This window comes from Oncorhynchus mykiss, chromosome 2, assembly GCF_057628025.1.
Source record: "Oncorhynchus mykiss isolate SJ-2025 chromosome 2, ASM5762802v1, whole genome shotgun sequence".
NCBI lineage: Eukaryota > Metazoa > Chordata > Actinopteri > Salmoniformes > Salmonidae > Oncorhynchus > Oncorhynchus mykiss.
In genome coordinates, this window is record NC_143023.1 from 13284783 (window position 1) to 13428961 (window position 144179).

The 144179-nt window shown below is 43.2% G+C and overlaps 8 protein-coding genes across 14 annotated transcripts in view; 6 read left to right on the forward strand and 2 right to left on the reverse strand.

The window, feature by feature from the left end:
• The first annotated feature begins 376 nt into the window (after positions 1–376).
• Positions 377–29891, forward strand: LOC110535491 (uncharacterized). The gene is given in 23 exon segments (XM_090185993.1): positions 377–386; positions 2056–2185; positions 5009–5215; positions 5996–6016; positions 6171–6215; positions 8415–8468; positions 8626–8670; positions 8988–9006; positions 9178–9204; positions 9349–9393; positions 10439–10492; positions 11964–12026; positions 12119–12181; positions 12336–12389; positions 12526–12561; positions 13476–13601; positions 13779–13841; positions 13946–14008; positions 14644–14684; positions 18852–19526; positions 27738–27924; positions 28231–28597; positions 28765–29891. Coding segments are annotated over 23 exon segments (3000 nt in total). The 3' UTR covers positions 29370–29891.
• Positions 29892–33430: 3539 nt separating this feature from the next.
• LOC149984854 (uncharacterized) lies at positions 33431–35967 on the forward strand. Its single transcript, XM_090189152.1, has 3 exons — positions 33431–33798; positions 34800–35005; positions 35172–35967. The coding sequence occupies exons 1-3, from the start codon at positions 33781–33783 to the stop codon at positions 35311–35313; spliced, it is 366 nt and encodes a 121-aa protein (XP_090045278.1). The 5' UTR covers positions 33431–33780; the 3' UTR covers positions 35314–35967.
• Positions 35968–39807: 3840 nt separating this feature from the next.
• Positions 39808–108408, forward strand: LOC110535510 (sodium bicarbonate cotransporter 3). Of its 4 annotated transcripts, none has more exons than XM_090189165.1 (25): positions 39808–40009; positions 64757–64838; positions 71250–71396; positions 71587–71725; positions 71811–71971; positions 72092–72280; positions 77368–77477; positions 81627–81784; positions 81948–82035; positions 82167–82313; positions 82486–82586; positions 84304–84478; positions 84608–84741; positions 90144–90389; positions 94955–95060; positions 95254–95415; positions 95575–95688; positions 99909–100070; positions 101349–101600; positions 101868–101936; positions 102290–102463; positions 102659–102790; positions 102872–102954; positions 103751–103858; positions 104720–108408. In XM_090189165.1, the coding sequence occupies exons 1-25, from the start codon at positions 39863–39865 to the stop codon at positions 104799–104801; spliced, it is 3468 nt and encodes a 1155-aa protein (XP_090045291.1). In that variant the 5' UTR covers positions 39808–39862; the 3' UTR covers positions 104802–108408. The 4 variants fall into 4 exon arrangements, with proteins under 4 accessions (XP_090045291.1, XP_090045295.1, XP_090045284.1 ...); XM_090189158.1 differs by lacking the exon at positions 39808–40009 and adding an exon at positions 44156–45135; XM_090189167.1 differs by lacking the exon at positions 39808–40009 and adding an exon at positions 44156–45056.
• LOC149984855 (complement C1q-like protein 4) lies at positions 89211–89761 on the reverse strand (the record flags this gene model as incomplete). Its single annotated transcript, XM_090189171.1, has 2 exons — positions 89211–89628; positions 89701–89761. Coding segments are annotated over 2 exons (363 nt in total), but the record flags the coding sequence as incomplete, so codon positions are not given.
• A 12080-nt stretch (positions 108409–120488) lies between the features above and the next one.
• LOC149984856 (peptidylaminoacyl-L/D-isomerase-like) lies at positions 120489–126634 on the forward strand. Its single transcript, XM_090189176.1, has 3 exons — positions 120489–120586; positions 124698–125912; positions 126170–126634. The coding sequence occupies exons 1-3, from the start codon at positions 120520–120522 to the stop codon at positions 126568–126570; spliced, it is 1683 nt and encodes a 560-aa protein (XP_090045302.1). The 5' UTR covers positions 120489–120519; the 3' UTR covers positions 126571–126634.
• Positions 126635–127565: 931 nt separating this feature from the next.
• On the reverse strand, positions 127566–129265 carry LOC110533643 (sialic acid-binding Ig-like lectin 15). The gene is made up of 3 exons (XM_021618058.3): positions 129082–129265; positions 128272–128667; positions 127566–128080 (listed from the first exon to the last, which is right to left on the reverse strand). The coding sequence occupies exons 1-3, from the start codon at positions 129134–129136 to the stop codon at positions 127659–127661; spliced, it is 873 nt and encodes a 290-aa protein (XP_021473733.3). The 5' UTR covers positions 129137–129265; the 3' UTR covers positions 127566–127658.
• A 4538-nt stretch (positions 129266–133803) lies between these two features.
• LOC110490457 (sialic acid-binding Ig-like lectin 15) lies at positions 133804–137473 on the forward strand. 3 transcript variants are annotated; one of them, XM_036962071.2, is made up of 8 exons: positions 133804–133961; positions 134527–134922; positions 135026–135379; positions 135473–135541; positions 136101–136145; positions 136235–136333; positions 136441–136479; positions 136643–137473. In XM_036962071.2, exons 1-8 carry the CDS (start codon positions 133919–133921, stop codon positions 136672–136674), a joined length of 1077 nt encoding a protein of 358 aa, XP_036817966.2. In that variant the 5' UTR covers positions 133804–133918; the 3' UTR covers positions 136675–137473. The 3 variants fall into 3 exon arrangements, with proteins under 3 accessions (XP_036817966.2, XP_090045314.1, XP_090045320.1); XM_090189194.1 differs by having other exon boundaries at positions 133832–133961; positions 134527–134702; positions 136643–136986; XM_090189188.1 differs by lacking the exon at positions 136101–136145 and having other exon boundaries at positions 133807–133961; positions 136643–136983.
• A 77-nt stretch (positions 137474–137550) lies between these two features.
• Positions 137551–144179, forward strand: part of LOC118936243 (CKLF-like MARVEL transmembrane domain-containing protein 7) — a 10895-nt gene continuing 4266 nt past the window's right edge. The window contains exons 1-3 of one of the 2 annotated variants that reach the window (XM_090189203.1): positions 137818–139642; positions 139679–139978; positions 143870–144046. In XM_090189203.1, coding sequence (XP_090045329.1) covers positions 139865–139978; positions 143870–144046 — 291 coding nt within the window. In that variant the 5' untranslated portion in view covers positions 137818–139642; positions 139679–139864. Of the gene's footprint in view, positions 139979–143869; positions 144047–144179 lie in introns of both variants that reach the window. The other variant, XM_021617848.3, reaches the window with a different exon arrangement.

Sequence of the window (144179 nt, forward strand, 5' to 3'; positions counted from 1 at the left end):
AGGCTGGGTGTGAAGAGGGGTTTCAGGCTTTGACCACTCAAGCTGGATGTGTTTAAACATTCTCTTTTTAGTGGATATTTTTCTTTGGCCTCTAGGTTCTCCTGAAGTCCCTTCTCCCCTGCGTCTCCAGAAGGCCTCTCCCATGATGAAGCTGACCGGTGCTATTCTACTTCTCTCGTTGGTGTCGCTAGTCCACGGTGCCTGCTCTCTCAATGGGAGGAACAGAGGAGACCTCTATGGTAGGCTATCAAGCCAAGCTGTAGCTGAGTAGCCTTGCTCTCCTGCCCACTCTTTTTTTACTTAGCAAGATGTTATGCCAATGCTTAATATCTGTTGAACATTTGCCAAAGCAAAGCATTAAACACAAGAATCCTTAATGTTGCCAAGTGAAAGGGTAGTACATATTAATTTAGATGCACTTTAAAGGGCAACTCCATCACATATCAACCTCATTTTCATCATCTCCAGCACCGTACCATAGTCAACACATAGTCAACACGTTTTTGTATAATTAAAAAAAAAAATTGAAAACATCCTACCCGATGACATCATCAAAAGTATAAACATTTTAAAAACAGTGATTTTAGAACACTATGAGATTGTCGGTGACGTGGGGATCAAGAAAAATATCCTCCATCTGGCTAGAAACTCGTTGAAGGTTTTGATAATCACCGTAAAAAAATAAATGTATCCTTCCTGTGATGTCAGAGAAGCACTTCTTTGGATTTCTTTCCTCTTATCTTGTTAACCACAGATCATATAAATGCGCAATTTTCACATACAGTGCATTCGGAAAGTATTCAGACCCCTTTATTTTTTCTCAATTTTGTTACGTTACAGCCTTATACTAAAATCTATTAAATTATTTTTTAACTCACCAATCTACACACAATAGCCCATAATGACAAAGCAAAAACAGGTTTTTAGAAATGTTTGCAAATAAAAAATACTGAAATATCACACTTACATGAGTATTCAGACCCTTTACTCAGTTCTTTGTTGAAGCACCTTTTGCGGCAATTACAGCCTCAAGTCTTCTTGGGTATGACTCTACAAACTTGGCGCACCTGTATTTGGGGAGTTTCTCTCATTGTTCTCTGCAGATCTTCTCAAGCTCTGTCAGGTTGGATGGGGAGTGTCGCTGCACAGCTATTTTCAGGACTCTCCAGTGATGTTCGATCAGGCTCAAGTCCGGGCTCTGGCTGGGCCACTCAATCACATACAGAGACTTGTCCCGAAGCCACTCTTGCATTGTCTTGGCTGTGTGCTTAGGGTCACTGTCATGTTGGAAGGTGAACCTTCGCCCCAGTCTGTGGCCCTGAGCGCTCTGGAGCAGGTTTTCACCAAGGAGTTCTCTGTACTTTGCTCCGTTCATCTTGTCCTTGATCCTGACGAGTCTCACAGTCCCTGAAACTGAAAAATATCCCCACAGTATGATGCTACCACCACCATGCTTCACCGTAGGGATGGTGCCAGGTTTCCTCCAGACGTGACGCTTGGTATTCAGGCCAAAGAGTTCAATCTTGGATTCATTAGACCAGAGAATCTTATTTCTCCTGGTCTGAGAGTCTTTAGGTTCCTTTTGGCAAACTCCAAGTGGGCTGTCTGGCCACTCTACCATAAAGGCCTAATTGGTGGAGTGCTACAGAGTTGGTTGTCCTTCTGGAAGGTTCTCCCATCTCCACTGAGGAAATCTGGAGCTCTTTCAGATTGACCATCGGGTTCATTGTCACCTCCCTGACCAAGGCCCTTCTCCCCATTTTTGCAAGTCTCATAGTAAAGGGTCTGAATACGTATGTAAATAAGGTATTTCGTTTAAAAAATATATTTTATACATTTGCAAAATTGTTTAAAAGTTTTTTTCACTTTGTGTAGATTGTTGAGGGAAAAAAATAATTTAATACATTTTAGAATAAGGCTGTAACGTAACAAATTCAAGGGGTCTGAGTACTGTCTGAATGACAGTTGTTTCGTGCTGGAGATGATACAGTATATGATTTTGGAAAATGGCCAAATTGATTAACCAAACCCAAATGTGCTGAGTTGGCTATAAAGAAGCAGAAGCGGATGTGTACATTGTTCTGGACACCTCAGAGAGTGTGGCACTGAGGGCCAAGCCCTACGGCTCCTTTGTTGATCAGATCAAGCAGTTTGCCCTGGACTTTGTGGACCAGCTCAATACTAGGTGTGTATCACCTCCATACTGACAGTTTCAGCTACATGACTGGTATTCATTAAGAAATGATGTGGTTAACAATGGGTGCTTTCAGGTCCCTTACTTCAATTCATGACATTTGGCAACTAAACGGTAATTAATGCTACGTAGTAATGATTATGGCGAGCTTGCCAAGAGAAATCAAGTGTCATGTTAGCGACAAGGCTTCTGGGAAACTCGCGCCTGCCCGCTTATTCACCCCACAGACTAGCGCAGACCAAACAATATCAATCCTCCTACAGAGGCCTCCATCGCCATACCTCCTGTTTCATTTCTTAAACTCCCCTCTGTGATCATTATTAAAAAATACAGTCATATTGTACCAGTATTATTCACCACACACTCAGACCCACGCTGATAAGCGACATGCAGAATGACCATTGATAGCTGCTCTGGGCAGTAGTGTTCTCCTGACAATGTGTTGTTGATGATCATCTCAGGAGGTCTGCCTCACTACATGCAGTCTTATAAACACGGTTGTGTGTTGACCTCTGTGTGAACTGTGGTTCTACAGTGATGAATTGGGGCTGAGAGGTAGTGTATGAGAACAGCTTCTCTCCTTACATGGTGCTCAGGGTTGCGTTAATATGATGCTCTTGGAAAAGCACAAGCATACTGCTGTGGGCTAAAACAGAGTCACACAGAGTGTTTCTTGTTAGTCTTAAACAAATCTACCTTGAAACAAAAGTATACACCTCACACACATGGTTATGGGCTTAAAAAAATAATACACCTGTACCATGTCAGATATTATCAGGTATGAAGGTAAGACCCAGGTGCAGACACGTCAAATTAACAATGGTTTAATTATCCAACAGGGCAGGCAATAGACAGGTCAAGGTAGGCAGGGGTCAGTAAACCAGAAATGGGGCAACGGTACCGGACGACAGGCAGGCTCAGGGTCAGGGTAGGCAGGGGTCAATAAACCAGAGGTACTGGTCGGCAGGCAGGCTCAGGGTCAGGGTAGGCAGGGGTCAGTAATCCAGAGGTACTGGTCTGCAGGCAGGCTCAGGGTCAGGGTAGGCAGGGGTCAGTAATCTAGAGGTACTGGTCGGCAGGCAGGCTCAGGGTCAGGGTAGGCAGAGGTCAATAATCCAGAGGTACTGGTCGGCAGGCAGGCTCAGGCAGAGTGGTCAGGCTGCCGGGTTCAAAGTCAGGACAGCCAAGGGTCAAAACCAGGAGGGGGAGAAAAATAGAGACTGGGAAAAGCCGGAGCTGAGAACAAAAACACTGGTTGACTTGACAAACTGGCAACAGACAAACAGAGAACACAGGTATAAATACACAGGGGATAATGGGGGAGATGGGCGACACCTGGAGGGGGGTGGAGACCATCACAAAGACAGGTGAAACAGATCCGGGTGTGACAGATATAGAGTTCAAATGTATTACATTTTAAGTTTGCATCCCACTATTACACTCTATATACATCACAGAAAAATATAACAAAATCGTTTGACATTAAAACACCGGAGTTTCGGGAGTAAAAAAAGGAAACGTTTATTCATTATGAAATGATGACAAATATGAATAACATTCCATCCATGAGGCCACTAGAGGGGCGATTTGGTCATTTGACTGAAGGAAAGCGGTCTACGGAGGCCAAGACAGCTCATCTTGTTGAACTACAAAACGCATTGGGCTTTTTGCTAAGACCAGCGGCATTTATACAGATGCTGCAACTTATCTATTATAATCGTAATAGATTTGCTTTTCCCATCCCACTGTTCGGAAACAGTAAAACTATTACAGTTAAAATATTTGAGCTGTGTTTTCTGTGGCCCATACCAATACGTTTCATCACTGTGTGTGGGTGTTACTCACTAACAAGCTCAGACAGGCAGCCAGTGTAATGAGTGACTGTGCGTGTTTGTTCAGTGCAGCCATTCCAAATCATTCGCCCAGAAAAGGTTTGGGGTTTACCTTTGGGGCACTGAGCTGCATTCCTGACTGAGAGGAAGGTTGATATGTTATCTCTATCTAACGAAGACTCACCTTACAGCTAAGGAGTTGTCCTCCTGAAGTTCAGAGGACCTGATGAATGACGTCTTCACGTGATCAGAAATACACATATAAGAGAACAACACTTTCAGTCATGCAGGCACACAGTGAGCTTTGTCATTATCTGACATTTATTGAATTGGGGCCCATGATCTGGAGAAGCCCTGTGATTCAAGACATTGTTGTACAATAAAATATGATCAGCTCAATGTTTATAAAGGAAGGATAAAAGTCCAAGTATGCCATTTGCCAAAGATCATGGTGTATCCTCTAATGTGTCTGACTCAGCACAACTTCTTTGCAAAACAGCCAAAATAGTATATATATTTTTTTGTGATTTGATGTGATCCTGCTGAAGTATGCAAAATGCTACTGACCTAAAGTTCAAAGAGCTAAAGAACACCTAGTTATTGACAGCTCCTGGTTCTTGACACGGTTGGTTGAATATTTATGTATCGTTCATTGACTTCATCAGAATAGCAACTGCCTGATGGTTTGATTGGGTACTGGAGAAAATAGCAGGGGGACGATGGGTGTAAATGTGCTTGGGGCTTGACAAGATGGCAAACTTGTAATAGATTTGTTCTATCAGGTTTTAGTACCACTTTCTCCCCTCTGGGAATCAATACATCATTCCCATGAGTGAACTCCCTGCCTTCTAATCTGTAGACAGTAAATTAAATACTGCTGATTTAGGGGAATTGTCCCTGTAGTGCATGTAGATCAGAGGTAACTTGCTTGGTGTCACTCTTTGTGTGCCATTGTGACATAGCTCTGCCTGTACTCATCTAGATACTACAGCTGTGAGCGTAACCTGACGTGGAGTGTGGGAGTGCTGCACTACAGTGATGAGGTAAAGGTGATGAGGGAGCTGACCAGCACCAAGGAGGCCCAAGGAAGAGCTCAGCTGAAGAGAGCTATACAGAACATTCACTACATCGGCAAGGGAACCCACACCGACTGTGCCATCTCCGTAGCAACAGGGCAGCTGATGACAGGGTGAGTCCATTGATTGTATAAGGGCTCAGGGCCCAGATGCAGATGGTTTGAGTATTTTATATTTATTAGTTAAAAGGGTAGAGAGAGAATGGTCGTGGACAGGCAAAAGGTCAAAACCAGATCAGAGTCCAGGAGGTACAGAGTGGCAGGCAGGCTCGAGGTCAGGGCAGGCAGACTGGACAGGCAGGCGGGTACGGAGTCCAGAAAACAGGCATGGGGTCAAAACCGGGAGGACTAGCAAAAGCACGGGGAGAAACACGCTGGTTGACTTGGAAACATACAAGATGAACTGGCTCAGAGAGACAGGAAACACTGGGATAAATACACTGTGGAAAATAAGCGACACCTGGAAGGGGTGGAGACAATCACAATGACAGTTGAAACAGATCAGGGCATGACAGATTGGTTGATTGAGTAGTTAGTACACCATCGTCACATAGTTACCATCATACAAGCGGACATTTTTAAACCAAGGCCCTGTACCTAAATGTAATTTACTGTAGGCCATTTTTGTTGTTGCCCAAACAGACTATTCTAACCAAATGTCTGTCTCTTCTTTTATGGATCTGTAGTACAAGGATTCTGAATCTGTGGTGAGTTTTTTCTTCAGTCTTTTTGATACAAGCATTTCGCTACAACATCTGCTAAATATGTGTATGTTACCAATACAATTTGATTTGATAGTTCCCGACCAATACAGTGAGATGATTGTTGTTTGTGATCTTATTTATGAACAGTGATTATGACTGGGGTTGATTTATGTTTATTGTTCTTTTTCAGTGCTGTTCGTTCGAGTGCAAGGTAAGCCTGATCACATTGTCGTCCCTTTTCAACATGATCTCGCAGAAAACTTCATTACAGATTGTTTGTCTTGATTAATCTGATCTCAGTATAGTCTTAATATGGGGTCCAGTGGAGTCAGAAGTCTTTCTCATCCGTGTTCTTTGTTTCACAGGCTCCCCTGGGATCTCAAGGCCCTGCTGGTGCAGGAGGGGGCGCGGTAGGGTGCTCTCTGTTTTCCTTTTAGTTAAAACACCACATTTAGATTTACCAGACGCTCGTCAATTAGGGTTATTAGAGTGCCTTGCTCAAGGGCACATCGCCAGATTCAAACCAGCAACCTTTCCGTTACTGGCCCAACACTCTTAACGGCTGGGCTATCTGTCGCCCACCTTAGCTATTGGTGAAAATGTTGAAAATGCTGATCGCTGCGTTCTATATACTTACCTTACACTTACTTCATATTACTGATGGTTTGCTTAGCTCCAACTCTTGACTAAGTAAGGGATTAGTAAGCATTGGGGGGGGGGGGGGGGGGGGTGGAGAAGGGGGCCTGAGGAACGTTACTCAAACCCTGGTGATTTGGCTCACGTACTGCAGTTCATATACAGTAAGGATTCACAATGTAAACACGTGCGTGAGTGTGTGTGAGTGTGTGTGCGTCGGCATGTGTGCGTTTGTGCACATTACTATAAATATGCCAGACATTTATAATCACACAGTATTACAAGGTCAATATCAGGACAGTGAAAGAATGAGTGATACAGAAAGTACTGATACTGGTTTGTAATCAGATTGATTGAAAACAAGAAAAGATGGAATAGACTGGCTTATCTATAAACATGAGATTCAGCTAGTGGAGGTCAAGGGTTTCAAGCCAGTCGTCTACAGTATCATGGGATGTTTTCCGTTACAGAATAAGATTGCATGGCATGTGCTTTTACTGTCGGGGCAAAGAGACGTGTTTCACTCGCTAATGTACATGTGAGAAAGAGAAAAGAGTGTGTGTGTGCGTGTGTGTGATGGAGGCGTGCATGACTGTGTATAAGAGTGATGAGAGCGAGAGGAAGACAAATTGAAAGACTGAGGCTTGATTCAGTAGTAACTTGTCTACAGAGGATCCAGAGCTGCCCCTGCTGTGGTCTGGATTCAAACCAAAGGTTTTAAGGACGGGAGTGGCTTTGCGCCAGTATCCAATGGAATGCTAATGAGATGACAATCTTTGCTTTACCAGGACTGTATTCCATGGGGTGCAGCGTTATGGAACATTGAGATAGAAATATATTACATAGAAAAGCCATGCTTCTAAGTCATGTGGAATAGGGAATCATGTCCAATCTATAACAGACATTTCTATGTGTGATCTGAGCGTGCCCCCAGGCCCCTGTTTACCTGATGGGGACTAATGACTCTGGCCTTCTCTGTGTCTGATCTAATCATGGCGTCCAGATGGCCTGCCTAGCCCACTGCTAGTCAACACAGCTCTTGTGTGTTCCAGCCAAGAAATGCATTAAGGAGACGAGGAGGTAGTGGAACTGAAAAAGCTTAGTTTGATTGATTCTATTGTACAGTACCGTGTTCTGTGCACAACTTCTGGCAGTCTGGCAAGTCCAAGACTTTCTTCTCTGTCTCAATGGGAATTTTGGGCCAAAGGGTGTAATATCACATGCACAAGTACAGTGAAATGCCTTTCTTGCAAACTCAAAACCTAACAATAAGTAAGTAAGTAAGCATACTATATACAGGGTCAGTTCCAATACCATATTTACAATGTGCAGGAACATTGGAGGGTAGAAATATATATATATATATATATATATATATATAAGGGTAAGGTGACTAGGCAACAGGATATAAGATAAACAGAGTAGCAGCAGCTTGTATGTGAGTGAATGTGCTTGTGTGTAGAGTCAATATGAATGTGCATATTATGTCTGAGTGAGCAGATGATGGAGTGACAGTGTGTGTGTGTAGGGCCCTGTGCGTGTGAACAGAGACAGTGTGTGTGTGTGTGTGTGTGTGTGTGTGTGTAGGGCCCTGTGCGTGTGAACAGAGACTGTGTGTGTGTGTGTGTGTGTGTGTGTGTGTGTGTGTCTGTGTGGGGCCCTGTGCGTGTGAACAGAGACAGTGTGTGTGTGTGTGTGTGTGTGTGTGTGTGTGTGTGTGTGTGGCCCTGTGCGTGTGAACAGAGACAGTACACAAATAAAAATAAAAGCTCAGTAAAGATACAAGGTTAACTCAGATTGTCCATGTAGCTATTTTGTCATCTATTTATCAGTCGTATTGCTTGGGGATAGAAGCTTCCTGTAGCTTAACACAGTTTATACAAACGGCTTCACTCAGACTCTGCTTCAGAATGACTAACACTGGAAGAGGTTGACTGATGACAATGAGAAATAGATATGATTCTTTTTTTCAGGGAACTCCAGGACGTCAGGGGGTTGCCGGGAGACCGGGAAGTTTGGGAGCAAAGGTAGTATATGACACATTACAGAACATGAGCTTGTCTATCTGCTGACTGTAGACTGTGGAGACATTATGCTTTGTAGCCTGTTTGATGCTACAGATTATGGCTACAGGCAATGTGGATCATATGTGGATCACATGTGGATCATATCTTTGTCACCTAGGGGACTGCAGGTGACCAGGGGCCCCAAGGACACAGAGGAGAGAAGGTCAGAGTGATTATTTATCTAAAATAAAAAATATGTACCACTTTGAATGTTTTAGATTATTCATAACACATGCTGGTTAGCTATAATGTAACATTGCCTGGTAGAATTTAGAGCTATGGCGTAAATGCAATATTTAGAGACATACTTGTCTGGCTGTATGAGGTTAGCTAATGCAATGTTCCATGAGCATTCACTTAACTGTATTGAAATATGCCATATGTTTCCAGTGTTTCCAACACCAGGAATTTTAACTGTGCCGATCCGTATTAAGTGCTTAGAAGCTACACTCTGATATTCGTCACTCTCTTTCTCTACAGGGTGACCGTGGTCCTACTGGTGACAGAGTAAGCTCTCATCGATTTTGTGGAGAGTAATAGTGATTATAATAGTGTTTATAAACCTTGTAGTACATACGTATATAATGTAAACAAAGAATACATCACATCAAATCATCCAACAGCCATAGGTTCAGCTGTCAAAATGTTCAAACGTTATTTTGCCCTACAGGGTCCAAGAGGACCGTCTGGACAAAAGGTATGTTGTTGATCTTATGCATCATTCATTCATTCATTCATTCATGTGTCCATCCATCCATTCAGTCATGCACATTGTCACATACTCACCAATTCAACCAGTTGCAGTGGTGGGAATGAAGTCATGTGACCCATGTGTTTCTAGGGTGAGAAAGGAGCGGATGGAGTGGACGGGAAGGATGGCCTTGTGGTTTGTTTGTTTTCTACCTCTTACTCAACACACAGCCCCCACATTATTAAATGTTTAACAAGAGTATCACTCTGTAAACTTACAAACAGAAAAACAAGGCTATCAAGGCCTCGTAAAGTGTGAGTGACCAATTAAACAGGGATGCAGGCTTCGCCCTCACAGGTCTCCCTTTATATACACCCATATTCCAGAATTATTAGAGGGGTTGAGACAAAAACAAGATGAGAATGAAATACAGACGAAGGATGGCTCAGCCCATGCTGAAGGCTGTTAGTATTATGTAACACCTGTACCTTCTTCCATAGGCTCTGGACCTATTATACAGTACAGAGCAATACTTTTGTCCATCCCCGTGAGGCACTATATGGAGCATAACAGGGTGCTTAAAACCGATCCAGGTGCTGCATGGTGGATATGAGCCAGATGAATCATATAGGTGTTTTATAGATTAAATGTTCAGCACTAAAGCCTCATGGTCACATCCCTTTCTCCCCCCTGGGAGATTTGACAGGAAGTTCCTTAACTATGAAAAGGATAAAGAAAAACTATTTTACTTCATTAATTGAATTGTGCTAATGGAAAAACGTCATATTCATCTATGTAAATTCACTAATAAAACTATGTTATCACTAATAAGCATATGTTATCATTGTCTGTTTCTATACTTTTTGTCTGTACACTGGTATTTCTGAGAAAAAAAAAATACATATTTAATATATATATATATATATATATATATATAAATAAATAAAAGTCAAATAATAAAAAAATATTTACCAAATAATTATTAAAGTTTAAGATTTAGCATAAAGGCAGTCCCCACCCCCACCTCCACCTCCACCCCGGGTCCTGAATCCCTTGACATGTTTCTCAGACCAGAGCAGATGTTTTTCAGAGCAGATAACTGTGTAGTAGGCCCAGATTACAAAGTACATTAGAGAGTTCTGTTTCTCTGGAAACCTTCAGTGAGGTCACTCATGTTCATATTATTCCTTGAAATGTGCAGTAAACTCCCACGTCGCCCTCTCTCTTTCTCTCTCTGTAGGGGGACATTGGGGTTATGGGCCTGTCTGGTTGTAGAGGAGACGAGGGGGCAGAGGTAAGTCTATAGGAGTCATGCAAGGTCATGTAGCCAGAGTCAAAGTCATGACACTCTGCTTGTCTTGTTTCCTACTGCTTTTCCTTTTCTTCACAGTCTTTCCAGACTGATCAGCACCGGCCCTCCTTAGTCCCACTTCCACACTCCCCCTTTAAAAAATACCATCTACTCCGTCCCATGTGCACGTACCCACACCCACACCCACACCACACTCACCACACGAACCCACACACGCACCACACGAACCCACACACGCACCACACTCACCCACACACACACACACCACACTCACCACACTCACCCACACACACACACACCACACTCACCACACAAACCCACATACACACCACACGCACCACACTCACCCACACACACACCACACTCACCATCTCACCCACACACTCACCACACGAACCCACACACACACTACACGCACCACACACATCCACACACACACCACGGCTTACTGTATTCATGACCTCCTAGACTAGTTACAGTGAAACTCTGGGAGTGTTACACCAAGCGTTCATAATTTCCCAGAATTTTCCCCCCACAGCCAAGAACCACTTGGCAGCCAATAGCGCTCTAGGAGCCAGAGCTAGTCAGTAGACTGACATGTACTGCAAACAGGGAGTTACGATACTACACATTATTCCCATAACTCTGTCCTCAGCAGACTTCATAGTCATTCCCTTTTTGCTGTTAAAGCAGGTGTGCTTCATTCTGCGGTTGAAAGCAATTCAGTTCAAACAAAATCAGAAGATGAGACAGGGTTATTTTGAGTGTGTTTTTTCTGCCATGGTTGGGGTAATTAGCCAGGCGGATAAGAACAATCCTTTTATTTGTTTATATCTGATTGGGGTATGAGTGGGAGTTTATTTGTTTGGGAGTCTTTACCAGTCACCCACTTGGATAGAATAATACTAGATAAATAGTAGATTCATGCTGTTAGTTATATCTGAAGTATTCATATTTAAGTTCAGACTGGTTGATGTTGGTAATGACTGTTTCCTCTGATCTGAAGTATTCATATTTAAGTTCAGACTGGTTGATGTTGGTAATGACTGTTTCCTCTGATCTGAAGTATTCATATTTAAGTTCAGACTGGTTGATGTTGGTAATGACTGTTTCCTCTGATCTAAAGTATTCATAATTAAGTTCAGACTGGTTGATGTTGGTAATGACTGTTTCCTCTGATCTGAAGTATTCATATTTAAGTTTCCTCTGATCTAAAGTATTCATAATTAAGTTCAGACTGGTTGATGTTGGTAATGACTGTTTCCTCTGATCTGAAGTATTCATGTTTAAGTTCAGACTGGTTGATGTTGGTAATGACTGTTTCCTCTGATCTGAAGTATTCATATTTAAGTTCAGACTGGTTGATGTTGGTAATGACTGTTTCCTCTGATCTGAAGTATTCATGTTTAAGTTCAGACTGGTTGATGTTGGTAATGACTGTTTCCTCTGATAGGGGGAGCCAGGTCCTCTGGGGCAGAAAGGAGATGAAGGATCTTATGGATTACCTGGACAAAAGGTAACTCTGTCATACCCAGCACCTTAATTGTCTGTTCTGCATTATTTAATGTGTGAGTGACTTAAGTTTCTATTTGACCTTCCTGTCCACAGGGAGAGATGGGAACACCTGGGGAGCCAGGGGTTCCTGGAGTGTCTGGAGCCAACGGAGCCAAGGTAATCAATCTATTTATTGATTTATCAACTAATCAAATCAATCAATTAATCAATCAATCATTTCAATCATCAATTTCGATCATTCAATCATCCATCCATCTATCACACAGGATAGCTTTTCTGTGTGGCTGTATTGTTTCATCTGTGTCTGTAGGGGGAGCCTGGACCAATCGGAGGACCTGGAAATAAGGGTGACCAAGGAGACGAAGTAAAGTTGTGCCAGTTGTGATAAACGGCCAAATGTATCGGTGTATTTTTTTATAGTTGAATGGAAAAATGATGCCATAACCAATAACATTTGGACAATGACCTCAGGCACCTGTCCACCTTTCTGTGTTTTACAGGGGGACTTTGGACCGTCTGGAGCGCCAGGCACAGAGGTTTGGAACTCAGCTAGTTCTAGAATCAATACAACACCCGGACCAGGACGAACACTGTCCACATAATCTGACACAGGAAGACACATATCTTACTAGATCACTGAACATCAGGGTACCCCAACTGATGGCGCATGGGCCGAATTTGGCCCGGGGGTGGTTTTATTTGACCCCCCAAGTTTTCTAAAAAGAAGTGACATCTGATTATGTTTTATTGTTGGACAACAGGAAATCAGCTCCAAGGGAATTTAAGAAATCTGTTCCCAAGTATTCACACGCATCATAGAGAGACACGTGATTGAATACAAATGGAAGCAGGGCTTCTTGAGGTCAATTTGCTTTCTATTTGTAACTATGCTCCGGTCCACCCGACAATCTGCTCAAGAAATCTAGTTGATGATCCCTGCTCTACATTGACTAAATGGCTGAATTAAATAGTTGTATCACTGTAAAAGAAAACAAAAACGTTGGTTTAGCTTTTGTAAACACTTTGATGTTTACATTATGGTAAAATGGCCTTGTTGACCGATGGGAAGTTGCTGTTTAGCTGAACAATGCTGTTCACATCCAAGCTGGTGACCTCTCTCTCTCTGTAACGACGTGTGCTGAGAGTCAGGAAGCAAGTTCAGGGGGTTTGTTGTTTAATAAATAAATACAACTAAATACAAAACAAGAAACACAAACAGCACACAGATATGAAATAAAAACAATGAAGCCCGGGGAAGGAACCAAAGGGAGTGACATATATAGGGCAGGTAATAAAGGAAGTGATGGAGTCCAGATGAGTCTGACGATGCGCAGGTGCGCGTAATGGTGACAGGTGTGCGCCTTAACGAGCAGCCTGGTGACCTAGAGGCCGGAGAGGGAGCACACATGACACTCTCTCTCCCTCTCTCTTCCTATTTGTCTCTCTTAAGGGTGTAGGGGGAGAGAGGGGACTAAGAGGTGCTCCAGGAATAAGAGGTGGTCAAGGGGAGACGGGTGACACAGGCTCTGCTGGAGCACAGGGTCATGAAGGTCAGGCTGGAGACGTGGGTTCACAGGTGAGTGTCCCTCGGTCCTCTATTACTCTGTGTGATCACTTGTTCTTTCTTATATGGTTCCACCAACACCTTCTTGGGGAACAGGCTAGCTCTCTCATGGGCTATTGCTAAATATAGGTTGATGTTTTACCTCCAGTCATTGTCGCACCCCCTCTCTTCATTTATTCCCCCTGAAAGGGTCTGAGTGGAGTGTCTGGGCTCAAAGGGTAGAGAGGAGAGCCGGGACCTTACAGGCCTGTGGTACGATGGCCAGTCATTTAATGATTTTGATGATGACACAGCTGTACCATGTGGTAACACATGCAAACTACAATGCATATTTTGACCAGGGTCTCTCCCCCCAGGATGTTAAGGGCTCCAGGGGGCCTCCAGGAGCACCGGGAGATGCAGGGCCCATTGGGAAAAGGGTGAGTGTATTGATTTATCATGAGGCTAATAATACACAATATTATCTTGATTCTCTCTTCAGGGTGATGATGGAACTAGTAAAGGAATTAAATGACTCTATGTTTTAATATCCAATTAAAATTAAACACTCTGTCCATTCATAAGGACTTGTAAGACCCTTATTCTATAATAATAGACAGAGCCCAGTCTTAAAGTCATACAGCAGAGTTTATTCACGAGAGTACTGAACACGATACAGGTTACCACAGGTTATAAACTGAAAATGACGTCATTAGTTCCAGCACCAACCCGTGCCATCTCCGTTCCAGTACAAAGGCTGTATCTCAAGCCTTCCCACATCCGTCTCCCTACCAATTTAATATAATTTACGAGTCAAGGTTTTCTCGTGTAGATAAGCATTCTAGCCAGTCTGATTCATTTGTACCAAGGAACAGACAGTCATTGTTCTAACTCTTGACCACATTCACACACATTATATTCAGTACTGGGATCAAGAAAGAAAACTCATACATTTACAGCAACATAATAATATTCGGATTAGTACATATACAGTAACATAATAGTATTCTGATTAGTCAGTCCTGATTGTAATGTATACATAATTAGTCATCATTGATAAAAATTCCCTTAACAGGAACACAAGGAGAAGGCCAACCTGGATATCCAGGGTTCCAGGTCTGTATTTCTTCAGCAGTGAATTTCTGAGCAATAAGTAGGCATTCATGTTTTGATTCTTAGTTACAAGTATGATTTATCAACGTTGTCTGGACAAATGTCCATGGACCTCATTTGCCTATTTCAGATTTTTCTTTCATCTTCTTACAGGGATACCCTGGTCTGAGAGGACCTGCAGGTTTAAAGGTCTGTCTGTCTGTCTGTCTGTCTGTCTGTCTGTCTGTCTGGATACCCTGGTCTGAGAGGACCTGCAGGTTTAAAGGTCTGTCTGTCTGGATACCCTGGTCTGAGAGGACCTGCAGGTTTAAAGGTCTGTCTGTCTGTCTGTCTGTCTCTGTCTGTCTGGATATCATGGTCTGAGAGGACCTGCAGGTTTAAAGGTCTGTCTGTCTGTCTGTCTGGATACCCTGGTCTGAGAGGACCTGCAGGTTTAAAGCTCTGTCTGTCTGTCTGTCTGTCTGTCTGTCTGTCTGTCTGTCTGTCTGTCTCTGTCTCTGTCTCTGTCTCTGTCTCTGTGTGTGTCTGTCCATTCCACTGTTACGTCCAGAAAAATAAAGATATGAACCGGTTTAGCTCAGTAGATTACTTTGTCAATAAGTGCGGATAGAGCAGGCAAACTAGTTGTTTACATACGTGATGGACAGACAAGTGTAGCCTATGGTGACTGAAATTTTGCAGGGGCGAGAGAAGGTTGAGGAGGAGGCTTGAAGCGCTGGGCATCTTGTTATGACATGCGTTATCTGAATTAGGTCCACAGAATTATATCTAGGAAGAGGAGCTTCTATGGAGGAACTTTGAATGTCCTTTGAGCTAACAAGCTTGTGTGTGCAGAGCGGCAGCTGAATTAAAAACACGTTTCCTTTTTGTAGTTAACATATCCAATGTGAAATGTGATAACTCGGCCTATAGAATCCTTAACTAGTATTGTAAAAGTGAATTATTCTCCAGCTAATTAAATCTCTCTCCCTATCTTCTGAATCATGCTTGTAATGTCAGTACTGCTTTAGAGGGGGCGGGGCTACAGTAATCTATGCTTTGGAGGGGGGAGGGGCTACAGTAGCCTATACTTTGTAGTGGGGAGGGCTACAGTAGCCTATACTTTGGAGGGGGAGGGCTACAGTAGCCTATGCTTTGGAGGGGGGAGGGCTACAGTAGCCTATACTTTGGAGGGGGGAGGGCTACAGTAGCCTATACTTTGGAGGGGGAGGGCTACTGTAGCCTATGCTTTGGAGGGGGAGGGCTACAGTAGCCTATGCTTTGGAGGGGGAGGGCTACAGTAGCCTATGCTTTGGAGGGGGAGGGCTACAGTAGCCTATGCTTTGGAGGGGGGAGGGGCTACAATAGCCTAAACACACACACACTAGTAAAGATTTTCAGCTTGTTGGTAGACACTGGAAGAGGTTTTTGAGTGACAGAGGGAGGACTTTGCATTTGTAGGTCTAGAAAAAAATGCCTGGAAAGTAAAATAACGTTATAAACCGGTTCCCATGCTTTTAAAATAACCATTCTGTTCTGGAACAGTATTGATCCCTTTCACTCCGGGTTCCGTTTCTGTTCATTGAAAATGTTTTCAGTTCTTTTCCATGAACTGGTTCCAACTCCTTGTCAGGACCAATAAACTTGGATTGCACCACTAGCCATTGACATCCAAACACCTTGGCTTTTATCAACAGCCAGACCAGTATAAGTGTCTTTGAGGAAGCAGGGACTGGCATATGTATAAAGTGAAAAATCTCTCCAATTACTCAAGCTGTGTTGAAAACTTTTCAGTCAAAGTTTCAGAGAGCAGGCATGGCGCTTGTAGTGGAAATTTCAGTACTGAGAGAGACTTGGACAATTATTCAAACAATCATCTTTATTCAACATCGATTAATTATTGCAATAAGGAAACCGTCGACTGCACACCCTAAGTTGTGTTGCCGAGAGCTTAACGTTTACAGAAATGCAGAGTTGTGTGTATATACAGTAGACCTAAAAATGCTGTCATGGCTGGCTCCACCCTTCCCATTCAGACTAAGGGCCATCATAAGCCACTCTGGGTTCATCTCCTGGTCATCTGCCTCTGGTGTTGTCTTAACTCCACCCTGTCTTAGTTTCCCGGATACTTAGGAATACTGAGGCCTTGGTTCTGCTCCTCCAGGCTCTCTCTATCCCGGCTACACATACACCATATCTTGTCTATGGAATGCAGGCTTATCAGACCGGAGACATATGTCTCATATGCACCACTAATCATAGAATGGAATGTGGCATGGTTTTTAAAACACAGCATTAGCAGGACAGAAATATCTTACTGTTTGTTAAGTAAATAATTGTTAAATATCCAACCAATGAGGTAAATATGTTGTTTTTCTCAGGCTCATTTGTTCATGCCTATTTCATTATGAAGCAAAGGGAACTTCAGCCTTCACAGCAGCCCATTAAACTCCAGAAACTGTCTAATACGCGATGGTCCTGCCAGTACTACTCGCTGTGGGCAGTGCAAAAACCCCTCCCAGCCATCACTGCAAACTTAACGAACATTAGGTCGCTGCCCAATTCACGCAGATCGACTGACGAGCGGTCACTACTCACACTCGTTGATTCTGAATTCATTTTCCACCTTATCCTGTTTGAGGATCTGTTCCGCACAGCAAACTTTTTGTCTGACACTCTACAGTCCCCTGATCTTTTGCTCGAGATTGCCACTGACCTCGCACAGTCCGTCATCACGAGCATAAAAGAAAAGCACACGGAGGACTCTTGGAGAGCCATATGGAGCAAGGCAGAGGCCCTGTGCACAAAGGTCGATCTTGCCGTACAACCGCCGCCCCACAAGAGAAGAGACAATCCCAACATCCTCGCCATCTACAGGACTTTATAGTTGAAGCTCCAATTCAAACCGAACATCCATCCATGTCCTCTCCTCTCATGTCATTGACCGACTGGTGAACGAAATGACCCAACACTTTTACACAGAAGCAGGTACAGTTCTCATGGGGAAGTCAGCCCTCAACCCCAAGCATGCCAGATTCCTTCAAAAGGAGAGCCTTGTGCCCATGGCACAGCACTATGGAATCAGAGAGGACAGTCAGCTGGCAGAGGTGCACCAAGTGCGCCGGCTCTTGGAAAGAAAAAAAGAACCGGGCGAAACAGTTAGCAGCCCACTGGAGTTCCTGTCCATGCTTTAACCCTTCAAGACTCCTTCGTGGACATCTATAAACTTGTACACATATCTGTCACACTGCCAGTAACCTCCACGTCATGTGAGCGCAGTTTTTCCTGCACGCTGCGTGTAAAAATCTACATGAGAAACAAAATGGCAAACCCTCGATTCATCAACCTTGCCTGCCTGTCCATACATGCAGAAACAACCAGGCCCTGTATGTCCAGAAGATTATAGACTAACTTGCACTAAACCACAACAACAGACACGTTGTCCTTCTATAAAACAACACTTGGTGAGTAACTGAAAGGTCTTTTAATTGACAGAGCGCCTGTCCAGTGGTGGAAACATGATTCAATCATGCTGATCTGGATCTGGATGGAACAAGAATACACAGGCATATTGTCAGCCAGTCGGTCTACAAGTATTTTTTGCAATTTAAATATAATCGCTAAGATTGTGATGATAGCCAGCTCGTTTTACACCATGTGTGCACAGTTGACACGCATAGGGTAAATGCACTTCTTGATAGCCATTTAATCCGAAACATTATTACCAACACACAGTTGTCTGATTATGCATATGGAATAAATGTACTTCCTGTTGTTGTCGCATTTTGGATGTATTGTGTTGTTATTGCTGAAAGACTTCAGCACCGGACAGCGCCCATGCAGTGCTTGGTGCTGAAGTCTTGCACCTTTGCACGTGAAAGACGTTTTTGTCATTGCCCTGTGGTCACTTGTATTAATTAGGCTTGTATCTATTTTGTTTAATATTCTTTGGCCAAATTCAATTAAACTACATTTATATAGAATGTGCTGTGTGCCATATCTGCTTTTATTGAAGAAACGAGAACTTCCTTATAACTCTGAAGTCATGAAAATCGATTATTTTCTGAGCATCCCCCACGTATTGGTAAAGCTCCCCCTTAGCAATGGGAGAGAAAATTCTGGCGCCATGCCTGTCAAAGAGAGATTCAAGTGATCTTGAATCATGTCCTACTGGTACTTAATGAACCACAGGATCATGTCCTACTGGTACATAATGAACCACAGGATCATGTCCTACTGGTACTTAATGAACCACAGGATCATGTCCTACTGGTACTTAATGAACCACAGGATCATGTCCTACTGGTACTTAATGAACCACAGGATCATGTCCTACTGGTACTTAATGAACCACAGGATCATGTCCTACTGGTACATAATGAACCACAGGATCATGTCCTACTGGTACTTAATGAACCACAGGATCATGTCCTACTGGTACTTAATGAACCACAGGATCCTGTCCTACTGGTACTTAATGAACCACAGGATCATGTCCTACTGGTACTTAATGAACCACAGGATCATGTCCTACTGGTACTTAATGAACCACAGGATCATGTCCTACTGGTACTTAATGAACCACAGGATCATGTCCTACTGGTACTTAATGAACCACAGGATCATGTCCTACTGGTACTTAATGAACCACAGGATCATGTCCTACTGGTACTTAATGAACCACAGGATCATGTCCTACTGGTACTTAATGAACCACAGGATCATGTCCTACTGGTACTTATTGAACCACAGGATCATGTCCTACTGGTACATAATGAACCACAGGATCATGTCCTACTGGTACTTAATGAACCACAGGATCATGTCCTACTGGTACTTAATGAACCACAGGATCATGTCCTACTGGTACTTAATGAACCACAGGATCGTGATGGCGCCGACAGAGATGGTCGCCTCACTTCGCGTTCTTAGGAAACTATGCAGTATTTTGTTTTTTTATGTATTTTTTCTTACACTGTTACTCCAGGAAATCTTAAGTCTTATGACATACAGCCGGGAATAACTATTGGATATGAGAGCAATGCCAACTTACCAACATTACGACTAGGAATAATACGACTTTCCCAAAGTGGATCCTCTGTTTGGACCACCTCCCAGGACAATGGATCGGATCCCTGTAGGCGACCCAAAACAACGCCGCCGCAGAAGGGGCAGACGGAGCGGTCTTCTGGTCAGGCTCCATAGATGGGCACATTGCTCACCGCTCCCGAGTATACTACTTGCCAATGTCCAGTCTCTTGACAACAAGGCAGACGAAATTCAAGCAAGGGTTGCCTTCCAGAGAGACATCAGAGATTGTAACATTCTCTGTTTCACGGAAACATGGCTCACTCGGGATACGTTATCAGAGTCAGTACAGCCACCCGGTTTCTTCACGCATCGCGCCGACATAAACAAACATCTCTCCAGTAAGAAGAAGGGCGGGGGTTTATGCCTTATGATTAACGAGACGTGGTGTGATCATAACAACATACAGGAACTCAAGTCCTTTTGTTCAACTGACCTAGAATTCCTTACAATCAAATGCCTACCGCATTATCTACCAAGAGAATTCTCTTCTATTATAATCACAGCCGTGTATATCCCCCCCAAGGAGACACCTCAATGGCCTTGAAAGAACTTCATTGGACTCATTCATTGGACTATGTCAACTGGAAACCACATATCCTGAGGCTGCATTTATTGTAGCTGGGTATTTTAACAAGGCTAATCTGAAAACAAGGCTCCTTAAATTTTATCAGCATATCGAATGCGCGACCTGGGCTGGCAAAATTCTGGATCATCGCTACTCTAACTTCCGCGATGCATACAAAGCTCTCCCTCGCCCTCCTTTCGGCAAGTCTGACCACGACTCAATTTTGTTGCTCCCAGCCCATAAACTAAAACAGGAAACGCCCGTGCACAGGTCTGTTCAACGCTGGTCCGACGAAATCTGATTCCACGCTTCAAGATTGCTTTTATTATGTGGACTGGGATATGTTCCGGATAGCCTCAGACAACAACATTGATGTATACGCTGATTCGGTGAGCGAGTTTATCAAACAAGCTAAGCGCCAGTATAGAGACAAAGTGGAGTCGCAATTCAATGGCTCAGACATGAGACATATGTGGCAGGGTCTACAGTCAATCATAGATGACAAAAAGAAAACCAGCCCCGTCGCGGACACCGACGTCTTGCTCCCAGATAAACTAAACAACTTCTTTGCTCGCTTTGAGGACAATACAGTGCCACTGACACGGCCCGCTACCAAAACCTGCATGCTCTCCTTCACCGCAGCCAATGTGAGTAAAACATTTAAACGTGTTAAGCCCTGCAAGGCTGCTGGCCCAGATGGCATCCCTAGCCGTGTCCTCAGAGCATGCGCAGACCAGCTGGCTGGTGTGTTTACGGACATATTCAATTAATCCTTATCCCAGTCTGCTGTTCCCACATTCTTCAAGAGGGCCACCATTATTCCTGTTCCCAAGAAAGCGAAGGTGACTGAGCTAAATTAAATTACTATCACTCACTTCTGTCATCATGAAGTGTTTTGAGAGACTAGTCAAGAATCATATCACCTCCACCCTACCTGACACCCTAGACCTACTTCAATTTGCTTACCACCCCAATAGATCCACAGACAACGCAATCACACTGCACACTGCCCTAACTCATCTGGACAAGAGGAATACCTATGTAAGAATGCTGTTCACCCTGGGTCTTGACCCCGCCCTGTGCAACTGGGTCCTGAACTTTCTGACGAGCCTCCCCCAGGTGGTTAGGGTAGGAAACAACATCTCTACGCTGCCGATTTTGCAGGTTTTCCTACTTACAAAGCATGTAGAGGTCTGTAATTTGTATCATAGGTACACTACAACTGTGAGAGACGGAATCTAAAACAAAAATCCAGAAAATCACATTGTATGATTTTTAAGTAATTAATTTGCATTATATTGCATGACATAAGTATTTGATCACCTACCAACCAGTAAGGCTCTCACAGACCTGTTAGTTTTTCTTTAAGAAGCCCTCCTGTTCTCCACTCATTACCTGTATTAACTGCACCTGTTTGAACTCGTTACCTGTAAAAAAGACACCTGTCCACACACTCAATCAAACAGACTCCAACCTCTCCACAATGGCCAAGACCAGAGAGCTGTGTAAGGACATCAGGGATAAAATTGTAGACCTGCACAAGGCTGGGATGGGCAACAGGATAATAGGCAAGCAGCTTGGTGAGAAGGCAACAACTGTTGGCGCAATTATTAGAAAATGGAAGAAGTTCAAGATGACAGTCAATCACCCTCGGTCTGGGGCTCCATGCAAGATCTCACCTCGTGGGGCATCAATGATCATGAGGAAGGTGAGGGATCAGCCCAGAACTACACAGCAGGACCTGGTCAATGACCTGAAGAGAGCTGGGACCACAGTCTCAAAGAAAACCATTGGTAACACACTACGCCGTCATGGATTAAAATCCTGCAGGGCACGCAAGGTCCCCCTGCTCAAGCCAGCGCATGTCCAGGCCCATCTGAAGTTTGCCAATGACCATCTGGATGATCCAGAGGAGGAATGGTAGAAGGTCATGTGGTCTGATGAGACAAAAATAGAGCTTTTTGGTCTAAACTCCACTCACCGTGTTTGGAGGAAGAAGAAGGATGAGTACAACCCCAAGAACACCATCCCAACCGTGAAGCATGGAGGTGGAAACATCATTCTTTGGGGATGCTTTTCTGCGAAGCGGATAGGACAACTGCACCGTATTGAGGGGAGGATGGATGGGGCCATGTATCGCGAGATCTTGGCCAACAACCTCCTTCCCTCAGTAAGAGCATTGAAGACGGGTCTTCCAGCATGACAACGACCAGAAACACACAGCCAGGGCAACTAAGGAGTGGCTCCGTAAGAAGCATCTCAAGGTCCTGGAGTGGCCTAGCCAGTCTTCAGACCTGAACCGAATAGAAAATCTTTGGAGGGAGCTGAAAGTCTGTATTGCCCAGCGACAGCCCCGAAACCTGAAGAATCTGGAGAAGGTCTGTATGGAGGAGTGGGCCAAAATCCCTGCTACAGTGTGTGCAAACCTGGTCAATAACTACAGGAAACGTATGATCTCTGTAATTGCAAACAAAGGTTTCTGTACCAAATATTAAGTTCTGCTTTTCTGATGTATCAAATACTTATGTCATGCAATAAAATGCAAATGAATTACTTAAAAGTCATACAATGTGATTTTCTGGATTTTTGTTTTAGATTCCGTCTCTCACAGTTGAAGTGTACCTATGATAAAAAAAAATACAGACATGGTCTACATGGTCTACATCTCTCTACATGGTCTAAACGTAGTAGGAAAACCTGCAAAATCGTCAGGTTATCAAATACTTGTTCTCCCCACTGTATGTGGAAATGGACAGTCACAAGATTCTCCTAAATCTCCCTGTAATGCATTTATCTTCCTGTCTCAGGAATGTGAGATCCTGGAGGTCATTCAGAAACTCTGCTGTAAGTATATTGAGTGCTCAAAATTCAGTCATACTGGTTATTTTCCAGATGAACATTGTGCTGTGCCGAACATGTTCCTTTAGTGAAACATAAGTTTACTCAACATAGATTTAGAAGACGTATCAGTGAGCCTGAACACAGTCCCAACCTCTACTGTTAGAAATGTACCCTGCACTAGTTATCTAAACATGTCTCCTTTAAAGATGACTAATACACAGTTTATCTTCCTAGCTAAACAGTTCATTTGAAGCATCATTTATACTGGGTTGAGTTTGGGACAAACTTTGTGAAAGAGATGCAAACGGACACACACGCAATCACTTAAACACACACACGCAGGCAGGAAGGCACACACACACGCAGGAAGGCACACACACATTCTCGAACACACTCACCTACACACACACAGGCAATCACTTAAACACACACACGCAGGCAGGAAGGCACACACACACTCTCGAACACACTTACTTGCACACACATATGCAGGCACACAGACTCAGGGACACACAAATTGTGGCGGCAGCTGTGGATGTAATGTAGCTATAAGAACTCTGTAGTTCAGTGTTGGTTGTGTATGTTTGGAATGCAAGTGTTTTTAAAGTTTTTTACAATTGCTAACAAGCGTTTACTTATACTTAAGATGATTAACTCTTAAGACAGCAACACCCCTACATCACACAATTAGCCAAATAGTACATTTTCTGCTCAAACCAAAATACAAATACAAACATTAAATACCAACTCTACATTTCAAAATGCAAAAAAACCTTTCTCTACTGTACATACACTAACTCTATCAAAGCACGGCATACCCAACTCAATACAGTATCTAATCATTCTGTCAAAACACATGTTTTCTATCCAAGAGGAACGTATAGTCAATCAGAACACAATGACTTTCAAAATACTAACAGTTAATGGCATTACAAAAACTGTATTACTTTTCATGTTTCAGTTCTACCTGCAGACATTAGACAATATGATATCCATTGTTTTTATCATTCAGTTTCCTCTTATTGTAAACCACTCTACATTTTTTGGTTGAGTGTCGAATGATGAATGATTTATCTTTACTTCATAGAATGTAAAGTAGAAAAAAATAGTAAGTGACAGAATTGCTGCAGTAAAAGCTTTATTAGCAACATGAAATTACTACCAGTGATCAACAACACATCCAACATACATGGCCTTTGGTTCAACAACACATCCAACACACATGGCCTTTGGTTCAACAACACATCCAACATACATGGCCTTTGGTTCAACAACACATCCAACATACATGGCCTTTGGTTCAACAACACATCCAACATACATGGCCTTTGGTTCAACAACACATCCAACATACATGGCCTTTGGTTCAACAACACCTCCAACATACATGGCCTTTGGTTCAACAACACCTCCAACACACATGGCCTTTGGTTCAACAACACATCCAACATACATGACCTTTGGTTCAACAACACCTCCAACATACATGACCTTTGGTTCAACAACACCTCCAACACACATAGCCTTTGGTTCAACAACACATCCAACACACATGGCCTTTGGTTCAACAACACCTCCAACATACATGGCCTTTGGTTCAACAACACCTCCAACATACATGGCCTTTGGTTCAACAACACATCCAACATACATGGCCTTTGGTTCAACAACACCTCCAACATACATGGCCTTTGGTTCAACAACACATCCAACATACATGGCCTTTGGTTCAACAACATCTCCAACATACATGGCCTTTGGTTCAACAACACCTCCAACATACATGGCCTTTGGTTCAACAACACCTCCAACATACATGGCATTTGGTTCAACAACACATCCAACATACATGGCTTTGGTTCAACAACACATCCAACATACATGGCCTTTGGTTCAACAACACATCCAACATACATGGCCTTTGGTTCAACAACATCTCCAACATACATGGCCTTTGGTTCAACAACACCTTCAACATACATGGCCTTTGGTTCCAAATGTGTTAAAATAAAACACAATTACAGTAAAAAAGACACAGAAGGTAAAACCAGTAAAATGCCCCGTCCTGTTCTAATCTATACCATCTTCAGCATTTGGCCACATGTTCTCGTCCACATCACATCTTATGTCATCTCTCGCTATGCACCTTAGATAGTAACGCTTGTCCTGCCTCATCCACCCCTGGCAGTCTTCAGCTGAGATGTCTCTGCAGCCAGCATCCATTGCATCCAGGAGGGACATTTGGTCACTTCAATTTGTAATTTTTTTATTTAACCTTTATTTTAACTAGGCAAGTCAATTAAGAACAAATTCTTATTTACAATGACGGCCAACCAAAAGGCAAAAGGCCTCCTGCGGGGACGGGGGCTGGGATTAAAAAAAGAAAAAGAAATATAGGAAAAAACACGTCACGACAAGAGAGACAACACAACACTACATAAAGAGAACCCTAAGACAACAACATAGCAAGGCAGCAACACATGACAACACAGCATGCTAACAACAAAACATGACAACACAACATGGTAGCAGCACAAAACATGATACAAATGTTATTGGGCACAAACAACAGCACAAAGAGCAAGGAGGTAGAGACAACAATACATCACGCGAAGCAGCCACAACTGTCAGTAAGAGTGTCCATGATTGAGTCTTTGAATGAAGAGATTGAGATAAAACTGTCCCGTTTGAGTGTTTGTTGCAGCTCGTTCCAGTCGATAGCTGAAGCGAACTGAAAATATGAGAGACACAGGGATGTGTGTGCTTTGGGAACCTTTAACAGAATGTGACTGTCAGAACGGGGGTTGTATGTGGAGGATGAGGGGTGCAGTAGGCCTAAGAGGGTTTTATAAATAAGCATCAACCAGTGGGTCTTGCGACGGGTATACAGAGATGACCAGTTTACAGAGGAGTATAGAGTGCAGTGATGTGTCCTATAAGGAGCATTGGTGGCAAATCTGATGGCCGAATGGTAAAGCACATCTAGCCACTCGAGAGCACCCTTACCTGCCGATCTATAAATGATGTCTCCGTAATCTAGCATGGGTAGGATGGTCATCTGAGTCAGGGTTAGTTTGGGTGAAAGATGAGTGATTACGATAGAGGAAACCAAGTCTAGATTGAACTTTAGTCTGCAGCTTTGATATGTGCTGAGAGAAGGACAATGTACCGTCTAGCCATACTCCCAAGTACTTGTATGAGGTAACTACCTCAAGCTCTAAACCCTCAGAGGTAGTAATCACACCTGTGGGGAGACGGGCATTCTTCTTACCAAACCACATAATCTTTGTTTGGAGGTGTTCAGAACCAGGTTAATGTTGGAGAAATCTTGTTGGACACTAAGAAAGCTTTGTTGTAGAGCATTTAACACAAAATCTGGGGAGGGGCCAGCTGACTATAAGACTGTATCATCTGCATATAAATGGATGAGAGAGCTTCCTACTGCCTGAGCTATGTTGTTGATGTAAATTGAGAAGAGCGTGGGGCCTAGGATTGAGCCTTGGGGTACTTCCTTGGTGACAGACAGTGGCTGAGACAGCAGATTTTCTGACTTTATACACTGCACTCTTTGAGAGAGATAGTTAGCATACCAGGCCAAAGACCCCTCAGAGACACCAATACTCCCAAGAATGGAATGGTCTACCATATCAAAGCTTTGGCCAAGTCAATAAAAATAGCAGTACAACATTGCTTAGAATCAAGGGCAATGGTGGCATCATTGAGGACCTTTAATGTTGCAGTGATACATCCATAACCTGAGCGGAAACCAGATTGCATACCAGAGAGAATACTGTAGACATCAAGAAAGTCAGTCAGTTGATTATTGACAAGTTTTTCCAACACTTTTGATAAACAGGGCAAAATAGAAATAGGCCTATAACAGTTAGGATCAGCTTGATCTCCCCCTTTAAATAAAGAACAAACCGTGGCTGCCTTCCAAGCAAGGGGATCCTCCACAGAAAGGTTAAAAAGGTTGGAGATAGGCTTGGTGATGATAGGGGTAGCAACCTTAAATAAGAAAGGGTCTAAACCATCTGACCTAGGTGTTTTTTTTAGGTCAAGTTTCAGGAGCTTCTTTAGCACCTCGGACTCAGTGACTGCCTGCAGGGAGAAACTTTGTTGCAGGGCAGAGGAAAAAGAGGGAGAAGCATCGGGGATAGCCACATTAGAAGGGGTGGGAGATGAGGAAATGTTGGACGCGCAAGGAGGCGTGGCTGAGTCAAATAGGAATCCCGACCTAACGAAGTGGTGATTAAAGAGCTCAGCCATGTGCTTACTGTCAGTAACAACCATATCATCAACTTTAAGGGACATGGGCAGCTGTGAGGAGGAGGGTTTATTCTCCAGGTCTTTAACCGTTCTCCAGAACTTCTTGGGGCTAGACCCACAGAGAGAGAACTGCTCCTTAAAGTAACTAACGTTGGCCTTCCGGATAGCCTGAGTGCACTTATTTCTCATTTGCTTGAATGAGTATGTGTGTTCCGAGCCGTTCACCAAATGCAATTCTTGAGGTGGAGTAACTCTGCAAGATCACGGCCACTGACTGACTAACTGTTGTGTTTGATGTCCCATACTTGCAGCTCGGTGAGAAACATGCACTGGATTGCCGGTGGTACGTACACGGGAGAGGCGCTGGATTTTGCCCGGCAGGCATTCGGCAGCTCCCAGCTGGACCGAAAGGTGGCCATAGTCTTGACAGACGGACGGTCGGACACCCGCCGGGACGCCAAACCGCTGTCCTCCCTCTGCTCTGTGCCCAATATAAGGGTGAGGGATGTCAATGGGACTCGGCAATGGGATGGGGGAGAGTGGGCTGAAGGACATGTATAGGTTGGGGGTGAAGATATGATGTCAGGACCAAGGGTTCATTTCATTAGACATAAAGAGAACCATCTCTCTCTCCTCCAAGTCTGCCATTTTGTGGCAAAGCCTCAGTATGTCCTCCATCTTGGCTCCTCAGGTGGTGGGCAATTGGCATAGGTGACATCTTCAGATGGGCGTCCTACGCCACCATGCTGGAGGAGATCACCTGTCTGGGCACAGCCTCACCTGGACTCTACCTGAAGATTACAGACGACGTGCAACTGCTGGAGGACTCCTTCTTCAACAACGTTACTGGCTATATCTGCCAAGGTAGACTGTGTACAGGCTAGCTCTAATTTACAATATCTGGAGCTAGCTACATCTGCTAAGGTAGTCTATGTACAGGCTAGCCCTAATTTACAATATCAGGAGCTAGCTACATCTGCTAAAGTAGTCTATGTACAGGCTAGCCCTAATTTACAATATCTGGAGCTAGCTACATCTGCCAAGGTAGTCTATGTACAGGCTAGCCCTAATTTACAATATCAGGAGCTAGCTACATGCTATGTTCCTATGCTCTCAACTAAGGTCTGGGTTGTGTTTACAGATAAGAAATGTCATGATTACACCTGTCCAGGTAAGACTGCTCCTCTCCCTTGTTTTTATGGTCACAGTTTCCTATGCATTACAATACGTTGTTTTTTTAGCATTCAGCCTAGTACTGCAATTTAAAGATTTAGTGGAATGTATGTAAATGTATCTGAACCCCAACTGCTGTTCTAAAATAGTCTACTCTTCCTCCAGCCAACTTCCAGGAAGCTACAGACATAGTCTTCATGTTGGACGGCTCCTCCAGTGTGGGCCAGGCCAACTTCTACAGAGCCAGAGAGTTTGTTGAGAACATGGCCGCCAGGCTGCTGTCACAGGACCGGGGAGGGCTGCTCCGCCTGTCCGTCATGCAGTACAGCGATGGGCAGCAGCAGAGAGTGGAGGTGCCCTTCACTGCTAGGGTTGAGGATGTGCTAACGGGGCTAGCAGCTACGCTCTACATGGACGGGGCCACCGACTTACCGGCTGCCCTGACCTTCCTGACCTCCACCCTCCAGAGGGAGGGCCGCTCTGCTGTCCCCAGGAAAGTAGTGGTGTTCACGGACGGCAGGTCTGTGGCCTCTGCCCGGGCTGCTATCCCCAGAGCCGCCGCCGCTCTGGCAGAGAACACACAGCTGCTGGCCGTCACTGTGGGCGAGGGCTTTGACGAGGCGGGCGTGTGCCAGCTGGTGATGGGACAGGCGAACGGATTTGATTACCACGTCGTGGATAATCGTGTCCACCGAGTGGCGCTGTACAGTGACCTGGCCAGACGGGTGGTCATGCAGAGCCTGGCTAGAAAGCTCTCTAAAGCTTTCTGAAGCTCTCCAAAGCTCTCCGAAGTTCTCTAAAGCTCTCTGAAGCTCTGTAAAGCTATCTCAAGCTCTCTGAAGTTCTCTAAAGCTCTCTAAAGCTCTCCGAAGCACTCTAAAGCTCTCTGAAGCTCTGTAAAGCTATCTCAAGCTCTCTGAAGTTCTCTAAAGTTCTCTAAAGCTATGTAAAGCTCTCTAAAGCTTTCTGAAGCTCTGTAAAGCTTTCTGAAGCTCTGTAAAGCTCTCTGAAGCCCCGTAAAGCTCTCTGAAGCTCTCCAAAGCTCTGTAAAGCTCTCTGGAGCCCTCTAACGCTCTTAAAGACCTCCCTACTACTGAACTGTCTATGAATTGTCCTGTTGTGCCATGTATTAGGCCATTAAGAAATTAGATAGATATGGTGCACATTTTATACTTTTGTGTTTTCCTTATGCCTTTGAGGGCCTCCTGCTTTTCATGTGAAATAAAATGAATATGTTTGTCATAAGAAGCACTTGGGTAGATGAATAAACGTTACGCTGTAAGTTTGGTGATAAGATGAACAGTTTTCTTTTGCTCAAATTTTCTGGAGGTCTTGACAAATAAAATATTGGACAAACTAACTAGCTCATTCTGAATACAATACAATCTATTATTTTCAAATATATGCAGGGCCATTTAGTTAAAGAATTACCCAGACATGCCAATAAAATGCACTAGAGAGCAGTGTTGGAGTGTTGAGAAAAGAGGACTGAGTAGAGGAGCTCTAACACACACTTGGAAAATACTGCTATTCTGTTCTACATAGTGATTAGTGATAGTTTGCAACGTTCGTTATAAGGATCGGACCAAGGCGCAGCGTGAATAGAGTTCCACATATTTGTAATCACCTGAAACTCACCGAAACAAAACAACAAATAACCAAACGAACCGCTACTAGTGAACACAGGCACCTAATTGTAGACAAGATCCCACAAACACCAAAGGGAAATGGCTACCTAAATATGATCCTCAATCAGAGACAATGATAAACAGCTGCCGCTGACTGGGAACCATATCAGGCCACCATAGACATACAAATCACCTAGACCTACAAAAACCCTAGACATACAAAAACTAGCGTACCCACCCTAGTCACACCCTGACCTAACCAAAATATAAACAAAACAGAGATATCTCAGGTCAGGGCACGACATAGTTGTTGTAGAAGGAACTTTTACAGATCGGTCCAAAAAGACACTAGGCTTTCCCTTGTACTCCGTACTTATCTGAGGGTGTTGGGCTACTGGCCTCTGGATGTGCCCAACTTCAGCACCATGGACAGAGTTAGAAATTCAGCTGTTTGAAATCCCAGATGCCAATCAGTGTACTCATTAATTCCCTTATGAAATAGCATGTATTTAGTATATCTGGCTCCAACTGTACTCTGAGAATAATAAGAAGCAGGGATCATGAAAACGTGTTATTTTATATAGCTATGTTTTATTACTGTGAAAATGAATCTGTAATGAAAAAAGGGATAATGATCTCAGTGACTGTAATGATCAGTGGGTTCCTCTATCTCAGAAAGCCACTTCTGAATCTCACTGCTCTTCTTCTCTGTCTCCTCACTGCTCTTGTTCCTCAGCTCCTCACTGCTCTTCTTCTCTGTCTCCTCACTGCTCTTGTTCCTTAGCTCCTCACTGCTCTTCTTCTCTGTCTCCTCACTGCTCTTGTTCCTCAGCTCCTCTGCCACCCTATTTCCTGCTGAGAAGCGATTGACTCTCTTGGCTGTGGTCTCCAGAGAGATCACCTGTATCCTCTTCATGTCGTTCCTGCAGCGCAGCTCCTTCAGCTTCCTGTAGTAGACCCTGCAGCTGAAGCCCTCCATAAAGCCCAGGGTGATGTGTGTCTGCAGAGAGGACAGGCTGGGGTAGTACCACAAGCAGCTGGCACACTTATACAGCAGTTCCCCATTGAACTTCTCCAGGGCAGAGGAGGCTCTGAGGAAGCAGAAGTCCAGGCGGTCTGTGTACGACGGCTCCTTGGGCTCCACTGACCTACTGCCTCCCTTCCTCGCCGTGTGTCTGTAGGAGGTGTCTGCTGGCTTCAGGGGAGGGCAGAGAGTGTGAGGTGTTTTGGAGCCAAGTATACTAGGGGGTTCTGCTGCTCTTAATGCCTGAGCATGAAAAGGACTCCACTGGGTACCTGGTGTTAGAGAAAGAATAGGGTCCTGCTGTCACGCTATGGCAATCCTGATTCATATTTACTGTAAATCAAATGGGATGTAAATAAATATGTCATGATAGTGCTACGTTTGCCAAAAATACTTCAGAGCGCTTACCCGTTCTCTTCCTTAGCCTTTCAGTGACAAAAGGTTCTCTTAAGAAAACTTGTGAGGACTTCATTTTTTACAATAAATGGATCATGGAGCCATGGTATAGAACCTAGCTAAGCAAATAGGTCAAGTGGTTTTACATATGTTCTAGAATGGATTGGAATTCCAAATTCCAAAAGCAATGATGTCATAATGATCTCTTTGTGTATGAAGATGAAGTTCAATTCATTCATGGTTCTGGAGATTAGTAATAATAATATAAAATGTTTTTAACTGTTATAGTGCTAATCATTACATAAATACATCTCAAAGCGATGCAAAGCAACAACAACAAAAAACAAGCCATTTAAAAACAATCAACATCATTAATCATCATGAGTAGATTGACATCAAGAGACTGAAGAATTATTAAAATAGTTTAGTTTAATTTATTAGGATCCTGCTACTGCACATGTAGCAGCTATTTTTCCTGGTGTCCACATAAAACGTACAAATACATTACAAAGTACACAACAGAAATAGACAAGAACAACATAATAAATTCCTTTACATTCAAAATATTTGTTTACAAATAAAATAAGAGTTTTATATAGGAAAGACACCAAGAGACAACAAAAATACTATCTACACACTATTTATATATCCATATCCATATTCATTCTTATACAGTATAGTTAAATTACAATATCTCTTTAGAAATAGGAGAGGCACTTTGATGCAAGATGTTCTCTGTATCTGTTTTTTAAAGCTGAACTTGCTTTTTGCCTGAGTAACCTCTGGTGGCAGAGCATTCCACCATGACATGGCTCTATACAAGCCTTTTGCTACACCCGCAATAACATCTGCTAAGTATGTGTATGTGACCATACAGTTTGATTTGATACATAACTGAGCGATGCATTAAATCTGTTTTTCGTTTGGATACTGTGAAGATACACCATAAAGGCATGTAGTATGGTGGGGTTTGTAAGTCTGTTTGAAGTATATGAAAAAATATTATAGTGGTATTCTATCATGATACCCATCTGCATAGTGGTATTCTATCATGATACCCATCTGCATAGTGGTATTCTATCATGACACCCATCTGCATAGTGGTATTCTATCATGATACCCATCTGCATAGTGGTATTCTATCATGACACCCATCTGCATAGTGGTATTCTATCATGATACCCATCTGCATAGTGGTATTCTATCATGATACCCATCTGCATAGTGATATTCTATCATGATACCCATCTGCATAGTGGTATTCTATCATGATACCCATCTGCATAGTGGTATTCTATCATGATACCCATCTGCATAGTGATATTCTATCATGATACCCATCTGCATAGTGATATTCTATCATGATACCCATCTGCATAGTGGTATTCTATCATGATACCCATCTGCATAGTGGTATTCTATCATGATACCCATCTGCATAGTGGTATTCTATCATGATACCCATCTGCATAGTGGTATTCTATCATGATACCCATCTGCATAGTGGTATTCTATCATGATTCCCATCTGCATAGTGGTATTCTATCATGATACCCATCTGCAGAGTGGTATTCTATCATGATACCCATCTGCATAGTGATATTCTATCATGATACCCATCTGCATAGTGGTATTATTGGATCACAAACCTATAAATAGGCAGCCAAGACACATCAGAAACACATTTGGCAAGATGACATTTTAGGAAAGAAAATCAACCCTGTAATATCCTTTTCTGACATGAAATTGTAGTGTTGTGTAATCACACAAAATGATATATTCCGTTATCTAACCCAGAAACACAGAACAGAACATCAAATCAATTGTTGTTGATGTAACACTGACAGCTTGATTTACTTTCCAAGATTATTCAGGTGAAAATAGGACAGCCTGTTCACAACCCTATTGGTTTGGTGTGGGGGTTGTTTCAGACCCTAATCCACAGTCTAGAGTATAGATTATGGCTGTAGGCAGGAATCATGTACTGGTGACATCCTTAAGAAGCAGTGGGCTGAGATGTCATTTATTTAATCGCCCCCTGGCTCCACCCATATGTAGGATGACAGAGCGTTTTGTGTTAGAGGGACTGTCACACATTGTGACTCTTGTGAAGAAGAACAGAAACAGCCCAGCATGGCAGCCTTTGTCTCGGTGAGTTCCTCTCTTCCAGGCATTTACACAACTTTGTTGACTCTCAATGCTTTGATACAACATTGTTTGTGAGTTGATCATTTGGGAGTGTGGTAGCAGATTGTTGAATTGTGCTAGGTAAAGAATGTATACTTTGTTTTATCGTTTCCATGGTAAATTTAAGGAATGTCTGATAGAAGAGGGGAATCATTTAGGGCTAGTCTTATAATTTAGCAATGTTTTTCTCTTTCCAGAGACAACATATTACTGTAGGCTACTGTAACAGTTTCTGAATGTATCATGCTTATCCTTGCTTAATTTATGTGTGACACAAATACTATGCATAGAACCAAAACATATAGTTATTATAAAAACATAAGTTATTGTCGCTACTATTTTTATAAACTAAGCAGAGAAAGAGTGAAACACTGTTCTCCATAGAAATGTCATAAGAAAATTTGTGGACAACATAATGTGATGATAGCCTTTAATCAAGTGTGCGACATACAATAGATTCAATTTACTTACTATGTTGTCCCACCTAGCTATCTTAAGATGAATGTACTATCTGTAAGTCACTCTGGATGACAGAGTCTGCTAAATTATTAACTTGTAAAATAAATAAGCGTGTTCTGGTTTAGAAGTGGGGCTATGATGCGCCTGATGCTCTCCAGACTCTAGAGAGCTGTCCTGATATCCTATTGGTGGAGGGAAGTAATTGACAGTGGGCTAGGGCCAACATGTGTGTTATCACATCTGAATTTAGCCTTGTGTTCTTTATGGAGAGAGGCCTCTAGGGTCTTGGTTTACTTTTAACCAGGTCTACATGACTTTCATTATTACAGGGAGTAGCGTGGCCTGGTTTTAATGATTTGTTTATCATCCTTACTCACTTACTTTCCTCAACTTCCTTCTTTGAATCTCTTTGGGAATTGTCTCAGCGTGTCTGTAACGTTGAATAGCTAACCCCTATGGCAGTGTCTTTTACATTGACCTCTGCCCTTATTTTACCTCTCTCTCAGTTGGCCACGTGTCACCACTGCAGCATATCTTCCAGACATGGCCTTGTCTACAGGGAGTCCATGGCAGCGCTATCCAGGAACGTCATGGCTCCCAGTTACACCAGGAGGCATAGTTCACAGGCTAGAACCCTGCCACTGCGAGCTAGGGGAAGACTCATCACCCAAAGGCCTGTCGGAGAGGCCAAGAATCGGCCTAGAGCTCCAAGGTAAACATCTTACTCTATTACCTAGTAATATACAGATGTTTGGAGTTAATGGCACATATTTTGAATTGTTGAATGTAATAGAACTCATTTACAGTGTATCTTTAATATCACCATTTTTTTGGCCGCCATTAAAATGGCATCAAACCTTTAAACTCTCTCTTCACAGGCCCAATCCTCCAGAGTTCATTGCCATATCTTCCTCCAAGCTGGCCGGTGTGAAACATTTTGTATTTGTCCACCTAAGGAAGCTCTTTTCATTGGGTGACACCCAGAGGCGCAGAAAGAGTGGCCTGAAACTTTTCTCCTGAAGTATTGCAAATATAATTTGATGGTAAACATCAATGGGCTTGATGATCCACAAGGTGGCGCTCCAGTAATTCAGTAGGAAGAATCAGTGATAGAGGAGTCAGCAGGAAGATGCTCACTTGTCAAGGCTAAGACATGCAGGTACTCAGACCTCCCTCACCTGAGAGAGATTGAAGAATGGTGACTGCAGGCCTATACCTTTGGCAGGAGTCTCTATGGCGACCAGTAGCCATGTGGGTGAGATGGTTCTGGGTGGAATGCAAGGCAATATTTTTGCAACACTTTTGAGCTTTCTACATATTTATTGTTCTGAGGTATGATGTGTAAAATCAGACATACTATTTCATTTAGTCACATGGTACAACACTTGTATCAGTATCAACTTTTAATGTGATTAGGTTTTTGAAATATAATTGAAAGTCTGTAGAGTCATATGATATTGTTGCCTCCAGCTCAGGCCAAGAAGGAGCCATTGCATATCCTGTTTAACAGTAAGTTGTATTGGATCAAGTGTGAGCTTAATGACTGTATTATTATTGTTGTCAAATGTTTAATGCAATGTTATAAACATGTACAGCAGTATAATATACTCGCTTGTTTAGAAATAATACACAGAAACTAATCTAATAAAGGCTTAAATGCTATTTGGGTAAAAATACGTTTTTAAATGTTTCACGTTTTGTTTCAAATTATTACTGAATCTATTCAGACAGGAGGGGGAGCCATAGGATAGACGCTAAAACATTGATTTGGCTCAACCAAAATCATAAAATCAAATCAAATCAAATTATATTTGTCACACACACTGAATACAACAGTGAAATGCTTACTTATAAGCCCTTAACCAAAAATGCAGTTCTAACAAAAATAAGTCTTAAGTAAGTATTTACTAAATAGTAAAACAAAATTAAATAGAAAGATATCAAATAATTAAAGAGCAACAATAAAAAAACAGTAACGATGCTATATACAGGGGGTACTGGTACAGAGTCAATGTGGAGGCTATATACAGGGGGTACTGGTACAGAGTCAATGTGGAGGCTATATACAGGGGGTACTGGTACAGAGTCAATGTGGAGGCTATATACAGGGGGTACTGGTACAGAGTCAATGTGGAGGCTATATACAGGGGGTACTGGTACAGAGTCAATGTGGATGCTATATACAGGGGGTACTGGTACAGAGTCAATGTGGAGGCTATATACAGGGGGTACTGGTACAGAGTCAATGTGGAGGCTATATACAGGGGGTACTGGTACAGAGTCAATGTGGAGGCTATATACAGGGGGTACCGGTACAGAGACAATGTGGAGGCTATTTACAGGGGGTACTGGTACAGAGTCAATGTGGAGGCTATATACAGGGGGTACTGGTACAGAGTCAATGTGGAGGCTATATACAGGGGGTACTGGTACAGAGTCAATGTGGAGGCTATATACAGGGGGTACTGGTACAGAGTCAATGTGGAGGATATATACAGGGGGTACTGGTACAGAGTCAATGTGGAGGATATATACAGGGGGTACCGGTACAGAGTCAATGTGGAGGCTATATACAGGGGGTACTGGTACAGAGTCAATGTGGAGGCTATATACAGGGGGTACTGGTACAGAGTCAATGTGGAGGCTATATAAAGGGGGTACTGGTACAGAGTCAATGTGGAGGCTATATACAGGGGGTACTGGTACAGAGTCAATGTGGAGGCTATATACAGGGGGTACTGGTACAGAGTCAATGTGCGGGGCCACAGGTTAGTCGAGGTAATTAAGGTAATATGTACATGTAGGTAGAGGTAAAGTGATAATAAATAGAGGGTAGCAGCAGTATAAAAATAGGCGGGTCAATGCAAATAGTCCAGGTAGCCATTTGATTAGCTGTTCAGGAGTCTTATGGCTTGGGGGTAGAAGCTGTTAAGAAGCATTTTGTACCTAGGCTTGGTGCTCTGGTACCGCTTGCCGTGCGGTAGCAGAGAGAACAGTCTATGACTAGGGTGGCTGGACTTTTTGGCAATTCTTAGGGCCCTTCCTCTGACACCACCTGGTATAGAGGTCCTGGAAAGAAGGAAGCTTGGCCTCAGTGATGTACTGGCCGTACGCATTACCCTCTGTAGTGCCTTGCAGTCGGAGGCCGAGCAGTTGCCATACAACCAGTGCTCTCGATGGTGCAGATGTAGAACTTTTTGAGGATCTGAAGACCCATGGAAAATCTTTTCAGTCTCTTAAGGGAATAGGAGTTGTTGTGCCCTCTTCACCACTGTCTTGGTGTGTTTAGACCATTATAGTTTGTTGGTGATGTAGACACCAAGGAACTTGAAGCTCCCAACCAGCTCCACTACAGCCCTGTTGATGAGAATGGGGCGTGCTCGGCCCTCCTTTTCTTGTAGTCCACGATCATCTTCTTTGTCTTGATCACGTTGAGGGAGAGGTTGTTATCCTGGCACCACTCTGCCCAGTCTCTGACCTCCTATAGGCTGTCTCATATAGGCTGTTAACATACATGTTAAACCAGGGATGGTCCTCTGACCCATGGATGGCAGTTTCTCTTCTTTTACTTGTCCAATATCTTTTTTTTTACATGTTCAGAAATTACATTTAAAATGATGGATTTTTCCTAAAATGTTAAATAATTGTTTTAACTAGGGTCAACAGGTGGCTGAAATATACATTTTGATCCAACTAAGGTCACCTTTGATGTTCTGAGAGCTAGCAGGTATTAAGTCACCTCCAACCCCTAGTGAGCGTTTCTAATGCCACAGCATCACTTCCAGTAACAGGCTATAGAAATAACCTGAGACCAAATAAAGGGGATTACAATGTTTAGACTCTGCACATTTGGTCCCTAGAGGGTTGCCCTCCAGCAGTCTTATTAATCACACACACACACACTTGTATTGCCCTCCTGATTGATCATTGGGAATGCATGCGGCAGCGGACATCTACGTCTGAAGTTCCGTATCAGTGGTTAATGTAATGACATTATTTTTCCTTATCTGGTGCAATGGCATGGAACCCTATATCACAATATCTAAACTACTCTGTTAACAATGTCCACGAGAGGAAGATGATGATGAGGACTACGGCGATGATGAGGATGATGACGACAATGATGATGACGATGATGATGGGGATGACGACAATGATGATGACGATGATGACGATGATGGGGATGACGACAATGATGATGACGATGATGGGGATGACGGTGATGATGGTGATGAGGACTACGACAATGATGATGATGACGACAATGATGATGGCGATGATGATGGTGATGAGGATGGTGATGATGATGATGAGGACTACGACAATGATGAGGATGATGACGACAATGATGATGGTGATGAGGATGGTGATGATGAGGACTACGACAATGAGGATGGCGATGATGATGATGATGATGGTGATGAGGATGGTGATGATGATGATCAAAAGTAAACATGCATGTCTTTTCATGGGACTAAAAATGCTCAGATGACTTTTATGTGTAGGCCTATTTTATGCACTTACCTTTTAACTTTCTTAGAACAGCTGTGTTTACTCTGAGGTGACACAGCAATTGATTGTTTATTTGTAAGCCACTATGAGCAGATATTTCATAACAGAGTTTAAAAAATAAATAAATTCAAACTTAAACCTTGGGAACAATAATGATCTTGAAATATTGAGGTAATCTGTCAGAATTATGCTGCCAACACAAACATCAGGGGGCAAACTCCACATGAATATGAATCAGTTAATCTCTAATAAGCTCCTTACAGGCACCACATACATGTAGTTACTGATGACAGATTCCCACCATACGCACCTTGTTAGAGTGGCTTTAGGATGCATACTTACAATAAATTCAACGTCAATCTTGGAAAACCAAATCAAATTAAAGTTTATTTGTCACGTGCGCCGAATACAACAGGTGAAATGCTTACTTACAGGCTCTAACCAACAGTGCAAAAAAGGTATTAGGTGAACAATAGGTAGGTAAAGATATAAAACAACAGTAAAAAAATACAGGCTATATACAGTAGCGAGGCTACATACAGACACCGGTTAGTCAGGCTGATTGAGGTAGTATGTACATGTAGATATGGTTAAAGTGACATTACTTGTAATGTATATAAGAAAACCAATATGAGTTCACTATTTTGCTTACCTTCAGATAAACTCATGGGCCAAAAGGCTTGACAATAAAACCAGAGATAGGCTATATAGCTAAATCAATAGCCTTGGCATGGCTTTGGTAAAATAATGCTTTTGACCAAACAAGAAGACCATTTGTGGTTATTTGCTGGCAGAATTCCATTAATCTGTTGAAAATTCACAGATACAGCATCATACCTTTAGCGCAAAGTAATGGCCAGACAATCAACACAGTATCCTTGCTCTTTCACCAGCCCCTCCGGAATAGGCGTGTCGTACACGCCCATTTGTATTTTCTACTCTTATCATTGGTCAAAGGAAACCGGCTGCTTGGATATGAAAGGAGAACATAAACTGTCAATCAAAATAGGGCGGGTTATGCTCTGTATGTAAAAATCGCTACGTTAGGTTAGTGAAAATGCCAGTCAGTCGAGTTAGTGTCTGTGACACGTCAAAAAAGGTTATTTCGGTATTCGATATTCAAATTCTCCCAGAGGATAGGGGACAGAAATTTGGACAAATGGAAGAAGAGGCCAGTGAACAGATGCGACCCCTCTTGACATCCGTAAGTAACAAGTCGTGGTCACGTTCTTTGTTTTGTTCACCTTTTTTAAAGTTTCTGGAAATTACTTGTTAGCTTGGTGGCTAGCGGTTCATTTGAGGGCGCATTTCTCTAGAGAAAGGAATGGGTACGAAATGGGGGTGGGGGTTCATTTATGCTTTGCTACCAAGGCATATCGAGATGGAAGTGACAATAAACATGTAGTTAGCTAACTTACAATAGGAAACAACTTCATTGCTGTTACTTAATACGTGGTATAAACGTGAGACATAGGCTCATATGTTTTCCTTTGTAATTGTTGTTGGGTACCATGTGTGTGCCAGGAAGTAGCCTGCCTATATGTCGTCGGTCTCTCTAGCGATGATTCAGAGGGTGTTGAAACTGAGAGGAAAACCTTTTATTGTTAAGAGGACATGTGCGCCCGCCCGGTGTGGTCAGAGGGTATCACCTCGTGGACTTCCAATGTCTCATGTCTCCCCCTCTCTACCGTAGCTACAGGACGTTTACTGTAGCTAAAACTTCTAATGGTACATTTCAATGATTAAATCCACAGTTTCATCACTATTGGATCCCTGACCTCAAATTATTTTATTGAAGATACTGAGTTCTCTTGAAAGGCAGTTTACCATTGTGTCACACGGGGTATTTCCCTGTTCTCCTCCTGACATTCGAGTTCAGCAGTGTCATATTCATTAATCGTTTTCTGTTGCAAAAACGTTTTGCTAGTGTGCCCTAACGAATAAGACCCTGACGATTGTGCAGTTGGGAGAGATGGTAGTCCATATCCGGGCCAGAACTTTGTTGAGCTGACTGGATCACATATGCGAGCCTCAAATGGATCATTGTCTGTGCCCTTCTTTTCTGTCCTCTCAATATTAAGGCTCAATATTTCCCAAACTCTGTCATGAGTCTGTCTGTGTGTGGTCATGAAGTTAACCTACCAAATACTATCTAGATTTACAGTTTTCTAACGGGGAACTAGCCTATTCCTTTAAGTCCTCTCCCTCTCGCTCAGCCTGTGTATGTTTATTGCTTGGCTGTATCACAAACTGATGTTGACATTCATAAAGCCTCTCATAGAACAACACATATAACATCTCCTTAACCTGTGTTTGCAACAGACCCTTTGGTGTTTATCCACAAACCCTCCAAAAAATGCCATTAAATTCCCTTATAGGCTTTGTTGAACAAACCAATGGCAGAGTTAGTGCCCACAGAAAGATGCAATTACCATTTTTCTAAGTACAGCCACACATGGGCTTAAGCCCAAAAAAAGAGCCCACCTGGTAACATAACCCCACTTGTACTAAGTAAGCCTAGGCCTAGATTATAGGGTCTGATGCAGAACAGGACCAGACTTGTTATAGACCTACAAATAGTCAAAACTTGAGTAAAAAATACATAAAACAATATGTTTTATTTTCACATACAAGGTGCAATTGCAGTGAATTGTGTTATCAGGGTCAGCCATAGTAGTATGGCACCCCTGGAGCAAATGTAGGTTAAGTGCCTTGCTCAAGGGCACATCCGACAGATTTTTCATCTTGTTGGCTCTGGTATTCGAACTAGCGAGCTTTTCGGTTGTGGGACCAACGCTCCAAATGCTAGGCTAGCTGAGTGGGTGTGGTGGGAAATTATAATTCCATTTCCAACACTTTGCCATGTGAATGACACAGCACCTTTCTTAGAGCATATATTCACCTGGTTTGAATATAGGATGCTATTGGTACAGTAGGCTGTTGTATGGGTGGCAGGTAGCCTAGTGGTTAGAGCGTTGGGCTAGTAACTGAAAGGTTGCTAGATTGAATTCCCAATAAAAATCTGTCGTTCTGCCCCTGAACAAGGCAGTTAACCCACTGTTCCTAGGCCGTCATTGTAAATAAGAATTTGTTCAACCTTTTACGGCTGCTGTCCCTGTACAGGGATCAACATCAGCGGACATCAGCGGAAATTTCAGAGTGACAACTAATAGTACTCGATACAACTCAAACTTTCATTAAAACACACATGCAATTAAAGTTACACTCGTTGTGAATCTAGCCAACATGTCAGATTTTTAAAATGCTTTTCGGCGAAAGCATGAGAAGCTATTATCTGATAGCATGCAACCTCCGAAATACCCAAAGGGGACGTAAACAAAATAATTAGCATAGCCAGCGCTGACTTTCCTAGTTAAATTAAACAAATTGCAGACATAGATAGTAAAACAATGCTGTAGAGTACAGGTAGTTGGTGAATACGTATAGAAATCCACTGTGTTCTGCCTTCATGGTGATGCTTTCTGATAATGTTTGTGGGATGCTTCCTTGCTGTGTAGACTCTGGAGCGTCAAATCTTTCTTATTGCGTGTGGACCCTGACCTCTAAACAAAACACAATAACATGACAGCGTGTAGGGCATGTTATGTAGTATCACTGTGATGGTCTTTAAAGTTTGAAGTGCTCAATGCTGTCACGTGTAAGACAAGGTTCCATTACAGACACTGTCTGGACTAGACATTGAATTATCAGACTAACTCTGTGAGATTTGAAGTAATCTCCATCTCTTGACATTGTTCATATGCTGACTAGTTACTAGCTAATTACCAGGCACAAGGCTGCTTTATTGTAGTGGGCATAATCTGTGAATGCTAATCCTATACTACAAAATTGACCCTTTACACCTCTGTTTTGGGTCAAATGTGTTGACGTAAATGGTTGGGTAAGTGGGCACATGTCTAGCCCTTTCTAAAGGGAGCTTTGACACCAGGAAGCATCATTGTGTCTGTCTGGAGACTCAGCAGCTCTGGTGCTGGCAGGGCTGAGCAGACAAAGGCATGGGTAAAGCCGGCTGACTGTCACAGGCACACACTGGGAACGTCAGAACTCACTCCCACACACTGGGGACTGGTGGACACAGTCATGAGCTCAGCAGGTTGAGGCCTACTGCAGTCTGGTACCCTGGGACTGGGACCTCCCCTTGCAGCTTGTGGCTGCTAACAGGACAATAGCAAGGACCTCCCCCCTCCTGGTTCAGCTACACTCCTGACTGCACTGGAGCTGCTCTATTCGTCACCATGAGAGAGAGAGAACAGCGAGCCAGAAGCCTACCATTTGTGCATAAACTGTCATAACATAGGCTACACGCTCAGTCACAGACAAGTCATATTAGGGGTCAAGTCCTCTGTACTGAAAATGTATGCCATGAACCATTTGATAAGCATTTGTGTTCTTAGTCCACACGTCCATGTCAAGGAGCTAGCGAAATGTGAATGAGTTCTTAGTCCTGTCTGGAAATGGAATGATCATGACATCACCTGTTTACCATTTGAACACTGTTTTCCAAGCCTTCCAAGTTCCAACCCCTTCTGTGAGGACAGCCAGGGGTTCTTGAACTTTGATTTCTTGTCCAGTCTTTTTTTTCTGCCTGAGAGCTTTCAGGAAGGACACTAGAGCAGGGCTCTCCAACCTTGTTCCTGGAGAGCTACCCTCCTGTAGGTTTTTGCTCCAACCTTGTTCCTGGAGGGCTACCCTCCTGTAGGTTTTTACTCCAACCTTGTTCCTTGAGAGCTACTCTCCTGTAGGTTTTTGCTCCAACCCTGGAGGGCTACCCTCCTGTAGGTTTTTGCTCCAACCCCAGTTGTAACTAACCTGATTCCTCTTATCAACCAGCTAATTATTAGAATCTCAGGTGCGCTAGATTAGGGTTGGAGAGCCCTGCTTTAGAGAACCTAACTGGGACAAATCAAAACCAAACGTTAGTCTACTAAAAGGTAATTTGTGTAAAAAAATAAATAAATAAAAAGCTTTTTCAGAAAAGTGAATGCACAGAATGATTTCTACAATTACATCTATCTTATCAGATGTAAATTGGCTCTAATGGAATTTCTCTGACTCACAGACATGCCTCATTCAGGATGTCGCTATGATCGGAGGCCCCTTGACCTGTTATTACACTGTAGTAGAGGGCTGAAGGGGACATGTTTGTCTTTTCAAGGTCTATTGAGTTACGCCTGGCGTATTAAGGTTAGGCTATGTTTCCCACGGTGGAGGCTGATCTCCATCTGTCTCATTTGGTTTTTCATCTGACTGTTTTCACTTCCCTGTTGAGTACAGTGAGTCATGCAAATGAGTCTTACTGACTTCCCTCTCTCGCAGACGGCATACAAACACTTAGAACAGAGTGGGAGATAGGTAGCAATTGTATGGTTTTCTGTACGACTCATCAGTAAGTTACCGAACCTGCTAGAAGATGATCAACAGTATTTCTATTTTAATCCCTTTTTTTGATGCGTTGGCAGTGTTTAGACAGGCAGCTAATTCTGACCTTTTTTCCCACTAATTGGTCTTTTGGCTAATCAGATCAGCTCTGAAAAGGTCTGTGATCGGTCAAAAGACCAATTCGTTAATAAAATATCAGAATTGGGCTGCCTGTGTGAACGCAGCCATATTCACCCATGGTGATATTTTTTGCTCCTTTCAAAACACCAAAAAGAGCTGTTTCTGACTTTTTTTCTGCATCGTGTTGAACATCTCCCTCACGTACTGTGTGTCTGCCAGTCGGTATGACCGTCCCTGCTATCAGGAACTGAATAATTAAGCTATTGAGACTGGACCCTGAGGAACTCCATCCCCCTCCCCTCACTCTCGCGCTTTCTCTCCCTTTGACTTCCAAAGCCCCCCTCTTTTCATCTACCTCTTTTTTTTAATGGCCAACCCCCACCTTTATCTCTGCCTCTTTCTGGTGTGCCAGACCGACAGCGATTGGTTGACGGGGGACATTAGTAAATCATAGAGCCTGCCTGGATTGGTTGCTGAGCGAGCAGCCGGTTAATAGTGTGCATCGGTCTGTCCCCTTTTTTCCGTGCACCTCACTCTTTCTCCACTTCTTCTTCTTCGCACTTGTGGGATGGTCTTTGGGAGATACATGCCTATCTGGAGATGCATAGATTCTGAAACGCACTGTGGAAGCTTAACCTAGGATACCCCTCCAGTAAGAACAGAAGTTACCCTGCCTGCGGTGATTCTTCCCAGTTATGGAGAAGTGGGAAGGAGAGCATGTGCTGCAGACGGTAAGTCTGTTTACATCTGTGAGGAGAGATGAAGAGCAATCGGGGGAGACAGGAAGTAAGAGGAGAAGATAAACAAGAGGTGGGTGGCAGTAGTGTGAAATGGAAAATAGTTTCTATTCAGCGTTTTGGTAGGTTATGCTACAGTCTGTTTCACAGCTGTTAAAATGTTTCACTACCTTTTTAAAATGTCACATTTTATACTCTGTGTGTGTGCCCTCACAAGGATAGTAAAACCAGGACATTTTGTCAGTCCCTATGAGGGAAAATGCTAATTTAGGGTTAGGCATAGTGTTAAAGGTTAGTTAGGCATAGATTTAGGACAAAAATGATTTTAGATGGGAATCAATTCTTTGGTCCCCACAAGGATAGCAATACCAAACTGTGTGTGGCATCAATGTATTACTTTATAGGTCTAGATTGCAATCTACAAGTAGCCAGGAGTTTAGTGGGTTCATGTTGTGTTTGTATCCATTTCTTTTCAGCTGGTTATCCTAAAATGGAACAGGGGATTGAGTGAGAACAAGAGAAGCAGTTTGAGGAACTTGGTTGGTTTACTGACTAGCGTGATACACCACTTGTTTCACTGTGAATGGTTCAATGTGAGAGTTTGAGGAAATTACAGTAGAGATGACAGGTTGTGTGTTTGTGCTCGCCATTTGTTCATATTCTGATATCTCAGATGGCTTGGTGGTGATGGTGTTTTTCTTTGTATGCCTGTATATCATTATCCTGATCAAAACTAGGTTAAGTGGCGGGTTCACAGAACGTTCAGAAAACGTTCAGATTAGGCATCAGGAGACTGTCATCAGAAAATGGAAGGGATAAGGACACCTAGTCAGTTGCACAACTGAATGCATTCAACCGAAATGTGTCTTCAGCATTTATCAGAGAGGTGAGGGGGGGCTGCCTTAATCAACGCCCATGTCATCAGCGCCCGGGGAGCAGTTGTTGGTTAATTGCCTTGCTCACGGGCAAAACAGCAGATTTTTTTCCCAGTTTGCTGGCTCGGGGATTCAAACCAGCAACCTTTCGGTTACTGGCCCAACGCTCTTAACCATCAGCGTAGCAGTAGAGTAGAACGACTTTCCTGTTTTCTTCTGCTGTTATTTTCATCAGAGGGGTTTAGACCTACAGTTTTGTGTATAGGCCTCTTCAGTGTAATTGCGAAATGGGTGTGTGTAGGCCAATGAGTCGTGTATCACCCAGGCCTACCCAGAGCGGATTAAGTGTCAGCAATAGCAGCACTGGTGGGTTGTAGCCTGGAGACAGAGCTAAAGAAAGCCCCATGGGTTGTCCTCCTGACTACTTGACTGAAACAGAATAGAGGGATGTTACAGGGGCCAGTATCTCATTCATAGGATGTTACATACACTCATAATCTCTCATTCGTAGGGCGCTACATACACTCATAATCTCTCATTCGTAGGGCGTTACATACAGCACGAGGGACTTTACATAACATACGGGAACCAATGGGCACTAAAGTGACATTCATAGCAGCACATCAAATTTGGTGTCAAGTGGAAGCTGAGTAATTTATTAAGGTATATATTAATTGTTTGACCATTTTCCGTCCTGAAAATGTGGAATAGGCAAAGGATCTGATTTCTGGTGAAACAGATGGAAAATGGGTCTTAGAAAACATCTACCAGGAAGTCTTAAAAATATATTAAAATACTGTGTTTGTGTTGCATTCAAAAACTATTCAGACCCCTTGACTTTTTCCACATTTTGTTACGTTACAGCCTTATTCTAAAATGGATTAAATATATATATATTTGTATCATCAATTTACACACAATACTCCATAATGACAAAGCAAAAACAGGTTTTTTGAAGTTCTTGCAAATGTATTCAGACCCTTTGCTATGAGACTCGAAATTGAGCTCATGTGCATCCTGTTTCCATTGATTATTTTGTTATTTAACCTTTATTTAACTAGGCATCATCCTTGATGTTTCTACAACTTGATTGGAGTCCACCTGTGGTAAATTCAATTGATTGGACATGATTTGGAAAGGCGCGCACACACCTGGTATGTTTGCATACACACACACACACAGACAGAAGTATGTGGACACAACCCTTCAAATAAGTTGATTTGGCTATTTCAGCCACACCTATTGCTGACGGGTGTATAAAATTGAGCACACAGCCATTAATTTCTCCATAGACAAACATTGGCAGTAGAATGGCCTTATTGAAGACCTCACTGACTTTCAACATGGAACCGTCATAAGATGCCACCTTTCCAACAAGTCAGTTTGTTAAATTTTTGCCTTGCTAGAGCTGCCCTGGTCAACTGTAAGTGCTGTTATTGTGAAGTGGAAACGCCAAAGGAGCAACAATGTTTCAGCCGTGAAGTGGTAGGCCACACAAGCTCACAGAACGGGACCGCCGAGTGCTTAAGCACGTAGCGCATAAAAATAATCTGTCCTCTGTTGCAACACTCACTACCGAGTTCCAAACTGCCTCTGGAAGCAACGTCAGCACAAGAATGGTTCCTCAGGAGCTTCATGAAATTGGTTTCCATGGCCAAGCGCGAGCTAGCATGATCCCATTGTAGCATGTATTTGCATATTTCCGTTAGGGAGCGCCTCCTCTGAAGCGCGTGCACAGACTCAATTCGACCATGCACTCCAATACGATGCCATTTTTTATTACTTTGGCAAAGCGACAAGTCTATACAACTTAGTGCATTTTGTAACAGATTTGGGTTTTGGCAACAAAAGATGGTATTGTGATCGGATGTTTCATCAATGAGAATCTGCATACTGGCAGCCCAGTTTCACCTAGTTCCATCCTCTCCCACTACCTGCAACTGGACTTCCTCTCACTATCATTTGATGAGAAATGTTCTTAACGGATGCTTCAGCCTTATAGCCCCTGTGACATGTCTGTGTTTCCCCTTCTGTCTGTGCTGATGGTGTGTGTGGTTGCAGTCATGTCTTTACACGCAGGGGAGAGCGCATACATTTGCACATCCATATAATGTGAGTGAATTTGCTCGTCCCATATAATGTGGTAACGATGAGTCTCCTGGGCTAGACTTTTCAGTGTATTTTTACATTCCAGTTAAACATTTACCTGCTCTGCTGCAGTCTACCATTGAAGACTAGATGCGTAAATGTCATGTTATTTGTATTTGAACAATATGATTGGCTGTTCATTTCAAGCTCCAGCGAGTCACAACTTCTCGAGCAGTCGGCGTCTTGACTAGTACATGAGTACATTTCTCTACACTCACAATAACATCTGCAAGCCATGTGTATGAACCAATAACATTTGAGTTGATGCCTTCACACAGCACATGCGTGCTCTCCAGAGCAAAAGAAGTGCCCATCAATCTACTTGCTGAGTTTATTTATTTTAAGGAAAGTGATTTACAAAAGTAAACCTTCAATAGTGAACATACTAGCGATACACTTGCCACTGTTGAGTCTGCAAAAAGGAAGTTACAAAAAGACACCTAGCATTCGTCTTGGCTAGCCTACTGTCGACCTGTGGCGACATCTTCTGGAACATCTGTATTAAAGGGGTAGTGTCCTATTTTCAAATCTTCTCAATTACACTTCAGAAACAAATGCATGCAATTACTTCAATGCAATTATAAAGAATAGAGTAATGACTAAATTATACTACACAGCTTTTTAATACAAGTCTTAATAATCCCCGAAAGCCCAGTAATAGCTGAAATATAGAGAGAACATGCCAACCTATAGGCCCTGCATGACCTCAATGTATTGGACTACACCATGTCCAGGACAGTATATATTCTGTTCGGGACAGTAGATTTTTGACCAACAGGGAAAAAGTAAATGGCTGTTTACGGTGCTTTGATTGACGAACAGCAAGCTTGACTAGTTTATAAAAGGTGACGAATTAACTGATTAAAGTTGATCTTGTGTATATCCCTGCCATTTATAAATCCTATAACATAGTTCTATATCTATGGTATTGCATCGGGACAAGTCAACTAAACATCTTGTTTTTATTATCGATATGAAGTCCATTAGGACTTGCCAGGCAGTGACGTTTAAAGTGAGTGACTTGTCAGTATCCTAACAAATTGCATTGTTAAGAGCTCTGCTCATTTGTCTCCCTAATTTGCATACTGGTATGCTTTTTTGAGATGTATGTTCAGATAAATGATGAAACATTAGATGGTGTATCCTCCTCACTGCAGGAACAATAGATAGGCTAGTGGAGAAATGGCCTCACTCTAGTCCAAATTATAATAAAATAAAATAGATTCAATTGTTTTAAAAGTGAATGATACCTAAATGGTATTTTCTAAGATATTCATTATAGGTCTATTAATTTGTGTCAACAATGGAGTTGTCGACTGCTGCTTTCCGCTGCCCATGTTTAACACCTGTTTCATTCTCCAATCATACCTGTATTGGAGATAGCTGGGAATTTTCTAAAAACCTGTTTTCGCTGTGTGTGTGTGTATGTATGTATGTATGTATGTATGTATATATACATACATACATACATCAATCAATCTTTGGAAAGTCGAGGGGTTTGAATACTTTCCGAATGCACAGTATATCCACCAATCCCCCCCACATGTCAATTGCTCATGCTGACTAACCTTCACACAAAACACCCACCCCCAACAGACACCCATTAGTCACCCACACCAACCCCTCCTTACTAATAACTCTGCTTTTCTCCAATTTAGACTTAACAATCAACTAATCCTCCATAATACAGAGAACTACAGTAGAAGATGTAGCCTACTTCTAACACACCAACTATGACAACAAAACACAGACCATGTTTATGCCTAGCTCCAGTATATTTATTTTCCCATCATGGAGTCATGGAAAGATTTAGCAAAGGTGACTTACACTAGTTCCTTGTGCTGAGCTTGATGTTGATTCTGTTGTTGATGGGATTGGACTATGTAAATAGAACACACAGTGCATTTGGAAAATATTCAGACCCCTTCACTTTAGCCAGATTTTGTTACATTACAGCCCATCTAAGATGGTTTAAATCTTTAAAAAGATTCCTCAATCTATACACAATGCCCAATAACCAAGTGAAAACAGGTTTTTAGAAATGTTTTCAAATGTATTAAAAATATGAAGGATACCTTATTTACATAAGTATTTAGACCCTTTGCTATGTGACTCAAAATTGAGCTCGGGTGCATCCTGTTTCCATTGATCATCCTTGAGATGTTTCTACAACTTCATTGGAGTCCACCTGTGGTAAATTCAATTGGATGGACATGATTTGGAACGGCGCACACACACGTCTATATAAGGTCCCACAGATGACAGCGCATGTCAGAGCATAAACTAAGCAATGGGGTTGACGGAATTGTCCGTAGACCTCAGAGTCAGGATTGTATCGAGGCATAGATCTGAGGAAGGGTACCAAAACATTTCTGCAGCATTGAAGGTCCCCAAGAACACAGTGGCCTCCATCATTCTTAAATGGAAGAAGTTTGGAACCACCAAGACTCTTCCTAGAGCTGGCCGTTCAGCCAAACTGAGCAATCTGGGGAGAAGGGCCTTGGTCGGGGAGGTGACCACGAACCCGATGGTCACTCTGAAGGAGCTCTAGAGTTCCTCTGTGGGGATCAGAGAACCTTCCAGAAGGACAACCATCTCTGCAGCACTCCACCAATCAGGACTTTATGGTAGAGTGGCCAGACGGAAGCCACTCTTCAGTAAAAGGCACATAAAAGCCTGCCTAGAATTTGCCAAAAGTCACTTAAAGGACTCTGACCATGCGAAACAAGATGCTCTGGTCTGATGAAATCAAGATGTGACGCTTGGCATTCAGGCCAAAGAGTTCAATCTGGAGGAAACCAGGCACCCTTCATCACCTGCAGTGAAGCGTAGTGGCAGCATCATGCTGTGGGGCAGTTTTTCAAATCAAACAGACACCTACTAGTCAGGCTTATTGAGGTAGTATGTACATGTAGGTATTGTTAAAGTTACTATGCATATATGATGGACAGAGTAGCAAAAGCGTAAAAAGAGGGGTTGGTGGGTGGTGGGACACAATGCAGATAGCCCGGTTAGCCAATGTGCGGGAGCACTGGTTGGTTGGGCCAATTAGGTAGTATGTACATGAATGTATAGTTAGTGACTGCATATAAGATAAACAGAGAGTAGCAGCAGCGTAAAAGAGGGGCTGGGGGGGTGGCACACAATGCAAATAGTCCGGGTAACGGCAGGGACTTCAGCGGCAGGGACTGGGAAACTAGTTAGGATCTGGGAAACTAGTTAGGATCGAGGGAAACTTACCTTGCAAAAGATTACCTTGGAAAAGTTCCATTGTTGGATAGCCAGCTAGCTAACATAGCTCCCGTCTTTGTTTGTTTGAGCCGGCTGTTTGAGTAGGCTAAACTAGCTAGCTGCATTCGCTAGCTAACAAAATGAAAATACAACAAAATACAGCTAGCTTACACTCTCTTGCTTCTCCTTCATTTTTGAAGACATTCATTTGTTCAAATGTCAAACTACTGTCTTAATCTCTACTTGAGTCAACTGCTCACCTCCATTTTATGCACTGCTATGCTTGCTAGCTGTAGGCTATGCTTTCAGTTCTAAATTCTTTCTCTGATCCTTAGATTGGGTGAACAACATGTCAGTTCATGCTGCTAGCGCTCTGATGGGTTGGAGGACGTCTTCCGGAAGTTGTCATAATTACTGTGCAAGAACCATGAGCCTCCTAGGTGTTGTATTGAAATCAATGTACCTAGAGGAGGATGGAAGCTAGCTGTCCTCTGGCTACACCATGGTACTACCCCAGAGTGCTGTTGAGGCTACTGTAGCCCTTCATTCACCTCATTTTGTGACGTGAATACATTTAGTATAGTTTTATCTAAAAAGGATAACTTAATGTTTCACTTTTTATTCGATCTTGACCCAAAACGTATAGCAGGTGAATAGCACGCTATTGTCATGCTTAAGTTCAAGGTCAGAATACTCATAGAAAAAAGTGCATTAAATAGGGAATTGCATTCCATTTAATGCGCACTTCAGGTCGGAATCTGGCCCTAACGGAATGACTGCAATTTAATAGGCTACAATGGAAATTCATAGTAGTCACAAACCAACTGTCCTCCCTTCCACTGGCATACTGTTATGTTAAGCTCATAACTGTTTTTTTTCTGTCACTTGGTGGTCAAAGCACAAGTGTGAAAAATAGTCTGGACAACCTAACTTCCTCTCGTTAATGCCACCTCTCCCAGCTCTTATTGACACCTACCTATAAGCCTCCCCCTTTTCATTCAATGTAACCAGCCGTCTCACCCACTGCGGACCGATGTCAATGGACGTTGAAAAGTCCAAAAGTAAAAAAGTAAATTTGGTCAGTCTGAATCAATCATATCTGTTTTACATGTTTATACAGTAGTGTACAATTTACTGTACTGAACTACACGGTGTACAAAACATTATGAACACCTGCTCTTTCCATGAGACTGACCAGGTGAATCCAGGTGAAAGCTATGATCCCTTATTGATGTCACTTATTAAATCTACGTCAATCAGTGTAGAAGAAGGGGAGGAGACGGGTTTAAATCATTTTGTTAAGCCTTGAGACAATTGAGACGTGGCTTGTGTATGTGTGCCATTGAGAGGGTGGATGGCCAAGACAAAATATTTAAGTGCCTTTGAATGGGGTATGGTAGTAGGTGACAGGCGCACCGGTTTGTGTCAAGAACTGCAAGGTTGCTGGGTATTTCACGCTCAACAGTTTCATGTTTGTATTAACAATGGTCCACCACCCAAAGGACATCCAGCCAATTTGACACAACTGTGGGAAGCTTTGGAGTCAACATCCCTGTGGAACGCTTTGGACACCTCGTAGTGTCCATTCCCCAACAAACTGTTCTGAGGGCAAAAAGGGTGTGCAACTCAATATTATGAAGGTGTTCTTAATGTTTTGTACACTAAGGTGTGTGTATACTGTACTGAACTGTGCTATAGTGTGATGGCCAAACTTAGCCGTCTATGATTTGGGCCGGACCAACCAAATTTGGTCTTGTTTGGGGGCAGAGTTTATTAGAATAATAGCCAGTGTGTACAGTAATACCTAAACATGCTAAGGAGGATACTACATGTTTCTACCTTTTGGGTACCTATTAAGGATACATCACCATGAAGAGAATGGCAATTTATAATTATACATTTCTGTATAGTATAAATCAGGGACTTGTTGCCGGGTGTTATTCCACTTCACTTACTGTAGTTAAAACTCAATGTATCATCATGTCTGCAGAAAGAATGGGCTGTCAGCTATCTTTGAATATTAATTCTGAGGGGATATTTAACGTGAGTTTCTGGAAAACGTGGTAAAAATAAAGATTTTACTGTCATTCTGTTACCGAACATTTGCACTTTTTTTTTCTCTCAATGTTTTTTTGTCAAATTGTCAGTGGAGATTAGGGGTGTAATGGTACAGGTATTCTTATCAAACTGTTCGGTCCGTGCTGTGAACCCGAATTAATACATTATTGTTTTGTTTATTAATAAGTACATTGAGTAAATCTGAGCTCAAATCGTTTCAGGCTCTTCCATTAAAACAACTAGAGCCTATATGCATGTTGTCATCAAAATTCTAATCTTAATTGGCGCATTTCAAACTGTCCTTTTGTGAAGCGCAGCTGGGGACTAGTTCTGTATGATGAGTGGTGGGGTCAATTTAAACCTGAATCCTCCAGTTTGGGAACATTTTTGTCTGTAAATGTTAAAGGTAAAATAATAAAGTCAACAGTATCTCACCACGCTCAACAAGAATAGCCTAGCTGCCAACACTTCATATGTTGACAAATGTATGCCTACATCACCCCAGTACACTAGAGCAAGACGGAAAAGGAAATAAACCACAACACAACATTGCTTCCCTTCTGAATTCAAGCAGCCCTTGGCAGCTGACTGACCAGGCTAAATAAATTAGAAGAGCACTTTTAGGCTATGTTTATGTTGTCCTCGGTTTATAGCTGTGGATATGCACCCATTCTTGGTGTTTGAGAATGGGGGGGGTTCCAGCACCTTGTCTTCGAACGTTGTTGACCAACTTCCTTTTTTTCCCCGCCTTTCTGCAAACTGCTAGGCCTAGTACCCTCTCTGTATAAGCAAGCCAAAGTTTTCAATGAATTGGCTAATGCATCGTGTCTTGCGCTTACTTAACAGTGACAGCCCATCACATTACCCCGGAAAGGGTGCTTATCTGGCACTAATGGAGGCAGTGACATGGTGCATTTTGTCACCAAGATGGAAGTGAGAATTTGCCACATAAGACTGGGGAAAAAATACTTAAATGGCACCGGACAAGAAGGCAGACGTTTTACATGCCCCCAACGTGGTTTTTTTTAAAGTACATTTTTATTTGCATTTAACTTATTTTTGAAAACGTATTTTGTACATAATGTTGCTGCTACCGTCTCCTATGACCGAAAATACCTTCTGGCCATCAGGACTGCGATTACTCACCACTGACTAGCAGAATCCTTTTTTTCCTTTAACGAGTCTGACGATGTACTGCTTTCTTGGGAACAGACCCAGATCCCCGTGATTTGTATGAAGAAGAGGCAGAGAAAAAGGGGCCAGAGGGCGGGCTGCCTTCTGAGAATTCATAGGCGATCGAATAAACCCCCACTTCCTTCCATTCTGCTAGCAAATGTGAAATCTTTGGACAATAAAATGGATGACCTAAGCAGAAGATTAAACTACCAACGGGACATTCAAAACTGTAATATCTTATGCTTCACAGAGTCGTGGCTGAACGACTACACTATCAACATACAGCTGGCTGGTTACAAGCTGCAGGATAGAACAGCGGCGTCTGGTAAGACCAGGGGCGACAGACTATTTTTGTAAATAACAGCTGTTGCACGATATCTAAGGAAGTCTCAAGCTATTACTCTACCACAGGCGAGCATCTCATAATAAGCTATAGACCATACGATCTACCTAGAGACTTTTAATCTGTATTTTTCGTAGCTGACATACCTCCACAGTCAGAGGCTTTGAATGAGCTGTATTCCGCCATAAGCAAACGAGAACCCTCACCCAGACATGGCGCTCCTAGTAGTCGGGGACTTTAATGCAGGGAAATTTAAATACGTTTTACCAAATTTCTATTAGCATATTAAATGTGCAACCAGAGGGAAAACAACTCGGGACCACCTTTACTACAGACACAGAGACACAGACACAGACAAAGCTCGCACTCCATTTGGCAAATCTGACCATTATTCTATCATCCTGATTGCTGCTTACAAGCAAAAATTAAAGCCGGAAGCACCAGTGACTAGATCAATAAAAAAGTGGTCAGATGAAGCAGATGCTAAGCTACAGGACTGTTTTGCTAGCACAGACTGGAATATGTTCTTGGATTCCTCCGATGGCATTGAGCACCACATCAGTCATTGGCTTCATCAATAAGTGCATCGACGACGTTGTCCCCACAGTGACCGTACGTACATACCAGAAGCCATGGGTTACAGGGAACATCCACACTGAGCTAAAGGCTAGAGCTGCCGCTTTCAAGGAGCGGCAGTGTCAATACAGGACTAAGATCGACTCGTACTTCACCGGCTCTGACGCTCGCCGGATGTGGCAGAGCTTGCAAACCATTAGACTACAAAGGGAGGCACAGCCGAGCACTGCCCGGTGATATGAGCCTACCAGACGATAAATGTGAGGAAGACCTTTCAACAGGTCAACGTTCACAAGGCCGCAGGGCCAGACGGATAACCAGGATGTGTACTGCACGCATGCGCTGATCAACTGGCAAGTGTCTTCACTGTCATTTTCAACCTCTCCCTGTCCGAGTCTGTAATACCAACATGTTTTAAGCAGACCACCATAGTGCCTGTGCCCAATAACGCTAAGGTAACCTGCCTAAATGACTACCGACCCATAGCACTCACATCTGTAGCCATGAAGTGCTTTGAAAGGCTGGTCATGGCTCACGTCAACACCATCTACCCAGAAACCCTAAGCCCCCTCCAATTTGCATACCGCCCCTACAGAACCACAATCTAAATCTCTATTGCACTCCACACTGCCCTTTCCCACCTGGACAAAAGGAACACCTATGTGAGAATGCTATTCATTGACTGCAGCTCAGCGTTCAACACCATAGTGCCCTCAAAGCTCATCACTAAGCTAAGGACTCTGGGACTAAACACCACCCTCTGCAACTCGATCCTGGACTTCCTGACGGGCCGCCCCCAGGTGGTAAGGGTAGGAAACAACACATCCGCCATGCTGATCCTTAACACAGGGGCCCCTCACTGGTGCGTGCTCAGTCCCCTCCTGTACTCCCTGTTCACTCATGACTGCACGACTCCAACACCATCATTAAGTTTGCCGATGACACAACAGTGGTAGGCCTGATCAACGATGAGACGGCCTATAGGGAGGAGGTCAGAGACCTGGCCGTGCCAGGACAACAACCTCTCCCTCAACATGATCAAGACAAAGGATATGATTGTGGACAACAGGAAAAGGAGGACCGAGCACGCCCCCATTCTCAACGACGGTGCTGCAGTAGAGCAGGTTGAGAGATAAAAGTTCCTTGGTGTCCACGTCACCAACAAACTAACATGGTCCAAGCACACCAAGACAGTCGTGAAGAGGGCACGACAAAACCTATTCCCCCTCAGGAGACTGAAAAGATTTTGCATGGGTCCTCAGATCCTCAAAAGGTTCTACAGCTGCACCATCAAGCGCATGGTTGCAATCACTGCCTGGTATGGCAACTGCTCGGCCTCCGACCACAACGCACTACAGAGGGTAGTGCAAACGGCCCAGTACATCACTGAGGCCAAGCTTCCTGCCATCCAGGACCTATATACCAGGCAGTGTCAGAGAAAGGTCCTAAAAATTGTCAATGACTCCAGCCACCCTAGTCATAGAACAGTCTATCTGCTAAAGCATGGAAAGTGGTCCCGGAGCAACAAGTCTAGGTCCAAGAGGCTTCTTTACAGCTTCTACCCCCAAGCCATAAGACTCCTCCACACCTAATCAAATGGCTATTTGATTTGAAAGTCTATTTGCGTTGCCCCCTCGCCCCCTCTCCCCCCCTCTTTTACACCGCTGCTACACTCTGTTGTTATCATCTATGCATAGTCATTTTAATAACTCTACTTTCATGTACATATTACCTCAACTAACCGTTGTCCCCGCACATTGACTCTGTACCGGTACCCCCCTGTATATAGTCTCGCTATTGTTATTTTACTGCTGCTCTTTAATTACTTGTTACTTTTATTTCTAATTATTTTTTTAAACTGCATTGTTGGTTAGGGACTCGTAAGTACGCATTTGTTCGGTGCATGTGACTAATAAAATTAGATTTGAATGGCCCTCCAACTGGTAATTACTAGTGTGAAACTCGTCTTTAATCCGGAGCACCCACTTACATACATTTTTGTCATTTAGCAGAAGCTCTTATCCAGAGCAACTTACACTAGTTGACTCCATACATTTTTCTCCCAGATGGTGACCTCTGACGTCACCCAGTAAGGAAATGGCCTCTAACAGCATTTTTGACAGTTAAGTAGATTGCTTTTTATTTTTTTGGAGTTTGGTTACAATCATAATAGCTGTACTTTTAGTTCATGGTTGGCGCAGCTTGTTGGCCATTAGCCAACCAGCTTTCTCAACCAGTTCAAATGACATGAATGCATTCAGCTGGTATTTACATCACAACTGATAAATTCCCTACCTCCCACATGGTTACAAACGCAGCATCACAGTGGAAACTTGAGAGGCCCAACATAACAATCCTGTCACAAGAGACAATGCCCAGAACATTGTGAATGGCGTTTCATTTTCCTGCTGTGCTGAAACCGATCCAAACCGTGACCCCCAAAACCACAATACGTACCGAACCATGGGTTTGGTGAACCGTTACAGGCCTTATTGGAAATTGTTAAAAGTAGTCCTTGTGCATAGAGTTGTATGGTTTGTTTAACTTTACAATCAATTTCATTTTTTTGGCATACTTTTAAAGTAACATCCGAGTCTGTGTCACTATTACCGTGGCATTACCCAGACCCAGACTTGTCAACCCTCCAGACATTATTCCCAGAAGAATGCTCTGCTTCCTGGGCCCTCGCCCTCCCATGGATTGTCTGACTGTTTGTTTTGTGCCACCATGGAGCCTAAAAATGTTTTTTTTTTGTGTGAGAGAAATTTAAAACCGATGAATAGAGTCGCCTGTCTTGATTATCAAAGCCATCTGTTTCCTTCTACATTGTGTTTATATAAAATAAAAATTGGGTTTTTTAATTTAACCTTCATTTAGCTAGGCAAGTCAGTTAAGAACAAATTCTTATTTACAATGACTGCCTACCTCGGCCAAACCTGGACGACGTTGGGCCAATTGTGTGCCACGCTATGGAACTCCCAATCACAGCCGGATGGTGTTCAGCCTGGATTTGAACCAGGGACTACAGTGACTCCTGGACGGCTCTGTGTTTGGAGGATGACAGATGTCAGCGTCGGGTCACAGGGCACTTGAGGACACTTTGGATTCTGACGGTAGCTCACTGTAGCTTATTGCTTTCACTTTCCTCCTAGGGTTGGGTGGTATCCAGATGTCCATACCTTCATGCCATGCCTGTGCCATCCCGGGATATATGGTATTACTGGTAGTGTTTTACAAGGGGCGCAATTTAAAAAATGTACGTAGAAAAAGACCCAAAAGGTCACTTACCAGAATGCTATGAGTACTAAGGAATTCTCATAGAGGATGCTATGAGTTCTAAGGAATTCTCATAGAGGATGCTATGAGTACTAAGGAATTCTCATAGAGGATGCTAGGTAAGTGCTAACGAGCACATTCAAACATTTACTACTAGGACAGACAACCCAGCTCATAGTTATGCAAGTATCTCAACACACAGTTTTCAGCATGCACAAAACAAATGTTAGGGAGCAGGGATCTTAATCCCGGAGGATTAATGCTGCTCTTACCAAGAAGCTTGATCTTGCAAGCTAACATGTTAGCCACTTAGCTAACATTAGCAAGTTAGCAACGCCCAGCTGGAGAGAATTTATTTGGCACATATTAGTTAACTTAATAGTTATATATTGCACCAGTCAGTTTGGTCACACCTACTCATTCCAGGGTTTTTCTTTATTTATACTATTTTCTACATTGTAGAATAATAGTGAAGGCAAGCTATGAAAAACATGTGGAATCATGTAGTAACCAAAAAACGTGTTAAACTAAATATATTTGAGATTCTTCAAAGTAGCAACCCGTTGCCATGATGACAGCTCTCCATATGTGTTATTTCATACTTGTAATGTCTTCTATTATTCTACAATGTAGAATAGTAAAAATAATAACATCCTTGAATGAGTAGTTGTCCAAACTTGACTGGCGGGATGTGTTTAGGCTGATTGACAGACCCACTTTTTTATTTGACTGGCTCGCTGGTGTTTCTTAGTTTACAGTGCCTTCAGAAAGTATTCAGACCCCTTTTTCAACATTATGTTACAGCCTAATTCTAAAATTGATTAAATAGTTTTTTCCCTCATCAATCTACACACAATACCCCATAATGACAAAGCAAAAACAGGTATTTAGATGTTTTAGTTTATTTTTTATCATTTATCAACCACATTTACATAAGTATTCATACCCTTTACTCTGTACTTTGGAACATCTTTGGCAGTGATTACAGCCTCGTCTTCTTGGGTATGACACTACAAGTTGGCACACCTGTATTTTGGGAGTTTCTCCCATTCTTCTGGATGGGGAGCGTTCCTGCACAGCTATTTTCAGGTCTCTCCAGAGATGTTCAAGTTCAGGCTCTGGCTGGGCCACTCAAGGACATTCAGAGACCTGTTCCGAAGCCACTCCTGCGTTGTCTTGGCTGTGTGCTTAGGGTCATTGTCCTGTCCGAGGTCCTGAGCGCTGTGGAGCAGATTTTCATCAAGGATCTCTCTGTACTTTGCTCCGTTCATCTTTCTCAAATCATCAAATTTAATTGGTCACCTACATATGGTTAGCAGATGTTAATGCGAGTGTAGCGAAATGCTTGTGCTTCTCGTTCAGACAATGCAGTAATCTCTAACAAGTAATCTAACGATTTCCCAACTACCTAATACACTCATCTGAAGGGGTGAATGAGAATATGTACATATAAGTGTATGGATGAGCGATGGCCGAGCGGCATGGGCAAGGTGCAGTAGATGGTATATACATGTGATATGAGTAATGTAAACATTTATTTAAAGTGGCATTGTTTAAAGTGACTAGTGATCCATTTATTAAAGTGTCCAGTGATTGGGTCTCAATGTAGGCAGCAGCCTCTGAGTTCGGGATTGCTGTTTAGCAGTCTGATGACTTTGATATAGAATCTCGATCCTGACTAGTTTCTGTCTCTGCTGCTGAAAAACATCCCCACAGCATGATGCTGCCACCATCTTTCACCGTAGGGATGGTACCAGGTTTCCTCCAGACGTGACACTTGGCATTCAGGCCACAGAGTTCAATCTTGGTTTCATCAGACCAGAGAATCTTGTTTCTCATGGTGAGTCCTTTAGGTGCCTTTTGGCAAACTCAAAGCGGGCCGTCGTGCCTTTTACTGAGGAGTGGCTTCCGTCTGGCCACTCTACCATAAAGTCCTGATTGGTGGAGTGCTGCAGAGATGGTTGTCCTTCTGGAATCCCATCTCGACAGAGGAATTCTAGAGCTCTGCCAGAGTGACCATCGGGTTCTTGGTCACATCCCTGACCAAGGCCCTTCTCCCCTGATTGCTCAGTTTGGCTGGGCGGCCAGCTCTAGGAAGAGTCTTGGTGGTTCCAAACGTCTTCAATTTAAGAATGGAGGCCACTGTTTTCTTGGATCTTCAATGCTGCAGAAATATTTTGTTACCCTTCCCGAGATCTGTGCCTTGACACAATCCTGTCTCGAAGCTCTTCCGACAATTCCTTCGACCTCATGGCTTGGTTTTTGCTTTGACATGCACTGCCAACTGTGGGATCTTTATATAGACAGACGTGTGCTTTCCAAATCATGTCCAATCCACTGAAGTTGTAGAAATATCTCAAGGATGATTAATGAAAACCGGATGCACCTGAGCTCAATTTCGAGTCTCATCGCAAAGGGCCTAATACTTATGTAAAATAAGATATTTCCTTTATTACTAAAAACCTGTTTTCGCTTTGTCATAATGGGGTATTGTGTGTAAATTGCTGAGAAAAAAACGGAATTTAATCCATCTTAGAGTAATGCTCTAACGTAACAAAATGTGGGTTAAGTCAAGGTGTCTGAATACTTTCCGAATGCGCTGTACATAAGTGCACACATTTTTGATTCTGGCTAGTGGTCTAGCAAACTAGCATAAAACACCCTAAATATCCCTCCACGTTGGATTTGATAGGTACAAAACAGTTAACAATATCCCATGTACAAAATTCAAGTGCAACAATCTATCTTCCTGACGAATGTCTTACATTTTGGGTGCAGAAACCTACATTTAGTATAACCTAATGTTCCAAATCCCATGTAGCCTAGCTTTTTAACTGTAAAATAATTATGGATTGATTTATTAGCACCCCAAATGTGGCACGTGGACTGATTTACATCTGACCTCCAGTCCGGCTGCCCCCCGTGCCTCACATGCTGTTTAATTTGTGTGGGTGCCCCCCACCCTTTTAAAGCAGCTCTCAGGACACACCCACAGCTAAAAATAAAAATATATTTGGACCACACTCCTGAAAGCAGATGCAAATTGTGAACACGTGTACGTACACACATTCAAGGACTATTTGGACACCCACCCAGACTGTCTGCTCAGACCTGTAGGACTATTTGGACACCCACCCAGACTGTCTGCTCAGACCTGTAGGACTATTTGGACACCCACCCAGACTGTCTGCTCAGACCTGTAGGACTATTTGGACACCCACCCAGACTGTCTGCTCAGACCTGTAGGACTATTTGGACACCCACCCAGACTGTCTGCTCAGACCTGTAGGACTATTTGGACACCCACCCAGACTGTCTGCTCAGACCTGTAGGACTATTTGGACACCCACCCAGACTGTCTGCTCAGACCTGTAGGACAATTTGTACACCCACCCAGACTGTCTGCTCAGACCTGTAGGACTATTTGGACACCCACCCAGACTGTCTGCTCAGACCTGTAGGACTATTTGGGCACCCATCCAGACTGTCTGCTCAGACCTGACTATTTGCGTTCACTGCCACCTCGATTCCCCACTCCAACCACCTATTCACCATCCAGTGATTACAGCAGGACTTGGGTGCTCTTTAGTTGGCGGAGGTTCTGCCACTCTGCGGAGTCTGCCAGCCATGGACTTCTGGGGAGATATTGTCAATTTAAAGACCACCACGGCAGCCAAAGCTCCATGTGTGTTCTGGTCTGTATTGGGAATAGGCATGTGCTTTTTTCATAGCAGTGTGGTTTTAATACAGTTTAGTTTGAGAGTCTATTACTGTACCAGTGATGGAAGAGTTGGAACCCAAATAAACAAGCAAACTATCTCAAAGTTAAGCCCACTGAATTACTCTGAAACCATCGCCTTTTAGCTATTTCAGTAGAAGCAGCACTTGCTAAATTGGTAGTTCTCTAGAAGTTCCTTCCATATTGTTTAGCTAGCAGGCCCAGCAACCGTACTAGCTAAATCAATAACTTTCCACTTCATGAACGTATTGCTTTATGTTCTAATGCAGCACATTCAAGCTTTAAAAATCATGAATGTAAAAGTGCCGTGGGGCAGAAGTTCAGAGTGGTCGTCTAGGTAGTGGTGGTATTCTAGGTAGGCTCCTACTGACTGGATTGTTAGTGCTTTCCAGAGCAGTAGCACTGACTGGACCACATGGCTTATTTCATCATCTATTTAACCCTTTGTGTCTAATTATATTTACAAGGCACACCTTGGTTCTAGAAAAAAGCTTGGCAGCCATTTTTAAACTCTGCTGTAGTGCCCTGAAATAGTGCACCACGCCTAGAATAGCCATGAAAATGACAGGTCAGTCAGTGGCATCTATCATATGTGACAGGAGGCTGATCTGCCTAGAAAGTTAGCAAAACGTTGCCAACTGCCACTTAGTTTAATATCTGTCTGTTGAGTTGGTCTCTAATAAATAGACCTAGAGTTTACTTCAATGAGTTCAATAAGTAGTAGACTAAACCTAATAAACCCAACAGGTTGGACTTCTCTTGGGTTCATAGCTGTTACAGAACAATTGTCCCTTGTTAGGAGGAGAATGCAGAGTGATGTAGAGACCAAGAGGGAATGCAAGCTGGAGAGCTGGATAACACAACTTGTAAAGTATAAGTAACTAAAATCTAAACACTGTGTCTGTGTTGTGTGGCTAAGACAGCCTGTCTTTGGACTCGGGGCGTGCTGGCTTGTGCCCAACACAAATATTTACCTCTGCGCTTACCCCCGCAGGTGGTGTCCAGCCGCCTAGGCTTTATTCAGCAGGGACATCCCTCTGAATCATTCCCCTTGGCTATAGTGTTCAAAGGCCTTTCTCCTGTTTAGACCGATACTGTAGGATACACTGTCTCTTATAATTAATCTAACCTAGTAGGCGTAAGAGAAACACCTGAAACTATATCCCCCTACATACTGGTCTTGTCAGGAGGTTCTCTTCTGCACTGTTCAACCAATCCAGTAAATATGGAGGAGTTAAGATGGAGTGTCACCTTGTTAATGTCCAAAAGCTGAAGTCTCGTCACAGGCTCTTTTTCCATTTCCCCTGAAAAGCAGTGGTAATGGCATCTCCCATATCAACTGAACCATGACAGTTTGGAGTTGTTCTTGTACAAGGTGTAGTTGTATGGACAATGCAGGGTCTTTCCCATGACTGTTTAAGAGCCTATCAGAATATAGCTATGATTTCTTTGTTGGGTCCAGTCTTGAAGCAGATGAAGCTCTACTATTATACTATTGCCTGTGTGGTCTCAGTGAGATGGCTAGATTAAGTAGTCCTATTGAATTTGACTGCTGTGTTAAAAGTTGTAACCTAATAGGAAGTGGAAGACCAAGAACAGGAACTTAACGTCACACAGCTCCAACTGTCACCCAATGTGACCTGTATTACTCTCTTCCATTGTGTATCTCTGGTGCTGTGCTGCGTCGTCAATAGGAATGACTACGTAGGCCCATTTTTTTTTTTAAAGTACCTCATTTATTTCCTTCCTACCCACTAGTGTCTAGGTTGTTGTACAGTTCTTTCAATGCTTAAAGATGCACTATGAAGAAATCACTCTAAAATTCTAATAGTTTGCCTAATTTCAGTTTGTGATAAAACAAGCAAGTATAGTGTAGAGAATCATTGTACCATCTAAACTGCTGTGAAATATATATTTTCCATAACCAGAAGTATTGTTTGCAGCTGGTGTGCAAAACTGAAAACAAAAGACGCAAAAATGACTGAAGAACGGGAGGCATGGAGCACGTAGACCATATCTACTGCTTCTTAGACTATACTTTTAGTGAGAATGACAGATCTATAACTCACATTTCTATGTGAATTTTGTCAGGTCTCTCAAACAGTTACATATTGCAGCTTTAAAAAATATTGCTCTTTGGGAACTATGAAGATTTAGGCTATTGACTGAATAAATGTCCTTTCTCTCTGCATCTCCACCATATGTACATTCTGTTCTCTTTGTTTTGTTTCAATCTGCCCAATGAATTTGTATTTCTCCTTGTTGTCTCCAGGGGAACGATGATGAGGCGGTTGTGGACCTGGGGAAGACTAGCTCCACCATTCACACCAACTTTGAGAAAGAGGAGCTAGAGAGTAAGTCTGATTTTAGTGTTTATATATACACACAAAGTATCACATGGGCCCGGATCCTACTCATGTTGACAGTATACACAGAGCAGTATCAAGGAGGCCCATGTGTAATGACATTGTATGGCCATAGGACAGAGGGGATTCTACAAATGCATGCTCTCACTCACACACACACACACTCACACACACGTGTTTTTACTCATGCGCTGTAATATCGTGAGAAATTCAGTCACGTTTGTCTGGCTTGGTCTGGTGATTGAGGTATGCATTGCTTCCACCCACATTCCACTGAGCTCTGACTGCAGGGGAAAAGCCCAGGCACAATTTCCAGACTTTATAGGATCCACAATGGAATTCTTAACAATTTATCTTCCACACACACACACACAAGCGGTAGCTGCATCCCCTCCCAAGAAACTGTGTTTGGGGAGACCAGGCTTTGTGAGGTGAACTTGAACACTAATAACTTGTAACCCCCTGGTTAATGAGCTAGAGAACTGTGTAACTTGGAACCCTGGTTAATGAGCTAGAGAACCGTGTAACTTGGAACCCTGGTTAATGAGCTAGAGAACCGTGTAACTTGGAACCCTGGTTAATGAGCTAGAGAACCGTGTAACTTGGAACCCTGGTTAATGAGGTAGAGCACAGTGTAACCCTGGTTAATGAGCTAGAGCACAGTGTAACCCTGGTTAATGAGCTACAGAACCGTGTAACTTGGAACCCTGGTTAATGAGCTAGAGAACCGTGTAACTTGGAACCCTGGTTAATGAGCTAGAGCACAATGTAATTTGGAACCCTGGTTAATGAGCTAGAGCACAGTGTAATTTGGAACCCTGGTTAATGAGCTAGAGCACAGTGTAATTTGGAACCCTGGTTAATGAGCTAGAGCACAGTGTAACCCTGGTTAATGAGCTAGAGAACTGTGTAACTTGGAACCCTGGTTAATGAGCTAGAGAACTGTGTAACTTGGAACCCTGGTTAATGAGCTAGAGAACCGTGTAACTTGGAACCCTGGTTAATGAGGTAGAGCACAGTGTAACCCTGGTTAATGAGCTAGAGCACAGTGTAACCCTGGTTAATGAGCTACAGAACTGTGTAACTTGGAACCCTGGTTAATGAGCTAGAGAACCGTGTAACTTGGAACCCTGGTTAATGAGCTAGAGCACAGTGTAATTTGGAACCCTGGTTAATGAACTAGAACACAGTGTAATTTGGAACCCTGGTTAATGAGTTAGAGCACAGTGTAATTTGGAACCCTGGTTAATGAGGTAGAGCACAGTGTAACCCTGGTTAATGAGGTAAAGCACAGTGTAATTTGGAACCCTGGTTAATGAGGTAGAGCACAGTGTAACCCTGGTTAATGAGCTAGAGCACAGTGTAATTTGGAACCCTGGTTAATGAGGTAGAGCACAGTGTAACCCTGGTTAATGAGGTAAAGCACAGTGTAATTTGGAACCCTGGTTAATGAGGTAGAGCACAGTGTAACCCTGGTTAATGAGGTAGAGCACAGTGTAACCCTGGTTAATGAGGTAGAGCACAGTGTAACTCTGGTTAATGAGCTAGAGCACAGTGTAATTTGGAACCCTGGTTAATGAGGTAGAGCATAGTGTAACCCTGGTTAATGAGGTAGAGCACAGTGTAACCCTGGTTAATGAGCTAGAGCACAGTGTAATTTGGAACCCTGGTTAATGAGGTAGAGAAGTGTGAGAATGTAATGTGTAAGCTGTTCCCCCCCCCCCTCCCACCCTGGTTCTAGCTCTAACAGCATTACTGAGGATTAGCCTGCAGCTCTAGCCTCCACTAATTTAATAGAGCCTTCTCTTTCACTCCCTCCCCCTTCATTCTTTCTCACACTCATTCACTCATTCTCTCTAGAACACTACCACTCATTCACATAATCACACGGTTGGTAGAGGCAGACCCAACCTCCATGTTCCCCTTCCGCTTCTCTGTCCCTCCTCTCTCCTAACCTCCATACTTCTCTAAAGTCATATTTACTTGTGTTTTGTTATACATCATGATCAATGTTCCCCTTAAACTGTGTGTGGGTGCTCCACTCCCCAGGACTGCCTTGCAGAAGAAATACCAGCCCGCGCAGAGACTCACGAGATTGAACTTCACTCTGCTAGTTTCCCTGTTAGTTTACACCGTTTCCCTCTACTGTAGGAATTGTGACCAAATCAACATTTTTAAATGCAACATAATGAAATAAACCGAACTATGCAAGACCGTCTGAGATTGTTCAAAGATCAAAGCGAAGAGCCGCATGTAGCCACGTGTGCACATTTGTTCATGTCCTTTGCTAATTAGTGCATTATTAGCCCAGTTATAGCAATTTCTGGTCAGCAATAGGTAGTGATAAGTGATTGCTTCCTACAAGAGCACAAAACATATACACTTCTAGCCATCTTTGAAAAGCCAGTCAGGTAAAGAGCTTTTTTTATATCTTAAAGGGGCAGTGATGTATTTTGAGAAGGGCTTGAATAAGCTACATAGTCAATAGGCAGATGGTAGCATACATTTTTTGTCTGACTCTGTGATAATGGTATGCAAATAATAATTTTTGATTTGTAAAGTGGTTTCCTCATCAAAAAGCACAATAAAACATTTTCGGTCACCTCCTTGTCTGAAGGACAAGTTGCTAAACAGGTTCATTTCCAGCGCTGCACAAGTCTCATGGAATGTAGGCTGACATAGAACACCACACAGTGGCTGTATCGTAGAACACCACACAGTGGCTGTATCGTAGAACACCACACAGTGGCTGCTACTGTAGGCTGTATTGTAGAACACCACACAGTGGCTGTATCGTAGAACACCACACAGTGGCTGTATCGTAGAACACCACACAGTGGCTGTATCGTAGAACACCACACAGTGGCTGTATCGTAGAACACCACACAGTGGCTGTATCGTAGAACACCACACAGTGGCTGTATCGTAGAACACCACACAGTGGCTGTATCGTAGAACACCACACAGTGGCTGTATCGTAGAACACCACACAGTGGCTGTATCGTAGAACACCACACAGTGGCTGTATCGTAGAACACCACACAGTGGCTGTATCGTAGAACACCACACAGTGGCTGTATCGTAGAACACCACACAGTGGCTGTATCGTAGAACACCACACAGTGGCTGTATCGTAGAACACCACACAGTGGCTGTATCGTAGAACACCACACAGTGGCTGTATCGTAGAACACCACACAGTGGCTGTATCGTAGAACACCACACAGTGGCTGTATCGTAGAACACCACACAGTGGCTGTATCGTAGAACACCACACAGTGGCTGTATCGTAGAACACCACACAGTGGCTGTATCGTAGAACACCACACAGTGGCTGTATCGTAGAACACCACACAGTGGCTGTATCGTAGAACACCACACAGTGGCTGTATCGTAGAACACCACACAGTGGCTGTATCGTAGAACAACTATTTCAAAAGCTATTTCTATGTTAAAATGGGATGCATTTTCCCCACAATCGTAGGGCACTGTGACGATGGTCCTATGTACTCTGTCACATAAAATCTAAAACATTTGATAAAGGACCAGACATGGTTTATGAGAAGGACATTTATTTATTGATGATAATGTTGGGCAGCGATGTTCTTTTTGTTGGTCGATCATCCGTGAATGAGAAGTAACAAGAGTTTTTAGTTTGGCGCACCGGGAATTGGTTTTTGTTTTCTCCAGATTTTTTATATTTTTTAATATAGGTTCTTTCTGGTCATACATTTTGGTGATACCAAGTTCTAGATGCAATGTGATATTGTTTACTAATTAAAACGTGAAGGTAGATGGTCAGAAATGTGTATGATTACCTTGTATGTCCTAGTTTTGAAGAGGGTTCTGTTCATAGTTAATGAATGGTACGGGTGGCGCGGTAGGAGCTTAAACCCGGGGGACGTACGTTTTTATATCCCAGATAGTATTTATGCTATGAAGCGGTGTTTCCCAGCCCAGGTCCTCCAGGACCCCCAACAGTAAACGTTGTTGTAACCCTGGACAAACGCCTCATTCAGCTCATTGAGGGCTTGATGATTAGTTGACTAGTTGAATCAGGTGTGTCTGTCCTGGGTTACAATAAAAGTGTACTGTTGGGGGTACTGGAGGACCGGGATTGGTCAACACTGCTCTAAAGCATGGGTTTATCATAGTTACTGAGGTGTGCTGGTAGAACTACATATGTTTATTATCTGAACGTGTATGTATGGTACTGTATTTAATGTGCTCTGAATGTCAATTGACCAGATACGTGTAAGGGTTTCCCGTTTTAGTTGCATCATGGGTATTGTGATACAGGCTGTATCACAACTGGCCGTGATTGGGAGTCCCATAGGGTGGTGCACAATTGTCCCAGCATCGTCCAGGTTTGGCCAGGGTAGTGTTAACTGACTTGCCTAGTTAAATAAAGGTTCCACATAAGAAGCCTGTCCTCTCATTGTAGGTTCTTTCTGGTCATACATTTTGGGACATAATGATCGAATGACCACGGTAGCCTACTTGGCCACGGTTAAAACTAACTTAAAGTGGGTACAGCCCCCGTGTTCACAGTAAACGCAAAACGTTCACGTTTGTGCTCAGCATAACTGAAATTTGCTCAGTGGCGGAAATAATTTGAGGCAGGGAACATTGATCATGAGCCTGCCTAAGAGCCTAGTCTCACAAGTCAGATGATTGTTTCTGAAATGTGAAAGACTGGAAATAGTGAGTTTTGGTCTCTAACTACTGGTTGTCTATAGTGGGAGGTAACAGGTGGGAGGTAACGTCAAACTGTATTGGTCACGTGCTACGTAGACCAGGTTTAGACTAACAGTGAAATGTTTAATTACAGGCCCTTCCTAACCACACAGAGAGAAAATAATTAATAGAAAAGTAAAATACGTAATAATAAATCCACAATGAGTAACGATAACTTGAGTCACCAGTTGTGAGTAGATATGCACGGGTACGGGGTAGGCCTACATAGTAATTGATGTGCACTGTGTCTCAGTGGAGACATTGGCAGCCTGCAGGAGACCTGACCCCAGCCAGCGGCAGTGTTATGGAGACAATTGTTTATCTACTGGCTGTGTGCGTGTGTGTGGCCCAGGGACTCCTCCTACTGCGCAGAACATTACAGCTGACAACCCAGAGGTGCTAATGGAAACCACAGAGGAAAACCTCTGAATGTTATTTATTCATAGGAACGCCCAGAGATACAATAAAGATGTTAGCTGGAAGCCTGGAACAATAACGATTTTAGTTATATTATTAGGGCTGTTGTGTGTCTCTGTCATCCATGTAAATGGAAGGAACTAAGTACTTTTAGACAGGAAACCCTGCAGGGGTATCAGCTGAGTATCACAGACCTTTTTTAGCTGATCCAGACACCAGAGAGGAACTGGGGAGTGAGGGGGGGGGGGGTAGGTAATGTTTCTCTCTATACTATGCTTCCAATGCTAGGCTCACAGCTCACCTTTAAGGGTGGCACCCACAGCATGGAACACTTCATTTAAGGAGATCACAACTGAAGTATTCAGATATTTATTACTGCTAAAAACTCCCCGTGGCTCATAATAGGGAAAGCATTGGAAGACTCAGGCCCCCACTCACAAATACTATGTTTTTAGTGTGATAAAAAATAAAATAATAATAATAATAATAATAATAATAATAATAATAATAATAATAATAATAATAATAATAATAATAATAATAATTTGTAATATTTTTCCCCTCATTGAGCTTAGTGGGCTATGACATATTACATGTATGTGACAGGGGCGTGATGAAGACCCACCATGCTGTAGTCCTCACCTCCCTCCTGGTCCATTTATCTGCTCTGTCCAGACTGACGTCAGTAGTATGCCATCCAGAACGGTTTAACGGTCCCAGCTCTCAAAAGATAAAGTGTGTTTATAAGCACAAAGAGCAGGCTACATGTCCTTCTCCTTTTGAGCCTTCTCTCCTTTCCCCATGTCCTGACAACGAGTAGAGAGTAGCGGGTCTTGGGCAGTGACGTCCTTTCTATCCGTTCTTAGCTGCTGTCAGAACGGCACGTAACTCGTCCATTCATTTAACGCTTCTGGTATTGCCACTTGACACGCCAGAAATTGAGAGGAGGATAAGAGGGAAGGGTTACCATTGTGTGTGACGTACTTAAACAACAGACAGGAAGACGTGTGTAGGGGGGTGGCACAGTCTGTGACGGTAACTCTAGGGTGGCTGCAGTGTATGAAAACAACTGCATTTGTCTCATGCCATTTTGGGCCTGTAAAGAAAGGGGATCTAAAGATTTATAAAATGCTGAAATCAGACCATATGTATTAAATGCACAGTGTATATTCCCAGCCCAACTGCAGATAAGACTATTATACATGGTAGGCCGTGATTGACCATGCCTCTCTACCCTGTTCCCAGGTCACAGAGCGGTCTATGTGGGTGTCCATGTTCCTCTGGGCAGAGAGACCAAACGGAGGCACCACCGCAGCCACCGCGGCCACAGACACCACCGCAAGAGGAGAGACCGCTCGGACCATGAAGATGGACGAGAGTCTCCTTCCTATGGTAGCTAAGACCAGTTCACTCTCCCACCTCAACGTCTGCTTCATTCACTGTCCTCAGATCAGCTCTATTGCCATATATCCGTTCTCCAGCCCTGTTTTCTATACCAAACCTTTTACTGTCCTTTTTCCACTAATATTCCCCTTGGTTGTACTACATTACCCATCTTCCGCCTGTACCCCCTGTGTTTCAGACACCCCGTCCCAGCGGGTCCAGTTCATCCTGGGGACAGAGGATGATGATGAAGAGCACATGCCCCACGACCTGTTCACTGAGCTGGACGAGCTGTTCTTCCGGGACGGACACGTCTACGAGTGGAGGGAGACAGCCAGGCATGACGCGCACCCTTCCTCACTACTCCTAGTGGATGTGGTTGGATGAGGAAACATCAACAGCTCCTTTCATCTGTGTGTTTAGGTGGTTAAAGTTTGAGGAAGACGTGGAGGATGGAGGGGAGCGTTGGAGTAAGCCCTACGTAGCCACGCTGTCTCTCCATAGCCTCTTCGAGCTCCGCAGCTGCATCCTCAACGGCACTGTCATGTTGGACATGAGAGCTAACACCATTGAGGAGATCGCAGGTGAGTGTGTATGTATGTCTCTGCAGACATTTTACTGTGTGTGTGAGTCTGAAAGTTGAATGTGTTAAATATGCATGTAACTGTTGAATAAAGCATGCAGTCTACCCTGTACCCCCATAGACATGGTGATAGACAGCATGGTGGCGTCGGCTCAGCTGGAGGAGGAGTTGAGGCAGAAGGTGAGGGAGGCCATGTTGAAGAGACACCACCACCAGAACGAGAAGAAGCTCAGCAACCGCATCCCTCTGGTGCGCTCCTTCGCTGACATCGGCAAGAAACAATCTGACCCACACCTGCTTGAGAGAAACTGTGAGGGCCCTCGCTGCACCTCTCCTTTTTCCTCTTCTGCTCTTCATCCCCTCATTTCAGCTCTTCTACAAAATAAGGGTTTATTTACACCCTTTTTGGTTGTGTTTTGACAGATTGAATGTATGTACTATGCGCATGTTGTTTTATGAAGTGGGTTGGGTCTTTCAAAGAGGTGTCAATTGGCTGAGGTATCTGAGTGACAAGACGATGGGCAAGATCTGATTGGTGCATGAGCCTTTTACTGGCATGTGATTTTCCCATCATGACTGTTCTTGAACACTGCAGTGATAAGTCTGAGAGTTTGTTTTGTGTGCTGGATTGTGTTTTCTCCTGGAAAGATGGTTTTGTGATTAGGATTTTGTGTTGAAATGTTGTAATAGGCTAATAGTTAATAACTTAAAACCAAAGTAAATATGTGCACATGCCATCATGTAGCAGTTAAATCACAGTTGAAGGTTATTGGTCAGCTTCCCCTTGCTTGTGATTGGTCCGTTTGAGTGACCTATAGTATATCCTTATTTAAAGTGTGATATAACCGCAGCATTTATTGTGTTTTTGTGACATTGTTGCAAAAGGTTGCTAAACAGCGTTCTTGTGTGTGTTCTGAACATGTCTGCTGCTGTTTGTGGGCAGTTGGCATTATGACAGATGTTAATTGATCTTGACTTAATCTCTCCTGGTTTACTGCGGCTCCGTGTACGTTGTGCAAATGTTCCCTGTGACGTTTTGGGATGTACTGAATATGCCCCTGCTCTTTGTCTTTGACTTCCACTAACAAGACACTTCCAAGGCCTGGGCTTCGCAGCATGAAGAGCATTGTTCCCTTACACACATTTAGTATTCTTACCCTTCTTGATGTATTTTTCCTCTCCCTCTTTCCTTTTTCCATCCTGTCTTCTCTGCTTTCCCAACTACCCTTGCCCCCTCCATAGGAAGTCTATCCACCTCCCGCCCCTCCCTCCTCAAGGTAGTCGAGGGGGTCTCAGTTCCTCAGTCGCTTCCTGCTCAACGCCAGCACCCCCCCCTCCCCCCTTAGCACCCCCCAGAACACCCCTCCCCTAACCAGGTGCAGATCCCCCACCCCTCCTTGCCTGTCCCCCCACCCCTCTGACTGACCCAGACCCACCCCTCCCTGCCTGTCCCCCACCCCTACTCTGATTGACCGGTGAGGGTAGGAGCTGGAGTATCCCCAGTGTGGAGGTCCATGCTCCAGATGGGGAGGAACTGAAGCTCCGGTCCGGTCTAGTCAAGGACCACAAGGAGGAGTCTGGGGTGCAGACCCTGCCCGTCTGGTGCAGCTCCTCCCCCCACCTCCAGCAGGTTAAATATCCTGCAAATAGCATGAAACCCTCCCTCCACACCTTCTTCACCTTACATAATCTGACCCCTCTCAGTCCTTAACATTGTATGTGTCTGTCTGTGTGCTTGATGACTTGTGAAGCACTTAAAGAGTACATTTCATCAAAACAAACCAGATGTTTTAGACTTAGTGAAACACGTCAATTCTGGTCTTCATTTCCACAGTTGGTTGCGAATGGGCTATATTTTGTTATTTTGATTTACTATTAATCTCATTCCCCCCAGCGGTTACATCACACCTTGAGAAGGTTCCTCTACATCATCTCAAGCGAGCGGTTCGGAATGAAATGCACTCCCTTCTGGATGTGCTTGGTGGTACCACCTCGTGGCTTACTATAAAAACAGGTGACCGCACGCCTTATTTGGCAATGGTCTTGGTAAGTGGAGTGTGCCAATATATATTTTGCATGATGCTTCCTTGACTAGACTACTGGCGTTACACAAAATTCTAAAGGCAGGAAGGCACATTTCCGCATATGACCAAATTCAATGTTTTTGCTTACCGTTTCATGCATCTTTTACGAAGAAAGAAAACATGGAGGCTATGAGGATTATACATTTATTTGTAGCTACATCCATCGTTACAAGAAATAGATGACAATGGCTCATAGTTCAATGGTTTTGAGTTCTAATCCCACATGGGGCAGAGATGTGTACAGTTGAAGTTGGAAGTTTACATACACTTAGGTTGGAGTCATTAAAACTAGTTTTTCAACCAGTCCACACATTTCTTAACAAACTATCGTTTTGGCAAGTCGGTTAGGACATCTCCTTTTTGCATGACACAAGTAATTTTTCCAACAATTGTTTAAACACAGATTATTTCACTTATAATTCACTGTACCACAATTCCAGTGGGTCAGAAGTTTACATGCACTAAGTTGACTGTGCCTTTAAACAGATTGGAAAATTCCAGAAAATTATGTCATGGCTTTAGAAGCATCTGATGGGCTAATTGACATAATTTGAGTCAATAGGAGGTGTACCTGTGGATGTATTTCAAGGCCTACCTTCAAACTCAGTGCCTCTTTGCTTGACATCATGGGAAAATCAAAAGAAATCAGCCAAGACCTCAGAAAAAAAATTGAAGACCTCCACAAGTCTGGTTCATCCTTGGGGGCAATTTCTAAATGCCTGAAGGTACCACGTTCATCTGTACAAACAATAGTATACAAGTATAAACACCATGGGACCACACAGCCATCATACTGCTCGGGAAGGAAGGGAAGTTCTGTCTCCTAGAGATGAACGTACTTTGGTGCTAAAAGTGCAAATCAATCCCAGAACAACAGCAAAGGACCTTGTGAAGATGCTGGAGGAAACAGGTACAAAAGTATCTATATCCACAGTAAAACAAGTTATATATCGACATAACCTGAAAGGTCGCTCAGCAAGGAAGAAGCCACTGCTCCAAAACCGCCATAGAAAAACCAGACTACGGTTTGCAACAGCACATAAGGACAAAGATTGTACTTTTTGGAGAAATGTCTTCTGGTCTGATGAAACAAAAATAGACTGTTAGGCCATAATGACCATTTATGTTTGGAGGAAAAAGGGGGAGGCTTGCAAGCCGACGAACACCATCCCAACAGTGAAGCACAGGGGTGGCAGCATCATGTTGTGGGGGTGCTTTGCTGCAGGAGGGACTGGTGCACTTCACAAAATAGATGGCATCATGAGGGAGGTAAATTATGTGGATATATTGAAGCAACATCTCAAGATATCAGTCAGGAAGTTAAAGCTTGGGTCTTCAAAATGGACAATGACCCCAAGCATAGTTCCAAAGTTGTGGCAAAATGGCTTAAGGACAACAAAGTCAAGGTTTTGGAGTAGCCATCACAAAGCCCTGACCTCAATCCTATAGAAGATGTGTGGGCAGAACTGAAAAAGCATGTGCGAGCAAGGAGGCCTACAAACCTGACTCAGTTACACCAGCTCTGTCAGGAGGAATGGGCCAAAATTCACCCAACTTATTGTGGGAAGCTTGTGGAAGGCTACCTAAAACGTTTGACCCAAGTTAAACAATTTAATGGCAATGCTACCAAATACTAATTGAGTATATGTAAACTTCTGACCCACTGGGAATGTGATGAAAGAAATAAAAGCTGAAATAAATCCTTCTCTCTACTATTATTCTGACATTTCACATTCTTAAAATAAAGTGGTGATCCTAACTGACCTAAGACAGGACATTTTTACTATGATTAAATGTCAGGAATTGTGAAAAACTGAGTTTAAATGTATTTGGCTTAGGTGTATGTAAACATCCGACTTCAACTATGGATGGATGGATGGATGGATAGATAAAACCATTTTATTTACAGTATTCATCCTGTGCCCACACACTTGTAATTCTGAAAAGTGAACGCATGCCTGTGAGAGGGGTGGCCCTGGTAGTAGTTGTAGGTTTTTATACAGTACCCAAGACTATTGAGTTAATTTGACCAAGAGCTACAACATGAATACTGCAATGTGGGTTGGATTGAAATTAGCCCCTAATCTTCATTATATCAAGGTGACGACTCGCTTTTTTCTCCAACACAATACCGCAATAAATGTAGGTCCACATTTCAATGTATAATTATTATTTTTAAATTGCGCCACATTTCGGATTTTAATTTACACTTGCAGTAGATGTCAGGAACTCATCACCTTTCCACTGAGAGCTGACTGTCCAGAGCAATATTTGCTCGAGATGCACATCATTTTATTATCAGCACGTGCCAGTGGACTTCTGGTGAGAATGCTTTAGTGTTGGGATCAGGTACTACTATGTTTACCCACCCACAAAATTAATATTTATGAGCAATTTCCCCGCTACCCACAACTTCTCACCTGAAAATGTGAGCGGTTTGGGCAAAGGCTGAATTTGGAGTTTATACGAAGTTTGGTAACTGTTTACATTAAGTTGGCCCTATGTTATTGTAATCAGGCACTATAACCCCCGTTACCACTGGCTAATAAATGATATCAGGGTTTAATGTGAGGCGTGCTCAGGTTTCACCCCCATATACACACAGACGCTGCACAGTATTACACAGAGTTCCATAGCAAGTCCTAGTTTCAATTGGCAAGGTTCATAGACCGTGAGACGAGAGGTCAAAATAAGTTTTTACAGCAAGAGGCTGAGGCCATGATGTGTGTGTGTGTGTGTGTGTGTGTGTGTGTGTGTGTGTGTGTGTGTGTGTGTGTGTGTGTGTGTGTGTGTGTGTGTGTGTGTGTAAATACCAACACGTGAGTGTGTTCTGTTTTTCCCAGCTTTAAATGTGCTGTCTAACTGGACCATATGGTGTATCTTGGCTGACTGGTTCAGTAAGAAGCAGGGGATTGACAGGCAGGGCCCCATTGGAGCACATTCCACCACTAATCTCCCTCTGAAACCTTTCTGTCCAACTCCAGCCTCCGTAGGGTTGGTCCTGTAAACACAGGATGTCTATGAGTGTCTACCTAATTGACCCCCACTGTTTAGTTATTTCTACCATCTCTAATGACTGTTGTGATACGTGGAGTTTCTCACCCAGTATGTATAGAGCAGCTGCATGTCTGAACAAACTCTCAAACTCACTGAGTCACACATGCATAGCCCCCCCGCTCTCCTTCTCAGACACATATAATTGTGTACGTCTACAAATTGTACCAATTCCCCATTCATATCGGCCATACACACAGTTCATTTTTACTGTTCAATTGACCACTGGTTTCTTCTACCCCTTCCTCCCCTTGGACAGGCCTCCTGGCATCCCCCCAGTCAGCTCCTGGGAACCTGGAGAACAGTAAACCGAGTGAGAGCCGCATCAACGGAGGAAGCAGAGAGAACAGCACTGTGGACTTCAGCAAGGTAACGTCTCTCCTCCCACTGCTGAGCAGTGTGTAGACCCACGGTCACGAGGACAGACAATTAGAGCTCTGCTACCCGACCCGGGCCCGACATTATACATTGGGTTAGGGCCGAGTAGGGCCTTTTTTTAGTGATATAGTGGTGCTCGTATATCACTAAATTGATCAAACATTTTGAAGCTGAGCCATTTGCTCATGCTCTGCTGCGCAATAGTCATATCTGACAACGATCATAACATGGTGTCAGAAGTGCTTCAACCTCGTCAAATATAAGACAGGAGAGATTATTTCACAGAAAATAATGTTCCTTGAGTTTTGTTAGTGACAAAGTAGTTAACTGCTCTGTCATGTCTCGTCATTGAGCAGAGCAGCACTAGCAGAGCCGTTGCTATAGATACTCGCTCAGAGCCACCATGAGTAGAGTGCATGCAGAGCGAGACTGACAGAGCAGCTAATGGAGGAAATTATTTTTGGATTCGGTCAGGGACGGGGCTTTAATATGGTTGAAGCAATCGGGCCTGGGTAGGACCTGAGCGTCACAGCATAGGTAGGGCTCGGGCTTAAAATTCATGCCCATGCAGGGCTCTTCAGAGAAGTCAATATGGCAGCCGCTGGCTTCAAAGCCTCTGATTGGCCAATACATAGCATCAGAAATCCAGGGTTTATACAGTGCATTCAATACGATTTCAGATCCCTTGAATTTTTCCACATTTTGTTACGTTACAACCTTATTCTACAATAAAAAAAATGGAATCCCTCAATCTACACACAATACCCCATAATGACAAAGCAAAAACAGGTTTTTAGAAATAAAATAATAACTGAAATCACATTTTACTTAAGTATTCAGACCCTTTACTCTGTACTTTGTTAAAGCACTTTTGGCATTGATTACAGCCTCAAGTCTTCTTGGCTATGACACTGCATATCCTCTCAAGCTCAATTTTCAGGTCTCTCCAGAGATGTTCGATCGGGTTCAATCAGGGCTCTGGGTGGGCCACTCAAGGACATTCAGAGATTTGTCCCGAAGCCACTCCTGCATTGTCTTGGCTGTGTGCTTAGAGTCGTTGTCCTGTTGGAAGGTGAACCGTCACCCCAGTTCAAGGTCCAGAGCGCTTTGGAACAGGTTTTCATCAAAGATCTCTTTCCTTCGATCCCGACTAGTCACCCAGTCCCCGCTGCTGAAAAACATCCCCACAGCATGATGCTGCCACCACCATGCTTCACCGTAGGGGATGGTTCCAGGTTCTTCCAGACGTGACACTTGGCATTCAGGCCAAAGAATTCAATCTTGGTTTCATCAGACCAGAGAATCTTGTTTCTCTTTGTCCTTTTACTGAGGAGTGGCTTCTGTCTGGCCACTCTACGATAAAGGCCTGATTGGTGGAGTGCTGCAGACATGGGAGAACCTTCCAGAAGGACAACCATCTCCACAGAGGAACTCTGGAGCTCTGTCAGGGTGACCATCGGGTTCTTGGTCACCTTGACCAAGGCCCTTTTCCCCCCTGATTGCTCAGTTTTGGCCGGACAGCCAGCTCTAGGAAGAGTCTTGGTTCCAAACTCCTTCCATTTAAGAATGATGGAGGCCACTGTGTTCTTGTGGACCTTCAATGCTGCAGAAATGATTTGGTAAACTTCCCCAGATCTGTGTCAACACAATCCTGTCTCGGAGCTCTATAGACAATTTCTTCCACCTCATGGCTTGGCTTTTGCTCTGACATGCACTGCCAACTGTGAGACCTTATATAGACAGGTGTCTGCCTTTCCAAATCATGTCCAATCAATTGAATTTACCACAGGTGGACTCCAATCAAGTTGTAGAAACATTTCAAAGATGAATTTCTAAAAACCTGTTTTCGCTTGGTCATTATGGGGTATTGTGTGTAGATTGAGGTAAATAATGAATTGAATGTGACAAGTGGAAAAAGTCAATGGGTCAGATATACAATGCATTCGGAAAGTATTCAATCTCATTTGAAGTAACATGCTGGATACTGAACAAAGTGACTGGTTTCCGCTCCTTGGGAGACTGATGGGTATGAGAACAGTGTATTATGAGGATGATGTTCTAATAAGAGGTGACATCATGGATCCAGATTGGACCCTAGCTGAGTGAGCTGAGCTTATGGTGTGATCTGAATTAAGTTGTGCCCCTGTTTGTCCCGCTCTCAGCATGCTTGCCACTGTAGTTGTGGTTCCTGGGGCGGGGGTGCCAGGAGGCCTGCAGTAAGTCCTCTCTCCTGTCAATCACTGGCCCTGGCCAATCAGTGCTGTTGTGTTGATCCATGAGACTGTGTTGTTCCGTGACGTGACTGTACGTGACATGTTACCTGCCAGTGCCGTGTGTGTGACCGTAGTGTTGTGACTGTGTTGATCTGTATGTAGTGGTCCGACCGTGGTTCAGAGAATCTGATGTTTTCATTATCTTTTTTTTGTGCAGCAGTTCAGTCAGCAGCACAGCAACCGCACATATTCTATGTGATTAATTATTTATTAGGTGTCCTGTTTGAGGTCATCGCTTCTGACGGAAGCATCCATAGTACAGTGTAAGTGGGTGGTGTCCATGGTGTAGGGGTAGGGTGCATGGGGTAGTGGGTAGTGTCCATGATGTAGGGGTATTGGGTAGTGTCCATGGTGTAGGGGTAGTGGGTAGGGTGCATGGGGTAGTGGGTAGTGTCCCCCGTGTAGGGGTAGTGGGTAGTGTCCATGGTGTAGGGGTAGGGTGCATGAGGTAGTGGGTAGTGTCCATGGTGTAGGGGTAGCGGGTAGTGTCTGTGGTGTAGGGGTAGCGGGTAACGTCCGCGGTGTAGGGGTAGCGGGTAGGATCCGCGGGGTAGTGGGTATGGTCCACGGTGTAGGGGTAGCGGGTAACGTCCGCGATGTAGGGGTAGCGTCCGCGGTGTAGGGGTAGCGGGTAGGGTCCGCGGTATAGGGGTAGTGGGTAAGGCTAGCGTCCGCGGTGTAGCGGGTAGCGTCCGCGGTGTAGGGGTAGCGTCCGCGGTGTAGAGGTAGTGGGTAGAGTCCATAATGTAGGCGATAAGGTACCCCGTCTCCTTGCCTGGTACATGTGATTAATGGTGTACACGCGCTGGTTCTTTTGGGGGGGGGGGGTAGTTCAACCCTCAAACTACCCGTCTATACACACATCCTCAGTAACTGACCATGTTACCAAAACACACATCTTATATTTTCCACAGTTTATAACAGTTGAGAATTTTGTAGAAATTTGGCAAACACATAATGTAGGGTTGGTACGGCCTTAAATCTTGGAAAAGTCTTGGAATTTTACAATGTTTTCCAGTCCTGGAAACGTTTAGAAAATGGTCAAATCTGAAAAGAATACTTTTTTTTTGGTGTATTTTATTTGGGCACATATTCTTTACCAATCACATAAAAATCAACTTCAGTGCATCTGTGTGTCCTCACCTGCATGTGTACCAGTGGGCTCAAGGAGAGGCCTATAAAATATGATCGAGAACAGAGTAGGTAGCCAATTCAAATCTTGTAGCCTGGCTAGTTCTCTCTCTCGCTCTAGTTAACTGTTCAGTGTTTCCTCTATGCGTTCCCCCTATATGATCTTTGATATATTGAATGAGCTAATTATTGGACAAAGCCAGAGCAACATTTCCACCACGTATGTTTAACATCCAGGGAGGTCAACCATTCTCCAGGAGAGCTAAGGAGTGTAGGCTTTTATTCCATGTATTTATTTTAGTCCTCTAACAAAACATTTTAGAAATGAGTTGCTCAACCGGACCTTGATAAACTGACTGCAACGTGTTTGAACAGGGCTGTATCAAAAGCCTGCACACCCATCAGCTCTCCAGTCTGACGGTTGACCACATGTGTTTATACAGTTGCCTAACAGGGATTCTACTTTGGGGGGGGGTTAAGTGCCTTGTACAATGACAGGAGATGGTAGACTACATGGGATCAGCCTCCAGCCTCCAAGTGTTGATACCACATTTCTGCCAAAAAATATATACTTCAATTTAAACACCACCAATTGTTGTCATGGGAATTTAGTTTAAAGTCCTGAAATTCAATCTGTCTAAATGTCTATGAACCCTGCATGGCCAATACAATTCAACTTCAGGAACATCCAAGCATGTATACTTCCTGTTTAACCCTGTGACCTTCAACCTCCCAGGTGGACATGAACTTCATGAAGAAGATCCCTCCTGGGGCGGAGGCGTCCAACGTGCTGGTGGGAGAGGTGGAATTCCTGGAGCGACCAATCATAGCCTTCATCAGGCTGTCCCCCGCCGTGCTGCTCACTGGTCTCACTGAGGTGCCTGTACCCACCAGGTAAGTGTGTACACACACTTCTCTGAATCGTATGACAGGCAGTTAGTCATTTTGACTGTGAAGGAGTTATGGCAATAGACAACAATTTTTTTTAAATATATTGTGTGTTGGGGGGGGTGTGCTTGGATGGACTCTGATTCTATCCTGCTCTCCTATTGGTCAGGTTCCTGTTCCTGCTGCTGGGTCCGTTTGGGAAGGGTCCTCAGTACCACGAGATCGGCCGCTCCATTGCCACGCTGATGACAGACGAGGTGAGGAGCACTACAACACAGCTCTGGATTGGTCCAATTTCAACCTTGGCCAATCACCAATTGGTCCCATGCTGTGGCGTCAGAAGCAGCGACCTGTCGTTTGAGAGACTGCTGTTGTCGTCCTGTGCCAGGTCTTCCATGATGTAGCGTACAAGGCCAAAGACCGGAACGATCTGCTGTCGGGGATAGATGAGTTTCTGGACCAGGTGACCGTCCTACCCCCAGGAGAGTGGGACCCTACAATACGAATCGAGCCCCCCAAGAGTGTCCCATCTCAGGTGAGGGATCTGGACGAAGATGTTGGTTGGCTGCTATTGAACGTGTGAGACATGCTGATGGGTAATATTGTAAGAGAACCGCTGTGGACACGGTGTGTGTACAGTACTGATGGTTAGAATGTTGAGGGCTGTGCAGTAACCTGGCCTGTGGGGGGCTTTTCTCTCTACACAGGACAAGAGGAAGATGCCCTCATTGCCCAACGGCTCTGCCCATAATGAGTCCTTCAAGGAAGACCAGCACCAAGCAGGACCAGAGCTACAGAGGACAGGGAGGTGGGTCTCTCTCACACACAAACACACACAATGGGTTTTCTTTAAGTCCCTTTTGATGAAAAGGAGCTGCCAGACTGAGTGGTCACCTTGGCAGCTCATTATAAAAGCATTATGAACATGAAGAGAGCTGTTCACTAGAGGTCTGGAAAGTCTTTCATGAGTCTGATGTAGAAGCTGAAGAGGTCTACTGCAGCCTTTCATCTAGCAGCACTTCACCAGTACCCCACAACCCCACACACACCGTCAACACACCAGTACCCCACAACCCCACACACACCGTCAACACACCAGTACCCCACAACCCCACACACACCGTCAACACACCAGTACCCCACACACACCAGTACCCCACACACACTGTCTACACACCAGTACCCCACACACACTGTCTACACATCAGTACCCCACACACACCGTCTACACACCAGTACCCCACACACACCGTCTACACATCAGTACCCCACACACACCGTCTACAAACCAGTACCCCACACACACCGTCTACACATCAGTACCCCACACACACCGTCTACACATCAGTACCCCACACACACCGTCTACAAACCAGTACCCCACACACACGTCTACAAACCAGTACCCCACACACACCGTCTACAAACCAGTACCCCACACACACCGTCTACAAACCAGTATCCCACACACACCGTCTACAAACCAGTACCCCACACACACCGTCTACAAACCAGTACCCCACACACACCGTCTACAAACCAATACCCCACACACACCGTCTACAAACCAGTACCCCACACACACGTCTACACACCAGTACCCCACACACACCGTCTACACACCAGTACCCCACACACACCGTCTACACACCAGTACCCCACACACACACCGTATACACACCAGTACCCCACACACACACCGTATACACACCAGTACCCCACACACACACCGTCTACACACCAGTACCCCACACACACACCGTCTACACACCAGTACCCCACACACACCGTCTACACACCAGTACCCCACACACACACCGTCTACACACCAGTACCCCACACACACACCGTCTACACACCAGTACCCCACACACACACCGTCTACACACCAGTACCCCACACACACCGTCTACACACCAGTACCCCACACACACCGTCTACACACCATCCACGCTCCAATAATACTGAAACCACACCATAGTGTATTTCTAGTTCATGAAAAAGACCAAAAATATACTAGATTGATTTCTTACTTTTACTAACTTGTCTTCAATTGTAGGTTATTTCATGGTACCTACTAAGTAGAGTTGTATATTATTGAGCAGCAGTTACTGTGTAATGTTGAGTAATGACATTCTGCTCAGTGAAGAAGTTAGTTAATAACTATGGCATTAAGGGTGACATCACTTTAGAGTCTATGCAGGCTTTAGACATGCTGTTCTTGACCCCTCTCTGAAACATGACCTGAAGTGGCCTGTACAGGAGCTGTGTCTGTGTGACAATTATTTATGTCCCCTCAGCTGGCACGGTTTCCATCGCTGGCTATATTCCAACTGCCTACTACATTTAGTCTGTCCAGTTTTTTGAGTTGGCTCTGATTTAGAGTTGTCCCCAATACTAAAGGTGCAGAGATGATATCACATCTCTCTAGCAATTAAACTATTATTAAAACTCCCTCACTGGCTTCCCTGCTCTCTGACGTCTTCCCTCTCTCTCCCCCTCCCTCCCTCTCTCTCCTCTGTCAGGATCTTTGGGGGCCTGGTGATGGATGTAAGGAGGAAAGCTCCGTTCCTGTGGGGAGATATTAGGGATGCTCTGAGCCTGCAGTGCCTGGCCTCTGTGCTGTTCCTCTACTGCGCCTGCATGTCCCCTGTCATCACTTTCGGAGGCCTGCTGGGCGAGGCCACCAAGGGAAACATTGTGAGTGATGTCACCAGAAGCTAATGGGAGATATTGTATTTGTCTAGAGTTATTGATGACTTTGTGATAAAAATGTTTAATTGCTCACCGTCCTTTGCATAATCTCCCCTCACTCTCACTCACACTCAGAGTGCGATCGAGTCGTTGTTCGGGGCGTCTCTGACGGGCGTGGCCTTCTCCATGTTTGCGGGCCAGCCACTCACCATCCTGGGCAGCACCGGACCAGTCCTGGTCTTTGAGAAGATCCTCTTTAAGTTCTGCAGGTGAGTGTGCAGGCTACTGCTGGAGCCGCGTCCCAACTGTCTCAAACACCTCCTCAGGGTTCGTAGGGTCATGAAAGTCTTGGAATTTTATTTAACCTTGATTTAACTAGGTAAGTAAGTTAAGAACAAATTCTTATTTACAATGATGGCCTACCCTTGGCCAAACCCTAACCCGGACGACGCTGGGCCAATTGTGCGCCGGCCAGTGGGACTCCCAATCACGTCCGGTTGTGATACAGCATGGAATCGAACCAGGTTCTGTAGTGACGCCTCTAGCACTGAGATGCAGTGCCTTGGACCGCTACGCCACTCAGGAGCCTAATAAAAGTTGGGAAATGATAAATTCCCAAAACGTTTTTGAAATGTCATGGAAATTAATTTAATAATTTCTGTTAATGTAATTTTTTAAGCACCGTTTTTAAATATTTTATCAATCAAATAAAAATGTACATATCAGCCAGGATCGGAATGACACTAGCGTGTCGGTAATGGCGAGCATCATCAAAATATGATAGAACAAATTAACTAGGTAGCTAATTCAAAACATGTCTTCTATCCTCTAGTTAACATTCATACATGCTAATAATAGCTAAACAGTTATCTCCCCAAAAACTTTACACCGATAAGGCCATACAAAGTTGATTTTAACTTTTTTGAACAATTCATGATTCATTTAAACGATTCCAGTTTGGCTAAATAAAGGATTAACTTTGCTATTGTATTAGTTGGTATTCGGTTCAATCGTGGTGAATTGGATTGTGTGAATCAAAGTAATTATTTGTGAATAGTGAATATTAATTTTAGGGAAAAATATTCTATGTAGCCTTTTTTTCCCCTGTTGATTTCAAAATTAACAGTCAGTATCTGGTGTGGCCACCAGTATAGCTGGTAGCATTGTCATCCTGGAGGGTCATGTCAGGATGAGCCTGCAGGAAGGGTACCACATGAGGGAGGAGGATGTCTTTCCTGTAACGCAGATTGCCTGCAATGACAACAGGCTCAGTCTGATGATGCTGTTACACACCGCCCCAGACCATGACGGCCCTTCCACCTCCAAATCACCAAGTCCTCGGTGTAACGCAGATTGCCTGCAATGACAACAGGCTCAGTCTGATGATGCTGTTACACACCGCCCCAGACCATGACGGCCCTTCCACCTCCAAATCACCAAGTCCTCTGTGTAACGCAGATTGCCTGCAATGACAACAGGCTCAGTCTGATGATGCTGTTACACACCGCCCCAGACCATGACGGCCCTTCCACCTCCAAATCACCAAGTCCTCGGTGTAACGCAGATTGCCTGAAATGACAACAGGCTCAGTCTGATGATGCTGTTACACACCGCCCCAGACCATGACGGCCCTTCCACCTCCAAATCACCAAGTCCTCGGTGTAACGCAGATTGCCTGAAATGACAACAGGCTCAGTCTGATGATGCTGTTACACACCGCCCCAGACCATGACGGCCCTTCCACCTCCAAATCACCAAGTCCTCGGTGTAACGCAGATTGCCTGCAATGACAACAGGCTCAGTCTGATGATGCTGTTACACACCGCCCCAGACCATGACGGCCCTTCCACCTCCAAATCACCAAGTCCTCTGTGTAACGCAGATTGCCTGCAATGACAACAGGCTCAGTCTGATGATGCTGTTACACACCGCCCCAGACCATGACGGCCCTTCCACCTCCAAATCACCAAGTCCTCGGTGTAACGCAGATTGCCTGCAATGACAACAGGCTCAGTCTGATGATGCTGTTACACACCGCCCCAGACCATGACGGCCCTTCCACCTCCAAATCACCAAGTCCTCTGTGTAACGTTATTCCTTCGACGATAAGCGTGAATTCAACCATCACCCCTGGTGAGACAAAACCGCGACTCGTCATATGAAGAGCACTTTTTGCCAGTCCTGTCTGGTCCAGCAACGGTGGGTTTGTGCCCATAGGCGACATTGTTGCCGGTGAGGTCTGTTGAGGACCTGCCTAACAGCAGGCCTACAAGCCCTCAGTCCAGCCTCTCTCAGCCTATTGCGGACAGTCTGAGCACTGATGGCGGGATTGTGCGTTCCTGGTGTAACTCGGGCAGTTGTTGTTGCCATCCTGCACCTGTCCCGCAGGTGTGATGTTCGGAAATACCGATCCTCTGCAGGTGTTGTTACACGTGGTCTGCCACTGCGAGGACGATCAGCTGTCTGTCCTGTCTCCCTGTAGCGCGGTCGTAGGCGTCTCACAGTACGGACATTGCAATTTATTTCCCTGGCCACATCCTCATGCCTCCTTGTAGCATGCCTAAGGCACATTCACACAGATCTTTCTTTTGGTGATTTTCATAGTCCGTAGAAAGGCCTCTTTCGTGTCCTAAGTTTTCATAACTGTGACCTTAATTGCCTATTGTCTGTAAGCTGTTAATGTCTTAACGACCGTTCCACAGGTGCATGTTCGTTAATTGTTTATGGTTCATTGATCAAGCATGCGAAACAGTGTTTAAACCCTTTACAATGAATATCTGTGATGTTATTTGGATTTTTTCAAATTCTTTGAAAGACAGGGTCCTGAAAAGGGGACGTGTCTTTTTTTGCTAAGTTAAGTGCCTTGCTTAACTACAGGAGATGGTACATGGGATCAGAGAGCAGCCTCCCAGTGTTACCACATTACGCTGACGACAGGAGATTGTATATGGGATCAGAGAGCAGCCTCCCAGTGTTACCACATTACGCTGACGACAGGAGATTGTATATGGGATCAGAGAGCAGCCTCCCAGTGTTACCACATTACGCTGACGACAGGAGATTGTATATGGGATCAGAGAGCAGCCTCCCAGTGTTACCACATTACGCTGACGACAGGAGATTGTATATGGGATCAGAGAGCAGCCTCCCAGTGTTACCACATTACGCTGACGACAGGAGATTGTATATGGGATCAGAGAGCAGCCTCCCAGTGTTACCACATTACGCTGACGACAGGAGATTGTATATGGGATCAGAGAGCAGCCTCCCAGTGTTACCACATTACGCTGACGACAGGAGATTGTATATGGGATCAGAGAGCAGCCTCCCAGTGTTACCACATTACGCTGATGACAGGAGATGGTACATGGGATCAGAGAGCAGCCTCCCAGTGTTACCACATTACGCTGACGACAGGAGATTGTATATGGGATCAGACAGCAGCCTCCCAGTGTTACCACATTACGCTGACGACAGGAGATTGTATATGGGATCAGAGAGCAGCCTCCCAGTGTTACCACATTACGCTGACGACAGGAGATTGTATATGGGATCAGAGAGCAGCCTCCCAGTGTTACCACATTACGCTGACGACAGGAGATTGTATATGGGATCAGAGACTGATTTTTTTATACATATAGACGCCGCCAGTTGTTGGTTGATGGAAATTTTAAAAGTCATGGAGACGTCATGGAATTCCATGTGTCAGAATGTGAACCCTGACTCTTTCTCGTCTCCTTTCCTTCCTCAAACACCTTCTCTTGTCACCTTTCCTTTTCTTGTCTCCTTTCCCTCCTAAGAACACCTTCTCTTGTCTCCTTTCCTTCCTTCATCTGGAAGGATTTGATGAGCAATATGATGGGAACCTATACAGCCCAGCACTAACATCAGATTTAAAGGTGGCCTACAACTTGAAAGCCTGTTCACATTGTAAAGGGACAGGGCTGGTGGCCAGACTACTGTAAACCAGATCTGGAAATGGTGTTACTATAGCGCCATCTGCTGGTAAAGAGAAGACTGACTCCTACACTCAACTGAAACAGAAGTGACCATCGTCTGTAATCAAGTTGTGGTGTATTATGGTATTAGCCCCAAGTACTCAATGAGAAAAGATCATGCCAGGGGTTAAGATAAATTATCTTTCATCTACTGGACAATCACTGATGTTCCCACTGGAGGTAAGAGGTATAAGCTAAAATCCCAGTCTAATATGCAGAATATTTTATTTTTTTTATATATTTTTTAACGTTATTTTACCAGGTAAGTTGACTGAGAACACATTCTCATTTACAGCAACGACCTGGGGAATAGTTACAGGGGAGAGGAGGGGGATGAAGGAGCCAATTGTAAGCTGGGGATGATTAGGCGGTCATGATGGTATGAGGGACAGCTTGGGAATTTAGCCAGGACACTGGGGTTAACACCCCTACTCTTACGATAAGTGCCATGGGATATTTAATGACCACAGAGAGTCAGAACACCCGTTTAACGTCCCATCCGAAAGACGGCACCCTACACAGGGCAGTGTCCAATCACTGCCCTGGGGCATTGGGATATTTTTTAGACCAGAGGAAAGAGTGCCTCCTACTGGCCCTCCAACACCACTTCCAGCAGCATCTGGTCTCCCATCCAGTGACTAACCAGGAACAACCCTGCTTAGCTTCAGAAGCTTAACCTTATTTAACTAGGCAAGTCAGTTAAGAACAAATTCTTATTTATAATGACTGAATAAGCAGACTTTCACCTCAATGTTATTTTTAATTCAGTCTGATTTGACAACAGTTGAAAACAATGCTACTGTGTATGTACACCTCTGTCTCTGGTTGGTGTGTCATGGGGAAGAGGGATGTAGACCTATTGCTTCAGCTGCTGTGGCATGGGGAAGAGGAGGAAGCCGCTGAAGGTGCTGTGGTGGTTGGCGTTGTCCCAGACCTGGGTGTTGGCCCACAGCATCATTTGCAGACTGTCTCCCTCCTCCAGCAGCAGAGTGGCTCCGTTAGACGCCGTGTCGCTGCCCTCGCCGGACGGACTCTCGTGAGCGGCCAGAATGACTTTGGCGCCGTTCTTATACAGCATGGAGCTCAAGCTGACGTCTGTAGGAGCGTTGGCCGTGAACCGGATGTAGTAGACTCCACGATCCGGAGCCGTGAATTCACCTGAGAGGACAGGGTTGTTTTTAACAGGGGAAGAATGAGGAGAGGGTTAAAGTGTGTGTGTGTGTGTGTTACCTGTCTCTACGTTGTATGCACCACCAACATTTGTCAAGACCTCTCTGTAGACCAGCTTTTTGTTACATACATACACCCCCCCACACACAGAGATGTTGCAAGCAAACAGGGATTCCCGGAGTCATTGCTTTTTCTGAACCTAGTTCTTCAATAAGGTAAATAGTGTATCTCCCGTCCCCCCCAGTCTGGAAATCCAGACCTTGTGTACCTGGTCAGGGTTCAACAGGTGACCTGATCTAGTATTGCTTTTCAGGATGAGGGTTGTTGCTTATTCAGTTTTAGGATTCCTACTTCTGTAAGTTTGAAATTATTTCTCATTTTGTGACATATCGGGGTTGTATAGGACCAATGCCAGTACTTTTTAAGTTGTCCATATACGTTTAGTATTGTGTGTGTTGTCTCCCTAACCCTCTGTCCCTCTGTCCCTATCTCCCCTTGTCCAGTGACTACGACCTGTCCTACCTGTCCTTGAGGACCAGCATCGGCCTGTGGACGGCCTTCCTGTGCCTCGTCCTGGTTGCCACGGACGCCAGCTCCCTGGTCTGTTACATCACCCGCTTCACAGAGGAAGCCTTCGCAGCGCTCATCTGCATCATCTTCATCTACGAGGCCCTGGAGAAGCTGGTTCACCTGGGGGAACTCTACCCCATCAACATGAACAACAAGCTGGACAACCTTACCTTCTACATGTAAGAACGCTGAGCTACGACCTTGTACATGTAAGAATGCTGAGCTACGACCTTCTACATGTTAGAACGCTGAGCTACGACCTTCTACATGTTAGAGCGCTGAGCTACGACCTTCTCCGTGTTAGAACGCTGAGCTACGACCTTCTACATGTAAGAATGCTGAGCTACGACCTTCTACATGTTAGAGCGCTGAGCTACGACCTTCTACATGTAAGAATGCTGAGCTACGACCTTCTACATGTTAGAGCGCTGAGCTACGACCTCACCTTCTACGTGTTAGAACGCTGAGCTACGACCTTCTACATGTTATAACGCTGAGCTACGACCTTCTACATGTAAGAACGCTGAGCTACGACCTTCTACATGTTATAACGCTGAGCTACGACCTTCTACATGTTATAACGCTGAGCTACGACCTTCTACATGATAGAACGCTGAGCTACGACCTTCTACATGATAGAACGCTGAGCTACGACCTTCTACATGTTAGAACGCCGAGCTACGACCTCACCTTCTACGTGTTAGAACGCCGAGCTACGACCTCACCTTCTACGTGTTAGAACCCCGAGCTACGACCTCACCTTCTACGTGTTAGAACGCCGAGCTACGACCTCACCTTCTACGTGTTAGAATGCTGAGCTACGACCTTCTACGTGTTAGAACGCTGAGCTACGACCTTCTACATGTTAGAACGCTGAGCTACGACCTTCTACGTGTTAGAACGCTGAGCTACGACCTTCTACATGTAAGAACGCTGAGCTACGACCTTCTACGTGTAAGAACGCTGAGCTACGACCTTCTACGTGTTAGAACGCTGAGCTACGACCTTCTACATGTTAGAGCGCTGAGCTACGACCTTCTCCGTGTTAGAACGCTGAGCTACGACCTTCTACATGTAAGAATGCTGAGCTACGACCTTCTACATGTTAGAGCGCTGAGCTACGACCTTCTACATGTAAGAATGCTGAGCTACGACCTTCTACATGTTAGAGCGCTGAGCTACGACCTCACCTTCTACGTGTTAGAACGCTGAGCTACGACCTTCTACATGTTATAACGCTGAGCTACGACCTTCTACATGTAAGAACGCTGAGCTACGACCTTCTACATGTTATAACGCTGAGCTACGACCTTCTACATGTTATAACGCTGAGCTACGACCTTCTACATGATAGAACGCTGAGCTACGACCTTCTACATGATAGAACGCTGAGCTACGACCTTCTACATGTTAGAACGCCGAGCTACGACCTCACCTTCTACGTGTTAGAACGCCGAGCTACGACCTCACCTTCTACGTGTTAGAACCCCGAGCTACGACCTCACCTTCTACGTGTTAGAACGCCGAGCTACGACCTCACCTTCTACGTGTTAGAATGCTGAGCTACGACCTTCTACGTGTTAGAACGCTGAGCTACGACCTTCTACATGTTAGAACGCTGAGCTACGACCTTCTACGTGTTAGAACGCTGAGCTACGACCTTCTACATGTAAGAACGCTGAGCTACGACCTTCTACGTGTAAGAACGCTGAGCTACGACCTTCTACGTGTTAGAACGCTGAGCTACGACCTTCTACGTGTTAGAACGCTGAGCTACGACCTTCTACGTGTTAGAACGCTGAGCTACGATCTTCTACGTGTTAGAACGCTGAGCTACGACCTTCTACGTGTAAGAACGCTGAGCTACGACCTTCTACGTGTTAGAACGCTGAGCTACGACCTTCTACATGTTAGAACGCTGAGCTACGACCTTCTACATGTAAGAACGCTGAGCTACGACCTTCTACATGTTAGAACGCTGAGCTACGACCTCACCTTCTACGTGTTAGAACGCTGAGCTACGACCTTCTACGTGTTAGAACGCTGAGCTACGACCTTCTACGTGTTAGAACGCTGAGCTACGACCTTCTACGTGTTAGAACGCTGAGCTACGACCTCACCTTCTACGTGTAAGAACGCTGAGCTACGACCTTCTACGTGTAAGAACGCTGAGCTACGACCTTCTACGTGTTAGAACGCTGAGCTACGACCTTCTACGTGTTAGAACGCTGAGCTACGACCTTCTACGTGTTAGAACGCTGAGCTACGACCTTCTACATGTTAGAACGCTGAGCTACGACCTTCTACATGTAAGAATGCTGAGCTACGACCTTCTACGTGTTAGAACGCTGAGCTACGACCTCACCTTCTACGTGTAAGAACGCTGAGCTACGACCTTCTCTGTGTTAGAACGCTGAGCTACGACCTTCTACATGTAAGAACGCTGAGCTACGACCTTCTACATGTTATAACGCTGAGCTACGACCTTCTACGTGTTAGAACGCCGAGCTACGACCTTCTACGTGTTAGAACGCTGAGCTACGACCTTCTACGTGTTAGAACGCTGAGCTACGACCTTCTACGTGTTAGAACGCTGAGCTACGACCTTCTCCGTGTTAGAACGCTGAGCTACGACCTTCTACGTGTTAGAACGCTGAGCTACGACCTTCTACGTGTTAGAACGCTGAGCTACGACCTCACCTTCTACGTGTAAGAACGCTGAGCTACGACCTTCTACGTGTAAGAACGCTGAGCTACGACCTTCTACGTGTTAGAACGCTGAGCTACGACCTTCTACGTGTTAGAACGCTGAGCTACGACCTTCTACGTGTTAGAACGCTGAGCTACGACCTTCTACATGTTAGAACGCTGAGCTACGACCTTCTACATGTAAGAATGCTGAGCTACGACCTCACCTTCTACGTGTAAGAACGCTGAGCTACGACCTTCTCCGTGTTAGAACGCTGAGCTACGACCTTCTACATGTAAGAACGCTGAGCTACGACCTTCTACATGTAAGAATGCTGAGCTACGACCTCACCTTCTACGTGTAAGAACGCTGAGCTACGACCTTCTCCGTGTTAGAACGCTGAGCTACGACCTCACCTGCTACGTGTAAGAACGCTGAGCTACGACCTTCTCCGTGTTAGAACGCTGAGCTACGACCTTCTCCGTGTTAGAACGCTGAGCTACGACCTTCTACATAGTTTAAGTGTACTCTGCACATCCAAACTACCTCAGGTGTTTTGGTTAGGTCAGTTGTAGTAGGTGTTTTAGTTAGGTCAGTTGTAGTAGGTGTTTTAGTTAGTTAGGTCAGTTGTAGTAGGTGTTTTATTTAGTTAGGTCAGTTGTAGTCGGTGTTTTAGTTAGTTAGGTCAGTTGTAGTCTGTGTTTTGGTTAGGTCAGTTGTAGTAGGTGTTTTAGTTAGGTCAGTTGTAGTCTGTGTTTTGGTTAGGTCAGTTGTAGTCGGTGTTTTGGTTAGGTCAGTTGTAGTCGGTGTTTTGGTTAGGTCAGTTGTAGTCGGTGTTTTGGTTAGGTCAGTTGTAGTCGGTGTTTTGGTTAGGTCAGTTGTAGTCGGTGTTTTGGTTAGGTCAGTTGTAGTCGGTGTTTTAGTTAGGTCAGTTGTAGTCGGTGTTTTAGTTAGGTCAGTTGTAGTCGGTGTTTTAGTTAGGTCAGTTGTAGTAGCTGATAGTTAGGTCAGTTGTAGTAGCTGTTTTGGTTAGGTCAGTTGTAGTCGGTGTTTTGGTTAGGTCAGTTGTAGTCGGTGTTTTAGTTAGGTCAGTTGTAGTAGCTGATAGTTAGGTCAGTTGTAGTAGCTGTTTTGGTTAGGTCAGTTGTAGTAGCTGTTTTGGTTAGGTCAGTTGTAGTCGGTGTTTTAGTTAGGTCAGTTGTAGTCGGTGTTTTGGTTAGGTCAGTTGTAGTAGCTGATAGTTAGGTCAGTTGTAGTAGCTGTTTTGGTTAGGTCAGTTGTAGTCGGTGTTTTAGTTAGGTCAGTTGTAGTCGGTGTTTTAGTTAGGTCAGTTGTAGTAGCTGATAGTTAGGTCAGTTGTAGTCGGTGTTTTAGTTAGGTCAGTTGTAGTAGCTGATAGTTAGGTCAGTTGTAGTAGCTGATAGTTAGGTCAGTTGTAGTAGCTGATAGTTAGGTCAGTTGTAGTCGGTGATAGTTAGGTCAGTTGTAGTAGCTGATAGTTAGGTCAGTTGTAGTAGCTGATAGTTAGGTCAGTTGTAGTAGCTGATAGTTAGGTCAGTTGTAGTAGCTGATAGTTAGGTCAGTTGTAGTAGCTGATAGTTAGGTCAGTTGTAGTAGCTGTTTTGGTTAGGTCAGTTGTAGTCGGTGTTTTGGTTAGGTCAGTTGTAGTAGGTGTTTTGGTTAGGTCAGTTGTAGTAGGTGTTTTGGTTAGGTCAGTTGTAGTCGGTGTTTTGGTTAGGTCAGTTGTAGTCGGTGTTTTGGTTAGGTCAGTTGTAGTCGGTGTTTTGGTTAGGTCAGTTGTAGTAGCTGTTTTGGTTAGGTCAGTTGTAGTAGCTGTTTTGGTTAGGTCAGTTGTAGTAGCTGTTTTAGTTAGGTCAGTTGTAGTAGCTGTTTTGGTTAGGTCAGTTGTAGTCGGTGATAGTTAGGTCAGTTGTAGTAGCTGTTTTGGTTAGGTCAGTTGTAGTCTGTGTTTTAGTTAGGTCAGTTGTAGTCGGTGATAGTTAGGTCAGTTGTAGTAGGTGAACGGTGTCGGTTAATGTTTAGTCTCTGTCTCAGATGTCAATGTTCTCCGCCGGTTAACGCCACGCCTGAGATCCAGCAGGTCTGGAACCACAGCGGGGTCGCACCAGAATCAATATCTTGGACCCAACTGGATGTCGATGTAAGTTGTGTGTGTTTTTATGTGTGTCTGCTTGCGTGTGTGTGCTTATGGGGCATCCATGGTACCTTCTTATTGTTGTAATCTGTCTCGTACTGGTTTTCCATTTCAATAGTAAAATGACATTGATTTCATGCATGGACATAAAGTTGATTTTGACAACCCTCAACTGTCCTTCCCCCGGTCTGTGTTGTAGGAGTGTTCTAGGCTGCGTGGGGAGTTTATTGGGCCAGCTTGCGGCCAACATGGTCCCTACATCCCTGACGTCCTCTTCTGGTCCGTCATCCTCTTCTTCACTACCTTCTTCCTCTCCTCCTTCCTCAAGCAGTTCAAGACCAAGCTCTACTTTCCCACCAAGGTTTGGCATTAGAGTAGGAGTGATGTGTCTGTCAGGGTTGTGTACTAGTGAGTTTAGGTCCTACCACTCTGCTCTCTCCCTTGGTTTGATCCTCTATACTTGACCCTTTACCTCTTTTCAGCTGTGCACTCCTTCTCACTCTGTCCTTCTGTGTTCCAGGTACGGTCGACCATCAGTGACTTCGCGGTCTTCCTGACCATCATGATCATGGTCCTGGTGGACTACCTGGTGGGCATTCCCTCCCCCAAACTGAATGTGCCTGACCGCTTTCAGGTATGGATTGGTTTCAAACACTTAACTCTGAATTTCGTTTAGTTTGGGCCTTTAAATTGTTTAACATTAAAAAAAAAAGTCTAGATTATATCCGAATACATTATTATTATTATTGTGTTGAGTGACACGACATACAATGGACATTATGCGAGAATTGTAAAAATCTGTTTGACTTAATGTCAATAATGTGGTCATCAAAATACATATTAAATCATTTGAAAACATTAACGTGGCAATCACAATACTGAATGTGACATTGCGGGGTATAGTGCCATGCTAAGGATGTTCAAAGACCTTTTTGTGAAACCCGCGAGTTCATATTTACTCTTGGCGGAAGGTATTCCTCAACCGATCAGAGTATGATCGATGTGACATTGGAAAGTCCTGAGGTTGTTTCATGGTCATCAGACGTCTTTTCACTGAAATATCAGGTGAAATGTTTTTCCTTCACTTCTGTCATTCAGGTGTTTTCAGAGAAACAAAAAAAAACACAGCCAGTTACAAAGTAGAGCTTCATAGCTACTGGGTTGTCAGGGATTGGTCCAAATTCCCCTTTTGCCACCCCCACTTCCATGATGGGTGCTAGCTGTGTGGGAGTGGCTGACACAGTTCGCTGAGGTAATAACCCAGGTGAGAGGCAGCGCTGCTCTGCAGTGGCTGTAATGTGCCAGCGGGGAATTTTTTGTGATTCATGGTTTTCATGGTATAAACTACCAGAATTCAGTGGCAACAGCCTTACAATTGATTAGAAACAGGCTTAGTTCACTGTTATTTAGCTATGACTATGCTAATAATTTGCTGCAGTTCATCCTCTCATCACCAAAGTAACTCAACACCAAAAATAACATTTACTGTATAACCCAATTCCATTGTAGCCTTCTGTGTTACAGTTCAGTGTGTGTGATAAAGTACTATCAAAAGTTATCATTTCATAAATGGTTTCAAATTGTTACTAAGTTTTGCATAATGCATTAAAATGTGTTAATAATATGACCACCTTACCTGAAAACATTTTGGATCATTTGCTTAATACAGCATTTTAATTGAATCGATTTGACTTGTATTTGAATCATCTCAATGTTCTCCATCAGTCCTGAAAGTTCCTTAACAGTAGCTAGGTTTCCATCCAATTAGCCACATAAAACCAATCTGCGTATTTTCCCAGCAGTGGTGTTTTCACCAAACAGCGTGTGATGACGTAGTGCACACAAAATGAACTTTTTCGTGTACTGAATAAAAAATCTAAAGTTCAATGTATTTCCATCGCATTGTCAACTCTACAAAAACTGTTGCGTAAAATAGCAAATGTGCTTACTCTGGTCTTGGCACCTGCGCTCCAGCTAACAGCTCTGATACAGTTGGGGAAGGCGGTGTGGGGAGGCAGGTCTACATTTATCGATTCTGTAGAAGAACTCGTTTTATTTGCAAGCGGCAGTCAAGGATTGACCATCATGTCGCCAGAATAAGACCCTCAATATTTATTGGAAAGGGAGCATCAAGGTCATCACTGAAGTTCATCAGAATGTATTTCATCTGTAGCCTAATAAACTGCATGTTTTCCTGAGTTGTAGTGGGAGGATAACACACCATCTCATCGAGACTCCCAAGTTTACTTTGATATGATGGTTATTATATCAATATTTGTGTATAAAGGTGTTTCCACCACCATTACTTGCATAATTAATTTTAGACACAAAATGATTGCACCATGTCAAACGAACAGATGATCTGTCAGCATTTCTAACATTGTACTGAAACTTCCTGTTTCCATCGCAGCTGTCATGATAATTATTTTCAGAGGTACTCTTTACTTGCGTAAAACCCGTGGATGGAAATGTGGTTAATTTGACAAGCCTATCTTGAGACATTGAACAAAACGTGTTGAATCTAAGAATCCAGACAGGTGGTTTGTTGCCATTCTTGACTAGGGATTAACATCGACCTGTCCAACGTTTTTGACCTTTTCCGATAACTTGAAAATAAAATATCTCAGCAATGGTCAGTCCTATCCTCATGAAATAGTGTTCTGTTTAACACTAAAACCAACGTTTCATGTAGTCCCCTAACACCCTACTATGATACTGTACATCAGATTGCCAACAGAATCTGTCAGGTATGTGCCAAGTTCACTAAACTAGAACAGGCAGGAGGAGCCTGTTTGTGTCTTTGTGCTGATCTGATCTGGGTCTAACAAACCTTGACACTCTCTGAATAGATAAAGAATGTCCTATATAGATAAGATAAAGAACCATGTCCTGATTATCAATGGATTTGATTGAATGAGAGTATGAGGTTATGGAAAATATGAACTCATTTATTTAGTCAACTTCCAGTTATAAAGAGAGAAACCTGGATAGCACTGCCCTATTTTAGAGTATTATCAACCTACTATTTGAGACACTGGTTTACTGTGTGTGTTGTGACCTACTGGTTTACTGTGTGTGTTGTGACCTACTGGTTTACTGTGTGTGTTGTGACCTACTGGTTTACTGTGTGTGTTGGGACGTTCTGGTTTACTGTGTGTGTTGTGACTAGAGGTCGACCGATTATGATTTTTCAACGCCAATACCGATTATTGGAGGACCAAAAAAGCCGATACCGATTAATCGGCCGATTTAAAAAAAAAATATATATATATATATATATACAGTGCCTTGCGAAAGTATTCGGCCCCCTTGAACTTTGCGACCTTTTGCCACATTTCAGGCTTCAAACATAAAGATATAAAACTGTATTTTTTTGTGAAGAATCAACAACAAGTGGGACACAATCATGAAGTGGAACGACATTTATTGGATATTTCAAACTTTTAACAAATCAAAAACTGAAAAATTGGGCGTGCAAAATTATTGTTTTTTAAATGTATTATTACTATTATTATTATTTTATATATATATATATTACTATTATTTTTTTATTTTATATATATATAATAGTAATAATACATTTAAAAAACAATGTATTTGTAATGACAATTACAACAATACTGAATTAACACTTATTTTAACTTAATATAATACATCAATAAAATCAATTTAGCCTCAAATAAATAATGAAACATGTTCAATTTGGTTTAAATAATGCAAGAAAAAAGTGTTGGAGAAGAAAGTAAAAGTGCAATATGTGCCATGTAAGAAAGCTAATGTTTCAGTTCCTTGCTCAGAACATGAGAACATATGAAAGCTGGTGGTTCCTTTTAACATGAGTCTTCAATATTCCCAGGTAAGAAGTTTTAGGTTGTAGTTATTATAGGACTATTTCCCTCTATACCATTTGTATTTCATTAACCTTTGACTATTGGATGTTCTAATAGGCACTTTAGTATTGCCAGTGTAACAGTATAGCTTCCGTCCCTCTCCTCGCTCTTCCCTGGGCTCGAACCAGCAACACAACGACAACAGCCACCACATCGAAGCAGCGTTACCCATGCAGAGCAAGGGAAACAACCACCCCAAGGCTTAGAGTGAGTGAAGTTTGAAATGCTATTAGCGCGCGCTAACTAGCCAGCCATTTCACTTCGGTCACACCAGCCTCATCTCGGGAGTTGATAGGTTTGAAGTCATAAACAGCGCAATGCTTGACGCACAACGAAGAGCTGCTGGCAAAACGCACGACAGTGCTGTTTGAATGAATGTTTACACGCCTGCTTCTGCCTACCACCGCTGTCAGATACTTAGAAGCTTGAATGCTCAGTCAGATTATATGCAACACAGGACACGCTAGATAATATCTAGTAATATCATCAACCATGTGTAGTTGAGTAGTGATTATGATTGATTGTTTTTTCTAAGAAAAGTTGAATGCTAGCTAGCAACTTACCTTGGCTTACTGCATTTGCGTAACAGGCAGTCTCCTTGTGGAGTGCAACGAGAGAGAGGCAGGTCGTTATTGCGTTGGACTAGTTAACTGTAAGGTTGCAAGATTGGATCCCCGGGGCTGGCACGGTGAAAATCTGTCTTTCTGCCCCTGAACGGGGCAGTTAACCCACCGTTCCTAGGCCGTCATTGAAAATAAGAATGTGTTGTTAACTGACTTGCCTAGTTAAATAAAGGTATATTAAAAAAAAAAAAACGATTTCCGATTGTTATGAAAACTTGAAATCGGCCCTAATTAATCGGTCGACCTCTAGTTGTGACCGACTGGTTTACTGTGTGTGTTGTGACGTCCCGGTTTACTGTGTGTGTTGTGACGTTCTTTCCTGACCGTGCCTGCTCCTCTAGCCCACGTCTGAGAACCGTGGCTGGGTGATCTCCCCGCTGGGGACCAACCCCTGGTGGACCATGCTGGCTGCAGCCATCCCTGCCCTGCTCTGCACCATCCTCATCTTCATGGACCAGCAGATCACCGCCGTCATCATCAACAGGAAGGAGCACAAACTCAAGGTGAGAGACAGACTGGAAGACTGATATCTAGAGAGAGAGGTTGTGACAGAGGAAGACAGGCTGATATATATAGCAGTTGTGACTTACATGAAGACAGGCTGATCTATATAGAGAGAGAGGTTGTGACATAGAGGAAGACAGGCTGATATATATAGAGAGAGGTTGTGACAGAGGAAGACAGGCTGCTATAGAGAGAGGTTGTGACAGAGGAAGACAGGCTGCTATAGAGAGAGGTTGTGACAGAGGAAGACAGGCTGCTATAGAGAGAGGTTGTGACAGAGGAAGACAGGCTGATGTATAGAGAGAGAGGTTGTGACAAAGAAGAAAAGTGGCACTTGCATGTTGTGTAGCAATACTAGATCAGGTCACTACATGAACCCTGACCAGGTACACAAGTTCTGGATTTCCAGACTAAGGGAGACATCTACTATTTACCTTACACAACTATAGAACAACTGCAATAGGTTTATACAAATCTATGATTTGCTTGCAACGTGTGCGTGTGCCTTTCCAGAGTTGGAGCTTGGAGGTACTAGTATCAAGGACATCTTTGTTCTGTTGTATCCTGGTTGGCCTCATCTGACTCTCACTCCTCCCTGGTTGGCCTCTCATCTGACTTTCACCCCCTCCCTGGTTGGCCTCTCATCTGACTGACTCTCACTCCTTCCCTGGTTGGCCTCTCTCCTGACTGACTCCCACCCCCTCCCTGGTTGGCCTCCTCTACTGACTGACTCTCACCCCTTCCCTGGTTGGCCTCTCATCTGACTCTCACCCCTTCCCTGGTTGGCCTCTCATCTGACTCTCACCCCTTCCCTGGTTGGCCTCTCATCTGACTCACCCCTTCCCTGGTTGGCCTCTCATCTGACTCTCGCCCCTTCCCTGGTTGGCCTCTCATCTGACTCTCGCCCCTTCCCTGGTTGGCCTCTCATCTGACTCTCGCCCCTTCCCTGGTTGGCCTCTCATCTGACTCTCACCCCTTCCCTGGTTGGCCTCTCATCTGACTCTCACCCCTTCCCTGGTTGGCCTCTCATCTGACTCTCACCCCTTCCCTGGTTGGCCTCTCATCTGACTCTCACCCCTTCCCTGGTTGGCCTCTCATCTGACTCTCACCCCTTCCCTGGTTGGCCTCTCTCCTGACTGACTCTCACCCCTTCCCTGGTTGGCCTCTCTCCTGACTGACTCTCACCCCCTCCCTGGTTGGCCTCTCTCCTGACTGACTCTCACCCCCTCCCTGGTTGGCCTCTCTCCTGATGGACTGTCTCTCTCCCCCCCCATCAGAAAGGCTGTGGCTACCACCTGGATCTTCTGGTGGTGTCTGTGATGCTGGGGGTGTGCTCCATCATGGGCCTGCCCTGGTTTGTAGCGGCCACCGTGCTCTCCATCTCCCACGTCAACAGTCTGAAGCTGGAGTCAGAGTGCTCGGCCCCTGGGGAACAGCCCAAGTTCCTGGGGATCAGAGAGCAGAGGGTCACCAGCTTCATGATCTTCATCCTCATGGGCTGCTCTGTCTTCATGACCTCGGTGCTCAAGGTGAGATGAGACTCTTTTTATAGACTGGAATGATGTTCCAAATCAAGAAGAGATGCTCTTATAGGATTGCAGGCTGGTTTCTTGATCAGATCCTCAACATCCTTTCACTGTTTTGGAACATAATTTATTTTTGATACCAGAGTGATGAGGAAAGGGAGGTATTATTTGGCACACCCCAGTGGTTTGTGGGTAAAGAAATTAGAAAAGGGTGAGGACTATGATTAAATGACTAAAAAGTACCTTCTGTCCCCTGTGTTGTCTTTCTAGTTCATCCCTATGCCAGTCCTCTACGGGGTGTTTCTCTACATGGGTGTGTCCTCACTCAAAGGCATCCAGGTCAGTCTGTGTGGTGTGTTATGTCATGTGGTCAGTGCGGTAGGTTTACACTGCAGTGTTGCTCCCCCCCACACTTGCACAATGGTACATCTGAACCACAGGAGGTTGGTGGCACCTAATTAAAGATATAAGAATTTGTTCTTAACTGACTTGCCTAGTTAAATAAAGGGTAAAAGAGAACAGACTAGTGGTAATGGCTGGAGTGGAATGGTATCAAACACATGGTTTCCATGGTTTCCAGGTGTTTGATGCCATTCCATTTGCTCCGTTTGGGACATTATTATGAGCCGTCCTCCCCTCAGCAGCCTCCTGTGGTCTCAACATGGTTGTGTTGTGGTTGTCCTCTCCTGTAGTTCTTTGACCGTATCAAGCTGTTCTGCATGCCAGCTAAGCACCAGCCGGACCTGATCTACCTGCGCTACGTTCCCCTGTGGAAGGTCCATGTGTTCACCCTGGTGCAGCTCACCTGCCTGGTGCTGCTGTGGGTCATCAAGGCGTCTGCCGCCGCCGTCGTCTTCCCCATGATGGTAAGAATATGGATATGCTGTTAGTATGGCGCTAGAAAGACATTTCACAGGCCATGTCTTCCAGAAACAGAAGTCTGAACTGAAGACAGAGAATACGTCAAGCAAAGAGATGGCACAGAATTGGATTGTCAGGATGATGCCATTTCAATGAAGAGTTAAAAGTACAAGTCACTGATTTTGTTTTGGTGTCTCTAGGTGTTGGCCCTGGTGTTTATACGGAAGCTGCTGGACCTATGTTTCACCAACAGGGAGCTGAGCTGGTTGGACGACCTGATGCCTGAGAGCAAGAAGAAGAAGGAGGACGACAAGAAGAAGAAAGCCAAGGAGGTGTGGTCCAACTTCTCACAGACTACTGCAGAGAGCTGTGACGGTCCCACTGACACTTTCCCTCTGTTTCCATGGTTACAGGAGGCCCAGCGCATGCTGGACGTGGAAGAGGGCATAGCACACCCCTGCGACGGGCCGGGCATCCTCAAGACCCTCAAAGTCAGGTTAGTGGTTGGGGACAATTTTGATGCAGTATATCAACGTCCATTATACTTGGAAGGAAGTCACGGCCCATTCACCATAGCCCATCAGTGATGTTCCTCACGGGTTCTGTAATGCATTGGGAAGCACTTTGGAGAACTATGGACTAGTATATTCATGTAACAGGGAAGAGTAACCCCTTTTGAAGCACTGACCCATCTCTCCCAAAGCAGGTGTGACAGCAGTGTTGAGTTGGACATGCCACACGACGCAGAGGAGAGAGCAGGGGTTGGTCTCCGTCTCAGGCCTGCTCTAGTCTCACTATGCACTCCTCATACAGCTGCTCTTCCACCTGGTTGATTAACTGCCCATGACCACCTCGGACCGGTTTCATTCCACACCGCAGTTTCCTCCCCTCTGAAGGGCCTATGGAAGTGGACAGCCTTGTGGAATGAAATACAGCCCTCGTGTTTGATTTGTTGTTGAACATGACCCCCCCGAAACCTCAGCCCCATAACAACCACCAGAAAAACGACCAATCACAGACTGTCCTTGCAAACAAGCGACTATTTCCAGCTATTATATTTTGAAGTAATACTAAATAGCTAATTTCCCTTAGTATTGCAATTTATAATGGTTATGATAGTTCTCTAAGGGTCCTCTGTAATAATGTATGTTGACTGCAGCAATGCAAAGATCATTCATGAGTTTGTTTCAGAAATGAGAACCACACTGGGGGGGGGGGGGGGGGTGTCCTTGAAAATGTGTGTTTGTGTACGCCAGCTTAGGGTGTTGTGGTGTGTGTTTGTTCCCCTGCAGTTTGGACCCCTCTATGGTAAACATTTCTGATGAAATGGCCAAAACTGCCAATTGGAAGTCTGTCTCCATGAACTCTGACAGTGCCAAAGCTCTGAAGCATAGTGGCAGGTAGCTATAACTCCTCCTCGGTATGGTTCAGGTGCTCATCCTTCCTCTTCCTGTCTGGCTGCTGGGGCCAAACCCAGAAGCATGCTCCCATCCCTCTCAGAAAATCACACCCTGATAATCATTTTGACTAAATATTTCAACCAATAAATAAATACTTTTCTATTTAAATATTTCGAAAATGAATTCTGAAACTATTTAAAAATGTACGTTAATTTCATGCATGTCAATATGTGTCTCAATCACATGCTTTTACGTGTGGGGGAATGTTGATGAAACCTTGTATAAGGCTATTATGGCTTACTCTCAAGATTGAGGGCCAGAGAAGGGAGCAAGTGTTCCCTTTTGGAATCCAGCCTGGTGTTTCTGTCTCCACCTTATTGTCCTATATAGTCCAGAAGTTGAACCTTTTTGTGCTTGACAGTATATTAACCTTTGAATAACCTTTCAATGAACTAAGAGCATAAAGGCTAATTATAACACTCCCACCCACAATCGCGATACTATGATGCACCAACTTGCAAATCAATTGTACTGGATGTGTGGCAAATGTCTTAGAACTGCCAATATTTTCAAATAAACCAAAGATAAGAGCATTTGGGTCCACCTGGGGTACATTCAGTCTTGCAATGTTGCATTTAAACATTTTGCAACATTGCACGTTGTGTGGCAAAGGGGTGGTGAGTGGGTTCATACTCACTGTATTGGGTTGTCATTTTTTGAATGAGTTTGGAGGATTTAACTTACTAAAATTCAAGTTTAATTCATTAATTTTAAACAGCTATAGTTAGATATAATTAAAACATTTGAATGAATGAACTGAATTTTGGTGGTGATGATGATGGTGTTATTCTGTGTTCCCAGCCAGGCGAAGGTGTCCTGTGTGAAGATAAACTTGGAGAATGACCAGGGGGAGAAGTATGGGGATGCTGAGACCTCCTTATGAAGGAGGGATGGGAGGAGCAGGGAGAGTGCCACTTCAGCCTCTAGCCCACCAGGTGGCGTTGTCCTCCTGTCCTCCCACACAGCAGGGGGCAGTGTCCTTCATGGCCCTGTCCGTTGCCCTAACAGCTGCTACCATACCAATGCCAAGGGGGCACACAAAGACACAACCACTTCTACTTAGCCATGTTTCTTTAGTTCTTATTGTGAAATTCGTCGGAAGGAAATTTGTTTTTTAATTTTATCATCGTTTTAAGGTGAAAAAACATTAACTTTAGATTCAGGTGTGCCTTTTTTAAGGAACCACTTGGTCTTCTTGGAATGACTTTCATCAGGCTTTTTACCAACATATCCATAGTCTCTGTGATATGGTGTACAGTCTGTCCTCGTAACACTTACTTCGAGGGCAATGCATTATGAATGCATGTAGTGGCCTTTATCGCCCTTAGTGCATTATATTAGAGGAGTTGCTGTAAGCATTTCAAACTTGTCAAGACTGTCCCCAGGTGGTTTATAGGAAGCAGTAGGCCTAACAGCAGTCCAAGCACCCCGGGTGGCTTGACCACAACGACGGCTACTACTCACAGCACTCTATCTGGCTCACTCTGAACAATAGACACTTTCTGTTTGAGAAAGCAGGTGACGCTCAACAAAAGGTCCAAATACATTTGGAGCACATATTAGATTTGTGTGTGAGAAACTTAACAGCAGCTTAAGATGTCTTTTCACAATATCAGAGTCATGTGTACGATGTGCTGTTGATTCAGATTATCAGTCACAGTAGGTTGAAAGACTGAAGATGTTCTGTCAAAGTGAACATGACAGACCACAGCATAGCCCATAGTGTGCAGAATATTTCGTGAATTAATTGGCAAACATCTCTTACTAATCTTAAACAATCCCAAATTGGAAACGGACTATAATAAGATAACGTTTCAAAAACAAAATGTTCTCACATTTCTCGATTGAGCGGTCTTGTTATTTTGGTGTAATGGTGAGGGTATTGCCTGCAGTGTCCATGTCCATACATGGAAGGAAGAAAATATGTATAGAGTAAGTCTATGGAGGGTTCTAAAACTGATGCCTTCTTTAGGGCAGGTTTAAAGCTGTTCAATAGTGTTACTATACATGGCTGTGGTAGCCTGGGTTTAATCTAGTGTAGTGCACCTGCACCAAGGAAGTCTTACCAGAGCTGTAGCCTCCCCTTGGTTATGATGACGAGGGGAAACCCACTTTTATCCATTTAAACGGTTTACATCCAATGGAATATTTTCTGTTATGGGGTATATATTTTAGATTGTCTATATATATATTTTTTATCATTACAAAATGTAATGCATTTAATTTATTTTGAGTGGGTCAACGTTGCAGAGTTTGGGGGGGGGGGGGGCAGGAAGAGGGAGCAGTGTCGTTGTTTGTTGCTGGCCGGTAATTAATGTTCTTTATTTCCTGTCTTTATATCTGTGCACTTTAGATACGCCTGCCGCACAACGAGAGGGGTGGGCAGGCTATATGTACCTTTTTATATACATGTATCTATTTAGATCAGTCTCAGGAACCAATGGGCTCAATGAGGCCCTTCTCTCTCTCTCTCACCGTCTCTGTCAGTCTTTCTTTCTCTCCCTTTCTCCCTGTCACTCTCTTTCTGTGTCTTTTGTCTTTCTCGGCCTCTCTCTCTCTGTGTTGTCTCTCTCTCTCCCCTTCTCTGTGTTCGCTCTCTCTCTCTCTGTGTTTTCTCTCTCTCTCTGTGTTCTCTCTCTCTCTCTGTGTTGTCTCTCTCTCTCTCTGTGTTGTCTCTCTCCCTTTCTCTATCTGTGTTGTCTCTCTCTCCCTCTGTGTTGTCGCTCTCTCTCCATCTGTGTTGTCTCTCTCTCTCCATCTGTGTTGTCTCTCTCTGTTGTCTCTGTGTGTTGTCTCACGTTCACTCTGTTGCTCACTGACTGACTCCCTCATTGTCAATCCACTTGTGTTGCTAGAAGATGTTGCTGTGTGTTTCTCTGCCCCTCCCTTTCAGCTGTAAACCCTTTTTACCTATTTGACACTGGACAACACTGTGATAGGTGGGTTTCTCTGTGCTCTTCTTTTATTGGCTATTCTGTTGTAGGCAGTTTTGTATAGAAAAAAAGATCTTAATTAATTTTGTCCCGTGGATTTAGTGTTAATGAATAGCAATGCTTTTGGTTGATTATCCAATATGTATACTGTTACAGGAGTCCTACTGGGAAGGGCATCAGTCTGCTGTTCATGGCTCTGTGAATGAGTTTAATTCATGAGTTTGAATTATGTGATTGAATTAGTTTTATTTAAATCTATAGTGTTATACAAATATGGAATGAAGGTTATGAAACATTGGGTGTAAGTCGTACGGGGGGCAAGAATTTGTTTTGACTTCAATAAAGAGGAGACTCCTCAAGTTCAATAACTGACTGACCGCTTCCATCTGAACACCTTGATGAAAACAAACAGTCATCTGTTTTAGCAGCTGTTTTGCCCTCTGGGTCAATTATGGGCCCCATACTATGAATGTTGGAAATTGACCTACGTTCTCGTTCCTTCTGACTTTGTGCTTACCAGTGGTGTAAAAATACTTTTAAATATTACTTAAGTCATTTTTTGGGGTATCTGTACTTTTCTTTACTAGTTATATTTTTGACAACTTTTACTTCACTACATTCCTAAAGAAAATAATGTACTTTTTACTCCATACAATTTTCCCTGACACCCAAAAGTACTTGCTACATTTTGAATGCTTAGCAGAACAGAAAAGGGTTAAATTCACACGCTTATCAAGAGAACATCCCTACTGCCTCTGATCTGGCAGACTCACTAAACACAAATTCTTAATTTGTAAATGATGTCTGAGTGTTGGCGTGTGGCCTGGCTATCCGTAAATTTAAAAAACAAGAATTGTACCGTCTGGTTTACTTAATATAAGGAATTTTAAATTAGTCTTACTTTTGCTTTGATACTTAAGGATATTTTAGCAATTACATTTACTTTTGATACTTAAGTATATTTTAAAACCAAAATGTAAACTTTTACTCAAGTAGTATTTTACTGGGTGACTTTTACTTGAGTCATTTTCTATTAAGGTAACTTTACTTTTACTCAAGTATGACATTTGGGTACTTTTTCCCATCATTGGCGTTGCCTTGGTGTGCATTAACTCTTGGTAGTTGAGTACTTAAGCAGGCTGGGACTAGGAAACGTGGCCTACTGGGGAGCTTGTTATTAAGAGCAGTCCAAGGTGCATTTTTCTCCGTATCTAACCTACGCTGTACAACAATAGAACACAGAATAAACTGTCATAGTACTGCTATGTGAAACTCCTAAACCGGTGACGATCGCTGAGGACAGGCGATCTTTCAGCACCGTGTGACTAGACATTTCAGTCCCCTATAAAGTGGCTTGGATTGGCCTCATGTTGCCATTCGGTTTGATATCAGTGAAGTTTTTAATGAATTGTTCTTAAACTGTACAATGAATGGTATCTGTACTATTCTTATGGGGTTGGGAGGGCGGGAACCGGGGATAACGCAGATGAACCATTGAATTTTTTTGTAATGGAAATTAAGTTGTTGAAGGAAAGCAATAAAGGTTACTACATTGTAGCTGTGTTGGTTGGCCTCAATCTTTGACAAGTTGTTGTAGCTACATTGCTTGGTGATGAACAGAAGTAGTATTGTATCACTGATCTGCTAGTACACTAAAATACATACAAAACATACAGCTCACACTACAGACTGAAAGTCACTATTTTGATTTTAAAGGGGCAATCTGCCGTTGCTTTATCCATTTTTTGACTTTTTAAATTAATTTCCTTTGAGTCTTGAAGAATATACAGTGCGTTCAGAAAGTATTCAGAACCCTTGACTTTTTCCACATTTTGTTACATTACAGCCTTATTCTAAAATGGATGAAATGTTTTTTCCCCTCAATCTACACACAATGCCCCATAATGACAATGCAAAAACAGGTTTAGAAATGTTTGCAAATGTATTACCAATTTTTTTTAAACTAACCACATTTTACAAAAGTTCAGTATTTAGACCCTTGACTCAGTACTTTGTTGAAGCACCTTTGGCAGCAATTACAGCCTCGAGTCTTCTTGGGTATGCCGCTACAAGCTTCGCACACCTGTATTTGGGGAGTTTCTCCCATTCTTCTCAAGCTCTGTCAAGTTGGATGAGGAGCGTTGCTGCACAGCTATTTTCAGGTCTCCAGAGATGTTCGATCGGGTTCAAATCCAGACTCTGGCTGGGCCACTCAAGGACCTTGAGACTTGTCCTGAAGCCACTTCACTACAGGAAAAGGAGGACCGAGCACGCCCCATTCTCATCGATAGTGCTGTAGTGGAGCAGGTTGAGAGCTTCAAGTTCCTTGGTGTCCACATCAACAACAAACTAGAATGGTCCTAGCACACCAAGACAGTAGTGAAGAGGGCACAACAAAGCCTATTCACCCTCAGGAAACTAAAGAGATTTGGCATGGGTCCTGAGATCCTCAAAAGGTTCTACAGCTGCAACATCAAGAGCATGGTTGCATCACTGCCTGGTATGGCAATTGCTCGGCCTCTGACCGCAAGGCACTACAGAGGGTAGTGCGTACTGCCCAGTGCATCACTGGGGAAAAGCTGCCTGCCACCTAGGACCTCTACGCCAGGCGGTGTCAGAGGAAGGCCCTAAAAACATTCTAAGACCCCAGTCATAGACTGTTCTCTCTACTACCGCATGGCAAGCGGTACCAGAGTGCCAAGTCTAGGACAAAAAGGCTTTTCAACAGTTTTTACCCCCAAGCCATAAGACTCCTGAACAGGTAACCAAATGGTTACATGGACTATGCATTGTGTGCCCCCCCCACCCCCAAACCCTCTTTTTACGATGCTGCTACTCTGTTTATCATATATGCATAGTCACTTTAATTATACATTCATGTACATACTACCTCAATTGGCTAACCGGGCTATCTGCATTGTGTCCCACCACCTGCCAACCCCTCTTTTACGCTACTGCTACTCTCTGTTCATCAAATATGCATAGTCACTTTAACCATATCTACATGTACATGCTACCTCAATCAGCCTGACTAACCGGTGTCTATGTAGCCTCGCTACTTTTATAGCCTCGCTACTGTATATAGCCTGTCTTTTGACTGTTGTTTTATTTCTTTACTTACCTAACACCTTTTTTGCACTATTGGTTAGAGCCTGTAAGTAAGCATTTCACTGTAAGGCGCACGTGACAAACTTTGATTTGCATTGTCTTGGCTGTGTGCCTAGGGTCGTTGTCTTGTTGGAAGGTGAACCTTCACCCCATTCTGAGGTCCTGAGCGCTCTAGAGCAGGTTTTCATCAAGGATCTCTCTGTACTTTGTTCTGTTCATCTTTCCCTCAATTGTGACTAGTCTCTGTCCCTCCTGCTGAAAAGCATCCCCACAGCATGATGCTGCCACCACCATGCTTCACTGTAAGGATTGGTATTGGCCAGGTGATGAGCGGTGCCTAGTTTTCTAAGACGTGACCCCTCATTAGACCAGAGAATCTTGTTTCTCGTAGTTGGACTCCTTTAGGTGCCTTTTGGCAAACTCCAAGGGGACTGTCATGCCTTTTACTGAGAAGTGTCTTCTGTCTGGCCACTCTAGCTTAAGGGCCTGATTGGTGGAGTGCTGCAGAAATGGTTGTCCTTCTGGAAGGTTCTCCCATCTCCACAGAGGAACTCTGGAGCTCTATCAGAGTCACCATTGGGTTCTTGGTCACCTCCCTGAACAAGGCCCTTCTCCCCTGATTGCTCAGTTCGGTCTGGCGGCTGGCTCTAGAAAGAGTCTTGGTGGTTCCAAACTTCTTCCATTTAAGAATGAGAGATGCCACTGTGAATTGGGGGACCTTCAATGCTGCAGAAATCTTTTAGTACCCTTCCCCAGATCTGTGCATTGACACAATCCTGTCTCGGAAGCTCTAGGGACAATTTCTTCAACCTCATGGCTTGGTGTTTGTTCTGACATGCACTGTCATCTGTGGGACATTTATATAGACAGGTGTGTGTGTGTGCCTTTCCAAATCATGTCCATTTCATTGAATTTACACTACCACAGGTGGACTCCCAAGTTGTAGAAACATCTAAAGGATGATTAATGGAAACAGGATGCAGCTCAATTTTGAGTCTCCAAGCAAAGGGTCTGAATACTTATGTAATTAAGGTATTTGTTTTTTATTTTTTATTACATTTGCAAAAATGTCTACAAAACTGTTATCGCTTTGTCATTATGGATTAAAACATTGAACCAATTTTAGAATAAGTCTAACAAAATGTGGAAAAGGTTAAGAGATCTGAATGCACTATAACTTATAAATGCCTCAGAAAAATAAGAGGTCAAATCATGACGTCCGTGGGAAGTTGGCGCTCTAGAAAGAGGACCTACTTTCTGAGTTGGATGACCTTTCAAATCGATATTTCCCCGACGGAGCCCATTTTTTACCCCCAGAGTTCCCTGTTGTTTTGAATGTGGCATTTGTCATTTTATTATTTTAAATGTTTTACTTTTAAATATATCCATTGAGTCTTGAAGAATGTAACTTATAAATACTTTGAGCTTAGTTAACCTGACGTTCCCCATCAGAACTCAAAAGCTTGTTTTATTCCATAGTAAACTATTTAAATGTAACCATGTTATAGCCTCAAAACGTGGTAAAAGTATTATTTTGATGTCATGGATGGTCAGTACTGGTATCATTGCTCTCTCCATTTGAGTGGTAACATTTATCCAGCCCCACCCCCTCAGTGGCAGGTGTCCACTTTGTGATTGTTGGAGCTGCAGATTGCCACTTTAAAAGGAAACAGCAGTCGGTATTGAGTCCCTCTATTCTAGTGACTACATCTGGTTCCCCTTATCAATACCAAATAGGCTTCTCTGCACAAACTCAGATTTAAGTGTTCAGATATTTCAGATGACTATTCAGTTTGGTTTGTGCTTCTTCTATGGAAATCGTGTGCGCAATGATTTGAAAGCTCATTTACTATTCAAAGTGATTGTTTTTGGTACACAGTACACACACACACACACACACGTTTGGTGTTGATGACAAGAAACCCTTTAAAATAAAGCCCAATCACCCCCAACCCCTATATTATAAACTGGTTGGTTTGAGCCCTGAATGCTGATTTGTCTGAAAGCCATGGTATACCACAGGTATGACACCAATTTTATTTTTACATCTAATTACGTTGGTAGCCAGTTAATAATAGCAATAAGGCACCTCGGGGGTTTGTGGTACATATCCAATATACCACGGCTAAGGGCCGTATCCAGGCACTCTGCGTGGCCATGTAGCATTTATATTAGGGGTCGACTGATTATGATTTTTCAACGCCGATACCGATTTATTGGAGGACCAAAAAAACCCGATGCTGATTTTTATATATATATATTTGTAATAATGACAATTACAACAATACTGTATGAACACTTATTTTAACACGTAAATAAAATCTATTTAGTCTCAAATAAATAATAAAACATGCTCAATTTGGTTTAAATATTCAATATTCCCAGTAAAGACGTTTTTTAGGTTGTAGTTAATATAGGAATTATGACGCGTCGACTATTTCTCTCTTGTCCATTTGTATTTCATATATCTTTGACTATTGGATGTTCTAATAGGCACTTGAGTATTACCAGCCTAATCTCAGGAGTTGATAGGCTTGAAGTCATACACCGCGCTGTCAAGCATTGCTAAGAGCTGCTGACAAACGCAGTGAGTTTGAATGAACGTTTACGAGCCTGCTGCAGCCTACCACCGCTCAGTCAGACTGCTCTATCAAATAATATACTTAATTATAATACAATAAACACAGAAATACAAGCCTTTGGGCATTAATATGGTCAAATCCGGAAACTATCATTTAGAAAACAAAACGTTTATTATTTCAGTGAAATACGGAACTGTTCCGTATTTTATCGAACGGGTTGCAACCCTAAATCTAAATATTGCTGTTACATTACACAACCTTCAATGTTATGTCATAATTATGTCGAATTATGGCAAATTAGTTCGCAACGACCCAGGCAGCCCAAACTGTTGCATATACCCTGACTCTGCATGCAAAAAACGCAAGAGAAGTGACACAATTTCCCTAGTTAATATTGCCTGCTAACATTCATTTATGTTAACTAAATATCCAGGTTTAAAAAAATATACTTCTGTGTATTGATTTTAAGAAAGGCATTGATGTTTATGGTTAAGTACATTCCTGCAATGACTGTGCTTTTTTTGCGAATGCGCTTTTGTTAAAACATCACCTGTTTGGTAAAGTAGGCTGTGATTCCATGATCAATTAACAGGCGTCGTATTGATTATATGCAACGCAGGACAAGCTAGTTAACCTAGTAATATCATCAACCATGTGTAGTTAACTAGTGATTGTGAAGATTGCTTGTTTTTTTTTATAAGGTAAGTTTAATGCTAGCTAGCAACTTACCTTGGCTCCTTGCTGCACTCGCGTAACAGGTGCTCAGCCTGCCACGCAGTTTCCTCGTGGAATGCAATGTAATCGGCCATAATCGGCATCCAAAAATGCAGATTAATCGGTTGACCTCTATTTCATATTACAACCAATGGCCATGTACCACACCCCCCTCGGGCCTCATTGTTTTAATATACTTCAACCTGGTAGACTAGAGGCCAAAAAGACAGTTGTGCCATGCACGATGCAGACAGTGTTTTACAAACATTTTAAAGAACTGGGGTCGACTCCTTTTCATTGTCATTTTAAAATAATTTAAAACTGAATTTCAACATTACTTTAAAAAATATACAATTCAACATCAGAGTGCTGACATGTAGTAATGGCAACAAGCTATTAAATGGAATTGGATGTGTCATAGTGCAGGTGCTATTTACCATTTACTTTCCTTTGTCACCTTTCACCCTCGCATCCCAGTCTTCCAGGCCTCTGTCTGCTTCTATGCAAAGAGTTGTCAAATGTCAAGAGTTTGACTGTCAAATGTGTCAGTGTTTCCAAGGAGGAAAAAGCAAGACAGAGTCTAACTAGAGTCAGTTAACTGAGGGAAGGTGAAGAGTGTTTCTGACCCAAGGTAAGAGGATACGGACTGTCTTTAAGCTTCTACAAATGTAGCATACCAATGTTTGATAGCTTTTTTTAAATAACTCAAATCTTATTAAATAATTATTCTGTATAAATCTGTAATAATGCTTAAATAAAAAGAAACAATTAAAGGTAATTCATGGAAAGTAATGAACAAGAGTGGTGTTTATGAAAAAATGTATTTCTGAAGAGATCCCCAGGGCCGGCTCTAGGCATAAGCAACATAAGCGGGTGCTTAAGGGCCCCGAACTCAGTCGGGGTCTCAACTTACTGTTGAGAGTTAGAATAGTAGAATACACAAGGTGACATTTTGAAACTTGGTTGTGCATCAGCAGTTTTTCACTTGTTTTGTCATTCACTGACAGTCACTCAATTAGCCGTGTCAGGTAACAATTTTAGATTGGAAAGTTGGTCTAGCCAGTTATCTAAACTTGTAGTAATCATGGCCGAATACCAACCGGGCACGCAGGGCACATTCTCAGGGGTCCTGACCACCATTGATTTTGTTAGTCACTCTCACTCAGATTTCATTAAAATGGCATAAGTCATGGAAAAATGTGTAGAATTGCATGAAATTAGCTTTAAAATTGAAAACAATTTTATCTCCACCCTATGGTAAAATGGGAAGAATTGCAGGAAATGTGCTTTAAAACTACAAAATGTTTCTCATCCCCATGGTAAAATGTGCCGAATTGCAGGAAATGTGCTTTAAAACTACAAAATGTTTCTCATCCCCATGGTAAAATGGGAAGAATTGCAGGAAATGTGCTTTAAAACTACAAAATGTTGGATGACCTTTCAAATCGATATTTCCCCGACGGAGCCCATTTTTTACCCCCAGAGTTCCCTGTTGTTTTGAATGTGGCATTTGTCATTTTATTATTTTAAATGTTTTACTTTTAAATATATCCATTGAGTCTTGAAGAATGTAACTTATAAATACTTTGAGCTTAGTTAACCTGACGTTCCCCATCAGAACTCAAAAGCTTGTTTTATTCCATAGTAAACTATTTAAATGTAACCATGTTATAGCCTCAAAACGTGGTAAAAGTATTATTTTGATGTCATGGATGGTCAGTACTGGTATCATTGCTCTCTCCATTTGAGTGGTAACATTTATCCAGCCCCACCCCCTCAGTGGCAGGTGTCCACTTTGTGATTGTTGGAGCTGCAGATTGCCACTTTAAAAGGAAACAGCAGTCGGTATTGAGTCCCTCTATTCTAGTGACTACATCTGGTTCCCCTTATCAATACCAAATAGGCTTCTCTGCACAAACTCAGATTTAAGTGTTCAGATATTTCAGATGACTATTCAGTTTGGTTTGTGCTTCTTCTATGGAAATCGTGTGCGCAATGATTTGAAAGCTCATTTACTATTCAAAGTGATTGTTTTTGGTACACAGTACACACACACACACACACACGTTTGGTGTTGATGACAAGAAACCCTTTAAAATAAAGCCCAATCACCCCCAACCCCTATATTATAAACTGGTTGGTTTGAGCCCTGAATGCTGATTTGTCTGAAAGCCATGGTATACCACAGGTATGACACCAATTTTATTTTTACATCTAATTACGTTGGTAGCCAGTTAATAATAGCAATAAGGCACCTCGGGGGTTTGTGGTACATATCCAATATACCACGGCTAAGGGCCGTATCCAGGCACTCTGCGTGGCCATGTAGCATTTATATTAGGGGTCGACTGATTATGATTTTTCAACGCCGATACCGATTTATTGGAGGACCAAAAAAACCCGATGCTGATTTTTATATATATATATTTGTAATAATGACAATTACAACAATACTGTATGAACACTTATTTTAACACGTAAATAAAATCTATTTAGTCTCAAATAAATAATAAAACATGCTCAATTTGGTTTAAATATTCAATATTCCCAGTAAAGACGTTTTTTAGGTTGTAGTTAATATAGGAATTATGACGCGTCGACTATTTCTCTCTTGTCCATTTGTATTTCATATATCTTTGACTATTGGATGTTCTAATAGGCACTTGAGTATTACCAGCCTAATCTCAGGAGTTGATAGGCTTGAAGTCATACACCGCGCTGTCAAGCATTGCTAAGAGCTGCTGACAAACGCAGTGAGTTTGAATGAACGTTTACGAGCCTGCTGCAGCCTACCACCGCTCAGTCAGACTGCTCTATCAAATAATATACTTAATTATAATACAATAAACACAGAAATACAAGCCTTTGGGCATTAATATGGTCAAATCCGGAAACTATCATTTAGAAAACAAAACGTTTATTATTTCAGTGAAATACGGAACTGTTCCGTATTTTATCGAACGGGTTGCAACCCTAAATCTAAATATTGCTGTTACATTACACAACCTTCAATGTTATGTCATAATTATGTCGAATTATGGCAAATTAGTTCGCAACGACCCAGGCAGCCCAAACTGTTGCATATACCCTGACTCTGCATGCAAAAAACGCAAGAGAAGTGACACAATTTCCCTAGTTAATATTGCCTGCTAACATTCATTTATGTTAACTAAATATCCAGGTTTAAAAAAATATACTTCTGTGTATTGATTTTAAGAAAGGCATTGATGTTTATGGTTAAGTACATTCCTGCAATGACTGTGCTTTTTTTGCGAATGCGCTTTTGTTAAAACATCACCTGTTTGGTAAAGTAGGCTGTGATTCCATGATCAATTAACAGGCGTCGTATTGATTATATGCAACGCAGGACAAGCTAGTTAACCTAGTAATATCATCAACCATGTGTAGTTAACTAGTGATTGTGAAGATTGCTTGTTTTTTTTTATAAGGTAAGTTTAATGCTAGCTAGCAACTTACCTTGGCTCCTTGCTGCACTCGCGTAACAGGTGCTCAGCCTGCCACGCAGTTTCCTCGTGGAATGCAATGTAATCGGCCATAATCGGCATCCAAAAATGCAGATTAATCGGTTGACCTCTATTTCATATTACAACCAATGGCCATGTACCACACCCCCCTCGGGCCTCATTGTTTTAATATACTTCAACCTGGTAGACTAGAGGCCAAAAAGACAGTTGTGCCATGCACGATGCAGACAGTGTTTTACAAACATTTTAAAGAACTGGGGTCGACTCCTTTTCATTGTCATTTTAAAATAATTTAAAACTGAATTTCAACATTACTTTAAAAAATATACAATTCAACATCAGAGTGCTGACATGTAGTAATGGCAACAAGCTATTAAATGGAATTGGATGTGTCATAGTGCAGGTGCTATTTACCATTTACTTTCCTTTGTCACCTTTCACCCTCGCATCCCAGTCTTCCAGGCCTCTGTCTGCTTCTATGCAAAGAGTTGTCAAATGTCAAGAGTTTGACTGTCAAATGTGTCAGTGTTTCCAAGGAGGAAAAAGCAAGACAGAGTCTAACTAGAGTCAGTTAACTGAGGGAAGGTGAAGAGTGTTTCTGACCCAAGGTAAGAGGATACGGACTGTCTTTAAGCTTCTACAAATGTAGCATACCAATGTTTGATAGCTTTTTTTAAATAACTCAAATCTTATTAAATAATTATTCTGTATAAATCTGTAATAATGCTTAAATAAAAAGAAACAATTAAAGGTAATTCATGGAAAGTAATGAACAAGAGTGGTGTTTATGAAAAAATGTATTTCTGAAGAGATCCCCAGGGCCGGCTCTAGGCATAAGCAACATAAGCGGGTGCTTAAGGGCCCCGAACTCAGTCGGGGTCTCAACTTACTGTTGAGAGTTAGAATAGTAGAATACACAAGGTGACATTTTGAAACTTGGTTGTGCATCAGCAGTTTTTCACTTGTTTTGTCATTCACTGACAGTCACTCAATTAGCCGTGTCAGGTAACAATTTTAGATTGGAAAGTTGGTCTAGCCAGTTATCTAAACTTGTAGTAATCATGGCCGAATACCAACCGGGCACGCAGGGCACATTCTCAGGGGTCCTGACCACCATTGATTTTGTTAGTCACTCTCACTCAGATTTCATTAAAATGGCATAAGTCATGGAAAAATGTGTAGAATTGCATGAAATTAGCTTTAAAATTGAAAACAATTTTATCTCCACCCTATGGTAAAATGGGAAGAATTGCAGGAAATGTGCTTTAAAACTACAAAATGTTTCTCATCCCCATGGTAAAATGTGCCGAATTGCAGGAAATGTGCTTTAAAACTACAAAATGTTTCTCATCCCCATGGTAAAATGGGAAGAATTGCAGGAAATGTGCTTTAAAACTACAAAATGTTTCTCATCCCCATGGTAAAATGTGCCGAATTGCAGGAAATGTGCTTTAAAACTACAAAATGTTTCTCATCCCCATGGTAAAATGGGAAGAATTGCAGGAAATGTGCTTTAAAACTACAAAATGTTTCTCATCCCCATGGTAAAATGTGCCGAATTGCAGGAAATGTGCTTTAAAACTACAAAATGTTTCTCATCCCCATGGTAAAATGGGAAGAATTGCAGGAAATGTGCTTTAAAACTACAAAATGTTTCTCATCCCCATGGTAAAATGTGCCGAATTGCAGGAAATGTGCTTTAAAACTACAAAATGTTTCTCATCCCCATGGTAAAATGGGAAGAATTGCAGGAAATGTGCTTTAAAACTACAAAATGTTTCTCATCCCCATGGTAAAATGGGAAGAATTGCAGGAAATGTACTTTAAAGTGTACATGTTTCTCTCCGCCATCAAAAGGGGGGCCACTAAAACTATTTTGCTCAATTGGAGATACCCAAATATACACAGTGTAAAAGTATTAGGACATGCAGCCAAATTAACAACTGTGGGAAGCGTTGTAATCAACATAGTCCAGCATCCCTGTGGAATGCTTTTGACATCTTGTAGAGTCCATGCCCGTCGAAGTGAGGCTGTTCTGAGGGCAAAGGGGGTGCAACTCAATATAAGGAAGGTGTTCCTAATGTTTTGTACACTCAGTGTATTTACTGTATTAACTTTAGTAAAAAGAGTAAGGCTGGAATTCACTTGTCACAGATTTAGGCTCAATCGTTTTCACTCAAAGTATTTATGCTTTTCAAGACCAAAGAGCTGTCAAGGACACCAGAAACAAAATTGTAGACCTGCACCAGCCTGGGAAGACTGAATCTGCAATAGGTAAGCAGCTTGGTTTGAAGAAATCAACTGTGGGAGCAATTATTAGGAAATGGAAGACATACAAGACCACTGATAATCTCCCTTGATCTGGGGCTCCACGCAAGATCTCACCCCGTGGGGTCAAAATGATCACAAGAACGGTGAGCAAAAATCCCAGAACCACACGGGGGGACCTAGTGAATGACCTGCAGAGAGCTGGGACTAAAGTAACAAAGCCTACCATCGGTAACACACTACGCCGCCAGGTACTCAAATCCTGCAGTGCCAGACGTGTCCCCCTGCTTAAGCCAGTACATGTCCAGGCCCGTCTGAAGTTTGCTAGAGAGCATTTGGATGATCCAGAAGAAGATTGGGAGAATGTCATATGGTCAGATGAAACCAAAATATAACTTTTTGGTTAAAAACTCAACTCGTTGTGTTTGGAGGACAAAGATAGCTGAGTTGCATCCAAAGAACACCATACCTACTGTGAAGCATGGGGGTGGAAACATCATGCTTTGGGGCTGTTTTTCTGCAAAGGGACCAGGACGACTGATCCGTGTAAAGGAAAGAATGAATGGGGCCATGTATCCATCAGCAAGGGCATTGAAGATGAAACGTGGCTGGGTCTTTCAGCATGACAATGATCCCAAACACACCGCCGGGCAACGAAGGAGTGGCTTCGTAAGAAGCATTTCAAGGTCCTGGAGTGGCCTAGCCAGTCTCCAGATCTCAACCCCATAGAAAATCTTTGGAGGGAGTTGAAAGTCCATGTTGCCCAGCAACAGCCCCCAAAAAACACTGCTATAGAGGAGATCTGCATGGAGGAATGGGCCAAAATACCAGCAACAGTGTGTGAAAACCTTGTGAAGACTTACAGAAAACGTTTGACCTCCTGTCATTGCCAACATATAACTTTTGTTATTGACCAAATACTTATTTTCCACCATAATTTGCAAATAAATTCATAAAAAATCCTACAATGTGATTTTCTGGATTTGTTTTTCTCATTTTGTCTGTCATAGTTGAAGTGTACCTATGATGAAAATTACAGGCCTCATCTTTTTAAGTGGGAAAACTTGCACAATTGGTGGCTGACTAAATACTTTTTTGCCCCACTGTATGTTGAACCTAGCCTTATTCATCAACTTTGGCTACACACCTTTCTCAAATGACAGGACCTGTCAGAGATGCAAATGACTTCATGTCCTCAAAGACCTGCCATGGCAACAACAGGAGTTGGCCTGTAGGCCTCCTGTTTCCAATGTTTTCTTTGCCAAAGCATATGGTCAAATTTGGGCTAAGGGAAATTGGTTGATATGTAAACAACCCACAGTGTGCCTAACCAAAGCTGCTACCTAAACAACCACAACCAACGGCCACATAAATATTAGATGACAGGACTGTTTTGCTATGTTTCTGAAATTGTAACAAGTTTAACTAATATTTGCCTTCACAGCCCAGTTACCTGCAAACCTCGACGACCCATCTGACACCACCCCTGCTCCCTTCTGGCTTTAGCGGCCATGGCCCTCGTCACAACCATGGGAGTGGTGCCAGTCATTCTCCTGGTCCTGGCAGCCTTTGACTCAGGTGAACCAATCCCATACAGTATCTCTCTACATGACTGTGACCTGTTTTAGGACTTTTTACAAAGTTACTCTGTCATTAGAGATGCTGTAAATGCTGAAGAAAATACAAACTGGGTTCATCTCAATAAATACATCTCATCATCTCCTTTGAAAAACTGACTGAACAGGGTGGAAGCAAATTCATCCACCATATAGCTTTCAGCTATCCTGTCAATATACAGTACCAGTCCAAAGTTTAGACGTACAGTGCCTTGCGAAAGTATTCGGCCCCCTTGAACTTTGCGACCTTTTGCCACATTTCAGGCTTCAAACATAAAGATATAAAACTGTATTTTTTGGTGAAGAATCAACAACAAGTGGGACACAATCATGAAGTGGAACGACATTTATTGGATATTTCAAACTTTTTTAACAAATCAAAAACTGAAAAATTGGGCGTGCAAAATTATTCAGCCCCCTTAAGTTAATACTTTGTAGCGCCACCTTTTGCTGCGATTACAGCTGTAAGTCGCTTGGGTATGTGTCTATCAGTTTTGCACATCGAGAGACTGAATTTTTTTCCCATTCCTCCTTGCAAAACAGCTCGAGCTCAGTGAGGTTGGATGGAGAGCATTTGTGAACAGCAGTTTTCAGTTCTTTCCACAGATTCTCGATTGGATTCAGGTCTGGACTTTGACTTGGCCATTCTAACACCTGGATATGTTTATTTTTGAACCATTCCATTGTAGATTTTGCTTTATGTTTTGGATCATTGTCTTGTTGGAAGACAAATCTCCGTCCCAGTCTCAGGTCTTTTGCAGACTCCATCAGGTTTTCTTCCAGAATGGTCCTGTATTTGGCTCCATCCATCTTCCCATCAATTTTAACCATCTTCCCTGTCCCTGCTGAAGAAAAGCAGGCCCAAACCATGATGCTGCCACCACCATGTTTGACAGTGGGGATGGTGTGTTCAGCTGTGTTGCTTTTACGCCAAACATAACGTTTTGCATTGTTGCCAAAAAGTTCAATTTTGGTTTCATCTGACCAGAGCACCTTCTTCCACATGTTTGGTGTGTCTCCCAGGTTGCTTGTGGCAAACATTAAACAACACTTTTTATGGATATCTTTAAGAAATGGCTTTCTTCTTGCCACTCTTCCATAAAGGCCAGATTTGTGCAATATACGACTGATTGTTGTCCTATGGACAGAGTCTCCCACCTCAGCTGTAGATCTCTGCAGTTCATCCAGAGTGATCATGGGCCTCTTGGCTGCATCTCTGATCAGTCTTCTCCTTGTATGAGCTGAAAGTTTAGAGGGACGGCCAGGTCTTGGTAGATTTGCAGTGGTCTGATACTCCTTCCATTTCAATATTATCGCTTGCACAGTGCTCCTTGGGATGTTTAAAGCTTGGGAAATCTTTTTGTATCCAAATCCGGCTTTAAACTTCTTCACAACAGTATCTCGGACCTGCCTGGTGTGTTCCTTGTTCTTCATGATGCTCTCTGCGCTTTTAACGGACCTCTGAGACTATCACAGTGCAGGTGCATTTATACGGAGACTTGATTACACACAGGTGGATTGTATTTATCATCATTAGTCATTTAGGTCAACATTGGATCATTCAGAGATCCTCACTGAACTTCTGGAGAGAGTTTGCTGCACTGAAAGTAAAGGGCCATGCTCGTTAAGTGTGCCTTGAATTCTAAATTAATCACTGACCGTGTCAGCAGCAAAGCACCCCCACACCATCACACCTCCTTCTCAATGCTTCACGGTGGGAACTACACATGCAGAGATCATCTGTTCACCTACTCTGCATCTCACAAAGACACGGCGGTTGGAACCAAAAATCTCACATTTGGACTCATCAGATCAAAGGACCCTGGGACTAAACACCTCCCTATGCAACTGGATCCTGGACATCCTGATGGGCCGCCCCCAGATGGTAAGGGTAAGCAACAACACGTCTGCCACACTGATCCTCAACACTGGAGCCCCTCAGGGGTGCGCGCTTAGTCCCCTCCTGTAGTCCCTGTTCACCCACAACTGCATGGCCAAACACGACTCCAACACCATTACTTTTGCTGATGACACAACAGTGGTAGGCCTGATTACCAACAGAATGAGACAGCCTATAGGGAGGAGGTCAGAGACGTGGCAGTGTTGTGCCAGGACAACAACCTCTCCCTCAATGTGAGTAAGACAAAGGAGCTGGTCGTGGACTACAGGAATAGGCGGGCCGAACAGGCCCCAATTAACATTGATGGGGCTGAAGTGGAGCGGGTCGAGAGTTAAGTTCCTTGGTGTCCACATCACCAACAAACTAACATGGTCCAAACACACCAAGACAGTTGTGAAGAGGGCACAACAACACCTTTTCCCCCTCAGGAGACTGAAAATATTTGCCATGGGTCCCCAGATCCTCAAAACGTTCTACAGCTGCACCATCGAGAGCATCCTGACCAGTTGCATCACCGCCTGGTATGGCAACTGCTCGGCATTTGACCATAAGGCGCTACAGAGGGTATTGCGTACGGCCCAGTACATCACTGGGGCCAAGCTTCCTTCCATCCAGGACATATATACTAGGCGGTGTCAGAGGAAAGACCCCAAAAATGTCAGACTCCAGTCACCCAAGTCACAGACTGTTCGCACGGCAAGCGGTACCGGAGCGCCAAGTCTAGGACCAAAAGGCTCCTTAACAGCTTCTACCCCTCAAGCCATAAGACTGCTGAACAATTAATCAAATGGCCGCCCGGACTATTTACATTGACACTCCCCTTGGTACCGGTACCCCCTGTAAATAGCCTCATTATTGTTATTTCTTTGTTATTTTTTACTTTAGGTTATTTGGTTTTTATCTTCTTAACTATTTCTTGAACTGCATTGTTGGTTAAGGGCTTGTAAGTAAGTATTTCACAGTTCCTGTTGTATTCGGTACATATGACAAAATATAGTTTATTTTCCACCGGTCTAATGTCCATTGTTCATGTTCTTGCCCCAAGCAAGTCTCTTCTTATTTTTGGTGTCCTTTAGTAGTGGTTTCTTTGCAGCAATTCGATCGTGAAGGCCTCCAGTCTCCTCTGAACAGTTGATGTTGAGATGTGTCTGTTACTCAAACTCTGTGAAGCTTATTTGGGCTGCAATTTCTGAGGCTGGTAAACTCTAATAAACTTATCCTCTGGAGCAGAGGTAACTCTGGGTCTTACTTTCCTGTGCCGGTCCTCACGAGAGCCAGTTTCATCATAGCGGTTGATGGTTTTTGCGACTGCACTTGAAGAAACTATCAAAGTTATTGACATTTTCCATATTGACTGACCTTCATGTCTTAAAGTAATGATGGACTGTTGTTTCTCTTTGCTTATTTGAGCTGTTCTTGCCATAATATGGACTTGGTATTTTACCAAATAGGGCTATCGTCTGTATACCCACCCCTACCTTGTCACAACACAACTGATTGGCTAAAACGCATTAAGAAGGAAAGAAATTCCATGAAGCACACCTGTTAATTGAAATGCATTCCAGGTGACTGCCTCATGAAGCTGGTTGAGAGAATGCCAAGAGTGTGCAAAGCTGTCATCAAGGCAAATGGTGGCTACTTTGAAGAATCTCAAATAATATGAAATATATTTTGATTTTAAATTTTTTTTTGGTTATTACATTATTCCATATGTGTTAGTTCATAGTTTTGATGTCTTCACTATTAGAAAATAAACCCTTGAATGAGTACAGTAGGTGTGTCCAAACTTTGACTGGTGCTGTAGCTTTCACCTATCCTGTCCTTTCAGATTACTGAAGATGAAGGAAAGGAGAATAGGAAAGGAAGCCACTTTACACTCTTGAGATGAGCCTGTTGTGTTGAATGAAAGGAAAACAGGCTGTTCAGGCCTGTAGTATGTCCCCCCCTGCTGGTCTGACACTAGTAGTATTGGAGCGTTCTCCACCTCTAACATCAACAGCACATAGTCACCTAAAATACAATTTCCTTTATTAGTTAACCAATATGGAACACAGACTCTTAAGTCTGTCGACATGTTTGGGTATTTTTGTTGATTAAATAATCTTATCCTGGAGCAGAATAGTTTTGTTTGCATATGAAAATGGATGTTTTAGCAGTTTCTACCCCTCTTTAGTGTCCACAGCACACTCTTTTCCTAATAGCTTTGGCAAAGAGTTCATCACTGCATTCCCGGAGAACATCGCCTTTTACCATCCCACTCAGCCTTACAACAGAATTGTAATCACAGCACTACACAGTGACACCACGGTAATTGTGAAAATGAGGGAACTGGGTTCCACAGATACCAGGAACCTGAATGCAGCACAGGAAGTTGTGATTCAGACGAGTTGGATAAGTGCAGAACTCAAGAGGTCAAAGTTCTCTAACAACACAATCTATGTGACCAGCAACAAAGACATCAGTGTCCTTGCCATCAGCCAAAGAGGTGAAAGCATCCAGGCCACGGTAGTCCCACCGGTGGAGAGCTTGGGTACAGAGTACCATGTCCCCCCTATACCTGAGATGAAGCATGATCAACCTCAAATAGACCCAGGGAACCATTTGTTTAGGCTCATCATCATAAACAATAAAGAAACTAACAAGGTCACCATCTCAGGGCCAGCAGGTGAGAACGAGACTGTCTCACTCCAGCCGTTCCAACTGGTTCAACTCGGGCTCAATAGATCGCTGCCAGAGCCACACGTGTTGGCCGACCACCCCGTGGCGGTTCTGTACAGCCACCCATGTGCTGCCACAACTAACTGCACCTGTAGTTTTCTGTTCAGCCCTTTGTACCCCGTCACAGCTTGGGGGTCAGAATACCTCGTGCCCCCCTCTTTGGAGAATGGAGCTTTGAATGAAACTACCTTCCTGCTGACGACCAACCAAAGTGTGAGTTTACTCAGCGAACCCCCCACAGAGCCCCTCCAACTGCAGTCTTCCCACGAGCTGTCGTTCTATCCCTTCCTCCCTGGTGGCTCCTCCCTGGTCAAGACCTCCAGTCTTGTCTCCCTGACCCTCCACAGGCCAGGCCTACTCCTCAGCCTCATCCCAACGCATAGCTTTTCCACCTGCTACCTCCTCCACTCCCTCAACGCCATGAGGAACCAGGCCTTGTTAGTAGCCCCCACAGCCCAGACAGAGGGGGTGCATCAGGGGAACACAGCCCTGGATGTCACATGGACTCCCATGATGGGGACCGAGTACTCCTGGGCACTCATTGACTTTGGAACAGAATACAGGAGGCATGTCATCTGGCATAGTTCCTCCAAAATGGCTGCTTACTACTTGGGAGAGACAAACGGCATGGTTTTTGGGAATCCGGCTGCCAGCATCAGCACAGATCCAGGTATGGTGTTGTAGAGGTTTCATAGTGTTGTATTGCTGTGAATTATGCATATTATGCATATCATTCATGTCTGTTGTATGCCAGTTTTTTATAGGAATATATTGATTGCTCTCTCGTGTGTGCTTGTGTGTGTGTGCTTGTGTGTGTGTGTGTGTGCTTGTGTGTGTGTGTGTGTGCTTGTGTGTGTGTGTGTGTGTGTGTGTGTGTGTGTGTGTGTGTGTTTGTGCTTGTGTGTGCATGCTCGTTTGTATGCACAGATTCTAAGGGCTGTTTGCTGAGGCCAGAGGTTGTGACACTTGGGGATGAGCAGGGTGGCTGGCCCGAGTCTCTGAAGTACTGCCAAGATCAGGGCTACAGTCTGGTCAGCCTGAACACAGAAGAGTTTCTACTTCAAGTGACCAATAAACTGAGGGAGACGCAGGGTCAGGTGTGGATAGGCCTCCGTCGGAGCTCACTGACAGGGCAGTGGTACTGGCTGAGCAAGGCTGCTGTGTCCTTCAGTCACTGGGCCCAGGGTGAGCCAGGGACCCCCATACAGGGCCAGTGTGCCATGATGACACTGGACCCCCAGGGAAACTATACCTGGAGCGACCAGAGCTGCTGTGAAGCTCTCCCAGCCGTCTGCTACAGAGAGCCACTACACTTCCCCCTTCAGTAGAGCTCTATACATGACCATGTCCCTTTCTGTAGTACCCTTCATACATTATACTCACTAGATTCAAGCCCCTTTGTGAAGGGCATTTCATAAGATATATTCTCTAAACAGCTGTACTGTATGTCTCAATCCAGAATGATTGACTGTCTGGTGTTTCTTTTCCATATTTGGAGTTGAGGCATATCTGGATAAAGTCATTCTGATGACTCTGATCTAGGACTTCTTGACAAATAAGACTGTTTTTACTTGTTATTCATATTACAGGTCCAAACCTGATTGTATCAAATCAATGAAATATTATCTACTGTAGTCTTGTGTAAAGTCTTTGATAAGGTGTAACATATGAATTGAAATACTGAGGAGTTAACTAGATAAATGTTTTCCTTTTGCAAATGCTATAGACTGGTTGGTTGTTTAGCTGCAAAACCGACACTTGCGCAATTATGGGGCGAAACACCTGGTTGGCTTAGACTATTGACGACATGTAAACTATATTTAATCTCAATGTTTGTATAAAAATGAATACATTTGCACAATGAGCACTTGTCTCTCAAATACATTGTTACAGTTATTAGTTAGCTAGATAGCTAATTTTAGCCATATTAGCATAGATGTGAAATCAGTCAAAACGCCTCAACAAGACAAGGTATCAAGAACAAGATAAAAACCTGCTGAAACGAGACACCTGGAGCACTATTCCCCACATGGCTGCGTCTCGTTATATTACCTTTAAATGACATTAAATGTGACATATTTGTAAAACAAGCTATGCTTGTGCTGTATTCTTTAAACCACCACAATACATATACCATCCTCTCCTTTAAATGGACAGAGGTTTTGTGTGTAGCCCCCATTTTGAGGCTTGACAAATAGTTAGATCATCACAACATTTCAACCAATGAGTTAGATTCATAAACAATAAACGAATGATTTACACTCTATTCATTACATATAAACCCTTGGTAGGGAATGAGGTGGGATTGAATTATATGCAAATAGGTCCATAATGTAATATTTATTGAAGACAAATGGAAAAATGTATGAGAAGTTAAAACATTTGGATTAGTGTGTATGCGTATGCAAACAGTGTATCATTTGAACCAGCATCTGAGCCATGCTGGGCCTCCTCCCTGCGGCAGCCAGACTACCATCCCCAGCAGCAGGAGCACCTTGAACCCCAGGGAGAGGGAGAGCAGGAGCAGCAGCGGAGGGGCCTCCCCAGAGACCTGCACCTGCCTGGGGGGCAGCATGTACAGGGTGGCCTGGTCCTTCCCCAGGGGGTTGGAGGCACTACATGTGTACTGCTGCCCAGGGAGGACATCCCGGAGCTGACTGGTGGTGTGATGTTGCTCGAGGGACTCCTGGGAGAGGGGAGAGATGTCGGAGCCTTCCATGAGCTGGTCAGGCCCCAGCCACTGGATGTCAGGTAGGGGAGAGCCCTGGACACGACACTGAGCCCTGTAGCCAGCTTCCTCACTGCCCTCCACTGACAGGCCCAGGATTCGTGGGGCAGCTAACCATGAAAGGCAAACACAGACACCCCAAATCATTACAATCATGTCCATGAAATACGCATAAATCCATCTACAATTAGACAAAGAGACAAACCCATACAGAGTTGACATTAGATCGCTTTCAAGGTCTAAAACAAACTGTGTAGTACTACATTCTACAGTGTACTCATCATATACAGAATCCCCCTACCCTCCACTCTAAGCCGTGTGCCCATCTTATCCTCGTAGCTGGCATGTGCGTGTCCGGGGACCTCCACACGGCAGTAGTAGCGTCCGTTGTCCTGCAGGGCGGCGCTGTTGATGCGCAAGGAGAGGTCGTGCTCTCGGGGATTCCCTTCCAGGCGATAACGCTGGTCCTGCTGAGGGCCTGGCTGGCAGGTCCTGGCCCCAGTGGGAGAGGAGCAGTGGTAGAGCACCGTAGAGCCCTGGCCGTGGCCCATCCGCCACACCACCTGCAGGGAGGAGTGCAGCGTGTGGTGGGGGTGGGTGAAGGAGCAAGGCAGCACCACTGGGTAGCCCTCCATGGCACGCACCTCCGCCTGAACCTTCATAGACCAGCCGTCATCGTTCGAAGCATCGCCCAGGGCTGGATGTGTCATAATATATGCTATTAATGCTCAGGACAGATGGAGAACTGGAGCTGATATATGATACTTTAAATTGCACAGTGATACAAACTTTATCACTGCAATTTAAAGTATGTTTAATCAAACTTCAACTATGGTATATAAACACATTTTGAAAACAGGAATCGTTCCGTAATCCTGTAAGCAAAATGTCAATCTGGTAGTGGTGTCCAAATCAGTCATGCTTTGAAAATGAGGAAGGATTAAGACTTTAGAAAAAGTTCACTTTGATCTAACTTTGCTTTCTGTTTTCCATTTGCTTCTGAAAAAAGCAGTGCAAAATGATATCTCTGAATAGTGTGACCCCACAGTTTGTCTGACAAATATTTGATCCACATATGGTGTAGTCGTGAGTCCATCTGTAGCTTACTTACCTTCCATGAAACACAATAGGAGATTCACCATTCTGCAGAGTGACCGGGTGTCCATGCTGAGACTGCTGTGTTAAGGATAGAGTATGCAGGGAGGATTCTATGTTTGTCTCCTCACCTGACTCACTGTTTCTCAGACACTGTCCCGTGTCTGCCAGTCATTCCAGTACAGATCATATGAGATTCTAAAGCGTATTTCCCTCATCTAACACACTGTCCTACACACAAAGTATTCACAACACTTGACTTTTTCACAATTTTGTTGTGTTACAAAGTGGGATTGAAATGGATTTAATTGTTGGTCAACGATCGACACAAAATATTTGTCATAACGTTGGCTTGGGGGTAGGTTTATGACAGTCATAAATACCTCTCCCCCCCTCCCCCTTTTCCTCTCTCTACCCTGCTGATGTTACATTTGCAAACACCTTGGTTAACATAGAGGGAACATCAGAAGGTGGGGGGAAATGAACTATATTCTGGTAATCCGACCAATTGAACATATGCAGTGGTATTTTAATGAATATGATGTCAGTTCTGTTGTCATCTGAGACATTCTCATCAATGATAAGATGACATAAACTCTACCGTGGAAAGTCTACACATCAGAGTTATCGGATTCACATGGAAATTTGTTCATGTTCAATTTAAATGTTTGAATATGAAATTATTCGTGATGGGATGAAATGTGATTGTAGCTTCTAAAATGTGAGATTTGGGTTTTCATAAGGTAAGGTTTTCATAAGGCTCAATCAGTGGCCCGCCCCTGTGAAGGGACATGGGCTATAAAACTTTTCAAACACGCCCTCCTCTCCCTTCCCATATAAAACCTTGATGAAAATGTAACCTCCTGTTCCGAGGATGACGATCCGATGTCAGAATTGTTCAGATAATAACTACAGAACGAAGCCAACTTGGTTGAGAATGGTATGAACTTTGAACTCTTATTCACTACAGAAGTGAAATTGCCATGTAAATGATTAGCAACAGCCGCTGCAAACAAGGAAGGAACAGACAGAGTATCCCGTCTACCACACAACGACATTATTACAGCCTTTTTTCTTTTCTTTATTTAACTAGGCATGTCAATTAAGAACAAATTCTTATTTTCAATGACGGCCTAGGAACAGTGCCTGCCTGTTCAGGGGCAGAACAACCTTGTCAGCTCGGGGGTTTGAACTTGCAACATTCCGGTTACTAGTCCAACGCTCTAACCACTAGGCTACCCTGCCGCCTTCCATCTACCACCAACCTACCGAAGCTCAGCTCAGAGTAAATATTTATTGCATTTTCCTTTTCCAAATGGGTGGTAATTTAGAATGCATAAGATACTGTATTTACGATAGCACAGCTTCTCCCTGTGTCCCTCAGTCTTCCCGCTCTTTCACTCAAACCCAGCCCCTTTTCTTTTGTGTAACCAGCTGTCATATCTGTTCCGCCCGTTAGGGACGTTTTCCTTTATGACGTACTTTGTAATCAAGTTATGATTAATTATGTGTATATGTAATTCTGTGTGATTAGTTAGGTATTTAGGAAATAAATAATTAAACCCAATTTTGTATTGCTGATTCAACTTGTTAGCCAGGGTTCGTGCAGATAACCAAGAATTTACAACTTTCAGATGAGACTGAATTAAGGTGACGCTTAATATTGAATGCTATTGATGTAAAATATTACTAGGTCTTTAACAGTTTATTCGGAAGATAACAGCTCTATAAATATTATTTTGTGGTGCTCCGACTCTCTAGTTAATTACATTTACATGATTAGCTCAATCAGGTAATATTAATTACGGAGAAATTATTTCATAGAATAGCATGTCATATCACTTAATCCGACATAGCCAAAGACACGACATACTCTGTCAAAGTGGAAGAATAATGTATGAAAAAAAATGTATTCATAAAAATAAATAAACACTAATATATCTTGATTTGATAAGTATTCAAGCCTCTGAGTTAATACATGTTAGAATCACCTTTGGAAGCTATTACAGCTGTGAGTTTTTCTGGGTTTGAGTCTTTCTAAGAGCTTTGCACCCCAGGATTGAACAATATGTGCACATTTTTGTATTTTTTAAAAAATCTTTAAGTTCTGTCAAGTTGGTTGTTGATCATTGCTAGACAGCCATTTTCAAGTCGCCATACATTTTCAAGCCGATTTCAGTCCAAACTTTAACTAGGCCACTCAGGAACATTCAATGTCGTCTTGGTAAGCAACTCCAGTGTATATTTAGTCTTGTTTGAGTTTATTGTCCTGCTGAAAGGTGAATTTGTCTCCCAGTGTCTGGTGGAAAGGAGTTTAGAAATGATTTTGCCTGTGTTTAACTCTCTTCGTTTTTTTTTTTATCATAAAAACTTCCTTGTCCTCATAACATGATGCAGCCACCACCATGATTGAAAATATGAGGAGTGGTACTCCGTAATGTGTTCTGTTGTATTTTCCCCAAACATAATACTTTGTATTCAGGACAAAGTAAATTTCTTTGGCACATTTTTTTGCTGTTTTACTTTAGTGCCTTACTGCAAACAGGATGCATGTTTTTGAAATAGTTTTACTGTGTACAGGCTTCCTTTTCACTCTGTCAATTAGGTTAGTATTGAGGAGTAACTACGATGTTGTTGATCCATCCTCAGTTTTCTCCTATCAAATAGTTTTCTCCTATTTTATTATTATCTATTTGTTTACCTTTATTTAACTAGGCAAGTTCGTTAAGAACAAATTCTTATTTACAATGACGGCCTACACCGGCCAAACCTGGACGATGCTGGGACAATTCTGTGCCGCCCTATGAGACTCCCAATTATGGGCCACTTTAATAATGGAACACTAGTCACTTTAATAATGTATACATACTGCTTTACTAATTTCACATGTATATACTGTATTCTATTCTACTCTATTTTAGTCTTTGCCACTCTGACATTGCTCGTCTTAATATATCTTATCTATATATTTCTTAATTCCATTATTTTACTTTTAGATTTGTAGTTGTAAATGAGAACTTGTTCTCAACTGGTCTACCTGGTGAAATAAAAATAAAACAGTTTGTGTGTATTGTTGTGAATTCTTAGATACTACTGCACTGTTGAAGCACAAGCATTTCGCTACACCAACAATAACATTGGCTAAATATGTGCATGTGACCAATACAATTTTATTTTATTTGATGTAAACTCTGTTTTAAAATTGGCCTCATGGTGAAATCCATGAGCGGTTTCCTTCCTCTCTGGCGACTGAGTTAGGAACGACGTCTGTATCTTTGTAGTGACTGGGTGTATTGGTACACCATCCAAAATGTAATTAATAACTTCACCATGCTTTTTATTTATACCCATCTACCAATAGGTGCCCTTCTTTGCAAGGCATTGGAAAACCTCCCTGGTCATTGTGGTTGGATCTATGTTTGAAATTCACTGCTCAACTGAGTGACCTTACAGAGTATGTGTGGGGTACAGAGATCAGGTAGTCATTCAGAAATCACATTTTTACTCCTGAATTGATTTAGGCTTGTCATAACAAAGGGATTGAACACTTATTGACTCAAGATATTTCAGCTTTTCATTTAAAAAAATACTGAACAAAAATATAAATGCAACATGCAACTATTTCAAAGATTTGACAGAATTACAGTTCATAAAAGGAATTGGTCAATTGAAATAAATTCATTAAGCCCTAATGTATGGATTTCACATGACTGGGAATACAGATACTGTATGCATCTGTTGGTCACAGATACCTTAAATAAAAAGTAGGGGCGTGGATCAGAAAACCAGTCAGTATCTGGCGTGACCACCATTTGCCTCATGCAGCACGACACATCTCCTTCACGTAGAGTTGTTCAGGTGGTTGATTGTGGCCTGTGGAATGATGTCCCACTCCTCTTCCATGGCTGTGAGAAGTTACTGGATATTGGCGGGAACTGGACCATGCTGTCGTACACGTCGATCCAGAGCATCTCAAACATGGTCAATGGATGACATGTCAGGTGAGTATGGAAGAACTGGGAAATGTTCAGCTTCCAGGAATTGTGTACAGATCCTTGCAACATGGGGCAGTGCATTATCATGCTGGAACATGAGGTGATGGCAGATTATGAATGGCACAACAATGAGCCTCAGGATCTCATCACGGTATCTCTGTGCATTCAAATTGTCATCAATAAAATACAATTGTATTCTCCGTCCATAGCTTATGCCTGCCCATACCATAACCCCTCCACCACCATGGGGCACTCTGTTCACTAACAGGGATGTAAACAAATGTGTGCGTATGGAACATTTCTGGGATCTTTGATTGCGTCTCATGAAACATGGGAACAACACATTATATATTGCGTTTTATATTGTTGTTCAGTGTAATTTGTTAAAATCTAAAAACAACACTTGGACATCATGGAGTATTGTGTATTCAATGTAATCCATTTTAAATTCAGGCTGTAACACAATGTGGAACAGGTGAAATGGTCTGAATATTGTCTGAAGGGGCTGTAGGACTGTTATATTGCTCAAATCTCACTAGACTAAACGGAGGTCCTCTATTGTTCCAGTCTTCATGCTTTCTATAATAGATACCAAGTAAAGAGGCTCAGGAAACACATCTTAAATTCACATAATAGGCCTAAAGAAATAATACACTTCCATTGTTAATGCACTTATGCTCAGCCAAGCCCTCACTTGTTTCACAGTAAGCACTAAACAGGAAATGGCTATTCTCATGTGGTACATTTCACAACTGTTTCCTGATTTGAGGCATTGTGTTGGTAGAACTTCCACTCCCTGACTTGACTTTCTTTCTCCTCAGTGCTAAAGGGATACGTATATATTTGATTACCTTTAGGATGGTGCAGGCTCAACTCTTCTCTCTCTTCTCTGTCATTACAGGTAGGCCAAACTCCATTTTTAGCTATTTCTATTCAGATTCAGTTTTGGTGAAACATTCCTATTTAAGCTTTAGCATTCTTGAATAATTTGGGAATAAAGGAATTATCCCTATTTTTAGTGTTGTAATATTCATGAGTATGTGTTTATACAGTATCATAAGAGATGATTTGTTGATCCTTTTTTACATGTTTTTTAACTAGGCAAGTCAGTTAAGAACAAATTCTTATTTTCAATGACGGCCTAGGAACAGTGGGTTAACTGCCTGTTTAGGGGCAGAACGACAGATTTGTACCTTGTCAGCTCAGGGATATGAACTTGCGGTTACTAGTCCAACGCTCTAACCACTAGGCTACCCTGCCACCCCATCCTTTGGGTAGTGACGTGTGTGTTTAAATAAAGTACAATAGAGTACAATAGATAAAGTACTATAGATTGCCAGTTGAACCAACTAGAATACAAGTTTTAAAAAATACTTGAGACCATCAGAAAAAACAAACATGAAATATCCTTAATATGATTGATTTCTCTAATTTCTCTAATTGTGAACTAATATTCCTCCCACTAGGCACCTTCTCACAACCATGGTCCATGACAGTTCCCCCTGTAGTGAACAGCACCATAGGAGGAGATGTGGTCCTACCCTGCTCCTTCACCCACCCCAAGCAACAAGACTACTCCAAAGGCATCACAGTTCAGTGGATCACCAGACAATTCCATGATACGCCCTTCTTCCAATGCAAGGTGAAAAATGTTACTACGGGTGGAATGAATGAATGCTCAGTTCCAGAGTCATACCAACGCTTCTCAGTCAAAGGAGACCCTAAGCAGAGGGATCTCTCTCTCCTCATCAGAGATCTGGTGGTCACAGACAATGGAGTATACTTCTGCAGAGTAGAGCTGGACCCTTACTGGGGTGATGGGAAGTGGCAGACTGCCAGCGGCACACAGCTCAATATCATTGGTAAAGGTCTCACTACGTTGTCAGCAATAAGGGTCTGGTGGTCTAGGAATATGAAACTCTTTACCACAATGATACTTATGCAAGGTTTGTGCTTTGTCCCTAGCTAAGGCCCAGATTCTCAGCCTGTCTTGGGTAGAGGCGTCCCTCGGACCAGGCAACGGGAGCCTCAGGTGTGTAGTTGAGGGGAACCCCCCATCCACCATCACCTGGTTCTCCTCCTCTAAGGGCAACATAGACCCAGGTGTCAGCACCATAGGAACCCACCCATTTCAGTGGATCAGTTCAATCCCCTACTTCACCCAGGAAGTGTACACCTGCAGGGCAGAGAACAGCCTGGGGAGGGCAGAGAGACTGTTCCCCCCTGGACCCACTGCGCTGACCGTAGCCCTCTCTGTGTGTGGGGTCCTGCTTCTGCTGCTGCTCCTTGGCGTGGCTTTATTTTACCTGAGAAAAAGAGGTAGGTGATCTCTAAGAAAATAAATACTAGTTAAGTTATTATATTTTTGGCGTATTTACAGATTCATATACTATCTCTGGTCTTTTCCAAAAGGATACCTGAGATTCTGCAATTCAGAAAAGATTAAGCAGCAATCTGTGTTGTGCACAGATCCTGCTATAGGTAAGGGGTCTTACTCTTTTCTAGACAATCTGAGTCTTTGAATAGTATTTCTGATCAGTAATAATTTTTCCTCAGATGAAAGGGCAGAGTGTGAGTTGAAAGCCAGTTTAAGTGGTAGGCTATTCAGTACATTTTTGTCATTTAGCAGACGCTCTATCCAGAGCGACTTACAGGAGCAATTAGGGTTAAGTGCCTCGCTCAAGGGCACATCGGCAGATGTTTCACCTAGTTTGCTCAGGGATTCGAACTGGCCCAACACTCTTAACCCGCTGGACTACCTGCTGCCCTGTTATTCACTATCTCCACACATATGCTTCCCTATGTACCAGTCCATCAACTTCTCTTGTCTACGGCCCACTCATTGTCTGTGTTCTACACCCTCTTCTCCCGTATCCTTCAATCCCTGCCTGGTGTCCCAACTACACCTCTGTAGAAGTGGGCAAAAAGATCGGCTCCAGTGTAGAGTCTGAGCACAGCTCTTCATGTCCTCTCATTCAGTCATAAACTTTGTGCGTCACAGCAGTTTACATTTGTACATTTTACTTCCCTGTTTCTAAAGCTATGGTCAGTGAATCCTCTATCTACGCCAATGTCTCAGAAATGGGTGAGTGGACAAGACCATGAAGGATTTGCTGATGGTTCAGATCTGTAATGTGTCACACAGTTTCTTACTGTTGTTCTCTACACAAACAGAAAGCCCACAGTCATTGTATAAACATAATTCACCAGAAGATGGCGACATGGAGCTAAATCTGGTATACTCAGACGTTCAACTGAACACCACCACTCAATGTAAGTATTCAATTATTGCAATTTTGGGCCATGAATTCCATAGGTATACCACCAAGTACCAGAACCAGCTCAGATAAGCTTATGAAATTGCCCTCTTTTCTTTTAAGCACCCCAAAGAAGCTCTCGTGTCCCCATACCAGATGAAGGTGAATTATTTTTAGTGTTTTTCTTGAAGTGACACAAGAAAGTCTTAAGATTGTATAATACAGCTGAGACAGCACTGTCCTTAACATGACATAACATGACATAACGCCAACCCTTTTCATTGTCATTCCATTATTCTGATTATGCTGTCCATTGTCATTTCAGGTGTCCACTATGCTATTGTGAAGCTAGGGTGAACTGCCGAGGCACAGCAGAGAGAATGTAGCTCTGGAGGTCTGTCATAATGAAACTGACCTCCCTCATTCTGACAGACATTTTTCAAAAGTAATCAACGAGAGTTTAGCAGTCAATCTTATTGAAATTGTTCACAACATTGGGGCAACTTGGTAGATTCCGTTTTTATATTGTTATTCTTATGGAGGTGCAATTACATAATTGCCCTACAAGTGTTATTGTAACTGTAGTGTTATTGTAACTGTAGTGTTATTGTAACTGTAGTGTTATTGTAACTGTAGTGTTATTGTAACTGTAGTTTTATTGTAACTGTAGTTTTATTGTAACTGTAGTGTTATTGTAACTGTAGTGTTATTGTAACTGTAGTGTTATTGTAACTGTAGTGTTATTGTAACTGTAGTTTTATTGTAACAACTGTAGTTTTATTGTAACTGTAGTGTTATTGTAACTGTAGTGTTATTGTAACTGTAGTGTTATTGTAACTGTAGTGTTATTGTAACTGTAGTTTTATTGTAACTGTAGTGTTATTGTAACTGTAGTGTTATTGTAACTGTAGTTTTATTGTAACTGTAGTGTTATTGTAACTGTAGTTTTATTGTAACTGTAGTTTTATTGTAACTGTAGTGTTATTGTAACTGTAGTTTTATTGTAACTGTAGTGTTATTGTAACTGTAGTGTTATTGTAACTATAGTGTTATTGTAACTGTAGTGTTATTGTAATTGTCAAAAATGTTACTCAATAACTATTGTTATTGTTCCTGAGCGCCATTACATCATTATACTTCTGGGTTTCCTTTCAAAGAAGTGAAGCGTTCCTTTTAAACACACGTCACATGAACCCAAAGAAGAACTCCAGCGCGGTCATTCGCCTCAACCACCACAGAACCAGCTGATGCTATCTGGGCAAAACTTCAGTGTATCTCTGGTTGAGTGTGGTCATCCACCAGCTCTGCAAGGAACTCTGTCAGCGAACTACTGAAGGGTTTTCTCATATTTGTAAGGGGTGTGTACTAGCGGCAGAGAAGTCAGACGCAGGAGAGCAAGAACTGTGTTTCCAAACGGCGCAGTTAAAAAAAAATTAAACGACCGGAAAACAGAACAATCAAATAATGGGTACATAACCCGACTCACACCAGGACAGCCGTGCACAAGCACTTACAATACACAATCTGACAAGGACATGAGGGGGAACAGAGGGTTAAATACACAACATGTAATTGATGGGATTGGAACCAGGTGTGATGGAAAGGAAAATGAAAAGAGGATCATCGATGGCTAGAAGGTCGGTGACTTCGACCGCAGAACGCCGCCCGAACAAGGAGAGGGACCAACTTCAGCGGAAGTCGTGACAATATTGGTGTATAATAATCATAATAATACATAGTATTTATATAGCATTTTTCAAGGACGCAAAGTCGCTTGGGTCCATGTCCATGTTCTTACCATGTGGTACATCACTAAACGAAACTAAACGTCCCTGTAGAACCACGAAGCAGAAAGAGTGTGGTGCATTTGTACATGTAAATGTATTGGTTTCCTTTGGCTGCAGTGTTTCTGGTGTTCTCAAAGTGTCACGGGGGATCTAGTTCCTAGTTCTTAAGTTTGTACAGCTGATGCATAAGACTTTTTGGCTCGCCATGGTAATGTCCTTTTAGGGTGTGGTTTGGTTCCCATATCTGGCTTCACTTGCTTATATAGAGACTAGGCCTACTGGTATGCACAGCCAGAGTGTGTGTGTGCGCGCGCCTTTATGTGGTAAGGTTTTCTAAGCACTCTTTCCCATTCTGCTCTGTAGCAGTCCCGGGAAGTGGTGACAGAGAAGAGCATCCTGCCCTCGTCTCCATGGTAACAGCTGTTTATGGATGGAGGTGACAGAAACAAAACCCTACTGCTGCAAAGCATCGAAATATGAAAAACTCCTTCCTGATGGGGTTCAGTCTTATTTCATCGCTATCCATTTTGTTATGTAGCTTGATTGACATGGGCCTAACATCTGTGCTTAGTTTGTTATTTTTTGTAAGTGTCTGTGGGTGAATATGAACAGTGGGTTAACTGCCTTGTTCAGTGGCAGAATGACATAATGATGATGTTTAAAGCATGTAGATGTAAATAATACACTACACTGAAACTATTTTAGCATGGCCTGGGGTAGTCCCATTAGTGCAGTCCCCTTGGGATAGGATGGTGGGCCTATAGTTTAACACCTGTTGACACCACATGGTTACCAATTCAATGCAAAAACCTACATTAGGTCTGACCTTAAAGTAATGTGAGCTTCTTGCTTGCTTGCAATGTGGGTGGAAAAATGCTTAAATTAACCTGGGACAAATACAATTCAGCTGTCGATATAGTACGGAGGTCGAATAGGTATGGGTCTATGGTGCCGGCTACATTGATATAGGGCCTAAAGTGTCTTTAACAATAGTAGGAATACGTTTGATGAACTTCAAACATATTCAGATTGATAGCTACATGCTTAATCATCTTCTACAGATCAACTTCAACCATCATGTGAACACTATTTAGGTGGAGACTGTAAATGCTTCATCATTTACATCCATAACACACGCGGTAATGCTGCCAGTAGCATGCGGCTAGAAATGAGTCCCAATCGTGAGTGATTTGAGGACTATACGTGTTTTGATGGCGCTTTCTCTTCCAGACAGTCATTTTATGTCCATGGGCGAGTTCGTTTTTCTTTACCCGGTGTCTTACACATTTTAGTCCATTCCATTGGTGCTTAAATAAATTCACCACTCGCCTGGGGCCATGCAAAACGAACTGGCCCGTTGAGTAAAAGCAACATTGTAACTGTTGAAGTTGAAAAATGCTACTGTTTCCTGGAAACCCCACCCCAACTGAATCTCACCCTCAATGAAGTAGGGTTTCCACGAGTTACCACAGCCGCAAAGTCTAACTTGGCTATCGTAAAAAATTTTATCGTAAAATAACCTGCAATTGTGCTTTTTGGTCTTATTTTACGGTTAGGCATAAGGTTAGGATTAGGTTTAAAATCACATTTTAAGAAGATTTGTAGAAACAGGCGGGGTTTATGACTTTGTGGCGGTGGTAACTAGTAACGACCATGAAGTAGACGAAGCACAGTAGTAGCAGCTGACTGTGTTTCTTGGGCCACGATACACTGTAGTCTAGACTATTTACACTGTATTTTATTTATTTATACATATCAAAATGTCTCATACTGTTGTTACTACCACCACCACGACGAGATCGTCTTCGGGCGAAGGATTCTTGAATTTGGGCTATACTCGCTCTGTACAAGGATTACTGAAAATCGCCCAAGTGGTAAGGGTTTTTGATCAGATATTTATACTGATGTTCTGCACAGAATTATACATATTTTTTAAACGTTTTTATTTTTAATGTTGGGGTTGGGTTGTATTTTATATTGCTTACTGTCTGCTGTCTTCGTGATCTTTAATCCAAAATGTGGAGAATGCACTCAAAAATTGAGGATAAAGGGGAGCGAGGTGTGTAACAGAAACTCTGATTCATTCGTATACTACTAGCAGTAGTGGAAAAAGTACCCAATTGTTGTAAAAGTAAAGATACCTTAATAGAAAATGACTCAAGAAAAAGTGAAATTTACCCAGTAATATATTATTTGAGTAAAAGTCTAAAAGTATTCGGTTTAAACTATACTTAAGTAACTAAAAAACTAAATGTAACTGCTAAAATATACTTAAGAATCAAAAGTAAAAGTCTAAATCATTTCAAATTCCTTATATTAAGCAATCCACACGGCATCATTTTCATGTTTTCTTTATTTACTGATAGCCAGGGGCATGCTCTAACACTCAGACATAATTTATAAACGAGGCATGTGTTGAGTCAAGTCCGCCAGATCAGAGGCAGTAGGGATGACCAGGGGTGTTCTCTTGATAAGTGTGTGAATTAGACCATTTTCCTGCCGTGCTAAGCATTCAAAATGTAACGAGTACTTTTGGGTATCAGGGAAAATGTACGGAGTAAAAAGTACATTATTTTCTTTAGGAATGTAGTGAAGTAAAAGTAAAAGCTGTCAAAAATATAAATAGCAAAGCACAGATACCCCAAAAAACTACTTAGATAGTACTTTAAAGTATTTTTACTTAAGTACTTTACACCACTGTCTGCTAGGTGGCTTTCTCTGACTGTTAGGCTACGACTAGGCTACTTTACAAAACATTAACATGCAGACTACTAAAATATTTTAAGTGACTGCGACTAAAATCTACACTGGGAGCCCCCCCCCCCCCCCCCCCCCCCCATACGCCACAGTCAGGTCAACATCCAGTTTTGATTGAGATGTCCAGCAATTGTTTAAAATAGTGGAAGTCTTGGCAGATTAGAATTTTGTTGTTGTTGATTTCTGTAATGGAGGAACTTGTCCCATTGTGTGTGGTGATGTCATATTGCTGTCTACCTTCAAATAAATGAATGTTTATCATCATCTCTCAGAATGTCAGAATTTCGTAATTAATGACACTTTATTACACCTTCATAACGAAGGTTGTGAAATCAGGGCTTCAGGAAAATCAGGGAAATCACACCTTCATAACAACGGTTGTGAAATCAGGGGACGTTGTCTGTTCTCCCCTCTTTATATCTGTGTTTGGCACAGTAGAATACAGTGGGTTTGCATCTTAATCTTCACTACATTTCTGTTACATTCTTGCTTATTTATAGTCATCATAGGAATGAAGGTGGTGTTTCAGAGGAAAAATGGAGGAAGCTGGTTTTGGGGGTTATTTCCTGTTTACAGAAGTGTTTAGTGGCTAATGGCTTTCAGCCTCTCCCTTGTGGTTTAATAATGTCAATGTTGTTCCATATACCTGCAACTGCCCTACAATATGAAGCAATAAAGCATGTTTAACGGCATGTGAACGGGAAAATGGTGAACCTTGAACATTAGCCATGTGAGAGCTGGGTTGTGCTGAAAACTAGATTCTGGATCTGGACCAACCTCCTGTTACCAGAATTTGTATTTATTTTATTTCACCTCTATTTAACCAGGTAGGCCAGATGATAACAAGTTCTCATTTACAACTGCAACCTGGCCAAGATAAAGCAAAGCAGTGCGACACAAACAACAACACAGAGTTACACATAGAATAAAAAGCGTACAGTCAATAACACAGTAGACAAAAGAAAGTCTATATACAGTGTGAGGAGGTAGGCAATAAATAGGCCATGGTAGCAAAGTAATTACAATTTAGCAGATTAACACTGGAGTGATAGATGAGCAGATGATGATGTGCAAGTAGAGATACTGGTGTGCAAAAGAGCAGAAAAGTAAATAAAAACAATATGGGGATGAGGTAGGTAAATTGGGTGGGCTACTTACAGATGGACTATGTACAGCTGCAGCGATCGGTTAGCTGATCAGATAGCTGATGCTTAAAGTTAGTGAGGGAAATATAAGTCTCCAGCTTCACTTATAGATGACCTGGAGCCAGTGGGTCTGGCGACGAAATGTAGCGAGGGCCAGCCAACTAAAGCATACAGGTCGTAGTGGTGGGAGGTATAAGGGGCTTTGGTAATAAAAAGGATGGCACTGTGATAGACTACATCCAGTTTGCTGAGTAGATTATTGGAAGCTATTTTGTAGATGACATCGACGAAGTTGAGGATCGGTAGGGTAGTCAGTTTTATTAGGGTACGTTTGGTGGTTAGTGAAGGAGGCTTTGTTGCGAAATAGAAAGCCGATTTTGGATTGGAGAAGTTTAATATGAGTCTGGAATGAGAGTTTACAGTCTAGCCAGACACCTAGGTATTTATAGTTGTCCACATATTCTAGGTCAGAACCGTCCAGGGTAGTGATGCTAGTCGGGCGGGCGGGTGTGGGCAGCGAACGGTTGAAAAGCATGCATTTGGTTTTACTAGCGTTTAAGAGCAGTTGGAGGCCATGGAAGGAGTGTTGTATGGCATTGAAGCTTGTTTAGAGGTTAGTTAACACAGTGTCCAAAGAAGGGCCAGAAGTATACAGAATGGCAGCGTCTGCGTACAGGCGGATCAGGGAATCACCCGCAGCAAGAGCAACGTCATTGATATATACAGAGAAAAGAGTCAGCCCGAGAATTGAACCCTGTGGTACCCCCATAGAGACTGCCAGAGGTCCGGACAACAGGCCCTCCGATTTGACACACTGAACTCTGTCTGCGAAGTAGTTGGTGAACCAGGCAAGGCAGTCATTTGAGAAACCAAGGCTATTGAGTCTGCTGATAAGAATACAGTGACTGACAGAGTCGAAAGCCTTGGCCAGGTCGATGAAGACAGCTGCACAGTACTGACTTTTATCGATGGCGGTTATGATATCGTTTTAGTACCTTGAGCGTGGCTGAGATGCACCCGTGACCGGCTCGGAAACCAGATTGCACAGCGGAGAAGGTACAGTGGGATTTGAAATGGTCAGTGATCTGTTTATTAACTTGGCTTTCGAAGACTTTAGAGAGGCAGGGCAGGATGGATATAGGTCTATAACAGTTTGGGTCTAGAGTGTCACCCTCTTTGAAGAGGGGGGTGACCGCGGCAGCTTTCCAATCTTTAGGAATCACGGACGATACGGAAGAGAGGTTGAACAGACTAGTAATATGGGTTGCAACAATGGCGGCGGTCAATTTTAGAAAGAGAGGGTCCAGATTGTCTAGCCCAGCTGATTTGTATGGGTCCCGGTTTTGCAGCTCTTTCAGAACATCTGCTATCTGGATTTGGGTGAAGGAGAAGCTGGGGAGGCTTGGGCAAGTAGCTGTGGGGTTGTGGAGCTGTTGGCCGGGGTTGGGGTAGCCAGGAGGAAAGCATGGCCAGCAGTATAGAAATGCTTATTGAAATGTTAGATTATCATGGATTTATCGGTGGTGACCATGTTACCTAGCCTCAGTGCAGTGGGCAACTGGGGGGAGGTGCTCTTATTCTCCATGGACTTTACAATGTCCCAAAACCTTTTGGAGTTAGAGCTACAGGATGCAAATTTCTGTTTGAAAAAGCTGGCCTTTGCTTTCCTGACTGACTGCGTGTATTGGTTCCTGACTTCCCTGAACAGTTGCATATCACGGAGACTATTCAATGCTATTGCAGTCCGCTATTGCAGACTAAGATACATTTTTAACATAGGAGTTGATATGGTGCCAATATGCTCCACGATTGGAATCCTACTGGGACATGGAAACACATTGTTATTTGTCTGTGTGTTTGCAGGTAGCCCTCCTGATTGCGTTCCTGTGTGTACACTGTGCACGAGGTTGGACTGATTACTCAGCCTTTCGGTACTTTGAGGTGGTGACGCTATGGTTCCTCATAGCCTTCCTCATCTTCTACCTCATGTATGTGTTCAGACTGCAGAGTAAGATCCCCTGTATCAACTGGACAATGACGGTGAGTGGCCCTGCAAATGACATACGCCTATACACACACACACATTTACATTGTTTACATGTTAGTTATTTAGCAGACTTTCTTATCCAGAGAGACTTACAGTAGTGTGCATAATCTTTTAAACTTTCTCTGT

Bases quoted from the DNA above. Each gene is read 5' to 3' on its own strand.
- LOC149984854 (XM_090189152.1), top strand. The intron at 35,006-35,171 runs GTAAACATCTTA...CTCTCTTCACAG, and splicing joins AATCGGCCTAGAGCTCCAAG to GCCCAATCCTCCAGAGTTCA.
- LOC110535510 (XM_090189165.1), top strand. From the start codon at position 39,863: ATGCCAGTCAGTCGAGTTAGTGTCTGTGACACGTCAAAAAAGGTTATT. The intron at 81,785-81,947 runs GTAAGTGTGTAC...CCTATTGGTCAG, and splicing joins GAGGTGCCTGTACCCACCAG to GTTCCTGTTCCTGCTGCTGG. The intron at 100,071-101,348 runs GTGAGAGACAGA...CCCCCCCATCAG, and splicing joins GGAAGGAGCACAAACTCAAG to AAAGGCTGTGGCTACCACCT.
- LOC149984856 (XM_090189176.1), top strand. From the start codon at position 120,520: ATGGCCCTCGTCACAACCATGGGAGTGGTGCCAGTCATTCTCCTGGTC. The intron at 120,587-124,697 runs GTGAACCAATCC...ACCCCTCTTTAG, and splicing joins CCTGGCAGCCTTTGACTCAG to TGTCCACAGCACACTCTTTT. The intron at 125,913-126,169 runs GTATGGTGTTGT...TTGTATGCACAG, and splicing joins CAGCATCAGCACAGATCCAG to ATTCTAAGGGCTGTTTGCTG.
- LOC110533643 (XM_021618058.3), bottom strand. From the start codon at position 129,136: ATGGACACCCGGTCACTCTGCAGAATGGTGAATCTCCTATTGTGTTTC. The intron at 128,668-129,081 runs GTAAGTAAGCTA...TGACACATCCAG, and splicing joins CCTATTGTGTTTCATGGAAG to CCCTGGGCGATGCTTCGAAC. The intron at 128,081-128,271 runs GTAGGGGGATTC...TTTCATGGTTAG, and splicing joins CACACGGCTTAGAGTGGAGG to CTGCCCCACGAATCCTGGGC.
- LOC110490457 (XM_036962071.2), top strand. From the start codon at position 133,919: ATGGTGCAGGCTCAACTCTTCTCTCTCTTCTCTGTCATTACAG. The intron at 136,334-136,440 runs GTAAGTATTCAA...TTTTCTTTTAAG, and splicing joins ACTGAACACCACCACTCAAT to CACCCCAAAGAAGCTCTCGT. The intron at 136,480-136,642 runs GTGAATTATTTT...TTGTCATTTCAG, and splicing joins TGTCCCCATACCAGATGAAG to GTGTCCACTATGCTATTGTG.